The sequence below is a fragment of the Elephas maximus genome, chromosome 25 (assembly GCF_024166365.1).
Source record: "Elephas maximus indicus isolate mEleMax1 chromosome 25, mEleMax1 primary haplotype, whole genome shotgun sequence".
NCBI lineage: Eukaryota > Metazoa > Chordata > Mammalia > Proboscidea > Elephantidae > Elephas > Elephas maximus.
In genome coordinates this window covers 48966995-49088890 of record NC_064843.1, presented here as the reverse complement: position 1 = coordinate 49088890, position 121896 = coordinate 48966995, and the positions used below count along the sequence as shown (strand labels likewise).

The 121896-nt window shown below is 41.4% G+C and overlaps 1 protein-coding gene across 2 annotated transcripts; it reads right to left on the bottom strand.

Moving 5' to 3' along the window:
• Positions 1-4182: 4182 nt before the first annotated feature.
• On the bottom strand, positions 4183-94393 carry SNAP25 (synaptosome associated protein 25). Of its 2 annotated transcripts, none has more exons than XM_049869098.1 (8): positions 94262-94393; positions 35382-35517; positions 33321-33362; positions 26218-26266; positions 18509-18626; positions 14350-14475; positions 11944-12088; positions 4183-6509 (listed from the first exon to the last, which is right to left on the bottom strand). In XM_049869098.1, the coding sequence occupies exons 2-8, from the start codon at positions 35451-35453 to the stop codon at positions 6441-6443; spliced, it is 621 nt and encodes a 206-aa protein (XP_049725055.1). In that variant the 5' UTR covers positions 35454-35517; positions 94262-94393; the 3' UTR covers positions 4183-6440. The 2 variants fall into 2 exon arrangements, with proteins under 2 accessions (XP_049725055.1, XP_049725054.1); XM_049869097.1 differs by lacking the exon at positions 18509-18626 and adding an exon at positions 18227-18344 and having other exon boundaries at positions 4186-6509.
• Positions 94394-121896: the final 27503 nt, after the last annotated feature.

Genomic DNA, 121896 nt, shown 5'->3' with positions numbered 1-121896 from the left:
GAACGAATTATGTGACGGTTCTTAAGGCGAAATCATCTTACTTTTTATGTATCCAGCCTTGGATTTTAATCACTCAAACAATGTGGAAACACATTCCCTTACCTAGACAAGAACAGAGAGAGTTTGGAACAGAATTCTCTAACATAGCCCATAGGTTGACCCTTCGCAGTTTTGACACATGCACTGTATTTATTCACTTTCTCTGTCTTCTAGCATCTTCTCTACTACCTTAATTTTAAGGAAGAAATATGTTGTTATTGTCATTTTTTCCTTACGGTAACTTCCCTGAGCATCTGGGTAAATATAAGATCTGTTCTGAAGGAAGACTTAGTAAGAGCAGTTAAAGAACTGCAAACTTTTGTTTAGAATGATGAATTTGTCACCACTGTTCTTGCTTCTTAACTGCGTTCATCATCCATGAGCTGCTTTCATGGACGAAATTATCTGGCAGCCAACCAAGGCAACCAGGATAAATTTATCTACATTGCTATTATGGGGTATTAAAAAAATGTGGAGGAGGTGGTAGAGTTGATGGAGGTGATGGTGGTGATAGTAGAAGTGGTGGGGAGATGCTGGTGGAGGCAATGGTGGTACGGGTGATGGTGGTGGTAGTGGTGGTGGTGGTGGAACAGGGAATGACGGAGATGATGGTGGTTGTGTGGACTGTGGTGGTGGTAATAAGGTGGAGCCAGTGAAGATGGTGGAAAGATGAGAGAGGCAATGGAAGATGAAGGCAGTGGTATTCAGGGTAGTGGTGGTGATGGTGCAGGTGGTAGTGGTACAGATGATGGTGGAGGTGATGGTGGTGGAGGTGTTGGTACTGGGAAGCAATGATAGTGGTAAAGCAATGGTGGGAAGAGAATTGAAAACATATGTTCAAACAAAAACTTGTAGATGAATGTTCACAGAAGCATTATTTACAACAGTCAAAATGTGGAAACAACTCAAATACTCTTAAATTAATGAGGGACATTGTGTATCTGTACCATGGAATATCATTCAGCCATCAGAGGGAATGAAGTTTGGATACATGCTAAAACATGGAAGAACCGTGCAAACCATTACACTAAGTGAAAGAAGTCGGTCAAAAATTTGACATTTTGTGTGATCCTATTTATATGAAATTTAAAAAAGATATAAAAAGGACATTATTAGGATAACCGGAGAAATTTGGATATGGACTACATCTTAAGTTAAATTATATTCATGTTGAAATTCTTGGATATAATTATCATTATGTAGAAAAATTGGTCTCAGAAAATTCATGCTGAAGTATTTAGGGGTGAATGTTATGATTTCTGAAACTTATTTTCAAAAGTTTCAAAGAGATAGAAACAAATGTGGCACAATGTTAACAACTGGCAAATCTAGGTGATAATGGTGGTGGTGGTGATGGTGGCGGTGGTGGCGGCGGTGGTGGTGGTGGTGGCGGCGGTGGTGGTGGTGGCGGCGGTGGTGGTGGTGGCGGCGGCGGCGGCGGTGGTGGCGGCGGCGGCGGCGGTGGTGGTGGCGGCGGCGGTGGCGGTGGTGGTGGTGGTGGTGGCGGTGGTGGTGGTGGTCGTGAAGATGTGGTGGAGGCAGTGGTGGTGGTGATGGAGGCGACCGTCGTGGAGTCAGGGGTGGTGGTGATACAGGTGGTGGTGGCGATCATAGAAATGTCCAGAATAGGCAAATGTATAGAGACGGGAAACAAATTAGTGGTTGCCTAGAGCTGGGAGGGTGGGGGGAAGTCACTGCTAACGACTACAGTGTTTCTTTTTTGAGTGATAAAAATGTCCTTATACTATACTCGGTATATTCTGTTATGGGAATATATTAAAAACTATTAAATTGGACACTTTGAATGAATTTGAAGGTATATCAATAAAGCTATTTTAAAAAAGTAGGGGTGGCACGGTGGTACTAAAGCAAGGCTCAATTTTGGTGGTGGAGATATTGGGAAAAGGACGGAAGGTAAAAGCTGATTATTGTTGCGTGCCATGGAGTCGATCCTGACTCATAGTGACCCTACAGCACAGAGTAGAACTGCCCCATAGAGTTTCCTAGGCTGTAATCTTTAAGGGAGCAGATCACCAGGTCTTTCCTCCCGCAAAGTGGCAGGTGGGTTAGAACTACAACCTTTCGAGTTAGAAGTGAGTTCTTCACCACTGTGTCATCAAAACAACAACAACAACAAAAAAACCCAAACCCATTGCTGTCAAGTCAATTCCGACTTATAGTGACCCTATAAGGCAGAGTAGAACTGCCCCATAGGGTTTACAAGGAGTGCCTGGTGGATTCAAACTGTCAACGTTTTGGTTAGCAGCCCAGTGCTTACTACTATGCCACCAGGGTTTCCCTGTGCCACCAGGGCTCCTTAAAAGTTGACTAGATACCTGATATACCTGAGTCTACTAGGGCCAAGTCCGAATACACAGAGTTCAACCAGATTTGAGATTTTTTTCTATGACTGCTAAAAAGCCACTTTCCATCCCAGAGGCAACATTATAGTCGCAACCAAATATTTCAAAAACAGATTATGGCAATCAAGCCCAGCTCTCAACTACTATTGGAAATGTATCTAAAAGGGACACCTTTGGTTTTTCCACACGGCGTTCCCAGTACAAAAAACTGGCTTATAAAGAGCAAAAAGATGGAGTTGCCTGGTATCACGGATTGAATTATTTCCCCCCAAAATATACGCTGTAAATCCTAACCTCTATGCCTGTGGTTATAATTCTATTTGGGAATGGCTTGTCTTTGTTATGTAAATGAGACAGGATTAGTGTAGGTTGTGCCTTGAGTCAATCTCTTTGAGATATAAAAGATATTAAACAAGCAATCAGAGCAGATATGGGGGAAGAGAGATGCCAAGCCACATGAAGACTGCCCAGGAGCAGAAGCTAGAGAGATTAGGGCCTTCCTCCAGAGCCAACAAAGAGAAAAAGCCTTCCCCTGGAGCCGGCATCCTGAATTCAGACTTCTAGCTTTCTAAACTGTGAGAAAATAAATTTCTGTTTGTTAAAGCCACTCACTTGTGGTACTTCTGGTATAGCAGCACTGGATAACTAAGACAGAATTTGGTGCCAGAAAAGTGGGGTGCTGCTCTAACAGATACCTAAATTGTGGAACCAGTTTTGAAGTTGGGTAATGCGTAGAGGCTGGAAGAGTTTTAAGGTGCCTAACAGTAAAAGCCTAAATTGCCTTGAAGAGACTGTTGGTAGAACTATGGACGTCAAAGGCAATTGTGGTGAGGGCTCAGAAGGGAGCGAGGAGTGCTATAGAGAAAGTATCATCTTCAAAATACACATGGAACCACCAACAGGATGTTGCTAGAGGTGTAGACATTAAATGTGCCTCTGGTGAAGCTTTAAAAGAAAATGACAGACATGTGATTGGACAGTGGAGGAAGGACGATGCTTTTTATGCAGTGGCAAAGAACTTGTCTGAATTATGTTCAAATGTTTGGTAAAAGGTAGAACTTGTAAGTGCTGAACTTGGGTATCTGGCTGATGAGATTTCTAAGCAAGATTTTAAAGGGGCTGCATGGTTTCTCCTTGCCGCTTATGTAAATTGCAAGAGGAAAGAGATGGACTTAAAAATGAACTGTGCAAAATGAAAACAAAGCTTAAAGATTTGGAAGATTCTCTTGTACAAACTAAGGACACATGCTGTAGAATTTTCACCAAGGACGTGGCTACACAATCTTTTGTTAAAGAGATTAAGCCTGTGACTGATGGATCTAACAAACTACCACGGCAGAAAACCTATCAGCTTAGACTGAAGGGGATGGAGAAAGAACAAAAAGAAAGAATGCTGTCTGCCTTTTAGAATTCTACAGGTAGGAAACAGGCCAAAGGAGCTACATGTGTTATTCTCCAAACAAAGGACTGTGCATGCAGCAACTTGGTGATCAGCAAAACTGATAGCAAAAGCATGGGAAGCTGAGCTGCCTCAGTCTCAGAGGTTGGAGCCATGGGCTTTGGGGTGCCAAAGGATGGGACCACGGCCTCTGGGGAGTCAAAGAGTGGGGCCACAGCATCTCGGGTCTCAAAGGATAGAGTCATGGCCTCCTAGGTTTCTAAAAGTCAGATCTTCAATTCGATTCCGGAGTGTGGGGCTGCCATTCAGTTTGGCCAAGAGGATGGGGCTGCTGCCCAAAGATGAAGGGGTGGGGCTGCCATGCTCAAGGGGCAGAAGAATGGGGTCTGCTGGGGCCGAGGGGGTAGGCTGCCACTCAGATGGACTAGGAGAATGAGGCTGCCCAAAGCCAAGGGAGCAGAGTTGTCATTCCAATGGGCTTAGAAGGCAGAGCTGAAGTCCAGGGCTGAGAGGCCTCCACCCAGAATCCAGAAAGCATGGTCAACACCTAGAGTCTGGAGGGCAGGGCCATTGCCTAGATGGTCTCAGAGAACGGAGGATTATTTTCAAGTCTTGAGAGCTAATGTAATTTGTTCTGAGGGGTTCTGGACTTGCTTGGTGCCTGTTATCCCTTCTTTCCCTTCAATTTCTTCCATTTGTAATGGAAATGTCCACCTTGTGCCTGTTCTACCATTGTTCTTTGTAAGAAGATAACTTGTATTCTAGATTTCACAGTTTCACAGGTGAAGAGGAATTTTGCTCCAGGATGGAAAATGTCAAAAGTCTCGCCCATATTTGACTAGACCCTTCAGAAGATGAGATTTTGGATTTGGAGTTGATTTAAGACATTTGCAATGATGTGATGGGGTGAAGGTGTTTTGCATGTGGCAAGGACATGAATTTTTGGGGGCCAAAGCATGGAATGTTATGGATTGAGTTGTGTCCCCGAAAAATATGTGTTATAAATCCTAACCTCTGTGCCTGTGGTTATAATCCTATTCGGGAATCAGTTGTCTTTGTTATGTTAGTGAGCAGGATTAGTGCAGGGTGTGTCTTGAGTCAATCTCTTTTGAGATATAAAAGAGATTAAACAAGCAAGCAGAGAGATGCCAAGCCACATGAAGACTGCCCACGACCAGAAGCTAAAAGAGAAGAGGACCTTCCTCCAGAGCCTACGGAGAGAGAAAGCCTTACCTTGGAGCCAGTACCCTGAATTCAGACTGCTAGCCTTCTAAACTGTGAGAAAATAAATTTCTGTTTGTTAAAACCACCCACTTGTGGTATTTCTGTTATAGCAGCACTGGATAAGTAAGACACGTGGCTTCCTCTTCTTGAGGCAGTGCAAAATCAGACAGGGTTTATGAAGAAATTAAAGCAGACATCCGGGGTTTATAATTTTTAATAATTTTAAACTAGCTACAAAATGTCAATCACTTCACAAACCGACAGTAGAGACAGGAGGAATTTAATATTACATGCTGTAATGATATTTATCTCACAGTTTATCTATATTTCATTCATTTATATTATTTTTTAAAGGTTTCTTTATCAGCTACTAAACATCTCAGCAATTTGGTGTGCATAGCTCTAGATAAAGCAACAGAGAATTGTACTGATAACAAACCACAGGAGAAATGGCAATTAATAAGAGTCAGCCGTATAAAATTTACATCTCCACACTGTTTCACAGCAAGATTGCCTTGTCCAAAACATAGCCTTCAAAAGCAACAGACAAACCCTATGTTACATCTATTTGACATTGTTTCAGCCAAAGGTATATTTTGCTGGAAATGATTTAATGGTGTGTCGAATCCATCTTTTTTAAAAAATTCATTTTTTTTTTAAAAAAAGGATGATTATGGTTAATAAGTCTATATATTAACAGAAAGTGACACTGCTGCAATTTTGCTGGTATAACTTAATCTTGACAGTGTCTCAATACTGAGCATGCTTTGTTGTTGTTTTGCTGTTGTTTCTATTGTCGTGTGATTGTGTTGTCTCATCAGTAAGCTGTCATGGAACGTTTTTTGTTTAAGTAGGAATCTAAAAATCTATTTAGTTCTCATGCATAAATGCATAAATCACATCACTTTTAGTGCAATGCCTGTTATGTAATTCCACATTGTCTAATCATGAAATCATAAAGACAAATGACAGCCATGAGGAACCGAGGACAACAAATTTAGAGTTTCAGAGCCTGACACTCAGAAAAAGGACCGTGGCAGTAGCTCTGTGGAATGTCACAGTTTTACAAGAACGATACTGTGTTTTGAAAGAATCAACAGCACGCTGAGCATTCCTAAATTGTTGTCATTCAGCCAACGCCACTGAGGGGAGAAAAGGAAAAATAAAACCAAAGACATCTTACGTAGGGAGTTAGAGCCACCAACTGACCACTATATACAACCTTTGGAAAGAGAGAGACCCAGAAAGAACAGAAGACACATAGTATTGTTGGGAGATGACAGACAACACAGGACAACATTCCCCATGAGGATGGGCTGATGTGTGTGTGCAGACCTACTATGTAATACCATGAGAAAAGCATGAAGTTGCTATCTTGCTTGACAGCATTTGGAAGAGAACTCAGGTGGGCACATTTAACCACTCCCCAGCATCTTTGTTGCACGCTGGTTGGCCTCATCAATTCTGGTTTTGTTGGAATCAGCCTGGAAAAAGGGGAAAGAGAACAGAACTCAGGTTACCCTTTAAAATTCCTTTCATCCTTCTTGGTTCACCTCAAATGCCATCTCTTGGCCAGTTGGAAATCCCCCAGTCAGAATGGACCATCCCTTCCTTTGTGTTTCCAGATCCATTCCTTAGTGCTAAACTGGATGTGACCATAGAAGCCTGATTAGTTCTCATAACTATTTTCCCCACCAGATAGCAGCCTGTTGAGGGCAGGGTTATATCATTTATGTTTCTGTCCCTGGAATAATACCCAATGACTTCCGTGGTAGGCATTCCAACTTGCTGGATTGACTTGAATTACCACCACTTGTGCGGTTGAGTTCAAATCATGGCTAACTTTTTTAGCAGTGTCGCTTTGGGCAAATTAACATCTCGAGGGTTTCTCATCTATAAGCTGGAGGCAATAAAGAATAATGTTAAAGAGTACGAGCACCTAACGTTCTACTCATACAATTTTGATGACATCAAGATGGACAACAGGAACTATCAGGGGTGTACTTTTGTTAGCTCCTTTTTCCAAGTTGAGCAGACCAGGCAGAGATGGTTTATGCAATTTGCCTAAAGGCATAGCACTAGTAAGAGGGGAAGCCAGGGTCAGAACACAGCATCCTGGAGTGCAGCTGGGGTCAGAATGCAAGCAGCCTGTTAACACTGTGTTAATCCCCATACTACTTAGGGTTACTGGGAGGATTAAATGAGTTTGTACACATAATGTGCTTAGAGTAATGTTTTGCAAAAATTACGTGCTGTTATCTTGAAATTATAGTTATTGGGAGACAACCTGGCTTGCTTTCAGGATGTTTGCGTTTCTGAAACATGTGTTTGAAGACTCAGTTGTATGGTTTTGATGACTGACTTGTCTTTCTTTACATGGGCATATTTACCATAATTCTTTGTCTTGCTCACTTGGCCTCTTGGTTGATCCTCTCACTATTTGAGTTACTTTTTGTTGTACATGAAGCATGAAACTCAGGGCTGCTACCAGGATAGACCTTTGAACCCTAGAAAATTAACTATTCCATCATCATGAGAAAGACACGAGTTAGCAAGTAGAGAGGAAGACGAAGATTCTATTTAGGGTGCTGTTTTGGCCTATTGTCATTGGCAACACTATCCTTCTTCAGCCTAGAAGAGGAAGAGGAAACTGAGAGGCAGTGTAGGGAAAATGAAGTGTTTATCAGTCAACAAGTCAAACTGACTTTATTCCCACCATTAATTCTTTGTGCTTTCCAATCTGTACTGAGTTGAGTCTTCTTTATTAGGTTTGAAGTATGAATTTCTAGAACACTAAAGTTATCCATTTTCAAACAGAAATTGGCAAAGTTAAAATAAAAAAATATTTTTAGATTATTTGTAAGTTTAAATTATCTGGCAGTGGTAGTGCTCAGCTGCTAACTGAAAGGCTGGTGGTTTGAAACCACCAGCCGCTCTGCAGGAGAAAGACATGGCAGTCTGCTTCCATAGAGATTTACGGCCTTGGAAACCCTGTGGGGTTGATATGAGTTGGAATAGACTTGACAGCAGTGAGTTTTTGGTTCAGTTCACCCTTCTGAACATTCCAGAAATCTCCTCAACTTCAGAGAGTAGCAGCTCAAAGTAGGCCCCAGCTCAGGCTTCCAGAATTGATGCCCACTACCACACATGGCAGAGCCCTGGTGGCACAGTGGTTAACAGCTTGGCTGCTAACCAAAAGGTTGGCAGTTTAAAGCCAGCAGCTGCTCCCTGGAAACCCTATGTGGCAGTTCTAATCTGTCCTATAGGGTCACTATGAGTCAGAATTGACTCAAAGGCAACAAGTTTGTTTTTTTTTTTTTTCGTACCCTACATGGCAGCCCATTTAGATTCCAGGTTTGAACTGTTCTCTTATTATCCCCATTTTTTGGATGAGACAACCAGGTGACAGAGCTGGTGAGTGGAAACTTCTAGAACCCAAGGTCTCAGTTTTCAAACACTGTGCTTCCTCACTGATAGAAGAATTAGAGGAGTGCTGAAGCTTTTGCCTCACTGTATTTCACCCCATACATGACATCTACTGCTGACAACTTTAAATCGAGGCTTGACTCTCAGTAACTTATTTCCCTAGCAACAGCTCCCAGAAAACATATGACATAAGCTTGCCTCTGATTTAGCCATTTTCTGAAATAATTATATCTTTTTAATCGTAGAAGATTTTCTATCTGTAATACGTTTAAGCAGAAAGCAAGGTTATTAAACGGACCCAAGTAATTTCTTGACAGTCCCTAGGAATGTATTATAGATTTCATCGTTCTAGACTCTCAAAACTTCAATATTTATTAACCCAAGTGATGGGAAAAGATCATGGAATTGGGTGAAGGTTGTGGTGGGGTCATGAGAGAACACAGGAGAAACAGCACAAGACTCTCCTTACTCCTATGGCACGATGCTAATTAAGTCATAGACTTGTAAGAGATTTTTACACTCTGTTTCCTGCCATCAGAGGTGAGAAACTACACGAGGAGGAGGAAATCTATTAATAATTGTGCAACTCATGTAATATGTATCCTTTGGAGCAACGCTGGGTTGAAATGAGCTCTAAATCATGGCCAGATGATGATTTTTGAAATAAAGGCTATTTAAAGTGTTGGCTAGAATGAATTCATTGTTCAAAGTCAACTAGCCCCTTCCCCATTTCTTAAACAGTTCAGCACTCAAGGAATGACGCAACCAAGAATGGTCATTTGACTTCCCTTCCACTCGCCTGGTTTTTGATCAACCCTTATAAAGTTGCGTAGGGCTCTGCCCTGGCAGGAAGTTGGGCCCCGGATGAAAGGTTTTCCCTGAAGATGAGAAACAGAAATGCACAATGACAATTAAGTTGCCACTTGCCTTTTCAGGAACACTTTTTCATGCTTAATGTCCAACTGTCTCAATAAAGGTTTGACCTCTCCGTTAGTAAAACCTCTCCTTCTAAAACGAATTGGCTTTGACGCATCATCTACCTGCATCTTTGAGGACACGGGGGCCATTGATAGAAAATGAATACTTCCTGTGTTTTTTTAAAAGTCATTTTCCCATTGGAAGGCAGTTCAGCAATTCTTAGTGCATTTTTCTGTGCCATAATTGGATAGGTCAGATTGTGTTGGCTCCAGTGCTTTTTGAAACTCTCCATATTGTTCTAAAATCCACTGACTTGCAGGGCTTTAAAAGCTTTAGCATATCAAAGGCCTCTTAACAGTGATACGCATGTCATGACCTGAAAAAATATGCAAAGCACAAGCTTTTTGCCAGCCAACACTGACATTTGTGTAACCCAGTACTGATCAGGCAAAATACTATGCCATCAGATACTTGTAATATGGAACACACAGAACACAAAAGGGCAAAGTGTTCCTTTTATGTCTAGTGATTCCTTTTTCAAGTCAGCAGAACCTGCTTGAGTACCAAGACACTATTTAGCTTTATGATTCAAAAAATCTCAGAAGCATTCTTCTTTGCTCACCAAAATGGAATGGATTATTACAAAGAAAACCAGGGTCTCAGGCTCAGAACTTTACTATCTCCCAGGGAATAACCTCACACAATGTAAGATTAACCAAATAGAATAGATTATTGAGGTACAATTACCATTAACCCTATAATGTGTTTATTTCTCCCTTTTGGCATTTGAACATTTTAAGAGATAATAAGCAAAATTCGAGATCATCCTGATTGAGGAGGAGATGGAATGCAAGGACACAGAAACTACATTGGGTTTGTATGGTGTGAAATACCAGATTTTGGTGCCTCAAATCTCTTTATAGAAACTCTCCAGTGATTCTTTCTCTTCCTTCATCTTGAGCCCCCGAAACCTAACCCTTTCCATTCTATTCACTTCAGTCTTCCTTATGCCCTTCGTTGGCACTGGGGGTCTCAGCCTACGAGCCAGGTCTGGTGTCCTTTGTGATTTCAACTTCATCAGATATGAGTTCCCTACTTTGAGATCTGGGGATATGCGCTGTTAAGTTAGAAATGGAACTGGGTCTTTTTGCACTATCATTAAAGCTTTGTACAGTATTTATAAAAAGCAAAACTCACTGTCATGGTTAATTTTATATGTTACCTTGGCTAGGCTCTGCTGCCCAGTTGTTTGGTCAAACACTAGTCTAGTTGCTGTCATGAAGTAGTTAAACCAAAAAAAATCCATTCCGACTCATGGTGACCTCATGTGTTTCAGAGTAGAACTGTGCTCCATGGGATTTTCAATGGCTATGATCTTTCTTTTATGATCTTTCAGAAGTAGATTGCCAGGGTTTTCTTCTGAGACACCTCTGGGTGCATTTGAACTGCCAGTCTTTCAGTTAGTAGCCAAGCACATGAAGAAGTTACATGTGATTAGATCAGCTGGCCTTAATTAAAGCAGACTACCCTCCATAAGGTGGGTGGGCCTCATCCAATCAGTTGAAAGCCTTAAGAGCAAAAATGGAGTTTTCCCTAGGGTGAACTCTGCCTCCAGTCTATAGACATCTTGCCAGAATTCCTCCACTCTTCAGTTTTCCCGTTACCTGACCTATGGATTTTGGAACCTAAGACTGTAGGAACCTACAGCCTGTCCTCTGATCTACAGATTTTGGGCTTGCCAGACCTTGCAATTATGTGAGCCAGCTCCTTAAAATAAACCTCTGTCTATCTAAACAGATAAAGATATAAACAGACAAACCTATAAAAACATATATATATCTGGCTGTTTCTCTAGAGGAAACCCTGATGGCGTAGCGGTTAAGTGCTATGACTGCTAACAAAAAGGTCGGCAGTTCAAATCCGCCAGGTGCTCCTTGGAAACTCTATGGGGCAGTTCTACTCTGTCCTGCAGGGTCACTATGAGTCGGAATCAACTTGATGGCAATGGCTTTTTTTTTTTTTTTAAACGGGTTTCTCTAAAGAACCCTGACTAAGATAATCTTTTTCTGGCTAAACTATTCTTTCACTCATTTTCTGATTCATCACACCATCTCCACTTGACAAACTCCTAACTGTCCTTCAAGATCCAATGTAATTTGATCTTTTATTAGATTTTCCCACTCCTGCCCCTTCAAGTCTTCCCTTCTCTAACCTATATAGCATTTTATCTGTGGTTCTCTTGGGGAATCATGTTTTGTTTGGTAGTAACTTCATCTGGTGGCTCGGTGCCTCTTTTAGGCTGTGAGTTTCTTGGCTGGAGGGATGGTATCTTTCTCACCTTGATATGTCCCACAGTGCCTGGCACAGGGAGGCCCCTGAGTAATATCTGCTAGATTAAATTCTACCATCTTTTCTTCACTTTGGTTCTGTTGCTGAATTCTGTGTTTCTGTCTTTGAAAATTAAGGTAAAGATTTCCAGCTACCAGTGCATTTGAATCCATCGTCCTGGTTTCAGGGTCTTGTGTGAAGGAGTGACAAGTAGCAGCAACTTGCTGCAGGCTGCCAGGCGCTCACCTTTTCCATGATCCTGTCAATCTGGCGATTCTGTGTATCGATCTCATTGCCCATATCCAGGGCCATGTGACGGAGGTTTCCAATGATGCCGCTCACCTGCTCCAGGTTTTCATCCATTTCATTTTCTCGGGCATCATTTGTTACCCTGGGAGCCAAAGAGCAATTTTTAGAAGATAGAGGGTATGAAAACACCCAAATACCAAGGACTTAGAACTTAGGAAAAATCTGGAGACCGCTAGGCACCTTCAGTGTTTTCATCTTTAATGTCGATTCAATACAAGAACACATTTTAACGTTTATATGCTAAAATAATAATAAAAATTTAATTCCTGAACTCTTGCATTTCAATTTTTAAAGAAGGTATATTAAACAGATGAATTTATCAACTTCCCTCACTCCCACTGCTGTTTCCTCCTTCATATTTTTACCTGAATTTTTATATTTTAAGGGGTAAAATCATTTTATTTGGGAGGGCTCAAGGGCAGAGAATGAAGCTAGAATTAGATAGAAAGTTTATTTTTCTTTCCAAAATGTCAACCAAAGGCTCCAAGAATCGAATTCAGGATGAAAGAACAAATTAATTGCAGAGAGTCAGAGAATCTCTTTGCTCATCCCCTTTCCCACTTGGGACCCACATCAACGAAAAGTGTAACGATAATTACACTCTACCCCTTAATCCTGCCTGCTCCCAAGAACTCCAAAGGGAGCTACTTGTTCAAGATGATTTTCATCTGCTAATATTTTAATGCCACAGAGTTTTTAATGGCTTGTGAATGGGTGATTTCGGAGGAGAAAACTGTGATAAAAGATTGTTATTCCAGCTTAAGTGACGATGAGTGGTGAGGAAGGAGTTGGATCTGAGTGTCCTACCATCTTGCCATCTTTCATAGTCCAGCTTGAAAGTTAAGAAAAAGGTGTTATTGAAAACAGTAAGTACTTTTTCCAGAATGTTCTGGCTAATTAATACTTTCCCACAGATGGTGAAGGGCTAAAACATATTCAGAGGGGTTAAAATCCCTCCCCCCCATGTTAACACCCAATGCAGACTGGCCCGCTAAGGTTGTTAAAGCAGCCCAGGCCAGAGAAAATTTGAAAATTAAAGGGAGCTTCCCAGCTTTCTCATATAGAGAAGCTTATTTAAATAATCGTAGGAGCTAAGGCACGCTGATAGAATCCCCTGAGATGCTTTAAAAAAACATAGCCACCACTTCTACAGATTCCTATTCAATTGGTGTAGACTGATCTCAGGCACTGGTATTCAAAAAAAAAAAAAAAAAAATCTCCCCAGGTGAATTTCATGAGCAGCCAATGTTGCGAACCCTTGGTCTAGTTTCCCTGGGAACAGATAGAAGCAGGGACACAGTTGTCATCCATGAAGCTCTAGGTAGATAGCTAGACCTCAGGTCTAAGTGACAGTTACCTATCATTTGAATCTGGGTTATCTGTTTGCCACCACCACCAGCAATGGCCTGGATATAGATAGCTGTAAAACAACCACCTTAGCCACTGCCAAGTCCTGGTGTAGTGGCTTGTAAAAAGGGATACACAGAGTTTTCTTTTTTTTCCACCACAGGGATATTTATTACTGTTTTCTAGCCTCCTAAGAACTGAGTTCTAAATTGGCTGATCTGTATAATTTGAGATTTTTATAGAGATTTAAGTTGGTTTTTATGTCTAGATCTCAAAGAAAATGCTTAGTAAGAAGGCAAGTATGCTCATTATTCTCTGTTGCGGTATTTATTTAATGTTTTCACTTCCTGTGAGTTTTGGCTGTAGCTGCATTGCTCTATCTGTGGCTCTTGCCCGGGGTCACAACTATTGCTAGTTTCTGATAATAGCTCATTCTCCTGTCCTTTCCGGAGTATGTGGTATCAGCTTCCCATTATTGCTAGTCCCTGAGTACTTCGACATTGTTATTAACCTGTCCACACCTCTGTAAAAAGCCTCTTTAATAAGGTTTATTCAGTCAAACTCATGGAATGAGATGCCTTCTTCCTGGCTCATTGATCCTGGGCATGGCCATTGACTTGCTTTGTCTAATGAAACTTCAGCAAATATGACACAAGCAGAAGTTTGACAAGTACTTGTGCACTGGGGCCTCCTCACTTGGAATGCTGCCACCGCCATGTAAGGAACCTGAGCTATCCTGCTGGAGAGGCCCCATGGAGAACAGAGGCCCCCGGCTGACAACCTCAGCCAACCACCAGACATTTGAGTGAGGCCATCTTCAATCATCCCACCCCCGGTTACATGTAGCCCCATGAATGAGCCAGGAGAGGTTAGAGCAAGAACTGCCCAGCCAGCATATAGATTCATGAGCAATAAAATGGTTGTTTTAAGCCCCTCAGTTTTGGGGTGGCTCTCCCCCCACAATAACTGCTACCGTGCTGGCTGTACGAAGCTCACCTGCGGATGAAGCCACCACTGATGGCCATCTGCTCCCGTTCGTCCACCACACGAGCAGGCTGGCTGGCCACCACTCCATCCTGATTATTGCCCCAGGCTTTTTTGTAAGCATCGCTTGATTTAAGCCTATGCAAAAAAGAGGGTGAGTGACAAGGCACGGGGTGGAGAAGCAAGCTCATAATTGTTACCTCTTCAAGCGAAGAACTGAATCAAGCGAATGAGTTTTAACTTGGGGCATTTAGAGAATACCGATATATCATAAACCGGACCCAACGGGTTGGCCACCACCATGCCTCAGCTACTCAGCGTTTCATTTCCAATCCAGTCAATTTCAACTGTCAAGACTGCAACCTTTGCCTACAAGGTCGTTCTTGTTTTAGTTTAGTTGGATTTAAGACAAGGATTAAGGCAGCTGGAGGTCGTTGAGTTCTATTTCAGTGACACGGTTATACTTTGAGACACAAAACACACAGAAAAACATATTGGCAGACACACACAAAACAAGACTGCCAAGTAGAGTGTGTTCATCACACCACAACAACACACTGTCATCAAGAAAAACACACTCGACCAAGTTGTTACACACCATCATGCAAAGACTGACTATTTAAATATTTTTTTTTTCCTAACGAGTGTATGGAACTAACGTTTGCATGAAAGACATAAAGGATTGGTGGTTGGCCAAGGGTAATGGTCTTTGAGTTGCACTGGAGGAATTTGAATTAGATAATATATCGGTACTTTCAAACAGTCACCATACATCCAGAGTTGATGTACAAACCTTTGTCCACACAGACAAAAAGTAAAAGAGGCATAGTGAAATGAATGCAGGAAAATAGAAGAGAGAACAAGCCATCTAGCACCAGAAAGGGAAACCCCTCTACATCTTCTTCATGCACCAGCTACAGGCATGAGTAGAAAGTAAAGCATTCTCATTTAAGCCAAACTACTCCAGAAGTTGACCATTCTCGAAAGGCACTAGCAGGGCAGTAATAGCCTTCATGAGGATTTGAAACGCAGGTTAAGTGGCTTCTTTGTTGGGCCGAGGGGCAGGGTGGGGGTGCTTACCACCTCCTACTTCAGCTATCCTGGGGTTGTGGCAGGGGGAGTGGTTTGGAATTGGTGTGGTCTCCAGGGGCCATATTTCACTGAGCTGCCTTGGAGAGAAACTTAAAATCCAGGCATACCTATTGTGCCCAACAGAAACATGTGCAGCATATATTGATGGGTGTGTTGTAATTTAAAGCAAACAAAGATGTTTTCAGGTTCTTTGCATAGTAGAAACCACAAGCATTTTAGTCCAAAAGCAACAGAACTTTCTTTGGTCCCATTTTACATTTTCTATTAGAAGACACCAGAGTGTGACTTTTTTTTTTTCTTCCTCCCACAAAAGGACCACAACCATCTTTTAAAATTGGCTTTAGTACTTGCAGATTGGGGATCAAGCAAACCTGGAGACGATTTGGAATATTGTACAAATGGAATTTCAGCAACTCCCGTGATCTAATGTATCATTCCACAGCCCTTAGAGCAGTGAGAATTTACTGTGTTACAGGGCCACAGGCCCACTCAGTGGGACAGGATCTAAAAACTGTTTAATAGAGTGAGAGTCTGGCTTTGTCTTTTCCAACTCCTCATCCCCTCCCTCTTCAGATTAAAAGAAGTTATATGGACTTTGTGATGTTTTCTGCTATGTCAAATGTCTCGGATACCATCTTTGGCAAATTCCAGGGGGTAGGAAAGTATGCGTTTCTAAAAGAAGGCAAATGACTGCACCCACAAGCCTGCACACAGACTCACATAACTGCGGGACATCTACCATAGTCCTTGGAAACATGCTGAGACAGGGCAAACCCCTCAGAGGCTAGGGCCCCATCAGCCACTGCGTTGTGACACATGGTTTTTAAAGCATTACTTACACATGATAGGGAATGTTTCAGTCAAGCTTTGAAGCTCAGTTAGGATCTCTTGTGCACTAAGGAATTAGTGCTCACTAATATGTGCAATTCTTAATATGTGCAATTCTTAGGCGCCATCATTTCATAAAAACACGGGTCTCTGTCTCAAGGGGCCCTGCCTCCAGCCTTTCTCCAAACACAGTTAATGAACCAGAGAAAATATATATGTTGGAATTCATCACAAAATGGCTAGAAATCTCACCTGGGGGCAAGCTGCCACTGGAAAGGCTATACAGTCAATCTTGATTAACTGGAATGCTTGAGCAATGGGGTATTTTGGTGAATTACTTTCTTAACAATGGGCCATGGGGTAAACTTTGTTTCAAGGGTGATTGCTGAATATCTTTGTTAGGCTTTTGAGCCATTTTCCTGCTTTAGGATTTTAGGGTAGTGAATGTCATTGAGTCTTTTTTAGGTTATGGTTTATCTTTGTGTGCTTGAAGACCAACTCTTATTGTTTGCTCTTGTTGGAAATTGTAGGAGTCAGGGACAGAATACCCAGGAAGCAAGGCACGCGCGGGCTTACTTGTGTTTAATAATTTGTAGTGCCTGAACCAGTGAGTAAGCACAAGTAAGCCCGTGCGTAACTTGCTTATTGGGTGATCCGTCCCTGGTAGGAGGGTAGAAGCTGAGTGAGAGAATACTTACTGAACAGACAGCCCTGGAAGAAAAACCATTTTGAATCCCTGATGTGATTTAAAAAAAAAAAAAAAAATTGTCTCTTTTTGCTAAAGTGGAATGGAGCAAACGTATAAATACAGTTGAGGGTTCCGGTTAGCCAGATTCCAGTTGATCAAGGTTTACTGTAGATCAATCTTTTTTTTTTAAAGATTATTTAAATCGAGCCCCTCCGCCTTCTAAATAGGAAGTGGGATATTTTAAACCAGCCTCAAAGTTTAATGGCTGCGAATGGTCATATAATCAGCTGGAAATGGAAGCAAGTTCTATTCTAAAAGCTGGGATCAGGAAAGGGTTAGGAAAAGGGGTTCTTTTAAAAGGGGGAAGTGAGAGGAGTGAGGGAGATGGGGTAATGAGTGTAATTTTTCAAATGCATGTTGGGCAGTCTGCTCATGCATTTTTTTCCCCACTGCTAGTCAAATGAGGCTACCTTCCAGAACCCTTGGTTTCAGGTTCCTTTTGTTGCAAACCTTTATAACCACATGTCACATTGTCTGCTACATTCCAGAAAAAGCGTTGCAGAACCTAGAGAACAGTTGAATGTTTTGTGATGTTGTGCATGCAAAATCTACACATTTCAACATTTCAGCCAGTGTACAGGTAGATCTTCCAAGGGGAAGCATTTGAGAGGAATGGGTTCAATTAGGGCCAAATCCGAGCGCTTCTCGCGGAAGGGCTCATGGCCCCCGAGTCAGGTGCAGCTGCGGCACCTGCAGGCTAATCACTGACCGGATACGGCAAGTGACTGGCAGTAGAAAGGGAGGATCTGTGCACACTCTCTAACTTACAGAAGTGCTCGCTTAGGCCAAATTACCTGATTCTTTTACTCTTGAGAAATCAAACCTTGGTATATGTGTTTCTCTTCTTCCAAACATACCTCCAGCCTTTTCTAAATCTGCAATTTTGGCTCTTGGGATTGGAGATAATAAAAGTTCCCTGGTGCCTCTGTCTTGAGGCTGGGCTCTGTCTAAGGTACACTTTCTGGAAAATGTTGAAACGTTCATCAAGAAAAGTTGCTGGCAGTGAAGCTTTTGCTGTAGTATGCCTGATTTGTAATGCATCACCAGGTAACTCCCACTAGTATCATCTATGCTATGAAATGAATGCATTGGAGACGGTGTTGATCTGTTCTGCATGCCACACGCTCATCCTGCCTATGTGCCCGGCAGGAATGAGCTGGTCAAGGCTTGTAGATGGGCCTTGGAGGAGACCAAAGCTGCAGGCAGGCAGGCAGCACCTACTTGTTACAGGGACACACACAAAGCCCGCAGAATTTTCCTAGGTCCGTCAAATTCTTTTCTGCTTCTTTCATGTCCTTATTGATTTGGTCCATCCCTTCCTCAATGCGTTCCAGTTGTTCTGATTAAACACAAGTATTTTATCCCCACAGAATGAAGCAGATGGAAAAGGACAAAGAAAAAAAAGACAAAACTTCAGACATTCACTTTGACATTAAAAAAGAAAAAAAAAAAGAAAGAAAGAAAACTGGACGCCACAGATTAGAGCTGGTACCCAGTACCTACTTGTTACAAGGACATATGAAAAGGCCACAGCATTTCCCTAAATCTTTTAAATTTTTCTCGGCCTCCTTCATGTCTTGGTTGATATGGTTCATGCCTTCTTCGACACGATCGAGTTGTTCTGGTTAGGACAGAGGGATGACAGCGTGGAATGAATTTTTTGGGGGTTTCCAACAGAACATGAGAAATGACTATGTGAAATGGAATTAGAAAGAGAAAGAGAGAGATTACAATGCGTGGTCCAAGAAGATGCACTGCCGCAGACCGCTGCCGCTGCCCTACGCTGGCACGGGTGGAAGGAAAGGAACAAAAACGATGCTCAGAATAGCTGGTAATTCAAACAGGATGGGATGGGGTAGGTAGGCCTGCTCCATTCTGAATGTCCAGGAAAAGAGCCCAGCATATTCACTTACTCAGACACCAGTGAAACTCAAGAGAAAGAAAAACAGGGTGTTAGTTTAGGCTTCAGCATTTAGAGTACATGCCACACGAGGAAAGTTATCTGTTTCACCTTTAAATAGCTAAATCTTTTGGTTGTAAGCATCCTTGACCAGGTAAGGGCAGACAGTTTTCTTCTTTGGAGAAAGCAACAACAACAACAGCAATCGTTAGCGAAGGGTATCAGATCTGTTTTCTTCCCCTAGTAATGGCTTTCTAGCCAAAGGTAGCCCATGGTCAGTTCTTGCTTGAGAATGCTTCATTCATAGAAGCCATAAATAAAACCGTATTATGGTGGCACGGCAATGTTATAAATAACTGGGACCTTTTAATTCCTTTGTCATCCTATGGCTTACTTGCTATGAGAGCTTTGGAAGGCATGTCACATTTCTGCCCCTTGCTTCCCCTATTGGTATAGTGGTTAAGAGCTATGGCTGGTAATCGAAAGGTCGGCAGTTCAAATCCACCAGGTGCTCCTTGGAAATTCTATGGGGCAGTTCTACCCTGTCCTATAGGGTCGCTATGAGTCAGAATCGCTGGACAGCAGTGGGTTTGGTTTATTTTTTTTTTGCTTTCTCAGGCTCTATGCTATAGGGTCGCTATGAGTCGGAATCCACTCGACGGGAATAGGTTTGGTTTGGTTTGGTTTTGTAGTGGTGGCATGCTAGATAGCAATCCCAGGTGCAGAGCAGGAGGATGACCACACAGGTCTCTTTGGAGGGGTGATGGATTGGGACATAAAACAGTACTGTGTCATCGCTGTCGGCAAAGCTGACCTTAGCATATCTGAGACAGATTGATAGTCTTAAAAGCGAATTGTACTTCTCGGTTGCCAAGGTTACATACACTAACTCAATTTTTCAAAAGTTGTGTCACCAAATTCAGGTAACTACAAGCTTATTGAAGGGATTTTTAAAACAGCTTTTAAGACCTTTAAAGGAAAGCAGCAATGGGGTGTCTTGGCCATCTGATTACAAAACCTAATTCCATTTCCATTCCTCATTTCATTTACATTTTCATGCCTGCATGCTTAAGCCTCTGGGAATAAAGACATGATGTGAATAAAACTGATAAATTGGTTTCCAGCATAAGAGCAAAAGTACTCACTTTAAAACAATTTCACTTTAAATCGTACAGTGGAAACTGTCATTTGGAAACACTAAGGTGGGCCCACCTATTGTGTCCTCTTTTGTGGGGCTAAAGAATAGAATTTAGCTTGTTAGGGACCTGCTGTCTCAGCTCTACTCTTCACATGACCGGTGAAAACAAAATGCTCAGAGCGTTTATCCAGCCTTGTGCAACTGGAAGAAATAGCACTGTGTTGCCAGCAAACTTCTGCTGAGTGAATACAAGTCCAGCGATGTCTTAAAAGGGCTTAAAAAAAAAAAAAAAAGGATGATAATTCTTTCCATTTCAGGAAAGTGCTTTTACTTTTTGGAAAGCTTCACTCTAGTTTCTATTAAAGAATGCAAGAAATTAGTTTGTAGATCAAATTAACTATTTGAGTGAGAGGATGAGTGGAGGGAAAAGGAACTCAACATCGTCAAATGAAGAACCATTATAAGTACAGGCAGGAATTGTTGTTGGCCCCTGAGTCATGGCAACCCATGTGCAAAGGCATGAAACGCTGCTGGTCCTGTACCATCCCCAAGACTGGTTGCAGATCAGACCATTGTGATCCATAGGGTTTTCGTTGGCTGAGTTTTTAGAAGTCTGTCTAAGTCTGGAAGTGCCACTGAAACCTGTTCAGCATCATAGCAACGTTCAAGCCTCCACTGACCCACCAATGTATAAGGGTGTAATAGTTAATGGCTTCCTGGAGTGCTGGGTTAAGAGGCATTGGAGGAAGGTCTGGGCTCAGACCCTCAACTAATACAGCTGAAGTAAGCATGGATTGTGGTATGTGGAAATACACATTCATGTATTTGCCCTTCCAGAGAAGTTTTATTGAATCTCAGAGCAAGTTAATACTATTGAAGCCAAAATAGAGACAGCACACTCCTTCCTTCTCTATTCTCGTGTCCATTCTGCCAGCTTCTGACCCCCTCTGCCCTCTCATCTCCTCTCCAAACAGGAGCTGCCCACATAGTTTCATGTGTCTACTTCATCCAAGAAGCTCACTCTTCACCATTATCATTTTCTATCCCATAGGCCAGTCCAATCCCTGTCTGAAGAGTTGGCTTTGGGAATGGTTCCTGTCTTGGGCTAACAGAAGGTCTGGGGACCATGACCTCCAGGGTCCTTCTAGTCTCAATTGACTGGCTTTCTTGATGGGGATTTACTTTGCCTTTGCTCTGCTAGGCAGGGGTCAAAGATTCACTGTTTAGTTTGGAGCTGATCCCAGGGGATTTTCCCAAGAGGCACAGCTTCAGCATCAAAGTAAATGTATACCTCAGCAGAGAGCAATGAAAGGAACAAGGATACAGAGGTGAAAGGTTAAATCATCCCACATTAGTGCCAAGATTGTTTCATAGGGGGTTGTCTTGGAGACAAGTTGTCTAGGGGAATAAAAGTCCCAGGACTTGGTATATTTCCAGGGCATGTGTCATACTGAGTGTGCTCTGGTGTCTCCTGTTACCTAAGTGTAAAACAAGAATCCCACAAGGAATTTCTGTGTGCAACTGTTTAGCCAGGCCACCTGGAGTGGTCTGGCCTGACCCAATAGTGGTTGGAATTGTTCTTTAGAAGGATGGTTGCTTCTTGAGGCTCCTGTTGGGTAGAGATAGTTAATACTTTTAGTGCTCAGGCATAGAAAATATGAGCAGAATATAGCTGAAAAGAAATTTTGAAGCCGTTACTGATCTAGACAACTAAACATGGCATAATTAGAATTAAAATGCATTTACAAAGGCATAGCAAGATAGTTGTTGACTTATGCTCATCTGTCATTTAAAAAGGTCCTAATTTCATACTGTAGTATAAATGGAAGGAATATCACCTAAAACCAGACGGAAACCATCCACCTTTGGTGGTTTTACACCTGCATGTTTCTTATCCGTATCAATCTATCTACCATGTATCTGGTAAAACGCAGGCTATCTTAGGAAATATGTTTAACTGAGGAATCTCGCATTTCACGTGGTATCGCCACAACAGAAACGTCTTAGCTGAGAACATAAACTATCTAGTGGGGATATCTGGCAAACAGACATTGTGTTTTTCAGAGAATAATAGATGCTCCTGAGCATCATTTGTGCACAAGAGTAATACGTTTTTGTATTCATATGAGGCTTTAGCCAAATTATATCTTTTCTTCAGAAAAGTACAATTAAATTTGTGACCCAAGTAAACATGTTATTCAGTTTCTCTCTTTTTGATTCCAGGTTTACATGTATTATTTTTCATGTCTTTATGTCAATATTTATAGTTAGAGGAAAAAAGGGCACGATCCTGAACCTTTCTCAAACTCACTTCACATGCAAATTATTAACTAAAAAAATTCAGTGTATGTCAGTTTTGCTCTGGATATGAGATACCACTCTTCTGTATTGGCACCTGCTATTAAAAAGAAAAAAAAAGGCAAAAAAGCAATGACTTGATACATCTTGAGTTTCAAAACATGGAAAACTTTTACACAGACCAAGCCATCAAGTCTCATAGTTATAGCAAATTCACTTTGGGAATTCTGAAGACTGCCACAGTGATTGCAATTCCTTTAAAATACAATTCCACTAGACTCTTTTTTTTTTAATTAAACATTTTGGGAAACTGTATTTCAAAAAAATGGGAAGAAGGCAATTGTGTTAATGTCCAATTTTTTTCTTTGTTTATTTTTATTGTAGTGAAATCCATATAACACAACATCTGCCACTTCGACCATTTTTACATGTACCATTCGGCGACATTAATTACATTCGCCCTGTTGTCCAACCATCACCACTATCCATTTCCAAATTTTTTCATCACCTTAATGGAAACTTAGTGCCCTTGAAGGCATACCCATCCATTTCCCCCTTCCACCCACCCCTGCGAACCACTAATAAACTTTGATCTCTATACATTTGCCTATTCTGGATATTTCATAGAAGTGGGATCATACAATATTTGTCCTTTTATGTCTGATTTATTTCACTCGGCATAAAGCTTTGAAGGTTCATCCGTGTTGTAGCATGTATCTGAACTTCATTTCTCTTTATGCCTGAATAAAAAATCAAAACCAAATCCACTGCCGTCGAGTCAATTCCAACTCATCGCGACCCTCTAGGACAGAGCAGAACTGCCCCACAGGGTTTCTAAGGCACTCCTGGGGGATTCGAACTGCCAACCTTTTGGTTAGCAGCCGTACCTCTTAACCACTATGCCACCAGGGTTTCTATCCCATTATTCACAGTAGTGGAGTCCCTGAGTGGTGCAAAGGTTGATGTGCTCAGCTGCTAACTGCAAAGTTTGTGGTTCAAGCCCACTCATAGATGCCTTGGGAGAAAGCCCTGGTGACCTAGCTCTAAAATATCAGCCACTGAAAACCCTGGGGAGCGAGTTCTGCTCTGACACACACGGGGTTGCCGTGAGTTGGAATTGAACCGATGGCGATTGGTTACCGGGTTATTCACAATAGCCAAAAGATGGAAACAACCCAAGTGTCCATCAACAATGTCCATTAACAGATGAGTGGATAAACAGAATGTGGTATAGCCATACAATTATTAAAAAAAATTTTTTTTATTGATTTTCTTTTTTTGCTGATTTGTGAGTATCCAAAACTGTAGCCATCAAGTCAATTCCTACTCATAGCAACCCTATAGGACAGAGTAGAACTGCCCCATAAGGTTTTCAAGGAGCAACTGGTGGATTTGACCTTTTGGTTAGCCACCGAGCTCTTAACTCCTGTGCCAGCAGAGCTCCAGTTGATGAGTATTTATTTAAAAAGTTTAGTACAAAAATAAATGTAGAAATAAAAGTCCTTATAAGACAACCATGGAGCTGTGCCCCTCAGATTGCACTTCACCTGCTAGGAAGAGGATTGTGGATTACTGAAGCCTCCAGCTGCTGCACCTATGGGGTCCTCTGAGTTGTTTACTTCTAGGCCATGCATGCTCCCCTAGGATGCTTCTAGCCAATGGCTGGGCACAATGGAGTACTAGAGCTGGGACATTCCTGCCCAGTGTGGAGCTCCTCTAATGGGCCAGCTTTGTTCTGGGGCTTTCCATGGTCCTGGCTTAGGCTTCTTCAGATTGCACTGCAGTCTGAGGCTTATCCTACCCAATCGTCTTTTTTTCCCCCTCACCTTCGACAGGTGTCAGACCTGCATCATAGTCTGAAGGCTCTCCCTGCCTACTGCTCCCTTGCCCCTTGATCCATCACAGATGTTTTCCCCAATAAATTTCTTCCACGTCTAATTCCTTTTTGTCGTTTGCTTCCCAGAAGACTCAAACTGATACGCCTCCCTTCAGTCCCTCTCTGCCCCTGCCCCAACTCCCCATCAGTCAGTAAAGATTTACCTCACTTATTGTAATGGTTGCAGAATACAGGAAATCCCCGACTTACGACAGGTTTCCATTCCAACGACTCCACTGTAAATCAGTTCTGACGTACGTTGAATACCTCATTTTTTTTTTTTTTTTTTTTTTTAGTTTTCATTACTATTGCTTTTTATTATCAGTATCTTTATAAATCCAGTCTTTATTTGTCTTTGGGGGTTGGCATGAGAATGATAACAGCAAATTTTGTACTGCAACATTGTATGTAGTAAAAAAAAGTACATATTACTAATTGTAAGATGTAAAAAAAAAAAAAAAAATCGATGGTTGTAAGCACCATTCTTTGTTGTAACTCAAATCCATTGTAAGTTGGGGACTATCTGTATTCCTTTTAGGACCGTACCATAATTAATTTGGTTGGTTTCCTCACTAACAGACATTTAGATCATTTCCAGTTTTATACTATTATAGATAAGGCATGTAAAATTTTCTTTGTGCAATTGTAAACGTATACCTGCAGTGTACAATTCTAGAAGTGGAATGTCTTGGTCAAAGATGCTTGCAGTTCAAAAACGGAAATATTATCAAATAGTTCTTCAAAACATTTGTACAATACCCATCTGTAGAATGACAGTCCCTGTTTCCTCACATACTCACCACCACTGGTTATTGTCAGTTTTTAAAATCTCTGTCAGTCTGCTACTTAAAGAGTGGTATCTCATTATTGTTGTTTCAAACTTTCTTAGATTCTGAATGAGGCAGAAGCATAATTTCATATGTTCATTTGTAAACTGATCATTTTTATCCTGTGTCCATTTTTCTCTTGGCCTGTTGTCCTTCTTTTTGATGTTATATAAGGGCACTCTCAATTTTAGGGAAAAGTGCCTTATGTTGCTATCTACATGACAATTCTTCTCCCCAGTTTGAGGTCTATGTTCAGACTTTGTTTATGTTGTTCCAGGCTGTGAATATGTTTTATGTGTTTATCTTTTACATAAAAAACTCTCAGAGTTCTGAAGAATTTTCTAACACTTTCACAAAAACTGCATAAAGAAAAACATTTTATCAAAAATCTATTATGACAAGAATTCAAAATAGAATCTGGGACAAATTTGTGGCTAGAATTAGTAAAACATCACCATATGGCTAGATATGTTGAGACAAAAGAAAAATTACGGTATTACCCTTCTAGGGTTCCACTTTAGGGTATGGAGATGCCATACTAAAATGCTGGCCCTTTAATTTCCATTTCTTCTAACACTGCATATAATAATAATAATTTTTTTTTTGCAAAATATTTCAATTGGTTCAATTTCCCATTTTCCAAAGGATCTCCCACTGGTCATATCCTGTTTAAAATGGCTTCTATTTACTCAAGGGAAGCACAGAATAAACTGAAAGTCTAAACTGCCAGATACTAAATTAAGATGGTCAAAAGCAGTGAACAGCATGACACACTACTCTCCTATTCTATCTAAAAATTATTTGAAGGAAACCAAATTTATGGAAAAGATTGGGGGCAAGGAGGATAAGAGAATTCTCACACCTCTCAAAACACTACTGTTTAAAAAAAAAAATTGCAAACAAATGGCTGTCGCCTTCAAAATCCTGTTACCCCAGCATATATAACAGGGATAGTAGTACCTTTCATTCAGTCATGAAGAAGGCCTCAACCTTTCCACATATTTACCCATCTTTTCTACAGAGGGGGAAAAAAAGCAAGATAAAAATTCTAGAACCCTTATACTCATATACGTGTAACACATGCCAAAATGACTACCTGCATTTGCAAAATAATTTAAAAAATGCACTTTATTCAGACAAAGAATTGTTCTTACTGAAGATATCTGAACTTACCTCCTTGTTCATCCAACATAACCAAAGTCCTGATACCAGCATCTTTACTCTACATTCCAATAATGGTAGCAAAGTTGAAAAGGAGTTAGAGAGAGAAAAGAGAGAAAGAGAGACATCAGTAAAAAGGACAATTAGCCCTAGAAATGGAAAATGAAGAAGGACCAAAGGGAAGAAATATGGCGAGAGCATTTAGGAGCTGGGAGGGGCTTGGAGGAAGGGTACTTGTGCACTTGCTCAATCCATGACTCTTACAGGTGGGTGGAAGTGGAGGGGGATGAAGCACGGTCTCCATGGCGTAGAGCTATTGTACTGTAAATTTATATTGGGAAAATAAAAATGCCTATAGTGTTCCTAACACAAACCACAGAAAGCAAATGTTTCAAAATTTTCTAGAATAAATCTTCTTCTTCAGCATGATATCTCAGAAAATATCACTGAGTTGGGGAGGGATGTCCAACTGGAAGACATGTAAGAAACGTGGGGGGAGGTGAGATTTCTAGATTTATCAAGAGGATATGGCTTACACAAAAGTTGAGCTACACAGCTCAAAAGGAAACTCACAGTCCCATTTTCTTTCTATGAAGAGGGCTATGAGATTTAGAAAACGGACTGGCAGATGAGAAACAGGGGTTCCTTATTCTGAAATTTAAAATTCTGCACATGGTAGGGTGTTGTGAGAAAATAACTCCTCCACAGCTGTGCTTCACTTGTCTTGGGCAGGAGAGGTCTTCAAAAGGCACTTCCCATGTCACTCCTTATTTCCAAATAAATCAAACACCACCTGAATTATTGTGGGGACAGCAGTGGGAGGTGGTGGGTAGGGGGAAGAAGCAGAGATTTCCTCATTGCTCATACTTAGAAATTATCAACTCTAAGAATTCCTAGATTAAGATTAAAGTTAAAGCTAAGCAAAGACCTTCCATTTGACAGGGTGCCTGTTAGTAAGTATAAAATAGGATTGCTTACAGTTTGGATTAATTGATTTTTCAAGGAAGTTCATGGTGGACCCCAGAATAAATTCTAAAATAAGACATCTTTTGTAGCCCCATTTATTTTCCACTGACTGACTTTGAACTAAGAAAGAGAGAAAGATGTTAGTGGAGATCAAGAGTGTTTTTAATAAAAAAAAAAAAAAAACAAAAAAAAACAGTATTTTACAAATTAAATTCCACTAGTGCTTCTAAAAATGAAAGAAAACACTGAAATGATTTCTGTGAGGTTTTATAAACCAACATCTTCAGAGAATGTATACAATTAAATTAACTCCCCCAGACACAAAAGCCTATCTTCTTTTGAACACGTTTTGATAGGCCTTGCTTGCAAAGCCAGGACGCAGTTTTTAGAGAGATGGCTGAGGATGACTTTGGTAGTCATTAGTCAGCATGGACTCCAGAGCCAGATTGCCTGGGCTGCAATCCTGGTAATTTCATTTCCTAGCTGTGGGACCTTGAGCAAGTGTAGTAATTGCTCTGAAACTCAGTCCTCTGATTCGTAATACAGGGATAATGCTAGCATACACCTCATTGGGTTGTTATATATGAATTAAATAGATAAATATGTGTAATGTGCTAGAATGGTGGTTCCTGGCCTATAGTAAGCACTATGTGTCTATAAAGTAAATAGAACCAGAAAATACAGTGATAGCAGGATATCAAGGCAAACTAAAAATATCACCATTACCAACCACTATAAAAGCTTCTAGACTACTACTTCTCAAACTTTAGTGTGCATATGAATCCCCTGGGAATCTTGTTAAAATGTAGATTCTGGTTCAGTAGGAATGAGGAAGGCCTGAGGTTCTGCATTTCTAACAAACTCCCAGATGGTACTGATGCTGCTGGTGCAGGAACCCACATTGAGTAGCAAGACTCTAGACCACAAAGCCTTTAAAAATTTTTTTCATAAGCAGGATGTTTTTGGATGTAAATTGACTTTCAACTACACTAACCTATATTTTAACAATCCCTGTGCTCTTTTGTGATATTTTAGCTATTGTTTATGAACAGGAAATTAAGAAAAGCAGTTGACTTAGACATATGGCTGTGATGAGGCAACTTCTGGTGAGGACAGAGGCATCTCAGAGAGCGTTTTTCCTTGGGGACCCAACTCAAGGCCAAGCGTATGATCCTTGTTCCATTCTATTGGAGAGAGCTGATGGGAAGCAGATGAATGATTTCCTTTTGGTCAGTCCAACTCTCATCTATCTACACTTTCTTGATCTTTTCTATGGAGATGGAGCCCTACAAGTGTAATTTCACTTTGGTCTAATTTGGTGCTGAATGTTTCGGCACTGGAATGATTACAGAGCTAATTTGAAGAAGCAAGAGTTTTTTTAGGTTGCCCCAATGTGAAAGAACAGAAGCAGAGAGCACTGATGGTGGAGGCAGGAAGGCTGGGCTGTGTTCTTAGCTCTGCCACCAACTAGTCAAAAGACAGTGGATAAGTCACCTGATCTTTCAGGATGTTTCCCCATATTTAAAATAAGGGGAGAGATGCCAAACAAGGTTGGGTGGTTTGATAGGTTGGCTCATTCACTCACTCACTAACTCTCCCTCTCTCACTTGTTCATTCATTATTTTATTCATTAATTGATTAATTCATTCAACAAATATTTATCGAGTTTCAACTCTGCCCCAGACACTAAGGATAAGAGGTAGACAAACACATGGTTTATCAACTCTGCCTCTCAGTGTGAAGGGTAATTTGGTTGGTCGGGCAGACCTAGGATTTGGGAATCAGTAATTCTGAATTCTACACCTATCGTTGCAGTCGTGTAGCTCTTGAGTCACTTGTCATGTTCCACAGTTTCCCCATCTGTCATCTGGAGGCAGTAACACTCCCACTACTTTCCAGAGTGGTTATGAGGATAAAATGAGCTCCAGAACGTGAAGGCTGCTAAAAGCTAAACTCTAAGGAGATCCTGCTTGTTTCAGAAAGGATCACAGTAAGATGCAGGATTTAATTTGAGTGGAATTCCAGTCAGTTCAGAATGAGCACTTTGTTGGTTTTCTTAGATCCTTACACTTTTTGTGGTGTTCTCAAAGAAAAAAATGTTGTAGAAGTTGCTAGTGGAAGGGAAGTTAGGTGCTATGACTAAGAATTCACTCTCTGGAATCAGGTGGATTTGGGTTTTAATTTCATCTCTGCCTTTTATTAGCTGTGTGTCACAAGGAAGTTAATTAACCATTTTGTACCTCAATTTCCTCCTTGGTAAAATGGAGATCAAAGTAATGGTAAAAGGTGGTTACATGGATTAAATTAGGTGATAGGTAGGTGATGATGAGGAAGATGATGATGACAACTGCCCCTAGCAAGCACAGTACCCGGCACATATGAGCTTCTCAACAAAAGTTGGAGCTTACATTTGGCTCCACTGTTTTGTTGACAGTTTCTATCATAATAACTGGATTGTTCCTTGGGGGGATCAGAAGCTCAAGGGAGAAGGGCAGGGATGGGGATGATATTTCAGGGGAGGCAGGATACTTCTCCTATTCCTTAAAGAGTATGTGTTTTAAAAGCTAGGCGTGAGAGGAGGTGGCTCTATTTTTATCTCAGCTCAATTTGTGGTTTCTGTTTGACATTTCTGGTAAAGCTGTCTACTTAAAAACAGAGGAGTTGGAGATTTAAGTGATTTTCTTCTTTTTTCATATCTTTCTCTATTTTTATTTTTTGCAGATGAACTAAGACGGTGTTTACAGAACATGTTTTATCTTCCTTTTCCCAGTCTGAGATGCTTTCCCCAAAGCCCAGTGCATCTGAGCTAAAACAGAACTCTCCAGGCCCCCTCTTAACTGCTGGAGTTCCCAAAGACCCCAAATCTGCATATCTGAAAAGAATTGCTCTGCCTGAATTTTCCATTTTTAGCTGAAAGTCTGGCAGACATAGCACAGACACAGCTTTAGAATGCTTATTCTATTCTCGTGGCCAAAGTATCTTGAAACAGAAGTTGGTATTAAAGGAAAAATGCTAAATCATCCGTAAAATGTTAGGGAGCCCTCAGTAACCACTTTGTAAAAGCTGTGTGTGGCTCACTGGAATTATTCTGCTCTAAAGCAGTGTTAAAGCAGTGTGGCTTTTCCTCAGCCTCCTTTTCACAGCCCAAGGTATTAATGTACAGCCTTCATTTGCTGCATTTAGCATTAGCAAGGTCAACCTGTCTTTCCTGAAGTCAAATGCTCCCTCCTTGAGGATACCTTCATGATTCTCCTATCAGAATCCATTGTTCCCTCCTCTATGGGCCTAAGGTAGCTTATGGCCTTGAATTTGGAAAACTATTTACATGTCTGTGTCTACATATCAATTTATATCTTCCCTCCTACCCTCAGAGCTAGGCATTGCATAAATATTTGTTGAGATGCATCTATTAAAAGAGATAGGTCCCAATTATGGGGGCCGGGGGAGCAAATTCTGCTATATGATTTCTAACCTTGTTACCTGTCTGTGGTATTCAGCTTTTTTGAATTTTCCCCATTGACCTCTGTGTAGTTTCCATGGCCCTTGAAATGGCGATGATGACATCAGTTAAAAGCGACGCCCCCCCCCCCCAACCTTCCCTGCCCCCTGTTACACTCTGGAGTATATTACGAATAGAGTGATGATCTTAGAAGTCATATATTCCAATGAAGGTGAAATGTTTTGCCTTAGAGACACTTCATTAAGTTGAGTAACCTTTCCTGTCTTTGAGACTAAATTTCTGTAAGAAGTCAGCCCAATTCGAAATAGATAGCACTGATGTACTTTGGGATCATGGGCAAGGTCCTGCTATTTCAATGCTCAGATTTTCAAAACGATTTCTACCCTTGATTAATATTTAATGCTGATTCTCTTTTAATGAGAATTTCCTTTTTGATTGAAAAGCAGGACATCATCTAAATAGCCAATGGCCTAGACATAAGGGATGTTTGACCATAAATATAAAATAATCCAGGAGGAAGTAAGAGCAAATCAATCTACTCTAATAATGCCTTGCTCATGATTTCCTACGGATGGGAAGTCTAATAGCCTCCTCTCGTTTACTAGAGGTGGGAGATAGCTTCCATCTGTTTTATTCTTTGTTCTAAGATGTGACTTCATGCTTGATCAAGAAACACTTTAGAGGAAATGAATGTAGGATTCGAGAATCCTACTTCAATCAATAGCACTTTTGAGATTTTTCTCAGAATAAATTAGAGCATATGCTCATCTTTCAAGACTGGCTGACACTGCCAACAGTTTAAGAAGACACAAAAAAGGAAGCGTTTGAGGCCCAGAATTCAGATGGGTGAGGGGTCCCTCCAAGGTGGTGTGTTCTGGTACACTTGTTCCACCCCTTTCCACATCCTAGGCAGCGTTCCAACATTGCACACTGGTGACAGTTCTGGAGCTTTAGAAATTTACTTCATATGTGCATACGCATAGAAGAAAATGAAAATTAAGGTTGGAGGCTATGGTTGAAGGGCATAAAGACTTGCCAAGGTAATGAGGTCAGTTGACTTCTGGGCTCTGGGTTAACGTGAGAGCTCAGGTAGGGACATTACCAAGGTATGTTCCTTTGGTTTATCCTCATGGCAAGTTGGGGGAGAATAAGTCTACTCTGAAACCTTTACTGGCACCCCTTGATTTAGAATATCTGCCTCCTTCTTTGTCGTCAAATATTTCTGCATATGAGCAGTGTTCCCAGGACAGAGCGAAGAAAACATTTTATCTAGAGACTGAAGGCTGCTTTCTAGTGCTACCCCACCCTGGGCCTGCCTTTCTGTCGGGGCCAATTTGTGCTAAGTTGCACCAATTGTCATTGTTTGTGAAAACAGATTTAGTGAAGTCTACCAGCCCCCTTCGAGGTGGCCTCATTCTCCCCTTCTCCTCCTGTGGCCATTCACACTGAGTCATAGTTTATTCCCAGGTGAGAAGCTGAAGCTGTAGAAATAAAGGAAGATGTTGGCTCCCATAGTGTGAGAAGCAGTCCCCTTTCCTCTTAGACTTTGTAAAATTTATTTTTTTCCTTTTCATGGCATTGCACCAGCAATTTACAGTAGCGTGGAATAGGTAGGTCCATTTAATCATTCTGCTAGAGAACACCTAAGATCTCTAAAAACGATAACCGGCATGGGCAGATTAACCAGTAAGCAAGGTACTCACGGTCTAGCACCCAATTTCACATGAGGTGAAGTTGTGCACTACAGATTAGTTAAGTAAGCACAAGTAAGCCTGTGTGTACCTTGGTTATGGTAATCAGTCTCTAACCACACATGAACTTACACATTGTCAACCAGTTTCAAAGCATAGGGAAAGCAGCGTCTCACACAATAAAAAACCATGAGGCTTGTTTTATTAGGTTAAACTAAATGTAGTCCATTCCATTTTTTTTCCACTTCATCTCTCCCAATGGGCAAGTTCAATTAATCCATTTATTCTTCCTGGTTGGCTGCTGCTCTGCCAAACTGGACTGAGTGCGGCTTATTGCAAATGCCCTTTTGATCCCATTATTGCTATCTGTTCTGTTTTACTCATTTAAACATAGTTTGGGATTCACTAACCATGCCTCGCAAACGGCTGTTCAATCCAAATTTGAGAATATAAAAGGGGGCCTGTATTGACGTTGTTGCACTTGCTATTGCCCTTTCTTCAAGAATTTTCCTATTATTTCATAAATTTAAGTGCCTGACTCTCAATATAACAACTTCTGAAAATATGATATTCCTACATGGATTTTTAAGAGTCATATACGTGGTTAAAGTCAGAACAGGATGTCAAAATTAGATGTGACTTACAGGTATCAAAATCATTACAAATATGTTTCGTGTAAATGATTTTGTATATTAGAAATCATTCTGATGTCCTTAGTGATTCAGTCTTAGTGATTTCTTAGGAGCATTTCCTTGGAAATATTATCTATCTCTGCATCCCAGCTCTAAAGGTGGCCTGGAACAGGGAGAGAGAGTAAATACAATTTGATAGCTACGTGGTAATTTAAATACAGCATCTCTCTCTTTATGTGGCTTCCTGGCAGGCAAATTAACACTAGAATCAATGGTGACATGGCCCAGGGAGGGGCAGTAGGGTCTAGGGAAATAATATGCTAGCACAAGGGGTTAGTTTGATCTTTAAATATGCTCACTCCTTACCTCTTCAACCAGTTGCAGCATACGACGGGTGCTTTCCAGCGACTAAAAGAAAAAACATAAATATTTTAAGTGTAGGGTCCAGAGGCTCAGAAAGTCATAGAAATACTTTCTTCCCTTGAGAAACACAAAGGGTCACTATCACATGTTCTTTTAAGTTCACAACTAAAATACAGAAAGTCCTTCCATTTTACATCTCTTTCCCATCAGGCTTTCTTCTACATGATAAGACTTCCTAAAGCAATTAGATTACAGCTTATCTTCATAAAGATCCAAATTACATGAAGCTGATCTTGACAGCAAAGACAAAGTAATCATGAAAAGATAATTTTGCATGTGTAGGATGCATGAAAAATTATTTCATGTAGCCCAGAGGACTAATTTGGTGGAAACATTGACTTTTGAACACATAAATATAGTTTTTTTATGAATTGGAATGAATATAACATCAGCCAGGCGCTCCTTGGAAACTCTATGGGGCAGTTCTACTCTGCCCTATAGGGTCGCCATGAGTCGGAATCGACTTGACAGCACTGGTTTTATAACATCAGCTTTCTTATAAAACCCCTGGAAACACAATAGAAAGTTCTTATCAATAAAAATTAAACTGTCACTCTAGGCTGACAAAAATCAAGCATGTTCGTCATAACTAGCCTATAGGAGACAGCTATAATAATTATCTCCATCCTTAGATGAGATTGAAAGCCTGAACTCAATGATGTTCCCTTGGGTACCATGTTGCCACTTTTTTTCTCAGTTACTTTGAAACTACTAGAATCCAAGAACTGGTTGTGATTTCTAAAAGCAGTGCTTTTAAGTGACAAACTTATTTTCGACAAGATTCTGCAAGAACCTGAAGAATGCTGCCTTTCCTGGAAGACCTGTTAGCAGCTGCTGTTTGAAATAGAACGGTTGGAAGCAGTGGTGTGCTAGCAAATGTTTAACAACCGGCTCTCTAGAAAAAATACATGAATGCGTGTGTTTAAGTATCTTATTTTCCTCATGGAAGGGATGATTATTGCACAATCTACAAATAATAATAAAACACACAATACTGTTTATTATAAACTCCACTTAGCCAGTTGATTCTCATAGGATGCTTGTGGTGATTTTTGCCAAATGCTTGTGTCTGCAGCCAACTGTCTGATGAATATAGTTTTAACATGAATGTTGGATGATATTTTCATTTACATTAAGCAGTAAGGTGAAAGGGCAACAATGAAGGCTTTTGTCACAGCTTCACTTATTCAGTGATGATGTAGATGACTTCTTTGCTAAATAGGGTAATATTTCAAATAGTCAGTGGCTTTCAAATACTAGAAGAATATTTCTCAATTGTTTTGTGCAATTCAAAATGGAATGGCTGTAGAGACTTTTAAGTTTAATCTGCCTCATTCACATTTTCTCCACCATGTTCTCAGTTTTGACAATCAAGAAAACAAGAAGTCGAAACCCGCTAGGTAGTGTTTGTGGATTTCCGTGGTATAAGTACTCTTACCACGTCTTATTCTTAACTACCAACATGGTGTTGATGAACGTGAAGCTGGGAAGACATTCACGATAACAGGCCATGCCCACCCTACAGATAAATAAATGTCAAAAACATAAAGAGCAGAGATAGTAGTAAAATGTAGTAAAATAATTATGAAATATGTTTTGAGCATTTATTACCTTGATTTTAATACAGTTTATTTAGTTGTCAGTTTACAAAATTTAACTTGAATAGTGGTGATGTCGAACAACTGGTTCACAAAGCTTGTGAAATTGAACAGTTGGGGCTAGAGTTGTACCAGTGGACACCCCAAAACAATGCTTTCCTTAGTGCCCCTTGATGTCCTAAGATTTCTAGAAACTGGGAGTTTGGACCAAGATATTAATATGTATGCAGGTTTTGAAATCAACCAATTCCTATCCTAAGGGCTCAGGTGTATAGTAAGTCAGAGTTACAGCAATTTTTCTTTTTTTTTTGAGACCATAGAAGCCCTTTTTCCACCTGAACCTGAATAAGACAAACAACCCCAGCTCCCCACCTTTAGCTTTCCTTCCCGTGTTTCCCTCCCTCACCTCATCAGCCAGCTGGTCAGCCCTTCTCTGCATCTCCTCCAGCTCATTGCGCATGTCTGCGTCTTCGGCCATCGTAGCGATGGGGGGCGGCTCGGGGCCTGGGCTGGGGGGTCAGTGAAGGGCTTGGCCACGGAACCTGGGAAGAAGAAGATCAGAAAGAAATTATGAGAGGTTATAAGTGTGCATGTAGGTGTGCACACAGAGAAGAAGGTCCAAATGGCCTACTCTCTATCCCTGTGGTCAGCTGTCTCCTGGGCTGGAGGCCATGCTCAGACAGGGGTCAACAGAATTTTTGCTGTTTCTCTGAAGGGTTCCATGAACACACACTTGCCAACTTTACCATGGAGAAAAATACCTTTTAAGATAGATATCTTTCAAGAGACAAATCATCCAAGGGCTGGAAATGATGGGATGGAGGGGTGTGGTGCTGGGTTAGCACACTTTAGCTTCACATTGATTTATTTTTCATTTTACTTTTTAACAGCTTATTGGGGGTATAATTGACATACAATAAACTGCACATATTTGAAGCGTACCATTTGATAAGTTTTACAAATATATACACCCATGAAACCATGACCTCAATCAAGATAATGAACATATCCATCGCCCTCAAAAGTTTCTTCATGTCCTTTGTAATTCCACCTACCCACCACTCCTGACCCCAGACGACCCTACCCTAGTTTCCAGGTAACCACAGATCTGCTTTCTGTCACTATAAATTAGTTTGCGTTTTCTAGAATTTTATCTAAATGAAATTTTACAGTGTATGCAAATTTTTATCTCCAGTTTCTTGCATTTCACAAAATTATTTTGAGTATCATCCATATTGTTTCCTGTATTAATAGTTCATGTCTTTTTATTTCTGAGTAGTTTTCCATTGTATTTAGAGGCATTTAGTGGCAAAAGGCAGAAAAATCTTTGATTTTTCAATTGTCATCAGAGGTTGCCAAGGGGGCTTGTGTAGGAGTAAGCATCTATCTCTCCAAAGAGGAGGGGACTGAAACTCACCAGCCCATTTCTTGGCTACTCTTTTGAAATTCCATATGGTGCAAATTATGGATAGCAGGGCTAAGCTCCCTTCAAAACCTACCTCCTTCACTCCTTCTCTCTCTCCCTCCCTCCATTCCTCCCTTCTTTCCTCTCTTCCTTCTTCCCTCTCTCCCTTCCTTCTTTCCCACTTTACTGAACACTTGTAATACACCAGGACAGTGTTAGACACTAGGAATAGAGTTACAAATAAGATAGGAGGAGTTTCTGCTCTCCCAGAACTACCTTCTTAATTGGGAAGACGGGTGTGACATAAGGATATTATTCACTGTGATAGGAAATACCCTAGGGTACATGCCTGGTGCCTCTTGCCCATGGGGCCAGAGCAGGATTCCTTGAGGAAGTCACATCTCAAGGAATGGTCATTGGAGGAAGGGGATAAAGGTCCCAAGGAAGGGTTAGAGCTAAGTATTTGATGTGATAAAAACTTCTCCATAAGTAGCACAACTTAGAAGGCATGGGCTCTCGTTTTGTGGCTACTATGGCCAACTGTGTGCCAGAATGCGTCCTTCTTCCGTGGTTGAACACCATCCCTGGGAAATGGCTGCCCAGTCAGGTAATAACATTTCCCAGCATCATTGCAAGGAGGTGACATCGAGTGGCTAGAGATGTTCATGAATTGTTGTGGAAATGAGGTGTGTCCCCTGCAGACCAAGGCAGTTTAGAAGCAGGCACCCCTTTTACACCCTCTTTTCCCCTTCTGCCAGCAAAAACAGGGCCCTCAAGGATAACGAATCATCAAGCAGCAGAAACTTGGGGTCCCAAATTTCTTCATGGAGGAAATTGACCGCTGGCCAGAAAAACCCACACTGAACAGTTATATGAGAAAAAAATACACTTCTTTTGGTTACCTTACTGATAATGCAAGGTTTCTTTGTTATAGCAGCTGCTGTTACACTAACTAATAAAAGCCTGAAGAAATTTGTAACAGAATAGAAACATCACATATGAGCATGATTTCCTAACAGAGAAACATTTGTGTTTTTCTTTCCATTGAAAACTGAAGCTGGGAGGGGAAATTCAGGTTAGGACCGCGGGGCAATATCATATTTCATTTTTTGTTTGAGAATCAAAAAAGTTTAGGAACATTCTCAGTGGCAAGAGAACCAAACATCATAGAGACAGACCATCTGTTTGAGTTTAGGGAAGGGAGCTTTTTGACCTCAACTCCAAGACCCATCATTCTACTGCTTTCTCAACAATCATAGCTATGATTTTCATTTAGTACGTATTATAAGGATCTTCCACATTTATCATTCTTATGAAATAACTCCTGCTACTTAGGGTTCTTAGGAAGGAGGAATCCTAAAGCAAAACTTCTTTGGAGATAATAGATTCTACAGTTTCTTTTCTACCCAGCGATTCTTGGGCGAAGCATCAAATTGTAGTAAAAAAAGAAAGAGAAGAATTAGAAAAGGTAGTGAGTTTATGTTAGGTTAGCTTTATGTGCAGTCATTAAGAAATTGACAGGGCATCAGACTATGAGCTTGCTAATTTTTGGATGCCTATTCTGGCCATCAAAGTATGTGTTCATGAGATGATGTAGAGCTTTAAACTCTTTGTGTTTTACTTAAATACATGCCTATATGTATATGGGGTAATAGTTAACACTAAAACAAAAACCATAACAACAACAACAACAAAACCCATTGCTGTCAACCCCATGTGTTACAGAGTAGAACTGCTCCATAAGGTTTTCTTGGCTGTAAATTTTTATGGAAGCAGATCACCAGGCCTTTCTTCCATGGAGCCTCTGGGTGGGTTCAAACTACCAAACCTTTAGGTTAGTAGTTGAGCACAGGCTTCCATAGTTAAGATTAGTGTCTCCATTTTAGAAATTAGGAATCTAGGTAACAGAAAATGGAAGAATTTCCCAAGCCACTCCTGAATCTGGAGAAGAAGAGAAACAAAATTCCAATCTTTCCCTGAGCATCTGGAGATCTACTCTCCAGAATAAAATGGTGACCCATGGAAAGGTTAGTAGCTTGTGGCTGTGGCTTAATGGAATGGATGAAATAAAGGCTTTGATGTTAGAACGGCCTCGTTGGACTCTTGGCTCTGAGACTCAGTAGCTAGGTGACTCTGAGCAAGTTCATCATCACCTCTGAGACTCAGTTTTCTCAATGGGCCACATAATACCAATCTCATTACTTGTTGAAGGGAACATAATTTATTCAAATGATAGAAAGTTCTGACCAAGATTGTAAAGATGTGGAGGTTCAATATCCAGAAAGCCTTACTCATTCAGGATAGGCCTGTCCCCCTCTGCTAAGAGTGGAACAAATGCAATATTTGTTAATTAGCTTTCCTTTAATCGGGGTGGGCCTGAGGCATGTTACCATGGTGCTGAGCACCCATGGTAGCTGAAACCAGGGAAACCAGCCAGTGCCTGAGCCTCCAGTCTCTTAGCTGCACCTCTCATAGGATTACCACAGGAGACAAACAGGAGCGCCTTCTCATCCTGGTCTCTAGATTTTGCTGCTTGGTTTCCTTGGGGGTAATTTCTTTCTCCGGGCTAAGTAGACAACTGACCTTTCCTCTTAATAGTCCAGTTTAGTAAGAAGCAGGGGTGTCTGCTTTCAGATCTGCAGGAATGTTGCTGCTTCCCACGCTTCTAGGTCTATTTGCTGATAGATATTTGGACTCTCACACACGCAGACACCCAGGCCCCATATGTTTCCTTGGCAATCTCTTCTCAAAGTTGCTATTCTTAGCATCTGAAGCACAGCTGTAGGCCCCCCTGGCTTCACGCCGATGGCAACCTATCAGGATTGGCTGATGGGCAGCTGGCGCAATGGCAGAGAAGCTGTGGGATAGATACCCTTGTTTTAATCACCTTCACCATCTCCCTGGGAGCTCTGCACCTTCAGGCAGCCTTTGTGCTGCTCTAAAATGTAGGGTACATCTCTGATTTGGGAGGATGGATGATGAATCAACAGCTCCTAAATGGATAGCTTTTGAAAACTGAAAAAGCCATGCCCACTTTCATAATAAGACTAGGGGGAACCTGGGCACTGATGCCCCGCCAGATTCTCTGTTGATATGTTTATTGCTTGTGGTTGAAAAATCACCCGCCCCACCAGCCCCAAACCTCAGGTGGTGCAATGGCTAAGTGCTCAGCTTCTAACCTAAAGGTTGGCGGTTCAAAACCACTAGCAGATCCTGGCGATCTGCTCCCATAATTACAGCCTAGAAAAACCTCTGGGGGCAATTTTATTCTGTCCTATAGGGTTGCTTGGAGCCCTGGTGGCGTAGTAGTTAAGTGCTTGGCTGCTAACGAAAAGGTCAGCAGTTCGAATCCACCAGCTGCTCCTTGGAAACCCTATAGGGCAGTTCTACTCTGTCTTATAGGGTCGCTATGAATTGGAATCGACTCAACAGCAACAGGTATAGTGTTGCTATGAGTTGGAATTGACTCTAAGGCATACAACAACCACCACCTCAAATCTATGTATATTAGCATTTTAAGAGACAGAAACCAAGGAGGCAAAATGATGTTCATTAACAGTCATTTCAGTAGCTAAGAAGATGTTAATGGTGAAACGGAGTTTATTGCCTAGGTGGTATGTAACACTTCACTCATATTAGCACATATTCACTCATATACTGCTATTCTACGTGTTGCCTGAGCTGGTAGTGTTCTTGGGAAGTGTGGAAATTAGGAAGCAGAGCTGCTCAAAATTATTCCCTGGGTCTCTAACGTAAGGCAATCTCCAGGCCCATTGAGCCGACTGGGCAACGGGGGTCTTTCAGCCAGTGGCTAGCAAAGGGTCCCTAGTAAGTGCTCAATTTATACTTAGTGACTTGTTGAATGACTGAATAACTATTAAAGTACACCAGATAGCATGAATGTGCCAAACCAAGGTGTGGTCTAGGGCAATGCTTCTCAAACTTTAATGCACATGAGAATCATGGGGCGTGCTTATTTAAACAGATTGCTGGGCCCTAGCCCCGAAAGTTCTGATTCAGTTGGTGTAACCTCAGGCCCCAGATTCCGCAGTCTATCAAGCCTGTGGGTGATGCAGATGCTGCTGGTCTGCAGACCATACGCTGAAGAGCTCTGATCTACAGAACACTTTCTCCTGGGATATTAATAAGTGTCATATGTTGTCGTTAGTTGCTGGTGAGTTAGCTCTAACTCATAGTGACCTTATGTATAACAGAATGAAATGTTGCCTGGTCCTGCACCATAGTCATGATTGTTGGTGTGTCATATGTTGTTTTTAGGTGCTGTTGAGGCAGTTCTGACTCATAGTGACCCTATATACAATGGAACGAAACACTGCCTGGTCCGCACCTGAAGCCTCATCCTCTGAGCAAAAATTTCTCTGCCAGCTTGACCCACAGACTGAGATTCCACCCTTGTCACTCACTTCCCTAGCATCTCTGGCTAGAAATTTCCTTATCTGTTCTTTTTTTTTTTTTTAATTGTGCCTTAGGTGAAAGTTTATAGCTCAGGTTAATTTCTCATACAAAAATTTATACACATATTGTGGGCTAAACCAGCAGTTGGGAATTATGGCTTGTGGGCCAAATCCAGCTCACTGCCAGCTTTTACACTGCCCATGAACTGAGACTTTTTAAATGGTTAAAAAGAATTAAAAAAAAAAAAAGAGAGAGACCAGAATAACTAGATGGTGCCTGGCTACCACCGAAAAGTGTTCTGACAGGGAATACAACAGAGAATCCCTGATGGAGCAGAACAGTGTGGTACAGACCTCAAATTCTCATAAAAAGACCAGACTTAGTGGTCTGACTGAGACTAGAAGGACCCTGGAGGTCATGGTCCCTGAACTCTCTGTTAGCCCAAGACTGGAACCATTCCCAAGACCAACTCTTCAAACAGGGATTGGACTGGACTATAAAACAGAAAACGATACTGGTGAGGAGTGAGCTTCTTGGCTCAAGCAGATGTGCGATTATGTGGGCAGCTCCCGTTTGGAGGTTAGATGAGAAGGCAGAGAGGGACAGGAGCTGGTTGAATGGTCATAGGGCATACAGAGTGGAGAGCAGGAGTGTGCTGTCTCATTAGAGGGAGGGCAGCTAGGAGTACCTAACAAGGTGTATACAATTTTTTTTGTGTGTGTGAGAGGCTGACTTAAAGCACAATAAATAAAAAAAGTATTTGCAATAAAAAAAAGAATATTTTGTGACATGTGAAAATTATACCAAATTTAAATTTCAGGGTCCCAAAATAAAGATTTATGGAAACATGCCCAAGCCCATTTGTTTACATATTTTCTACAGCTTCTTTCATGCTACAATCACAGAGTTGAGTTGTTGCAAGGGAGATGGTGTGGCCTGTAAAGACAAAATGTTTTACTCCCTGGCCTTTCACAGAAAAAGTTTGCTGCCCCCTTCACTAAATAAAGTTAAACAGAAATCCTTACAATGGTCCTCCTCAGAGCCTTTCATATCCACAGGGCATTGTACGTGTCCAATAGGCAGACACAGTGTGGAGTGATGTTTCCATCTGTATTTGACCATCAAAAAAAACCAAACCCAACCCACTGCCGTCAGGTTGATTCCGACTCACAGTGACCCATAGGACACAGTAGAACTGCCCCATAGAGTTTCCATGGAGCGCCTGGCGGATTTGAACTGCCGACCTTTTGGTTAGCAGCCGTAGCACTTAACCACTACACCACCAGGGTTTCCTATTTGCCCATAGAACCCCCTTATCATGGAGTTTGACATATACATCTCAGTACATACTACTTTTAATATTACTTATTTCTACCTATGCTTTTAATTTTCAGTTCTTTTGATTTTTAGGAGCCCCCGGTTATCTGGTTTTTCTTCTGGTGTTTGTGCATTGTTAGTAACGTTTTGTATACTGTTTATGCCATGTATTAGGGCTCCTAGCATTGTCCCTATTTTTTCTTCCATGATCTTTATCATTTTAGATTTTATATTTAGGTCTTTGATCGATTTTGAGTTAGTTTTTATACATGGTGTGAGGTATAGGTCTTGTTTCATTTTGTTAAAGAGACTGTCTTTTCCCCGATTAATAGACTTTGGGCCTTTGTCAAATATCAGCTGCTCATAGGTGGATGAATTTACATCTGGATTCCCAATTCTGTTCCATTGGCCTATGTATCTGTTGTACCAGTACTGGGTTCTTTTGACTACCGTGGCGGTATAATAGGTTCTAAAATCAGGTAGTGTGAGGCTTCCCACTTTGTTCTTCTTTTTTCCAGTTCTTTTCATTCCCTGCATTTATTCTTATTCTATTTCTCTTATCTTCCTAAGGTGTTATTTTCTTGTTCTTTTCCTATTTTCTTGAATTGACAGAAGACTCACCTATTTTCCATTTTTCTTGTATTTGGTTCAGTGTACTTATTGCTATATTGCTCTTTATCTGCGACTATGGCCATTTCCTTCAGGTTTTGAAAGAGTATGTCCTTGGTTATTCATTTCTAGTTTTAAATATCAGTTTTAATTTCTCCTCTAACTCAAGTTATTTGAAAGTGTGATTTTAAAATTTCAATATAATTTTTTTTTTTTTATTTCTAATTTCAGTTTTGTTATGGTCAGTGAAGGTGGCCTAGATGATGTTTGCTTTTTGGAATTTGTTGAGATTTCCTTTGTACCCTAACAGGTGGCTAAATTCTGAAGAATGTTTAATTTGCTGTTTAAAAGAAAGTCTATTCTGTCCTTGATTCTTATCTACAGACCTACCTACCTCAAATCCGGTAGAAAAGGAATGCTTATGACATTCAAACTCCCTGAAATCCTTAGCCAACTTGATCTATAGATTTCTGAAAATGGTATGTTTAAGTGTCCCACAGTGACTGCAGGTTTACTAGTTTCTTCTTATATTTTAGTCCATTTTTGCTTTTTACTTTTTACAGCTGTGTTGTCATATGTATATAGATCCATGCCTGGTACCTCTTTGTTGTGGATTGTATCTTTTATCAATAGTAAAGATGAGCATTGCTATACATACACACCTTTTCACTATGTTATTTATGGTGCACAACTTTGGTCAAACTCAAGTGTCCAGAGTATATATCTTTGCCCTATGACTTTCATCTTCATAAACAAACCAAACCACCACCAACAGCAAACCCTTATTAAGTTGTGGGTAACTCTCCTTTGACTCATGACTCAGGCTCTAACAGTGGAGCAGTCATTTGTTTTCTCTGTGTTTGCCTCCTCAGCTTCTAAAAGGAGCCAATACTTGGATTCGTTATCTCTTTTCCCAATTGTAACGGCATGAGAATGTGATTAAGGATGGGCCTAGTGCTATTATTTTCACTGGATGAAATTTTTCCTTGGTGTTAAGATCCAAAGTGCCAATTCTAAGAGAATAGTTAAGCGTGTTGACTGCTGCATCAAACCTCTTTAGTTGCTTGTCAAAATGTAGATTCCATATCACATCACCTAGGGGGAGAGAGCTATTGAGGTGGGATTGGAATTTGCATTTTCAAAAACCTTAGATTCTTCTTATGCTCCCCAGAAGTAGAAGGTCCATGTGTAACATCTCTTAGGGCTGAATGGCTTGGGAAGTATCTAATGGAAAACTCTGGTGACCTATGATTAAATTTAGAAAGACAATGGGCCCCCAGCATTTAGGAGGTGTTATGGTTAATTTTACCTGTCAACTTGGCTAAGCGATGGTACCCAGATGTTTGCCCAAACATTAGTCTAGATATTGCTGTGAAGGTATTTTATAAATGTAATTAACAGGTACAATCAGTCAACTTTAAGGAGATTACTCTTGATAATGTGGGTGGGCCTTATCCAATCAGTTATAAGGCCTTAGGAACAAAAACTGAGGTTTCCAGAGAAGAAGAAATTCTGCCTGAAGACTGTAACATAGAAATGGTGCCTGAGCCAGCCTAACAGCCTGCCCTACAAATTTCAGACTCAAGACTGTAACCTCAATTCCTTCTTGAGTTTCCAGTCTACTGATTTCAGACTTGCCAGCCAAAACAATTACTTGAGCCAATTTCTTAAAATCTCTTTCTCCTTCTCTCTTGGCATATATATTCTGTTTCTCTGGAGAACTCTAAATGATACAGGAGGCCATCTTCATCTGAGATGGTGGGCTCTATCTCTCCCTACCATGTTCTTTCCAATATTTGCTGACATAGAATGTGCTGGATAAAACACTATGAATGCATTTCTTACAGGTAAATTTGATTTAAAAACCTTCTCAGTAATATATTTCAATCATCTCTCAGGAGTTTTACCCTTTTCCTCAATATCTCTGGGAAAGGTCTTGAGCACCATTAGAAACCTATTTGTTTTCCAGACTTCCACCCCATTCCATCTGTTAGCGGAGGCTTGGGTATTGCTGTGATGCTGAACAGGTTTCAGTGGAGCTTCCAGACTAAGATGGACTAGGAAGAAAGGCCTGGCAATGTACCTCCGAAAATCAGCCAGTGAAAACCCTATGGTTCACAAAGGTCCAATCTGCAACCAATCTTGGGGATGGTGCAGAACTAGATGGCATTTTGTTCTATTATCCATGGAGTCATCATGTGTTGAGGGCTGACTTGAGGGCAGCTAACAACATCCTATGTCTGTACACCTGTATATAAACAGGTGAAATCCTGATCTGCTTTCTTCAGAGGCGGGAAGTCTGGCTTTCCTGACGAGCCCCTTTTCCTGACAAACCCGTTTCCTGAGCTATTCCAGGATTATCAACAGTCTTGCTGATAGGCAGCTTCAGCTTGGGTTTGTTTTTTAAGGGCAGCCAGCCACCACCAACACTGATTATGTCTAAATCTCCCCTTTTCAAAAATGCCAATGTTCTTTTGACTGTTTTGCAAACGAGGCCAAATGGGTATTTAGCAGTGTGGTTTGTATTATGCAACAGTTCCTGATTGTTTACTGCGGAGCTGAAGCTCGGCGAGCTCACTGAGAGGGAATGGCAGAATCCAACCTCATCTCATTTACCCAGTGGTAGTCAGAACAAGTCATGTAACTTGTTCATCCATTTTACCAGCGTTTACTGAGTGCTGCTGCTGGTGCAGAAGCATCCAGGAGGCGGCTGGGGTGGAATGGCTGCCTCTGAGGGGTGATTCCATGCTTCTTAGAACTCTAGCAAGAAGCCTTTTGCTTTTGGGTCTCCTCCTCCATCTTGCCTAGGAGAAAAACTGATGAAAATGTTGTATTCCAAGGAATATGGCTTGGTTCCTCAGAGATAAACTTGTTGGACTGACATTTGGCCACACTGAAAAACCAGTCTCATTACCTCCTAAGTAAAATGGTTTTGCTCGGGACTGTACAAACAGACAGAATCCTGTGGCCAAGCAGAAAGACTCCCATTCTTATCAAACCCAAATTATTTCCATGCTCACATGACCAAACCAGTAGTTGGAGGGAAGACACTGTGTGTTTAGGTTCACAGATAGTGGTGCCTTCAGTAATGGATGTTGTCTGTGCTCGGCTTAGCCCCGTGGGGTCTTTCTCACTGTTCTGTGGGGTCACCACCTGGTTTTTGCACTCCACTCCTGACTCACACCTGCCATCTTCTTTGTAAGAGCACCTTTGGGCTATTGCCTAGTTCACTGAAAGGTTTAAGAGTCTGGGGGTTTATGTTTGCCCCAGGGTAGGTCCAGTTACTGGAAAAACCAAAACCCAACCAGTTGTCATTGAGTTGATTCCGACTCATGGAACCCCACCTGTTCAGAGTAGAACTGCACTCTATAGGGCTTTCAAAACTGTAAACTTTCAGAAGCAGATCTCCAGGACTTTTTTTCGAGATGTCTCTGGGTAGGTTTGAACCCTCAACTTTTTGGTTACTAGTTGAGTGATTAACAGTTGGCACCACCCAGGAACATAGCTAGTGGAATAGAAATAAAAAAAGCCCAGCCCTTCTACCTTAAGGTGAAGCCAACCCTGAGGTGTAATGCATACTCGAAAGCAACTCTCAGGATCGGGCGAAAGCTGTGATATCACCTGAAATTGCCCCCTTGCTCGGCTATCCCCCCTTTCTTGTCCTGTTTCCCCCAGGCCCTCTCCAGTTATTCCTGGGAGCACATCCCTAATAAATCACTTGCATACAAATCTTTGTTTCAGGGTCTGCTTCTGAGGAACTCCACCTAAGACAATGTCCATTTATTATTGAGCTACATTCTATCCTTTACGTGTGACTATAAACCAGATACTTAAAGGAAACAACAAATCTCTGCATCAGGAAAAGGGAAAAAAGATAGAGCAAAAATTCTCTGTCCTCCCAGCCATGTGATGGCCTAAGAACATGGGAAGTCCTGGCCGAACTTACTTGGATTTGAAGGCTCTGCTTCCAAACTATTACACAATGGCTAGAACTTGGGGTCATCCTAGCACAATCCTCTGAGGTGAAAGGGAATTACAGAGAGGTGAAGTGATTTGTTTGAGGCCCCACCCCAGAGTCACTTACTGCATCAGCAATCTGGGTTTTAACAAGCCCCCAGATGAGAATCGGTAGCCAACAGAATCCCCTAATATGACTCAGTACTCTTTGCAGTTGAGTCAATTCCAACTCATAGCAACCTCGTAGGACAGACTTTGTAGGACAGAGTAGAACTGCCCCATAGGCTTTCCAAGGAGTGGTTGGTGGATTTGAACTGCTGACCCTTTGGTTAGCAGCCGAGCTCTTAACCACTGCACCACCAGGGCTCCATGGCTCAATAAAGGACCAGATTTAAGCCTTTGGTAGAACAGAGAGAACCGTGGTCCATGTGGTCTTCAATGGCTGATTTTTGGGAAGTCAAATCCCTCCCGATTCGCTATATGTGCGTACATCCTGTTTATACCGGGGTGTTAGTACAATATTTCTAGCCAATTCACTTTTTTTTTTTTTTTTTTTTTTTACACAGTGAGCAAGTGTTCTGGGTAGACTACTAGCCAAAAGGCTGGCGGTTCAAACCCACCCAGAGATGCCTCAGAAGCAAGGCCTAGTTCTGAAAAACCAACCACTGAAAACTGCGTGGAGCACAGTTCTATTCTGACACGCGTGGCGTTGCCAGGAATTGGAATCCTGACGGCAGTTGGCGTTTTTTTTAAATCAGGAATATATACTTTTGGGTGGAAGAGTTAACATTTGAATGGTTCTAATGAAAAGCCCATATTCCTGAGGCAGCTTCCACTCTATGATCTACTGGAGAGTTTGCTAATTAGCATAATGATGTTAGGGACGCTTTTTCACTGGCGGAATGAGTGTTAAAAACATGTGAATTGGCTAGAAATATTGTACTAACACCCCGGTATAAACAGGATGTACACACATAGAGCGAATCGGGAGGGATCTGACTTCCAAAAAATCAGCCATTGAAGACCACATGGACCACGGTTCTCTCTGTTCTACCAAAGGCTTAAATCTGGTCCTTTATTGAGCCATGGAGCCCTGGTGGTGCAGTGGTTAAGAGCTCGGCTGCTAACCAAAGGGTCGGCAGTTCAAATCCACCAACCACTCCTTGGAAAGCCTATGGGGCAGTTCTACTCTGTCCTACAAAGTCTGTCCTACAAGGTTGCTATGAGTTGGAATTGACTCAACTGCAAAGAGTACTGAGTCATATTAGGGGATTCTGTTGGCTACCGATTCTCATCTGGGGGCTTGTTAAAACCCAGACTGCTGATGCAGTAAGCGACTCTGGGGTGGGGCCCAATAACATATATTCACTTGTAAGAAATTCTCAGGCGATGCTGATGCTGCTGGCTCACGGACCAAGAACCACTGCTCTTACCTGATCTCACCCCAAGGTTCCTTGAGTCCTACCACCAGAATATTGTTGTATCTTCCTCCAGAAGCCTTTTATGCAAAGTGCTTGTTGGAATGCCCAAAAGAATAGAAAGTTGGGACTTCATTGTGTTCATAGAACAGACTGTCCAACCAGTATTACTGTGCCTTTTTTTCTAATAAACATTTGAAGGGAGGGAAGCATTCAACGTGAGGATTGCTTTCCTTATAACATAATACTTAGTGTCGAGGTCATGGAGGAGGAGACCTACAAACTTCACCTACTATTATAAGTTGGAGACATCTACTCAAATAATCACTTGGAATTATTGAGTTGGCAGAGGACAATTTGCAACAAACTTTACAACCACCATCCCTGGGGAGAAGTTATAGGAGAGCAGAGTTTGGCCCAATAAAGGACATTCTAAGAGATCTGTCCAAAGTCTGGGTTGGAGACCTTGGAGGAAGTGAGTTCTGCATTCCTGGCAGTATTCAAGGAAAAGCTGGCTGACCATCTGGTGGCTCCTGGTGGATAAGATTCACTTATGAGATGGGATATTGGATCAGGAAATGTGCACATCCCCTTCCAACCCTGGAGTCCCTGCCTCTGCGAAGGAAGTCACGGTGCATTTGTGGTGTTTAAGAGTGGGTTCTTTGTAGCAGTGGGACTCGCCGAGGCAAATCCTTTAACACGGTTCCACTTCTTCCCCAGGGCAGTCATAGAGATTAGAATTGTGATAGCCCTAATTCTACCTTGTCATTCTTTTGGGGAAAGGTCTGTGATGCCTGAAGCAACACCATCTGTTCCTCAGTGTTAAGGGATCCATTGTGGTTGGAAACGAGGAACACATTTCCCACTGGGAAAACTCCCAGGAAAAGAGTCTACTCACTTGCAGAGTCTGCTTCCATGGAAGTCAGAGAACCAAAAATGCTAATCTAATTATCATTTCACAGATGAATCTGACAACTACGCACCAGGCAACACAGGCATTACATCTAGATTTCATAATTTTCACCTTTGATGGAGATAATTATTATTACTATTATTTGCCTCAGGTAACAGTTCTGCAATGTCTCTCCTTAAAGCAAGCAGGACCACAGACACAATCCCACTTCAAACAAACCTATTAAACAGCAACCTACTGGGCGGTTAAGCTAAGAGACTCACCAGAAAATTATCAGCTCTAGAAAGGAATTCGCTGCAGGTTTTCCTGAAATAGTAAAGCTCCTGACTTACGTTCTAGCATTTTACAGATCATTAAGTACTTGACCCAGAGAATGAGAATAAAAAAGTCCAGCCAAAGGGTCAGGAGTCCCAGCTGATGGCAGAAGAACTCCGAATGATGATAAAGTGCCTCTGAAGTGATTGCGTGAGCCAATGGGAACAGAAGAGTGATTTGTGAAATTAGATTTACCCAAATCTCCGGTTGCTTAAGCAAGTAGTGTGACTATAACTCTCCCAGTGTATAAGATTGGCTTCTTCACTTACTCAGTTTGGCGTTTGCCATTATTAATGTGGAGTTGATTTAAAAAGCACTTTGGACTAGACCGTGTGGTCAGAGGGCCTGGGGATTTTTGCAAACCACACAGAGAGCATGTACGATGAACTTCAGAGGGAAGGAAGCTTTCTGTGGCTAAACTCAGAGGTGTTTATGTTGGATAAATCTCTACTCGGTGTGAGTCTACTAAGTTCACTTCTGTCACTGAGTTTTATAGTTTCAAGGTTACAATTTTAAAAAGTTAAAATTACGATTCCTTCCAATATAGAATGAACATATGTCAAAGATTTATTTAACTCATTCATGTGGGAACCAACAAGATGGTAGACCTGGTTGAAATATAATCTGGTGTATATATATATATATTTGGCTTGCGAAAATCCCCAGGCCCTCTGACCACAAGGTCTAGTCCAAAGAGGTCTTTAAATCTGCTCCATGTTAATAATGGCAAATGCCAAATTGAGTAACTGAAGAATCTTAAACACTGGAAGAGTTATAGTCACACTAGTTGCTTAAGCAAGTGGAGATTTGGGTAAATATATATATATATAAAGTTGGAATAAGATTGCTAAATTAGATACAAAGTGGTTAATATCTTACAGGGCAGCCTTTGTTAATATCTTACAGGAAAACAAAACGGTAACCTTTGTAGTTATCTTTTCTTTCAGACAGAAATCATTTGAATTTTTATCACGCAAAAATATCCAAGTTAATAAGTAACTCCATGAGCCTGGAGCCTAATCAGCAGTAAATAGTAAGTCAAACAAAGGTAGACTTCCCTAGAGAATGAAATAATCCTTGCGTAAAAAAGAAAAAACAAAAAACAAAAAACTGTTGGCTTTGAGTTGATTCTGACTCATAGCAACCCTATAGGCAGAGTAGAACTGCCCCATAGGGTTTCCAAGGGGCAGCCGATGGATTTGAACCGTTGACCTTTTGATTTGCAGCCGAGCTCTTAGCCACTGTACCACCAGGGCTCTAACAATGGCTGAGCTGAAGAAGGAAGGTAGAGAGACTCTCCCTGAGGTCACTGTGGCTAAGGGCAGACTGTGTCTCTGTTTTGGGAGAAGTTCCTGAGGCCCTGGGAGTGCCCAGTGCATTAAGAACAGCCTCCAGACCCGAGGGAGACCTGACTCTGCTGCACCTGGCCTTGGGAGTGTCATTTATTTCTGGAGGATTCTGAATCGCTGCCTTCTCCATCCACTATGAGGCTTAAGGCTCCCAGTCCTGCTTCTCCTCCTGCCCGCAGAGTATTTACATGGCAAGTACCTCAGGGTAGGGCAAATTTTTCAAACAAAGCTATAGCTTTCTAGAAACTTCAGAGCAGGGCAATTCTCCTTTGGGGCTTCACAAGCCCTGGGAGTGAGGGGAAAAGGAAACAGTCCTAGGCTGGCTTCTCAAGATGCCAACAGTGAGCCAAGAATATGTGTGCAAGGGATTTATGAGGGAAGGCTCCCAGGGGAGACCAAAAAAGACACTAGAGGAAGACAGTCAAAAAAGGGGAAGAAGCCAAGCAAAGAGGAAGTCCCAGCCTCAGTCTCATCCTACAGGGAGCTCTGGAGTGTTAACTGCACTTCAGGGTATGTCCACCTCAAGGCCAAGGAGCTGGGTGTCTCTGCTTCTGCACTAGTCCGTCACAGGTTAAACCCACTGGTCAGGGTCGGGCACAGCACTCCCGTCATTATGGCCCTTTGGATAAGTCAGGCAACCCTCTGTATGGGTCAAGCCCCAGGTTGCCTTTAGTAACAATGAGCAATGGGCTGGTCACAGGGACCCAAGGGGCTCTGAGTGGGGCACCCACAGTGCTCACTAGAGGAACCCTTGGTGGATAAGTGCTCTTGCAGCTCTGGGCCAGGCAGTACCCAGAACTAGGGAGGAGTCGTCTTCCCTGAAGCAGGTGGTCAGCCATCTGTGGGCTCCATGGGAGTGTGAAGACACGTCCTGCTTGGGGCCCTGCCAGTCTGCAGGATGGAGGCCTGGCCAGCTCACCCCCTACAAGCTGCCTGGCCAGTCCTTTGTAGGTATCAACACGTTTTCTCCAGTCCCAGGGAATGACGAGTAGCTCACAAAGTGCTTTTGTGTCATTAAATTGCATATGCAGCTGTCAGAAAAGTTTCATTAGTATGCAAAATAGGCCTTTGGGATTATTGCTAAATGACACCCCAAAGGGGAATTGTCTTATATATAAAAATTTCATTTTAAACCCTCATCACTCTGAAAAGTCCAAAACCCTCCTCAGCCTTGCTGAATCTCCAGGACCGTTGGCTGCTCAACAAATCATTCAAAGGCCCTACTAATTGATTACAGGGGATGGTTACTGAGCACTTAATGTCTGCCAAGTACTGGTTAGATCCTCGTATACCATAACTCATTGATATACCCCCAACGATTCTATAAGAGGTGAATGCTTTTATTATTCCCATTTTACAGATAGGAAACCAAGGCACAGAGAGGTTTGAAAGTTAGTGACTCAACTGGAATTTGAACTCAGAGAGCTTGAACCCAGAGTCCTTGCCACTAACCACTGAACTACATATTAAACTCCACAGTACTGTGGACATAGAGCTGTAAGTGCTTATGAATAGATTCTGGACGTGAAGAAGCTAGAATTCCATTAGGATTTGGTTCAAAGCCTGGTGAGTGAATCCTACTTTAAAAGTTAGAAGCTGCTTTGGCCGTCGCCTGCTCTTCTCAGAGCTTATTGTTGAGGAATCAGAGATAAGGTGAAGGGAAGTGACTCGGTCAAGATCATGCAGTTCTTGGTATCCTTAGAGCTTCATTCTTGGCCTAAGGTCTTCCCACCTGGTCAAATTATCTCATTCAGACCCTACAGCTATCTTCTTCCTTAGAAATAATAATTGCGAATAGTCAACATTTACCAGATCTTTAATACGTACCAGGTGCTGTGCTAAGCATTCTACATGTGTATTTTATATTATTATCTTCATTTTTTCACATGGAGAATCTAAGGCTTAGAGAGGTTTAAGTATTTTGCCCATGGCTTCACTGGCCAATGTGGCCGAAACCTAAATCCTTCTGACTCTAGAGTCAATTGCCTCAATTAGTGGCAAGGAAAATTATACAAAACTTGAGAATAAAGCAAAAGATGGCAGAACCAAAACCAAACCCACTGCTGTTGAGTCGATTCCGACTTATACCAACCCTACAGGACAGAGTAGAAGTGCCCCATAGCGTTTCCAAGGAGCTGCTGGTGGATTCGAACTGCTGACCTTTTTGTTTAGCAGCCGAGCTCTTAACCACTAAATGCCACCAGGGCTCCAAAAGGATGTTAGCATGTCATTAATATCATTCTGGAGCATTGTCTAATAGGCTTGCCCAAGTATTATCTAATTTTCTAGGGGAATGTATCTGTGTTTATCTTACCTTTTTTTTCCCTCTCTTTTAACAGCTTTATTGAGGTATAATTGACATACAATAAACTGCACTGATTTAAAGTGTACAATCTGATAAATTCTGGTGTATGTCTATACCCATGAAACTATCACCACAACCAAGGTCATAAACATGTTCATCATCCCCGAATGCTTTTACTATTTACTCTTGATTACAGACCAGGCTATCAAGTTACACGTTACTTTAAAGAAGATTAAGCAAATGACTTTTGTCCAGTAGAAATGCTAATATTTCTGTCTGGTAGAAAAGATAATTTTAAAGGTTATAGTTTAATTGCCCTATAGGACATTAAACAGTTCTCTACCTAGCTTAACAAAGTTATTTTTACATTCCTTTATATAAACCTTTGCTCCTCCATGTTCTGAGAATGAGCTTTACCAGGCTGCTGGTTCCCTCACCAATGAAATCTTTGATATAGACTCACTATATGGTCATATGGGGCCCTTATGGCACAGTGGTTAAGCGTTTGAAACCAAAAGAAAGGCAGTTTGAATTCAGCAGCCTCTCCTTGGAAACCCTGTGGGGAAGTTCTACTCTGTCCTATAGGATCCTATGAGTCATAATCGACTCAACAGCAGCGGGTTTGGTTTGGTTTTTTTTTAGTATGGTCATATGAGAGTCATGTTTTAACTCTTTGGAAATTATACTTTGCCACTGATGAGTTCGTTGTGTGTCTCAGTATATGTCAATATTAAAATGTCCCCAGGGCTTTCCAGAGAGCAAATCAGGGCACAAATTGTTCTGCCCACCTAAGGTGGTAGGAGCCCTGGTGGCACAGTGGTTAAGAGCTTGGCTGTTAACCAAAGGGTCCATAGTTTGAATCCATTAGCTGCTCCTTGGATATCCTATAGGCAGTTCTGTCTACTCTGTCCTATAGGGTCATCATGTGTTGGAACAGATTTGATGGCAACAGGTTAAGGATGGCAGAGCTTTGGATGGTTCCAGAAGGTTATGGCAGCCATGCAACAAAGCAAGCCTGGGATTATCGTGCATTCTTATTTGGCATTTACTGGAAGAGCGACAGGGCAAACACAAATGTGCAGAGGATTTACACCCTGAGTTTCTGCAGGTTCCTATTCTTTTCATCCCCCCAGATTTGGAATTTTCTTTCCTGTAGCTGCACAAATATCTAAAATTTCCATAAATTCATTTTCCAGGAGGGATACATTTCAAGCAAACACGCCTTTCTAAGCCTGCACTTCATTTAGCTAGAATCTCCAGGGGATACGATGAAAATGAAAGGTTTCATGAATAACAAAATGGAAAGAGAAAAGTCACCCAGGAAAGGTTAGTCTGCTTTAATCACCAATGCAAACATGGCTCCCTTCAAATAGATTTATGTGCTCTTTTTTGGAGGTAGCAGGAGGGTTGTTTAACATTTTCCAAGGGATCAGATCTCAGGCTTATTAATCACTGCTCCCTTGGAGCAAACGTGATGAAGAATGCTTACCTACTTATTTTTACTGTAAACCTTCAAGTCTCTGTTATTTAATTTGCCATAACATCACTCCTCAACTCTGCCCTGCCTTCTTTACCTGGCCAGCTTCCACCCAGCCTTCAAAGCTCAGAGAGAGTGGTAGCACCTGGAGGAGGCTGGTGGCCTGGGCCTAGGCCCTCTCAGGACTCCTGTGTGGTCCTATCCTAGTATTTACCACCATAAGTTATGTTGGCCTGTTCCCACTCCCCTAGGATAGGACCTCAAAGGGCACCTTTTAATCCCAGGGCCTAGCACGGAGAAAGCATTGAGTAAATATTTTTGAGAACAAGGATCACTCACACTTTATAACGTTCTTTGTTTGACATGATGTTGGGCTCTCAAATTTGAGTAGGCACTTACATGTATGTTTCTTTAAGAGCCCTGGTGGTGTGGTGGTTAAGCGCTGGGCTGCTAACTGAAAGGTCTGTGGTTCAAATCCACCACCTGCTCCATGGAAGAAAGATGTGGCAGTCTGCTTCTGTAAAGATTACAGCCTTGAGAACCCTGGGGAAGCTCTACTCTGTCCTATAGCTGGAATTGGTTCTTGCAACTTCTTGGCTCCAATCTTTCTTTGACCATTTAAGGCAATACATTCTCAATTATTTATTGGAGAGTCCAATAAGTCAATAATTTTGTTTTAAAGAAAATATAACATTTTATTCTCAATGTTTTATAGGGTTTGGATTTTTCATGAATGTTAACGTTTTGCTGTATAAATTTAAAAATAAACACAGAGAGGGCTGGCCAATGGAATAATACTAATAATTCTAATAAGTCATAAAAGGAACAGTGCAAATGCCTATTAAGCATACAAAAAATAATTGCAGCACCACTCATTTAAAAATAGAAATTAATATGATATTTACAAATCATTATTGTGTTAAGATTAATGAATTAGTAATAAGTTCGAGGCAGTTGGGGGAGAGAAACACATTTAACAATTATTTATGAAAACTTATATTGGTACAATATTCCTGTTGAACCACTTGGAAATATAGATTAAAATCTTTAAAAATGCCCATAAATTTTGACCCAGAAGTTAGACTTCTATGATTGGAATATAAGGAATAAATTGAGTAATATAACATATGCACAAAGGTTTAGTGAGAGATAGATGTGGCAGTCTGCTCCCATAAAGATTACAGCCTTGGAAACTCTATGGCGCAGTTCTACTCTGTCCTACGGGGTCGCCGTTAGTCGGAATCAACTTGATGGCAGTGGGCTTGGCTTGGTTTGACAAAGATTTATGCTCAAAGATGTTCACTGAATTATTATTTATAATACGCAATAAATTAGTAATTTAAGAAATTACACACATACCCTTAGGCACTGGCCTCAGCATCACAGAAGGCGGAAGTACTGAAGCTTAAGAGTAGAGATGAGTGTTGAGGTAAAAGTTTAAGGTTTCCTCTCCAGAGGCCCTGGAGGCCACTGTTGACCAACTGGGTGTCACTTTTGCTGGGCCTACCTAATGCTCTCAGAAAATGTGGCCTGAGGCAGTGTTTATCAGGGGGCTCAGGTCCCCAAGTGGCACAAGTAGTTTGCATTCAGCTACTAATTGAAAGGTTGGCAGTTTCAATCTACCCAGTGGTGCCAAGATTACAGCCACTGAAAACCCTAGGAGTGCAGTTCTAATCTGACACACGTGGGGCTGCCGTGAATCAGAAGGCATGGATTCCATGGCAACAAGTTTGCTTTTGTTTGTTTGTGGTTTGAAGCTGGTGGACAGTGATCCCAATCTCCCTAAACATAAATCATGATGCCATCCCATGTACTCTCCCAGTTAATTTAGACTCAACTAGCTCTTTCAGAAATGCCCTGGACAGCCAGAACCTGCTCTAGTTCAAACCAGTTTATGGACGTTGGCTGAAAAATACATTTTAAAAAATAAATTTTTTTTCTAAAGAAAGTGAATTCTCTAATTAAAGAAAAATATGTATATATTTTAAAAGGAATTATAGAATCAGAGATCTTGAAAAGGTCTTGAAGAGTCAAGTAATTTTCTTCTTTTCCTTTAAGGACTATTACCTAGTGGGCTCCTAGTCAAAGTGTCCTCCAGGATGGGCAACATCAGCATCCGATAGAGTTTGTTAGAAGTGTAAATATATGAGCCCCATCCCAGACTCTACTGAATGGGAATCTCTCTGAGGGCGTGGCCCGGGAATTAATGCTTTAAGAAACCCTCCAGGTGGTCCTGATATTGACTTAAATTTGAGAAGTGCAGGCCAAAAAACTCTCCAGAGGGTCAGCTGTCCTCCTTAGGGGAAGCAAAATAAGTAGTTCTGAGGGTTCTTGGTAGACCCAACCCAAAAAACCAAACCCACTGCTGTCGATTCTGACTTATAGCGACCCTATAGGAGAGAGTAGAACTGCCCCATAGGGTTTTCATGGAGCAGCTGGTGGATTTGAACTGCCAACCTTTTGGTTAGCAGCTGAGCTCTTAACCACTGCGCCACCAGGGCTCCTCTTTGTAGACCAGGGCTTCTAAAAATGTAGTTGCATAAAAATCACCGGGAGCACTTGTTAAAACATGGATTCCTGGGCCCCAGAGATTGGAGTTCCCTATGTTTTAGGTGGGGCCTATGAATTTGTATTTCTATCAAGTTTCCCATGATGCCCTTGATGCTGCTGGTCCACGAACCACACTTGGAGTAGCAAGGAGAGACAACCAGAAAGCTAAGAGCTAGTCCTACGTGGCTACAAAAGCTACACTTCATTTGCTGGAACATCATGAAGGCTTGGAGATCACAGAGGGCATTTTTTTTTCTTTGTAAGAAACCTGACAAAATATTTCCAGGCTCTTTACTATTTTAAAAGAGCATGGCCTTTGGAGTACGTTCTTTCTGCAGCTTCAAAAGGCAACGTCTTTGTGCATTTTTTTCTGTTCAGATCTCTTTTGATGAGAACTGTCCCTCCTTCAGAGACATGTCACTTACAGATCAGTACGTGGAGGATGCTGAGGGCATCACAGGATTTTACAGGTTGAAATTCTCACGAAGGAAAAGAATGAGTAAGTAGATGAATGAATGAATGAACAAACTACACAACTTCCATTCACGTCTGGCTCTCAGACAGGCTCCACCTAAGGTCTAAATTCTCTCCTTTAGCACTATGTCCTCACCAGGAGAAAGGTGTTGATCACAAAATGATGTGAAAGTTGCCTGTGTTCATTGTTTTCCATGGGAGTAAACTTGTAAAAGTGATATAAGTTGACCAGTTGTATGTCCATGGCAAAGTTATTGGGCCTCTCTGAACTTCTGTTTTTTATCTATGAAGTAGAATTCATCACTTGTACCTTAATGATGTTATGGACAGAGCTACTTCGAGTGTGGGTTCATGGACCAGCAACATCAGTATCACCTGGGAGTCTGTTAAAACTTAAATTCTTGGGCCTCTTCTTAGACCAACTGAACCATGATATTTGGAGGTGGGGCTCAGCAGTTGCCTTAACAAGCCTGTCAGGTGATTTTTATGCACATTCAGGTTTGAGTAGGATCCCTGGGTGGTGCAAATGGTTAAATGCTCCACTACTAGCTGAAAGATGGGCAAGATGGGCAGGTGGAACCCACCCAGTGGTGCCTTCGAAGACAGGCCTAGTGATCTGCTTCAGAAAAGTCACAGCCTTGAAAATCCTAAGGAGCAGTTCTACTCTGCACACATGGGGTTGCCATGACTCAGAACTGACTCGACAGCAACCAACAACAATGTTCGAGTAGTGCTGGGTGTGAAGACAGTGCAGTAGATTACAATGGTCAAGAATGGTCTGCTTCAAATTTTGGCTTTACTTCTTACTTGTGTGATCTCAGGCAAGGTACTTAGCCTCTCTCTGCCTCATTTTCTCCATCTCAAACATGGGGTTGTTGTGAGGATAAAGTTAATACATGTAATGCATTTAGCAGAAGGCCTGTCACATAGTGCATAACAAAATAGTATTATTATTAGGTATTTAAACGTAGATAGAAACAAGGCCAGTGTTATGCCATATGTATAATATAATAATTACATACAATTATTGCCTCTGGGCCATGAGATCGTGGTTGATTATTTTCTTTTTAAATTGTGCTTTCAGTGAAAGTTTACAGCTCAAGGTAGTTTCTCATACAAAAATTTATACACACATTGTTATGTGATCCTAGTTGCTCTCTCTGTAATGTGACTGCACACTCTTCCTTTCCACCCCAGATTTCCTGTGTCTGTTCAACCAGCTCCTGTCCCTTCCTGCCTTCTCATCCCACCTCCGGACAGGAGCTGCCCATTTAGTCTCATATATCTACTTGAACTAAGAAGCACACCCTTCACGAGTATTATTTTATGCCTTATAGTCCAGTCTAATGGATTATTTTCTTTTTTATACTTCTTTTTGCCTACACATTTCTCTGCAATTAATATGAACTGCTTTTATAAAGAAGAAATACTATAAAAATTATTTGTGTTGAAGGAGGGAAAGTGTTTACAATTGAATCAGATGAGGTGTTGGGGTTGGATGTAGAAGATTTTGGAGTCTTCATGGGTCAGGGTAGAACTGCCCCATAGGGTTTCCAAGGACCAGTTGGTAGATTCAAATTACTGACCTTTTGGTTAGCAGCTGAGCTCTTATCCACTGTGCCACCAGGGCTCCAAAAGATGCAACAGTGGGCTCAGATATATCAAAGATCATAGAATTGGCACAGAACCAGGCAACATTCCATTTTGTTACACATAAGGTGGCCACAGTTTGGAGCTGACTTGACAGCAACTAACAACAACAACATGGGTGTCCCTGAACCCTGTGCCCTTATCCTTAAAGCCAAGCACATATGTTACTGGTTTCTGTGCATCCATATGTCAGTTTGATCATCCCCATGTAATTCAGTCAGGAAGAACAACCTTCTAGGCCTCATTAGCCCATGAGCATGGACTCAAGATGATTGGCTGGATGAAGATGTGGAAGATTGCAGAAAAGGCAGTGTTCTTCATCCCTTCTTGTATCCACGCTACTACTGGGTAACCAACCCCAGGCTAGTCTGATGGATGATGAGGTAGACCATGTGGAATAGAGGTAAAGTCAGTCTTAACTGAGGCCATTCTAGACCAACCAGAACTCAGTTAACCCAGCCACTGATTGCAGAGTGATCCCAACAAAGACTGGAAAAACTACCCACCTGAACTCAGCCCAACTTACTAGCTAGCAGACTCATGAGCTAAATAAATGGTTGCTGTTTGAAGCCACTAAGTTTTGGGGTCATTTGTTATGCAGCAAAAGCTAACTGATATACTAGATATACCACAAGAGTTTGCTAGTGTCAACATCCTCTCTCCCTATTCTACCTCATACCTAACAGTCAAATTTCTTTTCATTCTTTTATGTAAGGAGACTTACAGGCAGTTGGACTATCAGTATGAGTAAGCAGCAGGCAGCAAGTAGAGCAGAAATAAAGTGTGCTTGGAAGGCACGTAAGTAATGGAAGGTGCTGTCTTCACATCCTTTAATGAAAGAAAATAGGCCAAGAGGAAAAAAAGAAGCATGACTTAATCTAAATTTTTCATATGACATCTCAGGAACAACCAGCGATTCTATTCTTAGCCTTTTCGTTACTGATGTTGAAATTTATTTTCACTTGAATGCCTCTCTTGGTCTAAAAAGGGAAGGCTGAGATTGTGGACCAGGACAGGAAGAATGTCATTGGTAAAATAAAGATTTGTCATCTCATTTCATTTCAGGAGCCTGAAAAACATCTCTGTAGGGATGGACCCAGATGTCACTAGCGATCTGCACAAGTGGATAGTTGTGGCATCTCTATGTTGGTGGCCTCATCAGTGAGAGCTCAGATGCAGCATTCTGGGCAGATCTACAGTGCTCTCTGCAGCTTCGTCAATCCTTTAGGGGATAAGGAGAGATCCCTGCCTTAGCCACTGATATATTTCCTATTCCTTTCTTTTGGATCATATAGGTTTTAATTAGATGAATTAGACTGCCTCGAGTGTCTAGAAACACCATAACAAAAAACAAAACCCAAACCAGTTGCCATCGAGTTGGTTCTGACTCATGTATCTCTCTGTAGACTCTGGGGGAAGGTCCTTGTCTCTTCAGCTTCTATTCCTTGGCTTCTTAGCGATCATCAGGTGGTATGGCGTCTCTCTTACCCCATCTCTGCTCTGCTTGTTTTTAAAATCTCTTCCATATCTCAAAAGAGATTGACTCAAGATACACCCTACACTAACTCCACCTTATCAACATAATAAAGACAACCCATTCCTAAAATAGGATTATAACCACTGGCATAGAGGTTAGAATTTACCACACGTATTTTTGGGAGACATAACTCAATCCATAACACCACCCACATCCCACATCTACATCCAGGAGTTCATAAAACATACTCCCACCATCCTCTCTTTTGCTCCAAACAAGGAAAATTCGCTGTGAAGTTCTGTAATTGAAACCTAATAGCTCAGATACAATATGTCCCAGAGAAAGCACTGGAATTCTGAGTTGTCCCATCAGGCTTCAGACAGAAATGGAGTCAACATATTCAAGCATAATATGAATTCCAATGAGCTCCACTAAATAATGCCAACTCTGGAGGACACTCATTAGCTGGGCTGAAGGGCACACAGCTTTGAAGTCTCAGGCTTCGGTAAAGGTGTATTTAAAATTTCAGTCATGATGTGAATTAACATACTTTTATTCCTTGCTGATTTTGGAAGCAGAAAGATGATTTAACATGGGGATGAAGGGGCAAAAGAAAGGACATAGCTTGTCATTTATATGTGTTCTTGTGGTTTTTCAAATATGAATGCAGCATGTTATAGCACCTTATCAGTCTATTTAAATTTAAGCTCACTAAAAAACACTTACTGAGCACATGCTGTGTAGCAATTGTCAGTGTCTGTGTGTGTGTGAGAGAGAGAGAGAGGGAGAGAAGGAAAGAGAAAGTGAAAGATGAATAAGATAGCATCCTCCCTATCACCAAGAAGTCCGTAGTTGAGTTCAGGAGCAAGGATATGGACTGGGAAAAAATCCAGGGTGAGGACCTAAATGCAATCAAAACTTGGACATTCACCCTGGAAACAGTGCTTTTTTTGCACTCTCAGATTCAAATGAACATTCATTCACCTAAGACATAAAATGACAGCTAATCTAAATTCTCACGATCAGAAACTTTCTCTGCATTACCCAACTCCTGACATAAAGGTAAGGAGGGTGTTGATTTTCTAAATGTAGGGGATGAAATGCAAGGTTGTGTTTTGAACGGCCCGGGTTCTTTTATGCCGGCCATCAGTTCCAATTCCTGAAAGAAGGAGTCCTACCCTCTCCTAAATCACTAAAATTAATGACATTCAGCATGAAACAGGGAGAAAGAGACTTCCCAATATCAGCTGGCCCTTGAGAGGATACCACACTTCACCAGGAGGTTCCTTAATGCTCTTTCCAAACACCTCCATCACCACACTTGCCTGGAATATGCCCACCTAAGACTTCAATTCAAAGCCATATCCTCCCAGGTGTTTCCCCTGACTGGGCTCCCCTCCCTTGACCAGGGCAAGCCTCCCTTTTGGACAGTCTCACAACACTATCCTTGTGTGCAGCATTCTGCGTAGTGTAGCGGTTACAAGCATAGACTCTGAAGTTGGACTTCCTCAGTTCAAATCCTGGCCCCGCCACCCACTGACTGTATGACATTGGGCTAGCTGCTTGATCTCACTGTGCCTTAATTTCTTTATTGATAAAATAGGGATAACAACAGTTCCTACCTCACAGGCTGTTTTCCTTTTTGTAATACACTTTATTTTTTAGAGCAGTTTTAGATTTACAGAAAAATTACGCAGAAAGTAGAGTTCCCATGCCCCCGACCCCCCTGTGCAGTTTCTCCTACTGTTAATTAACCTTCCTCATTAGTGTGATACATTGATTACAGTTGATGAAACAATTTTGATCATGTATTATTAACTAAAGACCATAGATTACATTTGGGTTCCCTCTTTGTGTTGTACAGTTCTATGGGTTCTGACAGAATCATACAAGATAATTTCACTGCCCTAAAGATGCCCTGTGTTCCACCTATCCATCCTGCCCCTCTCCCCCGCCATAGGATTTTTATGAAGACTAAATGAGTTAATATTTATAAAAATGTTTAGAACAGTGCTTAGAAGATGCTTAATAAGTGCCAAATAAGTGTTTGTTTAATAAATAAACATTGCGGAATAATGAACATTTTCTGTAATCTGTCTCTCTTTCACTCTGTCTCTCACTCTGAAGATCCACATGCAGGGACCAGGTCCCTTATTCAGTGTTGTAACATGCACAGTCCTTAGCACTAAAACAAAAAAAACAAACCAGTTGTTGTCGAGTTGATTCCAACTCATAGCGACCCTGTAGGGCAGAGTAGGACTGCCCCTTAGGGCTTCAAAGGAGTTAGCAGCTGAATGCTTAACCACCGTGCCACCAGGTGTCTTTGCCACTAGTAGGCCCTTAATAAATACCTGATGGCTGAATTAATCAAGTTCCAGAAAATGAAAAATGGATGCCATAATGGTACAGAAATGAAATCCTATTTAATCACGAATAACTTTCAGCCCCAAGGTCAAATGTATCAGAGGGCAGAGTCGGATGAAGACTCTTATTTAGGAGTTAGGTATTAAGCCTGATTCTGCCCCCAAACCCAGGACTCTGGGCAAGTTACATCACTTCTTTGGGCTCCACTAATTTAGCCACAAAGTGGGGGGTTGGATATGAGGACCTTGGCCTATCATACTGGGTGAGAGGTTGGGCTAGAAGGCTTGGGGTGAAGACGGATGGTTGTGTAGATGTGGATCTAATGACAGTAGGGCTGAGAAGTCAGTGGATGCCTTGCTATGGAGTCTGGATCCAGCAGAACAGGCCAGCAGGAGTAAAAAAAAAAAAAAAATTTTTTTTTTTAATGGCCCTCATTCTTACTTCCTCCCTCTAGTGACTCCCTTTGCCATGTAATGCTGTAATGCCTACCCATTCTGACTGTAGGCTTGGCTGTGTGGCTTGCTTTGAGCAATGGAATGTCAGTAAACATGACCTAAGCAATTACAAGCATAAAGTGTTTATGCAACTGGGCTTGCTCACTCTTGGACTTCTGCCATCTCTATTAGCACATGCCTGGGCTACCCTGCTAGAGGATAAGAGACAGGGGGAGCAGAACCAACTCACCTCAATCACCCAGCCAAGGCCATCCAAGATCACAACAGCCAGCCAACTCCTAGGCATGTGGGCAAGCCCAGCCAAGATCAGCAGATGATTACCTCCCAGCCCTCAATGGAACAGTTGACTTGTTTAGTGTCATTGAGGTGCATCATTGGGCAACAGATATCTGATACACAAGGTCAGAGTAAGGAATGCATCATTATCAATACTGCCGGTAGCTAACATTTATTGAATGTTTGCTCTGTACTTGGCACTGTGATAAGAGCTTTCTAGGCATTATCCTATTTAGTCTTTGTGATAACTCTTGGAAATACTCTATGGATACCCATTTCTCAGATAAGAAAACTGATGCTCAGAAGCAGTCACATAACATGCCCAAGGTAACACAGCTAGGAAGAGCTGGTTCAGTCTCAGAGAATCTGAAGAGTATGTCAAGCCAGATCAGTTGAGAAAGTTTACACGATACAGATTGACAACTAAAGCACAGAGATGGGGACACTGTAGCATGGTAATGCACCTCTCAGAACTCTGACTACAGGGAGCAAACTGGCTGAAGGTCCCAGCCGGGGACGGATTACCCAGTAAGCAAGGTACCGAAAAAACCAAAACCAAACCCCCGCCATTGGATGGATTCTAACTCTAGGCAACCCTACAGGACACAGGAGCAGCTGGTGGATTAGAACTGCTGACTTTCTGGTTAGCAGCTAAGCTCTTAACCACTTTGCCACCAGGGTACACACGGGCTTATTTGTACTTACTCGCTAATCTGTAGTGAACAATTTCACTGTGGTGGGTGAAACTGTTCACTACAGATTAGTAAGTAAACACAATTAAGCTTGTACATACCTTGCTTTCTAGTTAATTCACCCTTGGGTCCAGCTGCTACACTCTGAAATCCACTGGAGGCCACTCTTCTCATGGGTGGTTCCCAGCTAAATGCTAAGCATGGCAGGTGTCCTAAGGTGGCCCATTCCTGGGAGACTTGGGGCCCTCTGGTGGGCACTTTGGGTTCAAGGACTCCCCAGTGCGCTTGCTGAAACCTCCTTAGACCTACGTGGCAGTCAAAGGTCCTGTTGTTCCTTCCTCACTTCTCTCCTTCTCTCAGGGTCAGAGCTGCACTGCTGTCTGCTGGCTTCCCAGCCTCTTCCTACTCCTCCTCATTTCTCTCATAGGCGTCTCTCCTAATACTTTTCTGAAACAATTAATCCCATTTTTCCCTCTGCTTTTTAGGGAATCTAGACTAACATGGACAACTATTAATATTTTTATACTTTGCTACTCTAAGCGTGGTCCTCGAACCAGCAGCATCGGCATTACGTGGGAGCTTGTTAGAAATGCAAATTCCGCATCCCCAGCCCAGATCTACTGAATCAGTATCTGTAAAGGTGGGGCCGGCAATCTGGCCTTTAACCAGTTCTTCAGGGGATTGTTTTTAAATTGTGGTGAGAAAATCTTTGTCACTGCAATATTTTGACATGCACAATTCGGTGACAATAATTACGTTCATCACGTTGCAGAGCCATCACTATCCATTTCCAAAAATTTCCATCACCCTTCTCAATGACACCCTCTTTCCCCCTCCCTCCTGCCCCCAGTAACCACTAATAGACTTTGGTCTCTATACATTTGCCTATTCTAGATATTTCAGGTAAGTGGATCATGTCATATTTGCCCTTTTGTGACTGACTGACTTCACTCAGCAAAACGCTTTCAAGAGTCCTCCATGTGGTAGCATGGATCAGGACTTCGTTTCTCTTTACGGCTGAATAATGTCCATTGTATGTATGTACCACATTTTGTTTGCCTGCTCGTCTGCTGATGGACATGTAGGCTGTTCCCATCTTTCGGCTATTGTGAACAGCGCTACATTGAACACTGGAATACATTATCTGTTTGTACTCTTGCTTTCAATTCTTTTGGGTATATACCTAGGAGTGGAATCGCTGGGTCATATGTGCATGGGGAAGGGCTCTGACTCTAAGCAGGGGATTCTTAATGGATATTAAAGTTTAAGATGGGCTGTTTGAATACTGTCTCTTGAACGGGAGCCCTAGTTAACCTGAACCCAGCAGGCTTAGTTAAATTGAACACCTGGAGAGACTGTGGGCCCCTGACACTGCTGGTCCTTTTGATGGTGTCACAGAAACACAGAATTTAGGGGGCATTGGATGTTAGGAAACACTCAGTCCAAACTCCTAACTTTATGGTGGTCACTCAGCAGTGTTACTGCAGCTAATGCCTTGGCTTTACAGTGACAGCTATCACTCTGTCTTACACACTGTCCTTGGCACCATCAGCAGAGACAAAGCTCTGGGTTATATGTAGGAAATTCTGATCTTCTTGTATAAGATTTTTTTTCTCATATTTTAAAATCCCTCACTGTGTAATGTAGGAACCAATTTTAACATTTATATTAGAGCTGAAATTACAGACTTGAAATAGAATCAAGATGTATAAAACGAATCCGACACTATATTAGCAAATACCCCAGCAGCGACAAGCACATCCAGCGCCTTTATCTTGGTTTCTAATGCCATTCTCTAATAGAAGGAACCAGAGATCCTTGGAGAAATGGAGGATTTTAGGACTAGAGCAGGCAGGGAGACTACAGGATGAGCCTGGAGAATCCTGCAGTACCAGAAAGTAAGGAAATGCTCAGAAAACAAAAGACAGGGACACGTCAAAGGGACACAGGAACACAAGAGAGCTCCCAATGGCTAAAGCTGAAAGAATGTGAACCACAAAATAAGTAATATAATACTGGATTACAACCCAAAGTATAAAATAAAAATACATAAGTCCTTTATAGATATAAATAATAATATAGTAAAAAATCCGTTGCCATCGAGTTGATTTCTACTCATAGTGACCCTATAGGACAGGGCAGAACTGCCCCACAGGGTTTCCAGGGAGCAGCTGGTGGATTTGAACAGCTGACCTTTTGGCTAGCAGCTGAGTTCTTTAACCACTGTGCCACCAGGGCTCCTAAATACATATATAGTACCTAGGTAGTGCAAACAATTAAGCATTTGGCTGCTAATTGGAAGGTTGGAGGTTCAAATCCACCCAGAGGTGCCTAGAAAGAAAGTCCTGACAATCTACTTCTGAAAAATCAGCTCTATGGAGCACAGTTCTACTCTGACACACATGAGGTCACCAGGAGTCAGAATCAGCTTGATGGCAACCGGATTGTATGGTCAACTGCCATTCACACACACACATACACACACACATACACATACACACACATGCACACACATACACATACATACACACATACATACACACACATACACACATACACACACATACACACTCATACACACACATACACACACACATACATACACACTCATACACATACACACACATACACACACTCATACACATACACACACATACGCGCACACACACACACATACATACACACACACACATACACACATATGCACTCATACACACACATTCACACATACACACACATTCACACATACACACACATACACACATATATACACACACATACACACACATGCACACACATACACACACATACACACACACACACACACATACACATACACACACATACACATATATAGGAGCCCTGGTGGTGCTTGTGGAAGTGTTGGAAGTGTTCAGCTGCTAATTAAAAGTTTGGTGGTTTGAACCCATCAGCCACTCCATGGGAGAAAGATGTGGCAGTCTGCTCCCATAAAATGTTACAGCCTTGGAAACATGATGTGAGCTGTTCTACTCTGTCCTATAGGGTCACTGTGAGTCAGAACCGACTGGACAGCCAAGGGTTTTATATATATACATTTGAATAAATAAATAAATGGGGAGAAGAGACAAATCTTCCTTACAGAGGAATTCCAGATAATGTGTGTAGACACTCTTTTTCCAGGATGTGGAACTTAATTCCACCCTGCGCCCCCCAGCCCTATCCCCCAGCTCCCCGCTGCCACCACAAGGGTAGGCTGGACTCAGTGACACACTTCCAAATATTAGAGGAAAGAAAGGGAAATTAACAACTTTACGGTGGAGAAATCTGGCAAACATCATTTAACCAGGTGATGAAGGCTCATATCACCAGTGACGTCATACAGATTTGCTGCACCCGATATGATGTGATGAGAAGGTGCTTCACCTGTGTTGTATTCTTTCCAAAAATCCACGACTGTAGTCTAACCACTGGGAAAACAATAGACAATCTCAGTTTGGGGGGCATTCTACAGGACATCTGATCAGTGCTCCTCAAGACGTCAAGGTTCTGAGAAACAAAGCCAGACTGAGACACTCACTGGCCAAAGGAGACAGGGGAGACCTGGCGCCCTGCATCGAATCCTGGAACAGGAAGAGGACATTAGTGGAAAAGCTGGTGGAATCCCAGTGAAGTCTGGAGTTTAGTTAACAGCAATTTAGCAATACCAGTTTCTTGTTGTGTTGTTGTTGTGTGCTGTCCAGTCGATCCTGACACATAGCCACCCTCCAGGACAGAGTAGAACTGCCCCATAGGGTTTCCTAGGCTGTAACTCTTTACGGGGGCAGATTGCCAGGCCTTTTCTCCCGAGCGGCAGCTGGTGGGTTGGAACCATCGACCTTTCAGTTAACAGTTGAGTGCTTAACCATTACGCCACCAGGGGTTGGTGACTTAATTATGACAAATATGCCACAGCACTGTAAGGTGTTAGCAGTGGAGGAGATTAGGTGAGACGTATATGGGAATTCACTGTACTATCTTTGCAACTTTTCTGTAAATCTAAACTTAATCAAAAATAGAAGGTTTATTTTTTTAAAAAAATGCCCCCAGAGATTGTGATTTGATTGGTTTAGGATATGGCCTAAAAAAAAAAAACCCATTGCCATTGAGTCGATTCCGACTCATGGCAACCCTATAGGACAGAGTAGAACTGCCCCAAGGAGTATCTGGTGGATTCAAACTGCCAGCCTTTTGGTTAGCAGCCATAGCTCTTAACCACCACACCACCAGGGTTTCTAGGATGTGGCCTAGGCTTAGAGGTTTTTACAAGATCCCAGGGGATCCCGAGGTGCAGACAAGTTTAGGAAGCACTGATCAACATTCTAAAGAGCTACTAAGCTAAATGGTAAAGCCAGTTTAAGTAAAGCTGTGACTGTCACAGAGGGCAGCTGAGTTAAGGTGGTCCTACTCCTTAGCTCTCAGTTGGGCGAATGGTTAAGCACCTGGTTAACAGTAAAGGCTGGCTGTTGGAATCCACCCAGAGGTGCCTCAGAAGACAGACCTGGTGATCTATTTCCAAAAGGTCACAGCCATTGAAAACCCCATGGAACACAGTTCCACTCTGAAGCACAGGGTTGCCATGAGTCAGAATCAACTTGATGGCACCTGCTTCCGTCTTTTCATTATTCCTTAGTCTGTTGGTTCCTTCTGTGTCATCCCAGTGCAGTGGTTACTTCATGAGTGGCCCTCCTTGTTGGTTGCTGTTGTTGGGTGCTGTCAAGTTGGTTCCAACTCATAGCAACCTTATGTATAACAGAACAAAATGTCGCTGGGTCCTGCACCATCCTCACCATCATTGCTACGTTTCAGCCCATTGTTGTAGCCACTGTGTCAATCCATCTCTTTGAAGGTCTTCCTCTTCTTCACTGATCTTCTGCTTTACCAAGCATGGCATGATGTCCTTCTCCAGGGACTGGTCCATCCTGATAACATGTCCAAAGTGACACAAAGTCTCCCTATGCTCACTTCTAAGGAGCATTCTTGTTGTACTTCTTCCAAGACAGGCTTGTTTATTCTCTGGCAGTCCACGGTACATTCAATATTCTTTGCCAACACCATAATTCAAAGGCATCAATTCTTCAGTCTTCCTTATTCATTGCCCAGCTTTCTCATGCACATGAGGTGGTTGAAAATACCATGGCTTGGGTCAGGAACACTTTAGTCCTCCAGGTGACATCTTCACTTTTTAACACTTTAATGGGGTCTTTTGCAGCAGATTTGCCCAATGCAATACATCGTTTGATTTTTTTTTTATTTGATTTCTTGACCGCTGCTTCCATGGGTGTTGATTGTGGATCCAAGTAAAATGAAACCCTTGACAACATCAATATTTTCTCCATTTATCATGATGCTGCTTAGCCATAGTCATTCTCAAAGACCAGAGCAAGATCTCTTTGGTGAGAGACTCCAATGCAGTGTTTACCAGTTACCATCTGTGCTTCAAAGGGTTTTCAGCAGCTGATTTTTAGAAGCAGATCACCAGACCTTTCTTCTAAGGTACGTCTGAGTGGACTCTAACCTCCAATCTTTTGGCTAGCAGAGGAGTCCTTAATTGATTGCACCACCCAGGGACTCTAATGTACTAACATGTACTATATAGGGTAATTAGAGCCCTGGTGGTGCAGTGGTTAAGAGCATGTTGGAAACCCTATGGAGCAGTTCTATTCTGTCTTATAGGGTCACAATGAGTTGGAATTGACTCAGTGGCAACAGGTTTGGGTGTTTTTGTTTGTTTGTTTGTTTAAATCCTAATTTCCCTTTATGCCAAATAGATGGATATCCAGGTATGACCATCCAGTGCCGTCGAGTCCATTCAGCATGCAATAAATATATGTATTTCTGAGAGGCTGGGTGAACAGAACACTTGTATAATACAACCCTTTAACCAATTCCTATTTTAAGTGCATGGGGGGGCTGACTATTTAAAGGTGTTTGGAGGAGACTCTGTGGGCAATGAGAGCTTTCTCTTGTAACAGTTTATTTATATTTACATTTTTGGACCCAATGTTTTCTTGCAGAGGAGTATTTTCATAGGCTAGGCATTCTTCCTTCCCTCACCCAGTAAAGTCCTGGCTACTATAGTGAAATCAGTGAGAGCCGGAAAGCAATGAGACTGCCTTGTTTTTCCAGGTCTCGCAAGTTTTCCACCTCTGATAGGGTGAAGTCGTTCTACTTTTCTATCATTTTAGTGGAAAATGTTTGCATTTTCGTTCTCTAGCAGGTTTTCACCCTACACAGGTTCCAGCTTTCACAGGTTTTACTGTATAATAGATGCTGGAGGGGCTCTCCCAGATCCCCTTTGCTCTTTGTTGGCAGGTGCCCCACTCCCCACATGCTGAGAGTGCTGTAGCCAATGGTTCACACATGTGACCTCTCCAGTGCCCCGTCCTTGGCTGACGGGAGCCAGCTCCTCTGGGATGTCCGGGGTTTACAGGCCCTCACTCCCTGCTGGCCAGTGACTGATGAACAAGGCAGCCCCAGCCCGGCCTCACGGCTTCAGGGCAGAGCTATCTGTAAGGCGGTTCATGCTCAGAGGTCCCAGGAGTCAAGGTGAGGTTACTCCACCTGAGCCTCCATCCTTGCTCGGTTCCTTCTCCTGCCCCATTGTGCTCCCCTCACTTTCTCCTAGGCTCACCCGAGCAGCCTCCCTCAGTAACCTCCTGCACCCGGCTCCCCTGTTTCTTACAGCAGCATCCATCAGGGGACGCAGTTACAGTTGTCCGGTGGCACTGCCTGGTGATGCTCTCCTTCTGGCCTTCCGCATCTGTTGAGGAGTCTGATAAGTCATGTCACCTCTCTGGGTCTAAGATTCTTCCTCCAGGTCCACGCTCTGTAATTACCTCCCGCCTTGGAAACCCTGTGGGGTCACTATGAGTCAGAATCAACTCGATGGCAGCAGGTTTAGTTTTTGGGTTTTTTGGGCTCCCTGTTTCCGCTCTTGCTCCATTACAATCCAGAGTGATCTTGTGAAAAGATAAATCACATCACACCCTCTGTAAGGCCCTCCACTGGCTTCCAATGTTCTTCAAACAGAAACCAGACTCCTCACCAGGGCCCAGGGGCCCCAGCTGATCTGGTTTCCCTCCTAATTCTCCAGCCTTACTTCACCCCAACAGCCTTGGCCTATGGTGCTCCTCAGACACACCAGCCTTGCCCCTGCTAAGGTCTGCACCACTGGTCGGGCAAGCTTTCCCATCATCTCCCACTGACCCATCTCACCAGCCAGGCCTCAGCTTGAACGTCTTTTCTTCAGAGAGGTGCTCCCTGTCCCCCACCCCTTGTTATCACCTTCCCCTACTTAAATCTCCTACTTAGCATCTCATACTCCTGATATTTTTCTTGTTTATTTACTTGTTTGATGTCTGTCTCCCTCAATTAAAATGTTAATCCATGAGAATAGATTTTTTGATGTGTTCATGCTTTGAAAAAAATTTTTTGTGTGTGAAATGTTCACACTGTTTGCCCAGTACTGGAGCAAACTTAGGCATGTCATGGATGCTCGATTATTACTTGTGGATGACAGAAGGTGGGTAGGGGGACCGATGGGTGCTGTGGCTCCAGCTCCCTGTGATGAGGATCCAAAGTGTGGAATCCACCGATACCCCCTGGGGCCTAGAAGGCACTGCCGGGTGGCCTGTAAATCAACAACACACTGGGCATCACAGACAAAGGTGCTGCCCTCGGCCATTGGCTGCACCCCCTCTGTAATCTACCCCTCAAGGTCTGCCTCCTCGGGCTGGGCAGGCAGGCCCAGACTTCCTGCTTGTCCTGGTGGAAGCTCAGCGAAGCCAGAAAAACCCGTCGCTGTCCAGTTGATTCTGACTCGTAGCGACCCTGTAGGACAGAGCACAACTGCCCCACAGGGTTTCCAAGGAGTGGCTCGTGGATTCAAGTTGCCTACCTTTTGATTAACAGCCCAGCTCTTAACCACTGCACCACCAGGGCTCCAGCGAAACCACAGGATGTTATTATTACCCTCAGCCGCCGCTTCACACAGGCGTTTCTCTAGCTCACATCAAGGACCCCCAGACCGCTGTGATTACTGGCTCCATAGAGCCATCGGAGCCGTGCCCATCACTCCTCAGGCCGCTAATGGCAAACACTGAAAGCAGAATGCTCCAGAGCCCCCTGCCTGCTCTTCCAGGGCTCTGCGGGGCTCAGCAAGAATGACTGTGGATTGAGGCAATCAAGGTAAAAAATAAAATAAAATAATGCATCCAGGCCCTTACTCAGCATATAGGCAGATCTGCAAAAAAAAAAAAAAAAAAAAAAAAAAAAAAAAAAAAAAAAAAATTTACCCAGTTCAGAACGAGGCCTGGCAACTGAGAAAGGCTCATTTGGAAGGCCTCTCACTGTGCCAGGTGGACCAAGGCTCCCCTAGGGTAGAAGTGTGTGGCAGCCTTGCGCTGGGGTTCTGGAGGATAGCTGAAGGAAGTGAACTATGGCTTTCCCTGGTGTGGCGTCCTGAATTCTAATATGGCTTTCAAGACTCCTGGGACCTGGTGTACGCGCTCTGTATAATCACCTCCCCTTGAATGTGGGTGGCAACTGTGAATGTGATAGAATGTCACTCTGCAATTAGGTTATGTTCCATAAAAAGCAAAGGTAAAAAGGACTTTCAGGTGTAATTAAGCTCCCAAATCAGCTGATTATGAGATAATCAAAAGGGAGATTATCCTGGGTGGGTCTGACTTAGTCAGGTAAAAGTCCTTAACAGAGGATCTAGAAATTCCTCTCCATTAGCCACTAAATTAAGTGCCTTAGGGGAATAATTGAAAAGTCTAAGAAAACTTCAGCTGGTTTCTGAGGCAAAAATACATATATGAATCCCTGACTACCCACCACTCTCTATCCAGCATTTTCCAATAAAACTTTGTATGATGATGGAAACATTCTACTCCTGTGCTGCTCAAATGGTCACCGCTGGCCACATGTAGCCACTGGGCATGTGATCAGTGGTTAGTGCGACTGCCGAACAGATCTTTAAATTTTATTTAATCTTTGTTAATTTAAATTTAATAGCCACATGTGTGATTAGTTGCTTCCATACTGAAGTGTGTAGCTCGTAACAATTTCTTTTACTTTTCTTCACTGCAATTATTACTGCTTGATATTGTTCCATCTACTGTTTGTCTCATATTAGAATATAAGCTTCATGAGGGCAGGATTTCTGTTTTGTTTCCACTGTGTCCCCAGCATGTAATACAGTATCTGGCTCACAGCAGATGTTCAATCAATAACTGTTGAATGAGCTAATTGGTGGATAGATCCAGCATGAAACACAATAAACAGGATAACTAGGCGTTGGTGCTTCCACGGGAAGTCACATGCTATAGAAAGGAAACCTGAGAAAGAATTGTAAGATCTGAGATTTCACCGTGTTTCTGGCAAACTTTTGCTGTGCTACCTTGTGCAATCTGATTAAACTCTCTGGGCTTTGGTATCCATCCATGTGAAGTGAAGGGTTGGGTTGGAGGCTTCCGGCTCTACATCCCACAACTCTACAATGTGGACACATGAGGACACAAGGGGACAGAAGGAAGGCATGGCAAGCCGAGTGGTTCAAAACAACTTGGAGTTGGGACTGCAAATTTTAACCTAAGTCCAAATGACCCAAGATCCTCTACTCTTCCTTCTCCATGAAAACATTAGATTTTGTCACAGAAGTGGCCATTGGTACCCATGGTATAAAATTTACACTCATCTGTACCAGGGCATTTTGTATCCAAGTCCTCTGTATATTCTTTCCAACTTTCTCTTTTGTTTTTGGCCTGTGAAGGGTGGAGAGGATCTGCCATTCACTGATGTTGGTTTCAGAGCACCCGAGATCGTATTGTGATTAATGCTTTATTGATACTGTTTTTCAAAATAATAGTATAGGTTTCTGGAAGTCAGATACACTAGTGCTAAAATGGAGGCATGCAGCACCTGTTTGCTCCCCTTTGTCTATCTATCTGTCTATCATCTATCTGTCTTGTCTGTCTGCCTGTCTATCATCTATTTGTCTGTCTGTCTGTCTGTCTGTCTATCTGTCTATCTATCATCATCTATCTATCATCTATCATCTCTATTTCTGTCACCATCTGGGCTGAAGTTCTGTGTTTACCAGTGTGTCATCTTCCCTGAGACAGAGAGCCTGCTGCCTTCCTCCAATGCCCCTGCTGACAGGCTAGAATTAATTATTCTCTCTCCTGGTTCTCGCTCCATGCCATCTTATTTTTAAAATATTAACAATCGTAAATTGGAACTTACATTTTGGTCTGATGCCTAAAAACAAACCATGTGGTTCATTTCTCTTGGGACTCAGTGGTGAAACCAGCCCTGAAGCCACAAGATACGACAAAGAGAAGGCTCTCTTGTTCCTTCCTATGTGTCAGAGCTGCAGGACCTGCCTGAGCACCTGACAGGTGTGGGTCAAAAGAACACAAATCACGTGGGTGGGGGCTGGAGGGTGATTAAAGACTAACAAAAGACAAGGGAGCAGGAGAGACCAAGAAGGGAGTGGAGAGGGATTCGGAGAAGTGGTACTGGACTGGCATGGTTGGACCCGGCCTCAAATCAGCAGGCAGAGGTGACTGCCCACCTAACAGGGGTGGGGGTTTAAGTACACCAAGCCTGGGTTCTGGAGGTGGATCTGGCTATGAATCTCAGCTCTGCCATTTTCAAGCTGAGGGAAAGGTAAGTTACGTAACTTCGCTGCATCTCACTTTTCTCAGCCGTATCATGCAATGAAACATACTTTGCAGGTTGTCATGAGAATCAAATGAGATGATGAGTGTAAAAACCTTGGCTCAGTGCCTGGCACATTGGTGCTGAATAGGTGGTACCCAATGGGAGCCCAATGAATGTGTCGAATGAATGAAAGGCTGAAGTATCAATGTGCCAAAGCTGGAGACCGCTGTTGTGACTCTGGGAGTGTCTGGAGATGACAATTTGCAAAATCGTAGCAGCCATCCTTGGTGCCCCAGTCATACCTCCTTGACACTCATATGTCCTATACATGTCCTATATATCCTAGGGCCTCCACTGCAAGCACCTGCAACTCACTGCCTGAGGGCTTTCTCCAGTCTCAGGAGGGGACTTGGTCCCCCACAGGGCTGGATTTAAGAGATGAGGCATTTTCACCCCTGAGATCAGTCCTAGGACCCTGAAGGATGGGAGGCTGTGGATAAATACCCCAGCTTCCTCGCCCTCCAGGTGCGGAACTTGGGCATGTTCTACACTCCCTCCGAGAGGTCCCCAGTGGGACTGAGCCCTCTCAGGATGTAACGTGCTTGTTAATGCCCTGTCTTGGGCCCTATCATTCCCACTCACCTACCAGTGCTTCCTAGGATCATTTCCAAAATACGTTCACTCACATCCATGTCTCAGCATCTATTTCTGGGAGAATCTGCTCTAAGACAGCATTCCAACTAGAGAATTCAGAAGTCTTTGCTTTGGGGGCTCAGTAAACTAAAGCTGGGCCAGGATCTGAAAGAGATGAGAGATCTCCTGCTCTTCAGGGTCTGCCATCTGATATCTGAAGCAAGTTGAGAAAATGTACCAGCCAGGACTCAGAGTGCTCTTTGGAAGCCCGACTAGGAAAGCGAGTGAATCAGCTAATCTATGGAATAATTAAGATGAAAGCTCTGGAGGGTCCTGCCGTGAGGCCCTGATACAGTTGCCTGGCTTGTTTTCCGTGACACAGCAGCACGGTTGACAAGCCTTAAGGGTTTTTTTCCACTGCTTTCTCCCTCGGGTTCCCATTTCCAAAGCGCTCCTTGGGCAGAGGACTGGCTGAGAATTGTTTCTATCATTACGGGTAGTTCTCTTGCAATTAGAGGAGAAAGCAGCGTTTGCTTAAACGGTCAGGGGGAGGAGGGGGCTTCTGGAGGGAGAGAAAGAACTTCAAATACAGTTGCCCTCACCAAGACAAGCCCAAGTGAAATTTCAGGTAAAGGAACATCATTACAAAAAAATAAGAAGCTAATGTTTTTCCCCAGTTTGAATCCAGAAAAGCTTACTCATCCTCTCTGTTCAGAGGAGAAGATTTTCCGACTCCCTCTGAATCGATCAGATACCTGGGTCTGTGGTTGCTTAGCTACCTTGGAGAGAGGCAGCTAGATGTTTCAGGGGCCCTCTTGACCCAAGGATATCCAAAACTGAAGTCCAAGGGCTCTGCATTTGGCTGGGAATGGAACTGGAAGGCCTATTGTGGCAGAGCAATAATAACACGCATCTAAGTTCCCTGGTTTGACAATCAGCGGAAGTTGTCTGGCCCTGGAGAGGGACAGGTAGAGCCCAGTGCCCAACCTGGGGCAGGTGAAGGGGCTTTGTCTGACTTATGTTTCCAAGGCTGATGAGAAATGTGGTGGAGTTTTTGCAAAAATGGCCACAATAACTCCCCTCTCAGTATCCATGTTCCTGGGCGGCACCTCCTACGCTGACTTAGCAAATGACTTTAACAGAGACTTGAAAAGTGCTTGCACACTGGGCGTCACCATCTCTTGCTGTTCTTGGGAGCTCCATTACTGCCACAAGGTGACAATGGCATGCCTAGCCTGCTGGATGATGAGACATGTGGCCCAGTTACTCCTGTTGCCCCAGCCAAGAGCCAGCATCAACCACAAGACATGAGAGTGAGGAAATCCTAGACAGACCTGATCTCAGTTAATCTACCAGCTAACTGATGAACCAGCCAGTTAACCCACAGGCTCATGGCCAATAATATATGGCTACTGTTTTAAGTCACTAAGTTTTGGGATGTTTTGTTATAAAGCAAAAGATAACTGCTTGAAGGTCTCCCAACTATCATGGTGCCTGGATGACATGTGAATCCACTCCTCCCTCCACTCTACTAGCTAACTCCTACCCCACCACTCAAAGAGGTGTGGAGGAGGGCTCAGACACTGATTTGTCATCAATAGAAATCTCAAACATTTTCAATTCACTTTGTAGCTGTTGCAGATGTCTCAAAATATTATATACTCTGTGTCTCAAAATATCATATTCTCTCTGTCTCAAAATATCATATGCTCTCACTACTACTTTGAAATTGTGATAGTTATCAGATTCACTGCTGAATTTTGTTATTTCATATTTTAATAAAAAAGACTATATTTCTATATTAAAAACTTATTTTTTAATATTTTGATAATTATACTTCAATATAACTGGCTTCCTATTTGATCTGATGTATTTTATTTTAGGCATTTAAATGTATCACTCTGAAAAGGGATCTATAGGCTTTCCCAGGCTGCCAGTAGTGTCCATGGGAAAACAAACAATTAAAGACTCCCTGAGTTCAATTTTGATAAGAGAAACTTAGCTGGTCTATTTAGTGCAGCTTATCTGCCCAGTCTTGTCTCCCTGAATATCGACATGACTTATGAAGACCCATAAGAAAAAGCTGTAACAAAATAATACCGTAAAGTTCTAGCCTGATTCTGCCAGGTGCACGAGCAGTTTTTTCTGGCAGATCACAGAGCCACCAAGAATGCCATGACTTTGATAGGCAATGCAAGTGTTACGGATTGAATTGTACCTCCTCAAAAATGTGTATCAACTTGGCTTGTCCATAATTCCCAGTATGTGTGATTGTCCACCATTTTGTCATCTGATATGATTTTCCTATATGTTATAAATTCTATCTCTATGGTGTTAATAAGGTGGGATTGGTGGTAGTTATGTTAATGAGGCAGGACTCAACCTACGAGATTAGGTTGTATTTTAAGTCAATCTCTTTTGAGATAAAACAGAGACACGAGTAGAGAGACGGGGGATTTCATAACACCAAAAAGCAATGCTGGAAGCAGAGCGTGTCCTTTGGACCTAAGGTTCCTGTGCTGAGAGGCTTCTAGACCAAAGGAAGATTGATGACAAGGACCTTCCTCCAGAGCTGACAGAGAAAGAAAGCCATCCCATGGAGCTGACACCCTGAATTCGGACTTCTAGCCTGCCAGACTGTGAGAGAATAAACTTCTGTTTGTTAAAGCCACCCACTTGTAGTATTTCTGTTGTAGCAGCACTAGCTAACTAGGACAGTAAGCAAACTCAAATGTCTATAAAGACTTGGAAGATAATAAAAATATGTGGATTGGACCAGGTATAGAAAGACAAGTAATGTTAGGCTCTGTGACAAGTTGGAGAGGGAATATCCTGCCTTAAGGAATTCACATTAAAAATATTTGCAAATCCAGCATCGACCAAATAAAATAAGATTGCAGATGGTACTAAGCCTGTGGGCTACTAGTTTTCCATCCACAGATTAGGGGAAAGATCGAGAAACTGGATGTTTGGTCAACCTTCATCCCAGAGCTGGCTCTGCCATTGACTAGGTGAACCTTTCCAGGGCAGTCAAATTCTTTATGTTACAGTTTGTATATCTGCTAAATGGTGATGGCTTCTTTATCATCTCTCTTTTCAGAGTTGTCATGAAGTTTAAAAATTAGATTATAGTGGGGAAACAATATGGAAAGAAGAAACAGTATTAAATAGATGCAGAGTGAATCAATGCAATCGTTTGGTAGGGAGCCTGGTAAAACTTCAGCCTGTCTATATAGGACACAGTTCTTTCAAATCACAATCCTGTCAAATCCCAGTGGCACCTCAAAAATGACCAATGGGACCTTATCCACTTCAATGAGCAGTTAACTCTGGTGCACTGGGCCAAAGATCTTAGTAGAGTTGGTATTAAAAAGACACATAAAAGGGCCACCTGTGTGAGCCTCAAGACCCAATGTGGAAGACTTAATTTTTAATTTAATGGTACATGAAAGCCTCATTCAAAAACTCAAAACTGAAAGCAAGCTCAAATAAATAAAACCAACAAAAGAAAGAAAAAGCAGTTATGAGATACTTAGAATACTAGAATACAAGGGACTACAGTGAGTGGAATGAGAACATGGCCTTAAACCCGAATCTGTTGGTCCAGAGGTAAGATCTTGTAGCCTAATGGCATCTTTGAGCCCATCTGATCCTTGTCTAGGGTCTCTGTGCCTTACTGCATCCCACCACCCATCCAGAAGCCAACCCTTAACATTAACCTGCTCACTCATCAGAGATGACTCAGATTTATAGTAGGCCTTTTTGCCCAGTGGAATGGTGGTGTCCAGTCAGTGAATGCAGAGGCAGGAGTTTCTCCATTTCCCTCCTCTGTGTCTCCTCTCATTGTGTCCAAGAAAATATGCAGCAGGGTTCAATTTTACAGCTGGCTGGGGCAAGAGCTCACACTCACCTCTTCTCCCATTGGGGCCATGTATGGTCTGTCCTCATGGAGCCCAATGGGATACAACCTAACTAAATATAGAAGGAGCTAGTAGTGTGAGTCTTAGACTTGAGGGGAAATTGACCACATAGTTTAATATCCTGTGCCAGGATCCTTGGTTTGGCTGTAATATTTGAGTCCCTCTGCCTACAGAGGCTTCCATTTCAGAATCCCATCCTTATTCTGTGGATATTCACCTTCTTATCCTGCAAACTTAATCTGATGAACAATGTTGTTGCTGTTAGGTGCCATCGAGTCAGTTCTGACTCACAGTGACCCTATATACAATAGAACTAAACACTGCCCATCCTGTGCCATCCTCACAATTGTTGCTATGTTTGAGCCCATTGTTGGAGCCACCGTGGCAATACACCTTGTTGAGAGTCTTTCTCTTTTTCACTGACCCCCTACTTTACCAAGCATGCTGTCCTTCTCCAGGGACTGGTTTCTCCTGTAACATGTCCAAAGTATGTGAGACAAAGTCTTGCCATTCTCGCTTCTAATAAGCATTCTGGCTGTACTTCTTCCAAGACAAATTTGTTCATTCTTCTGGCTGTTCATGGTATATTCAATATTCTTTGCCAATACCATAATTTAAGGATGGCAAGACTTCACCTCACGTGTTTGGGCATGTTATCAGGAGGGACCAGTTCCTGGAGAATGACATCATACTTGGTAAAGAAGAGAGGGTCAGCAAAAAAGAGGGAGACCCTCAATGAGATGGATTGACACAGTGGATACAACAATAAGCTCAAGTATAACAACAATTATGGGGATGCCGCGGGACTGGGCAGTGTTTTGTTCTGTTGTACATAGGGTTTCTATGAGTCAGAACTGACTCTATGGCACCTAACACCACCACCATCACCATAATTCAAATGCATCAATTCTACTTCAGTCTTCCTTATTCATTACCCAGATTTCTCAACTGAACCAATAAGCAACATCATGATAAACGGTGAAAATATTGAAGTTGTCAAGGATTTCATTTTACTTGGATCCATAATGCCCATGAAAGCAGCAGTCAAGAAATCAAACAATGTATTGCATCGGACAAATCTGTTGCAAAAGACCTCTTTAAAGTGTTAAAATGCAAAGATGTCACTTTGAGGACTAAGGTGCACCTGACCCAAGTCATGGTATTTTCAATCGCCTCATAGATACATGCAAAAGCTGGACGACGATGAACAATAGCACCTTAATTACCAAGTCAGAAGCGTGAGTAGAAACTTTTATCCAGTGGCCTAGGGCAACTCTTCTCTCTCCAAGTACCCAGTCACAGCTTGGTAAGATGGAGAGCAGCAGAAACACCTCATCCTCATCAGACTCAGTTTGAGATAGATGTAAACACTTAAAGAGGCTGTCTCTTGGGCAGTGGTTCTTAAACTTAAGCATGTATCAGAATCACCCGGAGGTGACTAAAACACAGACCACTGAGCCCTACCCATAGAGTTTCAGATTCAGTAGGTCTGAGGTGGAACCTCAGAATTGCATTTCCAACAAGCCCCTAGGTGGTGATGATGATGCTGGTCCAAGGATTTCAGTTTGAAACCCAGTGTCCTAGAGTAATGACTGTGGAGGGTCAGTCGCATTCCACTTGGGATCTTAAATTCAACTTCAAGTTCCCCTTCAAATTAGCTGTGTGGAAGAAACTATTTTTCTCCCTCTCAATGCCTCATCAATTCCTACCTTGTCCCATAAAATTAGAACCTCTATGCTTTGGGAAGACCAGTATTGGGAAGATAGCTCCCACCACTCCCTCCACCCTATACTGCACTTGCCCAAGGGAGGAGAGTGATGTTAAGTGCTCTGTGAGATGCGAAATAGAAAATCAAGCAGAGCTCACCCTCTGACTTGGCTTTTTCTCCGGGATCTGCCTGTCTACTGCAAGCCTGTATGTTTTACTCCTCTAAGCTACAAGCTGTGTCTCTTGGGAAGGGGAAGTAGGGCCTATGGTTTTCTGGCTGTCCCACCTCAGTATACATCACCCAGAGCCTTTTCTTCTCTGTTGCCATTGAGTTGATTTCGGCTCATAGCAACCCTATAGGACAGAACAGAACTGCCCCATAGGGTTTCCAAGGAGCAGCTGGTGGATATGAACTGCCAACCTTTTGGTTAGCAACCAAACTCTTAACCACTGTACTACCAGGGCTCTCCTTCTCCTCTTGTGGGTCCCAATGTCTAGACTTTGAACTGGACTAAGATGAGTAGGATGATCTGATAGTCTGATGCTGGCTGCTGGTTCTATTTTTTTCAATCCAGCCTTAACAAAAAAACCTGATATTTTAATCAGTAACCCCTGTCTATGTATGAACTGGTTCATTGGGGGAGGGGAGGGGCAGCAATTGACACCTTGGAATCCCTCGCAGGACCTTGACCAAATAGTATTCTCTCTGAGGCAAGTATGGAAAACAACACCCACCACTCAGGAGGTTTCTGGAGAAATTAAATAATACTGGCTAAGATGGTAATATAAGAACTAGAACACAGTAGATGTTTAAAAAAAATGTGGGCTTCAAAAAATTTTCCCAGAAAGTTACCTTGTCCTATAGGCCTGGATTTACAGGAACTGTCCCCAAGGCAGAATTTGAGGTCATTGCTACGTGCAGCGATGCTTTGTAAGCCTTTTTCAACTTTGAGGGATTCATGCTGTCAATGTGGTTTTTCACAAACAAACAACCAGTCGCCCCGAGTGAATTCCAACTCATGGCAACCTCATACGTGTCAGAGTAGAACTGTGCCCCACAGAGTTTCAGTGGCTGCTTTTTCAGAAGTAGATTGCCAGGCCTTTCTTCTGAGGTGCCTCTGGGTGGACTTGAACCTCCAGTCCTTTGGTTAGCAGCTGGGAATATTAACTGTTTACACCACCCAGGGACTCCTGGAAGTCTTAGGAACATGCATTTTGCAATTCATATAACTTGCCCTTACGGGTTTTATATTTATTGGTTTATGAATAAAGCTAAAGGTTTTAACCATGAGGTGATACCTGGAAGAATCTTGTATCTAAGGATGGCTGCAAGTCAGAGTCTGCATTGGCACCCCTCTGCCTGCATCTTGTGTACACATAAACTTGTACTCAGGTGACCCATACAGCCACACACACAATATTTAAGAAGGACCTCCGACAAAAAACCTTAACACAGAGCTAAATGCAAAATGAAGCCAACAGATGGACCTTCAATAATGATTCACCAAATAGCTTGAAGCAAATTTCTTTTTCAAAAGCTAAAGAATAGCAGGGAATCTGCATATCATATATTTTAACTCTTCAAAAGCCTGAAACCCAAGGTATTAAGCAAGAGGGGACTACCGTCTAGTTCAAGAATAATAGCCTCTTTGGGTCTCCAAAAGTTATCCTGAGAATCATGAGGCCATTCCCAAAACAGAGATGCTGTTCAAAGGCATTTTTCAATCCTCCCCCCCCACCCCCCCAAAAAATCAAAGACTGTGGACACATTTTCCCATTTTATCATGCGTGCTGCTCAAGCTAGAAAACGGTGTGACACTAAGACCTGTCATTTCTTTAAGCAGACTTACACAGAGGAAAAGAAGCATATGGCCTTCATGTAACCTGCAATAAAGAACAAGGGAAAGTCTGGCATAGCAAGTGGAGGAGAATGAAACATGATACTGGCAGTTCCTTCCTCTCACCCAGAGTGGTGAAGGTGACAGGAGACTTCACAAGCATTAGGTCCTTCAGGTCTCACGACACCATGTGACATATGCTTTGCAACTACAGGTTTCTTTTTACAGATGTGAAAACTGAGGCTCAGTTGAGGTTAGGTAAGTAGTTCAGGGTCATACAATTAAAGTAGTGGAGCTGGGCTAAGTACACAGCTCTCTGACTCTCAATCCAGTGCTCAGTGAGGTCATCTGGATGCTTAATTTCCCATGGTCACTAGCCAGTCAACCAGTTGCCTTTGAGTAGAATCCAACTCATTGCGGCCCCATGTGTTTCAGAGCAGAACTGCTCTACATAGGTCTTTCAGTGGCTGTGACCTTTCAGAAGTAGATTGCTAGGCTTTTCTCCTGTGGTGCCTCTGGGTAGACTCGAACTGCCAATCTTTTGGTTAGTAGCTGAGCATTTGACCACTTGCGCCATTTAGGGACTAATCACTAACTAGCAACACCGGTCACTAATACCACTTTATCTCACCAGACTTTTTAGCCTAGTGGACTGAACTATTAGGATTTTGCTGACTCGTGTTCTTCACGTCAGGAGCACACTTCTACTCTTTTTCTAATACGAGAAGATCTCAATGAATTCTGTACAGATCATGGGAAAAACTCATGGGGTAGTGGGGAAAAATATGGACTTTGTAGTCAGAAAAGTGTTCCAAATTCTTCTAAGGATTCCATGGAAATTAAATGTGATAATGTATGCCAAGAGTCTAAGATGGTATACAACAGGCATTCAGTATGTTACTTTTCTCTTTGTGGTCATCAAGTGTTATCTTTATTCTTAGCTGGAGAAATTAGCATGCAGGGTAACTGACTACTAGTTTTAGACTTATTTCATGAGAAGGGCTGGGGTAGAAGGGAACGCAAAACTCAATGCTCAATGTTTGTGATGGCTTTTTCCTAAAGATAAAGGGAGTTGATTTACCACATCATGCACATTTTTCTCTCCTAGGCAAGGAGACACTGGCTGTTTGAAAGAAAAAATATCTGTTAGAGACTGGTGTCTTTGAAGGACACTCTTCAGAAAATGCCAAACCAACATGGACAGTTTGTATACACCGTGCCAATTCTAATGGAGCAGCAGCAAATACGTGACCTTTAAGACGAGAGTTGGCTGAAGCCACCAATCTATCCCCTTCGTGAGTATGATATATGTCTCAATGGATGGGTGAACAGCGGCATCGAAAATATCTTTTGCATCTTAGCGAGCAGTAAAGACTTTTAACTGTGTATTTTATGTATGGTAAACAATTCGGCTTTATGTGTGAAACTGACTTAAATTGTTCTTAAACCAAAAACCAAACCAAACCCAGTGCCGTTGAGTTGATTCCGACTCATACGTCGTTCTCAGGAAGTAGTTTTTCATCTCTAAATATAGACCTGGACTTAGCAATGTTTTTCTTGAGAATCCTCTGATCCCTCATTTGCATTTAACTTCTAACTCATAGGCAATAAAACAGCACGTTAGAATAAATTATTTGCAGAAGTTTGTCAGCTACTTAGGATTAGCCAAAGTGCTTCTTTGGGATTGAATTTTCTTGCAACTTTTAGGGTAAATCTACATGCAGAACTACCCAGCGATTCTTGAGTAGTTCTGATCATAACACTTGATCAACAAAAGGTGGAGTTACTTACAGCGGTAGGATTCTTTTCTCTGCAGAGGGGTGGCTGATATCCCCATTCACTCACTCATTTCCTGTATACCTGGTATGTGACAGGCACTGTGATAGGCACTGAGGATTAAAAGATGGTTAAAATGTCGCCCTTGTTCTCAAAGACTTTCGTAGTCTATTAAGAGAGAGAAATGCATAAATAGGTCATTAGAAATCAAAGTGACAATTCTTACAAGGGAGATAGAAGCATTGTTCACTGATAAGAGATGAATTTCTAAAGGGAAGCATTGGCAGGTGGGGACTAGCACATCCTTCCACTTGGTCCTGAATCTCTTGTTTAATGACAGGGAGCTTTCAGAGGAGGGAAGTGGGTTGTCTTGGGAGGTACTGTCATCCACTGTGTTGTCCTTCTCAGTCACCCTGTTCTTCCGTTGTTCTATGAGTCTTCTGGCCTAGGAGGTACCATGTCTCTTGAAGCTTGACCCCTTGTGCCCAGGAGTGGTGGAAAATGGTTTGCATAGGGAGAGGACCGAACTAACTGGAATACTGGAATATACTGGAATATAGATATGTATTTAATGTCACTAACGACATTCAGAGGAGCCCTGGTGGTGCAGTGGTTAAAGTGCTCAGCTGCTAACTGAAAAGTAGGTAGTTTGAACCCACCAGCTGCTCTATGGGAGAAAGATGTGGCAGTCTGCTTCCATAAAGATTTACAGACTTGAAAACCCTATGGGGCAGTTCTACTCTGTTTTATAGGGTTGCTATGAGTTGGGATCAACTAAACGGCCAAGAGTTTGGTTTTGGTAACAACATCCAAGTTGACCGTCATGTAAATGGAGACAAATCTATATAAGAACATATCTTAGATATTTACTTAGCTCCTTGAAGACTGAGGCTGGTTCTTAATACATATATTCTGTTTATGAAGTAACAATCTGTCTGTGGATACTGACCACTCAATAGATAACCTTAAATCAATTGCATATTTTGGATAGAGTGCCAAGTTATTTTCTAAGTTTAGTCACTTTCTTAACTCCACAAGGGATCCTATTTGAAATATGTTTTCTAAAATAATAATGCATCTTACTACCTCAAAAAGGGATACCCAGAATATTGCATAAAATTGCATAGAGGGTAGGAATATGCCCATTTTATTTACTGCTGTGTCCTCAGTAACCAGCATAAATGTTTTCCAGGCACATGGCAGGTGTTCAGTAAATATTTGTTAAGTAAATTAATTAACAAAGAATAGCTGACATACGTTTGAAAAATCCATGAAAAATACATGGACGGTCATCTTGAAATTGGAAAAAAAAGATACTCGGCAATTTCCCAGGTATAAATCAGAAACAATATCTTGTTTTTTAGTGTTTTACTGAAGTTATAACAGAATTTCCCATTAATTTTTTTTTTTTAAATCCACTGAACAGGACTATGGCATATTGAAAACATTTATCAGTGTTCTTCCCATCAGCTTTCTGGCATTTATTTTCCTCTACTTTTGGTCTAACTATGAAGAAGACAGTGTTATTTACCTATGAGTAGCTGTCAGACCAACCTCTGACTAACAGCAGGACAATTTAAGAAATTCACTGTTTTGCAATTTGTTGGTCTTTATTCTTTGAAACTGCACAAAAGATGAATATGAATAATGGAGAGCAGCAATTCAGTTTGAAAATCTCCATGGAAAATAGACTCTGTCCAACTTGCAAGTTTCTGAGAGCTCAGCTGCTACATGAGGCAGGAGTGCAGGGCTGATCTCTGGCCTCAGGAGGGCACCTCAGAGGCTCTCATTGCCTTACTTGCCATGATCAGTAAATGGCAGAAAACACTGATTCAAGCCTGCAGGCATGGAAAGTCATTTCCCAAGTTCAAAATCTGACACTAGTGTCATTTGGATATAAGAAGTATGGGGAAGCTGTGACCGGACGGTCATTTTGTAGACCTGCTACTTTAGGAGGAAAATAACCTTGTTCTTCGGCTTTCAAAATGGATCATATGGGAAAGCCAGACCTGGTGGCTTAGCAGGGTTACCATGTCTGGCCTCCCAGGTCAAGTGCAAACAGTCTCAATTCAAGACATGAGAATTTACCAACTATGGGTAGAAAAAAAAAAAAAAAAAAAAAATTTTTTTTTTTTTATGGGTAGTAGGAATCCAATCAAACAAACAACAACAAAACCCCAAAGCAGAAGAAAGGATACATGAGTTGTTTTACTTCCTTCTTCACACGAATTAGAATCGGTTTCCTCTACTAGCTAAGAGGATCAAATATGCTTTTCCAGGATCAAGGAAAGCAAGCCATAAACCGAGTGCAGCTGTCACTCAACATCAGTCCTGAGCAGGAATCACAATTCACTTTGACTGAGTTTCCCCAGAATGGTTGCTAAGCATTTAAAAGCAAACACTAATCCATAAAGGGGATTTTCTCCCATCTCTTTTTGAGGATACAGTTTTGTCCTTACCATCAGTTAATCACTCCTGAGGTTAACCTCTGTGAGTCAGCAATAAGAAAACAAGTTAAGTCTTCCCTCTTTTAATACAGTGCTTTTTCTTGGTGGTGAGGTGCTGAAATCTGCAATAGGAATGGGGTTGGAACGAGGGGAACCTGCCTTTTCTGTGACTTTTCAATTTAATTCACATGTGACTATGAATTTAATTATTAAATATTGTACCACCAGCTGCTGTGGTGGTACATTTTTTTAGTCTCTGAATGTTTAATTTTGTGTGTTTTGAAGCTTCCTCTTCTTGTTCCTTGTCCTTAACGCTTTCTTGAAATAGTATTTTACCCCTTCATTCTCTCAATCTGATTAGTTTTTGAGCTGGCTCCCAGTATCACGTGATTCAGGTCATATGGAAATGCTACTTTTTAAGTATTCACGAGCTCACAGATTCTATGAAACCTTCTGTTTTCTCTTTTCTAAGTGGCAAACAGCAAATGGAGTCAGGAAATAGCAGCTAATATATCGCCTCAAGCTAGAAATAGGAAACGATCAAAAAAGGGTATAGAAGAGAGAGAGAGAGAGAAAAAAAGTCAATAGACTAAAAAAAATAATTACAAAAAGTTTAGGCAGGTTTTAGGGAATAACCTGTGCCTCACAGCCATAAATCAGATTGAGAAGTGATGATTCAGACCAGGGCTTTGAGGAAAGAGACAGAATTTCAGTCTGACTGGAAAGGCTTCAGAAAGATGATGTCAAAGCAATTATAGAACAAAAAGAAAAGAGAAAGAGAGGAAAGGGAGAGAGAGAGAGGAGAGAGATCGGGAGTGCGGTGGGGAGGCCGCGGATGCGATTAATCTTAGGATGTGGGGTCAGGTCAGTTCCTGAAGCATGATTAAGGCAGTGCCAGCTGAGACCATGTGGTCACTTGACCCAGAGCCATTGATTGCTTGGGGTTTCAGCACTGGTTTTGTTGGCAGGGAGAGTGGACAAAATTAGTCCACTTCGGTCATTCTGCAGATGAAAAAACTGAGTTCAACAGTATTTGACTGATTTATTCAAAGATGGTCTGATTCTAAAACAGGATATTGCAAGCAGTTGTTTCAGGGATATACCTGGGTCTCCTGGCTCCCTGACCAGCATCCTTGCCATTGCCCTATGCTGCCCACCGAGGGGGAAAAGACATTGTGACAAACAAAACAAACAAACAAAAACCAAAACCCATGTAATTCTCTTGCCTTCTTGGACCAATATGAAGCAGGTGGAAATGATAGAGGTAGCATAGTGTGTACTACAGTTAACTCTCTGGAGTCAGACTGCCTGCACTTAAATCCCACCTCTGTTCCATGGCTTTAGGCAAGCTACTTAGTCTAACTCCGTTTCAAGTTATTCACCTGTAAAATGTAAATAATTATAGGGTGGAAACCCTTGTGGCGTAGTGGTTAAGTGCTATGGCTGCTAACCAAAGGGTCGGCAGTTCAAATCTGCCAGGCGCTCCTTGGAAACTTTATGGGGCAGTTCTGCTCTGTCCTATAGGATTGCTATGAGTCAGAATCGACTCGACGGCACTGGGTTTGGTTTTCGTTTTTTTTGAGCTATAGGGTTGATACAAGAATTCAATGAGCTAGTACAGGTGGCACTGGGCACTGGGTAGTACAGGCGAAGCTTTCAGGGCAGCTGGCTCACTTTTCTCACCCACAAGCCTATTCTCTTTGGGGCATCTCTACCCTTCTAAATCAGATTTTTGGCTTTCTAAATGTTACCTAATACTATACCTAAACTCATATGAATTATGTTTTGCACCATTTATTTAGAAATAGGTCAGAAACTGCTTGGACTTTTGTCTAATATTAGGTGAAATGCTTTGAGATCCCTGTAAAGACAATTATGCAGAAAAGAGAAGCTACTATTGTTATTCTCATTTTTTTTTCCCCATTGCTGCCGAGTCAATTCCGACTCCTAGTGACCCTATGGGACAGAGTGCAACTGCCCCCACAGAGTTTTCAAGGCTATAAATCTTTAGGGGAGGAGACTGCCACATCTTTCTCCTATGGCACGGCTGGTGGGCTCCTTATTATTGTTATAGGAATGAGCAATTCTGAAGAGTTCTCGGTGGCAGCCGGGGCTCTCTGGAAATTTCTTTGGTCTCCCCCCACTTTCCCATGAAAGACTAATTTCAAGTGTTTCTCTGCTTCCATGCCCTGCTTCCTCAATACCATATCGCATCTCCTCTTTCCTCTTACCTGAGGGGTAGGGGGCCCTCTGGACTCAGTTTAATAATCACCAGCCTAACCTCCTCTAAAGTATACGTCACTGCCTCCAAATTTCCCTGGGTAGTCAGCTTGGAAATCAAAACAACATGGTTTTGCCTCCCTTGCCAGTGTTGTAAAGCACAGATAGGCATAGTCCCTTTACACTCCATCATCAGGATTAAAATAGCAATAAAGTCCGCGTCTGCAACTGTCATTTCTTCCTCCACATGAGGCCATGGACTATTTTGGTTCGGCAGTTTTGCCAGCATTTGGAATTTGAAGCTCCGCCATGGCCATAACCATAATATTAAAAAGGAGATGGGTACAGTTTAGGTCTTGGGTTAGCTCTCCAGTGAGGGTAATCAGCAAAAGTCAACAGGATGGGTAGAGAAAGAAATACTATATATTGCTCACCTCACCTCACACCAGTTTTCTAAATTTTACCATAGCATCTCCTTTTTCTTTCATATTTAGTCACTTGGGGCTGGTTCTATTTGTCATACTGCCCAAAACATGCGCAGAAAAATGGCATCTTTTTTCATCAGTCTAGCGGTGTTTTGACAAAGCAGAGTACGCAGGGGGTCCAAGACAGTGTTCTGCATGGCCTTTGTCATTCAAGTGTGCCTTCTGGTGACCTCATCAACAGATTCCTAACCTGCTTTTCAATCTCTGACAGGTGCTCATCTTGAATATTTTGCTCCAGTCAATCATGGAAAATTGAAACTTAAAATTAACTTCTGGGCAGGGCTTATATGTCCTTGTAGGTCTAAGCATTTCAAAGTATGATTTTAAAAGGTGCCTCAATGAGGATTGATTAATTGATTTTTTAAATTAAAAATCCCTTATGATACCAATCTGCTCCCCTCTATTTCTGGAAGAGCACAAATTTAATCCACTCAGTCAATACCAATTCCTGGATACCAAAAACGACATTGTTAACTTTGAAATATCACCTTTTACTCAGAAATAAACTTTAGAGGATAAAGGAAGAAATCCTCAGCTTGGCAGGCAAAGCCTTCCACAGCAGGCTCCAACCCTTCTTCCAGCATACTCCCTGATGAAAGTTCTCCACTCCAACCGAATGGAGGGGCATTTTTAGGGTGGGCTTGACTAACTTGACGTTCTGCTTATGCTGTAATTTTTACTTAGCAGATCCCCCCCCAACCCAGCGCCGGCGACCTCCAAGAGCCAACTCCAGTCCTGCCTCCTCTTTCAGCTCAATCTAGTCCTCCTCAGAATTTACAGTCCTAAATTTTGTTTTTTTTCACATGGCAACTAATTACACACTCCCTCATGATTATTATTCTACTGTTTTATTGAGTTTTCATTTTGGTATTATTTATTCATTTTTATTAAGATCGCTAGATGCTAAACTTCTTGAGGCCAAAAGCCATATAACCATGAGACTTTCTAGCCCTGGTAGGGTTCATTTATGTATCTGGTGCTCACTGATTGATCAATATCTTCCTATCAGATTGGCCCCTGGTGACAAGGGATGACGCTGCAGAAATGTATCTGGTGCCGAGGTTAAAAACACCAATTTTATTACCGTTGTAAAACTGTAAAGCAGTTTCTGTAATGTGAAAAAGCTAGTTTATTCATACTGCAGCCTCAAAAAAGCAAATTTATCTATTTTTCTGCTTCTTGTTTCCTCTCTCAACCTGTTTCTCAAATTATTTCTCTCACTTTTACAGATCCTTCAAAACCTACATGTTTTGCTGAAGGCCAGTTACTACGCAGAGAGGTGCCACTGGCAGAAATATCAATCTTCTGGTTGATACTCTGGGGTTAACATTTGGAATTCAGGAAATGTCTTTAGACAAGCTAATTATGGGTCAGTTTGTGTTGTGTGTGTATGTGTGTGCACATATGTGGTTGCGCAGGTTCAGCAAAGTAAAAATAAAATTGTGAATTTTTAGGAGGTGGTGCCATGGGAGGTTAAGAAGATTATAAATTGTTTTGTAATCCGAATGCCACAGTGGTAATGCAGAAAATGCCAATGGCAGGCAGGTGTTACCGTCAGAGGGTCTGCGTCAGTGCTTCCTGGCTGGTCCTTGTGTCCATCTGCTCCTGCCTCTTCTTACCATATTGCCCTGGATTTTTAAAATTTGAAACCTAAAATGGAAAAGATCTGGATTTTTTTTTCTTCTGAAGCTTGTCAATAATATCAATGTTAAATTCATGCCTCAGTGATGTTTTTTCTTTAATTTTTCAGGAAGATGTCCTAGAATTCGCTCCATAATTTTGCACATCTCCTCTTCCTCCCAGCTCTGTGCCCTTTGCCAGCTTCACTGCAGTCCTCTACCGCCCTTCCCCCCTCTTCCACTAGCAAATAAACCCAGCAGTAATTACTAATGTCCAAGGATGTATTTCCGGCAGCGTTAGGCTTTCATTTGATGCAACTACGCAGAGAGCTGTCTGGACATGAAGCATGAAGTCAAAGCATTTTTTAAGACTCCTGCCCATCTTTTTTTTCTCCTTCCTCCCATCACTAAAACCCAATTGTTTATTTCTTCTGCAGATTGCAGAGTTATAAACTTCTTCCACACAATTACATACTCTTGAATACATTTCCACCCAAATAATTTTACATCCATGCACAATAACAGATCAATATATACATATTTGGAAATTCATGGTTATCTATAAAAACAAAAATAAACACTAGAAAATAAACAAATAGCTGGGAGCAAAAGTCCTTCTATGTGGATAGGGCATTTTAACACCTAGTATACAAATAATTAGTGTTACCCTGGCTAAAAACATTCCAAGATCTTATTGTGAGGCTTTTAAGAGGGTCATGATGGCGTTTCCTTAATGCGTTGTATATATTTTTTACATACGACACAGTTACTCTTATTTACCAATGACTCTATTATAATACTACTATTTTGTTCCTGGTCATTTCATGCCAATTTTATCTATATCAAATGGAAAGAAAGCTCTCTGTAATGATTTTTGCTGGCTCAGGGGCTCCAAGCCTCAGAGTAGAAAACGGTCAGAATACTTATCACCACCTCAGCAAAATCCCGCAGTGCCATAAAAGAAATTGCAGTAGATCTTAAGGTCAGAGTCTACTTTCAGTCTAACACTGTGGTTCTTTCACCTGCAGTACGCTGAAGGACACAGTTGGATCCACCTAAGAAGACCACTCTTAATGTTGTCAAAATCACAAACTATTGGCCTGAGATAGCCAGTATTCACAGGAAATACTTCCCCTAACTCTAAAACCATTAGCAAAGAGGTTAAATCTATAGACTGTGGGACTCGTAAATATTTATCAGAGATGTATTTGTGTGGGTGTGTGCTTGTATTCACACATAATTATAAGAGTGAGGGAAAAGACAGAGGGAGAAGGATTAATTCTTAAAGTAGTTGATTCTGTTTAGTTCAGCAACCCGTTTTTTTTTTTTTTTCACCAAATAGAAATACAGAGAGATGTATTCACTCCTATAAACGATAGTGTTGGCATCTTTATGTATACTACACTCATGCCTACCGAAGTTTCATAGACAGTGCAACGCCTACTCTATGTTAAAAACAAACACAAACGAAACCTTGATTATATAATTGGAGAATAAATACAAATTTTAAAAATGTGTTCATTTCCTATCTAAAAGGAGGTGAAGAGGGCATACAGAATGGTTCCACAAGTAGACTTTTTTTTTTTTTTTTAAGCTGTGCAGGAGGTGCGGAGGGAGCAAGTAATTACCTGCAAAGGAGTCCCTGTAGGCACGATTTTTTTTTTACCTACTACGCCTGCTCTATTAGGTATCTCTGTCTCCAAGAGGCAATTTGGCGTCCAATCCTGGCGCATCTCGCCCTGGCCAGGCACCTGTGCCGCAAGTAGCTGCGGCGCTGCGGCCGGATCGCTGTCCGTGGTGCTGGAAGGTCGCGGGAGCCAGCGCGGGCCCTGGGTACGCTGTCCAGGGTTCTGAGTGCGGGCCTCCGCAGTCCCCGAGGCGAGCCCACTGCCGCCAGCCCTCCACAGAGCCCTCCCACCCAGCATGACCCGCCCGCCTCCCGCCAGCCTGCAGTTGACGTGGAGCAGGCGGTATAAATCAAGTCCGTGGGGGCATGGAGGCTGCTGTCGCTGCCGCAGCTCAGCTGGCCCGGGGCGGGAACTCTCTCCTTGTCTTTTCGCCTCTCCAGCGCCCACCCTGCCTTGTCCTTAATTCTTCACTGGATAACTGCTTTCTAATCACAACGATCATAATAGGGTTAGGTGGACAGATTTTTTTGTCTGTTTGTTTTGGTCTACAGAAAAAGAAAACAGCATCCTAAACACCACTGAAAACTGCATCGCAAAATGGAAGAGAGAAGGTCCCACTACAGTTTGAAAAGAGTAAGTTATTATTTGGTACGTATCCTTGCGCTTCCTCCCATCGCTCCATCTGCAGTGTCCCCATTCATCCCTCCCCCCCTAACAGCTCACCTCGAAAATACTTTATAAAGCCCCAGGCGGGAGTCTAGCCAGACGCGCACACACAGAATACCGCACCCTAGGTGCACAAATACTTGTATTTACCGAAGCCCACTTGGTCTGCCCAGCTGTGGTCCCCTCTGAGTTTGCAGTCACCGAGATCCAGAACCATGGCCCAAGGAGGGGCTCCTTACCTTGGCTTCTCCAGAGGATGGTATTCGCCGGGACCCTGCAGGTTTCAAGTGTGGAGGAGCGGCCGAGCAGGAAGGGAAGGAAAGACAGCACCTGACCTCCCCGAGGTTTCGTCTTCAATGCAATGTGAGCTCTGCCCTCATCAAAGATGGCTGTCCCTTTTGACGTCAGCAGCTTTTAATAGCCATCTCCTGGAGGGGCGGGGAGGAAGTGTGCTGGGGGAGGGCGGAGGGAGGACAGAGGCTGGAGGTGGGAGGGGAGGAGCCGGAGGAGCGGAGCGCTTGACTCAGTTCCCTGAACGCTTCACTGCAAACCTTTGAATTTTAAGTCTTTTATAAACAGCCGAATGGGGCGATTCTTCTGACTCCATTTTAACAGTCGGTCTTGAGCAAACACATTTATCTCGCTACTATATATATGTGTATATACATATATATGTGTATGTATATGTATATATACGTATATGTGTATTTAATTTTTTATACATATATAAGTATGTGCATATATATATACGTATAACCCAAACCCTATACATATATATATATATATATATATATATTTTTTTCCCTGCTGAGTTGAATCATTGGTTGAGTCACAGTGGAAGGGGGAGGGGAAGACAGAGGACGGGGGGCGGTGATGGTGATGGAGGAGGGGTGTTGGGGGGTAGATTTCAGCAGAGATTTGTTTTCGCCAAAGAAGAGGGTTCAAAGGGGGCATCCCTGTCAACCCTGTCTAGTTCCATATATGGCCAGCCTACGTGGGTTGCTATTTTTATGAGTGATCTCTGTTTTATCAAAGCAGCATCGAGGGCTTGGAGTTCTCGTTAATGTGGTCAGTTGGAGAGAGAGTCGCAGACGTTATTTTAAAGTACGTCAGAGCAATTATCGCCGTGATATATCAAACGACTTGGGGACGCGGAGGAAAGGCAGTTAGCCCAACCAGCGTCGTCTTGCTAGGGCTCCAGGCTTGCAGTTGCGGAGGGCAACATAGATGATGCTGTTTTCGGTTGAATTTGCAATAGGAGTCTGGGGTTTGACGTTGAGTATCTTTTTTTATCCAGTAGGGCACGTATATGCCTTACAGAATCATAGAACCGCCCAGACCTCCAGAGAAAAGTAGAAGGCTGCAGGTTCAAGGGTGGCTTGGACACGACAAAATTCTGGTGGTTCATTCGGTGCGCAAACCCTGGGTTGGGGTCCCGCTGATGCTCAAACAGGGCATGGGCGAGAAAGGCTAGTTTTGCTGGTCATAAAAGATTAAAAATAATAATCATAAAGCAATAATCCTAACGGTCTTCCCTCGTGCATTAGGTGCTGGGGGGGGGGTTATGCAAACAGTTCCGCGGTGGCAGCCTCTGGATGATTCACAGGTGTTGGGGAGGCTGTCGCGGGGCTCTCCGCGGGGAGGGCGAGCTGGGGAGCGCGTGGGAGGTGGGGGACCTCAGCTGAGGAACTGTTTGTACTTTTCCGGGAGGGATGTGATTAGAAGTCGTGCCTTGCAACGTTAAAACTTGATGGCCTCTTAGACGATGGAAAATCCTTGCCTTTTTTGGAAGAAACCTTTCAGAACTGGGTCTAGGAAAACAACACACAAGGAGCCCCTCTACCCCCTCATCCCCCCCTCCCCCAAACAGCCACCAGCTGGTTTGAGAGCCAAGCTTAAGCAATAATAAGGCTTTTAATTGTGCTTGATTGGAGAGAGAGAGCTCAGGAGAGGAGGAAAGTAGAGCTGTAAAGGGACTGCGTTTAGAGGGAGCAGAGCTGTCAGACTTTAATAAAGGACGCCTCTAAGTCATTGTTTCTTAAAGCTTCTCTGACTCAAAGGGTATTTTGAAATATTACTCTTTGCAATCACAATTAACAAATGTCATTTGGATTTTTATTAAAGCTGGATTTCTAAAAAACAAAAAAAAACCATGCTACTGAAATTTGTTTACTTAATTATATAGTAAACATTTAAAATTCCTATACCATAAACAACAAGAAAATCTGTAAAGTTCTTACTTATATACTGTTGAAAGTGTCCTAGCTCTGGCTCTTACTTTTATTACAAAGCAGGGTGGGCTAGGGTGGGGGAAGTGCTGGCATAGCAAAAGCTGTTACAGTTAGGATTGTTTCCAAAATGTGGCACACACACAAAAAGACAGCATGTGGAAGTTCGGGGAAGAAAATCCTGCAGTGGGGAGAAACAAAATATGTGTCTGGCCTTCAGACTAGAAGTCATTCAGGCAGAAAGTTTTGTGAAGGAAAAGAGGAGGTGGGGGAATTTCCAGATCAAAAAAAAAAAAAAGTATAAAGGAATCACATCAGTGATGGAGGCTCATCCTACAGACAGAAGCTGAGTGGAAGTCACCAGGGGAGGGCTGGCGTGGCGTCTGAGCTTTCAACAGCTGATGTCCTACACTGACATCTTTAAAAATGATAGATAAGAAGAGAGAGCCAGGTTGATTCAAGACATCACAGAAAACATCACAGGTCCTAAAAGATATCTTGTGGTGGTCACAGCACTTTCCTTTCCCCTGTGTTTAGGTCAAAAATGATGTCCTTTGAAAGATTCATCTTATTCTGGGAAAGACAACAGAATCTAATTTGAGTAACATAAATATTGGACATTTAGCTTTATTTGGAGCTGAAAGTCTACGAAGGATGACCAAACCCAAGCCAAACCCATTTCCTCTGAGCGAATTCCGACTCATAGTGACTCTATAGGACAGAGTAGAACTGCCCCATAGTGTTTCTTATGGAAGCAAATTGCCACAGCTTTCTCCCACAGCGCAGCTGGTGAGTTTGAACCTCTGACCTTTCAGTTAGCAGCCAGAGCTTCTTCAAAGATGACTAGGTAGTGCTAAGGGGCCATAGCTGTGCAGTGGTTAAAGCGCTAGGCCGCTAACCAAACGGTTGGCAGTTTGAACCCACCCACCAGCCATTCCTGGGAGAAAGATGTGGCAATCTGCCTCCTTAAAGATTTATATAGCCTTGGAAACCCTATGGAGCAATTCTAAAAAAAAAAAAAAAATTTTTTTTTTCTATAAGGTCGCTATGAATTGAAATCAACTAGAGGGCAGTGGGTTTGATCCGTTGCCATCAAGTGTATTCCGACTCATAGTGACCCTGTAGGACAGAGCCCCATAGATAGTGCTAAATGCTTTTGGAATATAAGAATGAGATTTCCCCCTCTGCTTTTCTCATGGCTTGAGGATTAAAAAAAAAAAAAAAAAACAGAACAAAATGAAACAAACAAAAACAAAATAAAAGTCAACCTTGCCACAACCAGCAGATTTATTTTACTCAGGGTCTATAATGGCCTGAAGCACACAACGAAGGAAGGTGATGGAAAATTTGCTCCAAAATGATTCAGCTGCCTGTGAGTTATTTCTGCAAAGAACCAACACATAGAGTAACTAATGCTTAGGATCTCATTTGATGAGAAGTGAGGAAATTACCTGCTCAGCTGGATGGATATTTACACTATGCTAATTCAGTCTCTGAAAGGCTTTTCTGGTACAACATGCCCCAAAAGTATTCTGGTTCGCAATAGCTCCAGATCCAAGGAGTTTACCTTGTATTCTCTGAGGTCAGGGGCGAGATTCATAGATGACTCAATAATTACAACCTCATAAGGAATAATAGTAATAAAAACTTTTATAGAATGCCATATGATCTTCCAAAGTCAACTTGGAAGTAGTTTTAGAACAAGCCAAACTCAGAATCTCCCCTACTCTTACAACGTCCTCCTTTGGAGCATGTTTGAAACCCTGTGACAATGTCTCAAAAGACTGTTAGGGCATATCTTAGTCATCTAGTGCTGCTATAACAGACATACCACAAGTGGATGGCTTTAACAAAGAGAAGTTTATTCTCTCGCAGTCCAGTAAGCTTGAAGTCCGAATTCAGGGCTTTGGCTCCAGAGGAAGGCTTCCTCTCTCTGTCAGCTCTAGAGCTCTAGAGGAAGGTCCTTGTCATCAGTCTTCCCTTGGTCTGGGGGCATCTTAACACAGGAACCTCAGGTGCAAAGGATGCACTCTGCTCCCAGTACTGCTTTCTTCGTGGTATGAAGTCCCCATGTCTCTCTGCTGGCTTCTCTCTTTTATATCTCAAAACAGATTGGCTTAAGACACTACCTAATCCTGTAGACCTCATCAGTATAATTGCTGCTAATCCATTTTATTGCATCATAGTGATAGGATTTACAACATATACGGAAATCACATCAGAAAACAAAATGGTGGACAATCATACAATCATACAAGGGAATCATGACCCAGCCAAGTTGACAGATATTTTGGGGGACACAATTCAGTCCATGACAGGGCACAAGATTTGGGCACAAGAATATACAACTCAATAGATCAAAAAAAAAAAAAAGCCAAACCTGTTGCCATCGAGTCAATCCTGAATTGTAGGTACCCTATAGGACAGGGTTTCCAAGGAGTACCTGGTAGATTTGAACTTCAGACCTTTTGGTAGGCAGCGGTAGCTCTTAACAACTATACCACCAGGGTTTCCATTTAACAATGAACTATTTTTATTCTTTGGTTTGCTTTCCATATGGCTTGTTTGCCACTTTCTCTTTATATGTTCTTCTAGCCCTTACTCCAGTCCCCACCCACTTATAGGGAGTGACCTAGTAATACCTTGGGAAAGCTTAAATGCTGCAGATCTAAACTCCTCAGGCTGTCCTTATTCCCTGAAGCCTCTGAGGTAGGAATATATCTTGTGAGAAGTAGAAACAGAACCAGAAATATTCGTTTCTGTTTCTGGCTTGCCATGTTGAGGAAAAATAAGACTGTACACCCAGAATTTAAATAACACTTTGTTCTTTACTAAGAACAGCATTGTAGGAAAGAAGGGAAGGCACTGCTCACCAGCCAGAGGCTGGGTGCTTCCACACTCCTGTTCCATAATAAATTGCGGGCTCTCTTTTATACTTGAATGCAACTTGGGGCCCTCTCCAGTGCTGAGACACATCTTATAGTCAAGTGGCAAGGAGGAGTCTTAGGGTAATCAGGAGCAGAGGGGAAGGGGAAAATGGGGGTTAAAATTAGCAAACTTCACAAAGGCTATTTGAAAGGGATCACAATACTCCTTTAGCAAATCTTTTGAGAATCTTATTAGCTCTGTAACCTCTCTGTACCTCAGTTTTCTCATAGGAAAAATGGGGGATTATAAATGTACCCAACTTACAGAGAAACTGTGAAGCACTTAGAATTATCTCTGGCACTTGTCAAGTATTTACAGTGTCAAAAATAAACAACTCAGAACACCATTAACAGATTGTTACGCAGGTTTATTGGACAACTTCAAAGTCGGGCAGCACGTCATTACCGAGTAAATCAGTGCCCTGAGGAATTAAGAATCAGGGTATTTACAGAAAGTTTCATCAAGGACTTTGAATGAGACCATTTTGATTGGTGGACAATTATATCAGAATACATAAATCTTATAAGAGAGCAGTATGTACTCAAACATTATAAAGCATAGAAAAATTGAAATCTCCTAAGACAATCAGTGAGCCATGATTTTAAGACCTCTGGAGTTGTAGAAATGGGCCGTGTTCATTTATCTTCTATTATTTTCTGAAAGAACAAGTCCCAATGAGCCTGATCACCTAAATACAATTACGTGAAACTGAACAAGCTGCTTCTAAAGGCTAGTTACAATTTTAGGCATAACTAAGCTTAAAAATTATATATATCTCTATCTATGCTTACACAGCACATGGGTTTCTAACATTTAATAAGATGACCTTTAGTGTCATGGGCAAGAGAACACTCTCTGTTCGCATAAAGCAAAACTTATCATTTTATTTCACAACAGTATTGGTTAAATGAAAAAAATCTATGGATATGATGAGACTAACTTTCTTTCTCTAATTACTGACATGTAACTCTACTTCCATGGGAGAAAGATGTGGCAACCTGCTTCCATAAAGATTTACAGCCTTGGAAATCCAATTGGGGCAGTTCTACCCTGTCATATAGGGTCAGTACGAGTCAGAAACAAATCGATGGCAATGGGTATGGGTAAAATAGGAAGGGTTAATTTCTCCGTTAGCTAGATACATATCATTTAATTTCTTTGGGCCCTAGTTTTGTCATCTGTATTGTTTCATTCATTTACTTAACATTGAGTGCCTGCCATATACTTGGCATTAGAATATATTGGGACCTAGGTAAAACAGAGGAGAGACTTAAGGGTTAGAGAAGTTAAATAACCTGAACAACAACAACAAAATACCCCAAACCCATTGCCATCGAGTCTCCTATAGGACAGAGTAGAACTGCCCAATAGTTTCCAAGGAGCGCCTGGTGGACTTGAACTGCCAGCCTTTTGGTTAGCAGCTGTAGCACTTAACCACTATAGCACCAGGGTTTCCAGCCTGAACAAGGACACAGCTAAATAAATAGTATTGCTGGGATTTGAACCCTGAAACCCAAGCTTATAATCGTGTTACTCAAAGAAATTGAATCATAAGGTTTATTCCAAGCAGTCATTCTCTGTGTATATAGGGAGATCATCCTGATTCCAAAAAAAAAAAAAAAAAGCAAATGACTCACAGTAGGCTAGTTACAATGAATCTTATGAAGAGAGGAGGGAGAAGAATAGAAGACCAACCATTGGCTAATCTTAACATGATTGACTGAACCCTGCTTTCCCTCTTTTACTGAGATCAGTTTGTCAGGTTACTAGGTGACCCCCGGCTTGGCGGCTAAAAATTTTGGCTCTCCACCCACCTGCAGCCATGGACTTTGAGATTTAAAGTAGAGGAGCCTAAATCTTTTTCATTAAATCAGGAAGAAATGGTTTTGTTGTGACCATTCTTGTCTAGCAGGAGAAGAATTTTACATTGCTGTAGAGCAGTTTCTGGTGGGAACCAAATCAATCCTTTTGCAGTTTGGGTTAGACTTTTTAGGTTAATATTTGGTTTTATTTGGATAAGAAAAACCATAAAATCAAAGTGTGATGTCTGTTATTAATTTTCCTCTTTCACATTTCCCTGCTTCTGGTTGTGATTCAGTTAGAATCTTTGATCGCTAAGTTTTGGCCGGGTTTTTTCAGGTCTCATAGGTACTGCTTTATGGGGTACCTTTTTGTGAAACATATTATTTCTATTGGTTCCTTAGCTTTTTCACTTTGTTGTTCCTCTAGTCGAAAGGAGACCATTTGCTGTACCTTAGATGGCTGCTTGAAAGCTTTTAAGCCCCCAGACGCTAAGCAACTTAGTAGCTTAACAGAAAAGACTAAAATAAGGAGAATGCATAAGCCAGTAGTCTGAAAGGCTTGTCTGGTCCCCCCAAAAACCCGTTGCCATCCAGTTGATTCCAACTCATAGCAGCCCTGTAGGACAGAGTAGAACTGCCCCATAGAGTCTCCAAGGAACGCCTAGTGGATTCAAACCAAACTGCTGACCTTTTGGTTAGCAGCCGTAGCACTTAACCACAATGCCACCAGGGTTTCCTGGTGGCCCACAAACCCAAATTTCCTAACCATGACCCCAATCACAGGAAGATGCATAAGGGGCATCTCCAGCATGCATTGTATCTCCAACAGGAGCTTCTGCTAAAATTGTATCTCAATATATTTTCACTTAGATGCCATGGATATATATACACAACAGTTTGCTTTCACCAAAGCACAACCTCTTTCTTGGGAAGCAGGTAAATGATCAAATGATCAAGAGCTAAGCTATTCTATAATGCAATTATCCTTATCTGTGCTATTTCAGAGTATAGCATTATCTAGACTATTAATAGAGCCGTCTTGCCTAACATCATTTGTAACCTTTATATATATATATGGAAACCCTGGTGGCGTAGTGGTTAAGAGCTACAGCTGTTAACCCAAAGGTGGGCAGTATGAACCCTTCAGGAACTCCTTGGAAACCACATGGAGCAGTTCTACTCTGTCCTATAGGGTCGCTATGAGTTGGAATTGACTTGACGTCAATCGGTTTTATGGGTTTATTCTGGTTTATATATATATATGTGTGTGTGTGTGTGTGTGTGTGTGTTTTATATAGTTTAAACCAATTTTAACAACTATGGGTACCATGGCTTTTATAGAACAGCCAATTAATGCTCCATTTGTCAATGAAACCTGATTTGGTAGCAGTTTAGTCAATAGTTTGACGACCTTCAGTTTTAATCTCTGTCATATTTCCAAATTTTATTTTTGGCTAATTGATTATATATAGATAGATAGAGAACAACATAAACCATGTAACAAAAACGAGTCTAATCTGCAATTAGAAAGCAAACTCATTAGTTGTCTGTGGTTTCTCAAAGACAATGGACAAAACCCAAAATCTGATAGCCTACAAGGGCTTGCTATAATTTCCTATTGAAACAAAAAATTTCTCTGTATGGTCACTGTCCTCTCAATCAAAAGGCAATCTCAAAGCAAAGTTTTTCTTGATCTAAAACACGGCTGTTCATTAGTATTTACATAGGTACAATAAGAATGGTAATTTATCCCTTTCAAAATTGCTTTGCTGGGAGTTTTCATAAGGAACTTCAGATTAAACTTGTAAGAGCCCCTCAGGGCCAGAAAGTCAAGCCAAGAGCTTGTCACCAGATTTTACCTACAGTACCCGCAGATTTGGGTGAGTTCATTTTTCTTCTAGGTGCCAAAACATCATAAGGTTTCTGGGCCTGCAGGAAGGCGGTCTTCCTTATCTGTAAGGTTGGGAACCTTGTAAGTCAGGTCCAAATAAAACACCAAACTCGTTGCCATCGAGTCGATTCTGACTCATAGCGACCCTATAGAGCAGAGTAGAACTGTCCCATGGGGTTTCCAAGGAGCGCCTGGTGAATTTGAACTGCTGGGCTTTTGGTTAGCAGTCATAGCTCTTAACCACTGCACCATCAAGGTTTCCATAAGTCAGATGCCAGTTTAGATTTCCTGGGAGAGCTTTGTAAGCATTGGCTTCATAAAGTCAACCCTAGCGCCTTAAAAGTGTTTGGTCATACCTGATTTTCTGAACACCATTCTTAAATATGATGTTCCAGTTAAAGCTTGGTTATATGACCAGGTTTTCCAATTACGTCCTGTTAACAAGGGGGGGGGGCAGTTAATTGTTAAATTTAATGTAAATAATTATATTTCCATAAAAATAAGAACACTCATTTAGAGTTTCCTAGTTCCAGAGGGATAAGGCAGAGAGAAAAGATAAATGTTTCGTTTTTGTTTGCATGAACAGTCTATGAAATAGTTACACATTACAGAGTTTAGAAGAAAAGAGAAAGGGGTTTCTTATATTCAGAAGATAGAACATCAAAACACCAGCAATACTTCATATAGAACCCCTAATTGTTCTTTAATCCACTCAGTCCTGTAATTAATTTCTGTTCCATTAGTCCTGCATCAGCAGTCGTGAATACATCAGCTTCTCCATGAAAGTTCTGGAAATCTTGATTCATTCTAGTGGTATATGCAGTGCCATTTAAAATTCTACATCCAAATATCTGGTATAGTTCTTTTCATGGGTCCCTTTTGGTGAAAAAACTCTAGCCTGTGGTTTGTTTATTGCAAGCACCTTCAGTACGTCATCAAAGTATAAGCTATATCCAGATGATAAGACTTAAAAATAGCCATTACTAATAATAATTCATGCAAGTAGAGGACCAGATGAGAATTCATTACAAAAGTAATGCAAAGCAAAATAAGTCAACGACAACAAAAAAAAACTGTAGATAAAATATCTCTAAATATAGTGATTAACATTATTTTCTAATTTTTGAAAGGGAAAGACCATAATCCTTAGTGATTAAAAAAAAAAACTTAGATGTAAAATAGTCATGAGAAATAACATAATATGAATATAAACATATAGTTAGAATATACCAAGAATTGACCAGGATTATCAAGTTTCTAAACATCTGAATATTAATGAAACTCTAGAGGTAAACAGAGTAAATCCTCAGTTGAAACCCCTTAACATCAATACTGGTAGATTTAGATTAAAGAAGAAAGCTTCAACCAAGCTAGCAATTAAAAAAAACAACTAAATTTATGCTCTTGTTGTCTAATATTAGGCAAAATATAAGAGAAGACACTGGACACATTAAATTTTCTAACCCAAAGAAAATGAGGCATTTCTCTTGATTTGACCACATATTTCATACAACTCATGACACATTAAGTAAGCCTTATGTTTTTCCTAGCACTTTTCCCACAGGAGCAGATCTGTGGATCTCCATGAAGTTTCAAAGTTGTCAGGAGTTTTTCATAGATCAGTGAGATGGAAATCTATTTAACTAAGGTGCCAATGAAAGGTTTTAAAATTAAAATGCTTAAAAAGCTTTTTCAAAACCCTGAGGCTTGGTTTTCCTAATCAAGGGCATAAATGTTAAAGTAAACTCAAGAGACACAGAACGTTTGCCTCTGAGGCAGATTACACAGGAGAAAGAACAACTTTTCGTATTATAGATGAGGGCAATAAACAGTAAACCAAGGAAACAAGAACATAGAAATAGAGTAACTTTGCCAAGATTTTAACACATTTCATAAACCACATATTATAAACCAAGGTAAATAAAATTTATTTCCAAGGCTTTTGTCCTTTAGTGTGCTCTTATATTCTAGAAAAAATTGATATTTTATTTCAGGTCTGATCTCAGAGGGTCTACAAGGTCAGAACTAATCTCACAATATTATCAAGAGGTTATTGACATACAGTGCAATCATTGTTATCTACAAATGATTTAATAAATGAGCATTTTAATTAAATGTTTCTCAATTTTAATTTCTGATATGGTTAATGTTTATAGTTACCCCTCCTGCCCAGTGCACTCACAAATTCTTTGATGTCTTCAGTAAGTATGAAGAGTGTAAAGGCATTTGGAGACAAATAATAAACAAATGAACGAACAAACATTGCTTCTGGAAAAAAAGGAAAGGAAAAAACATGAACTCTATTCCTTGAAAAACAGAAGCATGTACACAGTTGTATTTCTCTGATACCATTTTTCCTCAGTATAGACTCAACCACGAACAAATATTGTATTTTGGGTTTTTTTTTTTTATTTTTATTGTGCTTTAAGTGAAAGTTTACAAATCAAGTCAGTCTCTCATACAAAAATTTATATACACCTTGCTATGTACTCCTAATTGTTTTCCCCTTGATGAGATAGCCCGCTCCTTTCCTCCACTCTTTCTTTTCCTGTCCATTCCACCAGCTTTGACGCCCCCTGCCCTCTCATCTCCCCTCCAGATAGGAGATGCCAAAGTGTCTACTTGATCCAAGAAGCTCATTCTTCACTAGCATCTTTTTCTATCCCATTGTCCGGTCCAATTCCTGTCTGAAAAGTTGGCTTTGGCAATGGTTCCTGTCCTGGGATAACAGAAGGTCTGGGGGCCATGACCACTGGGGTCCGTCTAGTCTCAGTTAGACCATTAAGTCTGGCCTTTTTACAAGAATTTGGGGTCTGCATCTCACTGCTCTCCTGCCCCCTCAGGGGTTCTCTGTTGTGTTCCCTGTCAGGGCAGTCATCTGTTGTAGCTGGGCACCATCTAGTTCTTCTGGTCTCAGGCTGATGTCGTCTCTGGTTTATGTGGCCTATTCTGTCTCTTGGGCTCGTAATTACCTTGTGTCCTTGGTGTTCTTCATTCTCCTTTGCTCCAAGTGGATTGAGACCAATCGATGCATCTTAGGTGGCTGCTTGCTATTGTTTAAGACCCCAGATGCCACTTTTCAAAGTGGGATGCAGAATGTTTTCTTAATAGATTTTATTATGCCAAATGACTTAGATGTCCCCTGAAACCATGGTCCCCAATCCCCCACCCCTGCTATGCTGGCCTTCGAAGCATTCAGTTTATTCAGGAAACTTCTTTGCTTTTGGTTTAGTCCAATTGTGCTGACCTCGCCTGTATTGTGTGTTGTCTTTCCCTTCACCTCAAGTAGTTCTTGTCTACTATCTAATTAGTGAATAACCCTCTCCTTCCCTCCCTCCCCCTTCTCGTAACCATCAAAGAATATTTTCTCCTCTGTTTAAACTGTTTCTGGAGTTCTTATAATAGTTGTCTTATACAGTATTTGTCCTTTTGCAACTGACTAATTTCACTCAGCATAATGCCTTCCAGATTCCTCCATATTGTAATTTTTAAGAAAAGTAGTTTAGTTCTATTACACAGAGAAAACTGAGAAGGGGTACATAATTATGAATTATGTATCCCACATAAGCCTTTTTAGCAGATCAGTAGGCTCATAAATACATACACATAATACAACTTTCCCTAGTTAACCAAATAGTACAACTTATCAAAGTGGCAACAAACAAACAAACAAACAAACAAACAAACAAAATGAACACATTCATTAACATTCCTCGCCCTGGCTAAGGGTGGAAACATTTTCCCCATTTTATGTGCACTCTTATTGTGATTTTTATCTCTTAGCTTTTTATTTATTTATTTTTATTGTGCTTTCAGTGAAAGTTTACAGATTAGTTTCTCATTAAGCAAATAATACACAAATTGTTTTGTGACATTGGTTGCCGACCTTGCAATGTGTCAACACTCTCTCCTCCTCCCCTTTGGGTTCCCTGTTTCCATTCTTCCAGTTTTCCTGTCCCTTCCTACCTTCTCATTTTTGCTTGTGGGCTAGTGTGCCCACTTAGTCTTGTATACATGATTGAACTAAAAAGCATGTTCCTTACATGTGTTACTGTTTGCCCCATAGACTTGTCTAATCTTTGGCTGAATGGTGAACCCTAGGAGTGACTTCAGTACTGAGTTAGAAGGGTGCCTGGGGGCCATACTCTTGGGGTTTCTCTAGTCTCTATTAGACCAGTAAGTCTGGTCTTCTTTTTGTGAATTTGAATTTTGTTCTATATTTTTCTCCCACTCCATCCAGGACCCTCTATTGTGATCCCTGTGAGAGAAGTTGGTGGTGGTAGCCAGGTACCATCTAGTTGTTCTGGACTCAGCCTGGTGGAGGTTGTGGTAGTTGTAGTCCATTAGTCCTTTGGACTAATCTTTCCCTTGTGTCTTTGGTTTTCTTCATTCTCTTTTGCTCCAGCTGGGATGGGGCAAGTAGATGTGTCTTAGATGTCTTCTCAAAGGACCATGGTCTCAGAGAACATCTAGCTCAATTGGCATAACATAGTTTATAAAGAAAATGTTCTACATCTGACTGTGGTGAGTAGCATCTAGGGTTTCTTGGCTTAAAAAAAAAAAATTCCTCTACAATAGTGAGAACTTGTTTGTGGTTCTTTAATGTTGGAGATTTACCCAATTTCTGATACCTGTAGTAAGGCAGCAATTTTTCCTTATTTTTATTTGTATTATCTTTAAAGATCTCCACTTTGTTAGGAGGGATTCCTCGACTTTTTTTCCTTAATAAAAATCATCATATATACTCAATCTAGCCTAAGTTGTTTAAAAATTCTTGGAAACTGTTTTAAAGTTGACGTAAAAGCCTTTATTTGAACAAATTCACTTTCATTAATTCCTGAGAATAGTAGAACTACTACATTTATATAAATGCTTATTTTTCACTAAACCAATCAGAATAAAACTCTCTGAAGGAGTATTACAATCTAATTTTATAATACCATCCAAAGGTACAAAAATACTACATTTTCATAGCCCTATCACCTGCGCACTTTAAAGAATCTTTTAGAGAAGTAAATTTAGAACAATTTTTATCTTTTCGTAGCCTCATTGTATTGATCAAAATAAACAATCCATCCTTTTTCAGTGCACATTTCAAATGAACCAATTTATATTAAAGTTTCCCAGAGTAGCTACTGAAAGCCCAAATCATAAAACAGGTACAAGAAGCAGTTTTTCTTGGAGCTGAGACTTAGAGTGACTTCATGATAGCATATAGAAAACAAACAAATAAATAAAAACCCAGACAGAATACTCTGTCTAGATCAAAACCAAAGTCTGCAAGGCAAAGTCTCATCCAATTTTATAAGGGACATATCACACAATTTGTCCAAGTGGACATCATTTTTGGTGAGAACCAAATTCACCGGAGTGTGGGGCAAGGTTGAATAAACATGCTTATAGGGTGTATTCCTATTCTTTACCTTGTGATTTTCCTTTTTTTTGATGATCAACAACAGCATAACATTCTTAAAACAGGACAACACAAACCAAGGCAACACACACACACGCACAAAAGTAGCTACTGCAATTTCAAGCTGTTTTCATTCAGGTGATCCGTTTAAAAAATTTCCTGAGGCCTCCCTTGGGTAAAACTCAATACCCTTTGTACCCAATCTGGGGTAAGTTTTCAAATAAAATTAACCGAGGTCTCCCTTGGATCAAATCTGATAACGCTTGCATCCAGTCAAAGGCAAGTATTCAAAAAAATGCAAATGAGAACCCCCTATGAAACCTGAGCACCAAACAGAAATGCTTCAAAGTGGAAAGAAAAGGATAGCAGATGGGAACTCATTTCCCCAAACAGACAGAGCAAAAGAGTAACTTAACAAGGAAAAGGACATCCATAACTGCTCAGATATAAACCCAGAGAGTTCAACACAAAAGGGGTGAAATTCAAACCCGGGAGAGATTTACCAAGTTTCCCAGACATGGTAAGGGAAAAATTGGGTGCAAAAGGCCCAAGTTTAATACTGTATTTGATGATATCTCATCAACAGTGAGACACTTCAGTCTTCTCTGGATCACACTTCTGACATCAAAACTGTTAAAAATAATCAAAACTCAAAGAAATTGAATCAAAAGTTTTTTCCAAACAGTCATTCTGTATGCATATAGGGAGCTCATTCTGATTCCCAAAAAAAAAAAAAACCAAAAAGCTTAAAGTAGGCTGGTTATAACAAAGCTTATAAAGAGAAGAGGAGGGAGAAGAATAGAAGATAAACCATTGACTCATCTTAACATGATTGACTGAACCCTGCCTTCCTCCTTATACTGAGTTCAGTTTATCAGATTACTAGGTGGCCCCTGGCCTGGCTGGTTTTGTGGATAAGAAAAACCTTAAAATCAAAGTAAGACGTCTGTTATTAATTCAACAATCACAACGTTTTAGTACATACTCTTCTAGTGCCATCAGACTTTACGCCCTCCCTTTACTGCTAACATCTCTACCTCAACGTATTGTGGTCACATATGTCTTTTCTTATTAGCGGCTTCAGGGTTCCATTTCCTAATAGAATGAGTCTTTGGGTCACTGAACACAAGGTCTGGTTGAATGTGAATTCCAAGGGAGGGGTCTGGGCTAGCAAGATGATTACCTGGAGTAAACAGAAACAACATTTCAAAAGAAGAGAGTACAAAGTACAGTCAAGGAGCGAATTCAGAGGCCAATGCCTAAGAAGAGCTTAAATAAGAATTGAGCCAGAAGGTACCCTCAAAATATAATTGGGAGGGTCAGCCAGATGTCAGAACAGAATGCATCGTGGACCATTGGTAATGAGAAGATCATGTAAGGTCTCAAACAGGAATGATTTCAAGGGCCACGAACTCTGGGGGTGAGGATCATGTTGAGTTGGGCTGAGGTACATAATTCAAAATATGGCTGGAAACTGAACAAGGATATCTGTGGCCGTTCTATTGATACTGGCAGTGAGGGCAGGGCAGTTTTCCCAGCTAACAGGCACCAGGCTGGGGAAGGCACACTCCAGTAACTTAGTAGATGGCGTCAGTGACCTCTCGGTGATGTCCAACCAACTTTTCATCTTCCTTGCCTTCGGGATCATCTAACACTGTGTACCATTCCTTTCATTTCTTAAAGCTGTCTTTATCAGGTGTCCTCACCTCTGTTTCTCCCTTCTTTGTTGGCTCCTCATTTTCCATAGCAGATGGATTGGAGCAGCAAAATTGTGGTGCCCAGAAGGTTAAGCTGGACATTTCCCTGAGCCCCACGCAACCCCTCTGGGAGCTCCATATGTTTATGGAACATGTCCTGACTCCACCATGAAAGCTTTTGCACTCTAAGCCAAAGAGAATAAAATTGAACATTTGTATAGCCCTTTGTACAAGTTACAAAGCACTATCACACACATGATCTCATTTTATTCTTACAACTCTCTGAGGTATATAAAATAGCAATTATTACTTTAATTCCTAATTAATACGTGAGGATTAATCACATAGAGAATTGGCAGTGGAGTTGGACTATACACTGAGAACTTCCCATTCTAAATCCAACATCAGACACCACAGAATTTTGATTGGTCTTGCAGGCTTCTGTACTGACAATGGTACATCAAGAGAACCCAACATCCCATTTCTTCCTTCGCATGTTGCCTTCAAAAAAATTTAATCCATACTATTAAAAAAATTTTTAATTGAGTTTAACCATCATTTATGTATGTATGATTGTCAAATCCATATTCCTAGCCCCAACTTCTCTTGTAAATGTCAGAGCCATATTTCTAGCTTCTTACTGGACACTGTCATCTGGATGACTCAAAGGCACTGAAAATTGAACATATACATGTGTCATTTGACTCCACTTACTGTGAGAATATGCTTTTCTTCTTATACTTTTAATTAACAGTCTCACCATGTGTCCATCATACAAACTGGCTAAATGAGAAGCATCTTAGTTTCTTTCTCCTTTGGTGACCTTGTTTCCTCTTCCCAACTCTAAGGGCTCAGTACTTGGAACTTCTTTCCTCTCCAAACGCCAATTTCTTGGTGAGTTTATCCAGTTTAGTGGTCTTACAGTAGCATTTATAGGTTGATATTCCCATATTACATATGCAGCCCTGATTTCTTTCCTGAACTCCAGCTTGTGTGGAGTGCAGCTATTCCTACTCAATAGCTGCACTTAAATGTTAGGCAAATACAGACATGTAACCTAGCGTGTCCATGTAGGACTTGTGATTTCTTTAACTCCAAGATGGCTCTCCTCCCTAGTGTTCCCCATATTAGCAAATGGCAACTGCATTCATCCAGCTCCTCAGGATGGAAACTTCGTAGTCTTATTTCACTGAACTCTTTCATATGCACATCTGTTACGTGAGCAAATGTTGCTTTACTTTCAATATATTTTCCAAATTCAATCACTTCTCAAGACTTCCACAGATACCACTTTAGTTTAAGCTACCATCCTCTCTCACCTGGGCTGTTATTGTAGACTCCTACCTTGCCTTCTAACCTCTATTTCTCCACATAGTTGCTACAATGAGCCTTTTAAAGGACAAACTTTGATGATGCCATTTCCTTGCTGAACATTTTCAATAGCTCCCATCACACTTAGGAGTTCTCCTTTAGCCTACAAGATCAGGCTACTGGCCACATCTCCAAACTAACCTCCAAACACTCTCCCTCTACTTCATTCCATTCCAACCACATTGCCCTTCTTGCTGTACATTGATGTACACTTGCACTTCAGAGCCTTTGCACTTGCTGTTCCCTCTGCTTGGAACACTATTTCCCCAGATACTCTTATGTCCCTCCTCCTAAACAGTCACTTTTTCACAGGAACTTTCCTTGATAACACTATCTGAAATTGCTAACTCCATCTTGCTGGCATTATTTATCTTTTTGTTGTTGTTGTTCTTGTTAGGTGCTGTCAAGTTGGCTCTGACTCATAGTGACCCTGTGTACAACAGAACAAAGTACTCCCCAATCCTGCGCCATCCTTACAATCCTTGTTGTGCTTGAGCCCATTGTTACAGCCATTTTGTCAATCCATCTCATTGACGGTCTTCCTCTTTTTCACTGACTCTCTACTCTACCAAACATGATGTCCTTCCCCATGTTATCTCCTGATAACATGTCCAAAGTGTATGAGACATTGTCTCACCATCCTTTCTTCTAAGGAGCATTTTGGTTGTACTTCCAAAACAGATTTGTTTGTTCTTTTGGCAGTCTATGGTATATTCAATATTCTCCGCCAACACAATTCAAAGGCTTCAATTCTTCTTTGGTCATTTATCTTTTTACCCCACTTTATTTTTCTTCATAGCACTTTGCATCTCTTAATATTATATTATGTATTTGTTTATATATCTTTATCTACCTCCTATTCCCCAGAGCCAACCATTTTCAATGACATAAGCTTTTCCCTTGGGTAAATTCTTTTTTGTTTCTAAATAATATGGTGACATTGCTGTTTCCTGATTTATAAACTAGACTGTCTTTTGACTTACTGTTATGGCCGATGATACTCAAGCTCTCTTATATCATCCGTTTCTCTCTATGCCCTCTATACAACAACCTTTTGTTAAAAAATCACTCAGGCATTACCATGACTAGATAAATATTGTTCACTGGTAAGTTAGTACCATACCAATGATGACCGTATTTTTACAGAACTAACACAAGCATTATATGGTTTTTTGCCAACCGTGCACCCCATCATTTATTTTCATAAGCGTTATGTGTGGGCACATTATTTACGTGGCTGCATTACTTGCAAAAAATATGATATGCTTCTTTTGTATAATTTTCCACTTTCTCTGGGTAAGATCTTAGAAGCTTTCATAAAGGAGAAAAATCTGGTTGTCTGCTAAGGAATAAAATCGCATGGACATCATAGTTTTCATCATAGATCTATAAGGTCGGGGACAGTGGAACAAGTCTTCAAATATTGGAGGAAAAATAAATTTCAGTTGTAAGTCTATAAAAAACCCAAACTAGTTGCCATTGAGTCTATTCCAACTTACGGTGACCATATTTATGTCAGAGTAGAATTGTGCTCTGTAGGGTTTTTTATACCTGTGACCTTACAGAGGCAGATCACCAGACCTTTCTTCTGAGGTGTCTCTGGGTGGGTTCAAACTACCAACCTCGTGGTTAGTAGCCTAGCCCTTAACCATTTGCATCACCCATGGACTCCCATAAGTCTGTACTAAGCCAAAATGTTAAATAAGTATGAAGGGCAAAATAACATTTCCAGCCATGCAGACTTGAGAAGTTCACCCCCCCTGCACCCTTTTGGCAAATAAAAAAGTTTCTGTAGAATGCACGCCAGAAAAACAACCACAAGGGCATCGACAAAAAGCAGAAAGACTAGAGATTTATGAAATATTAGGACTAATACAGGATTTCTTTCCCAGAACTAAAGATAGCAAGCAGGTATAGAAGGAAATCAGTGCAAATTAAATCATTTAACAAATTAATTAATGATCTTACTGTAACTCTGATGATGGCATTGAGACCTTCTGCCAGCAATAAAAAAAATAAAAAATAAAAGACCCCTATAAATGCCAGGAAAAATAAACTTCTATACAACATATTTTTGATCCAAATGTAAAGCCAGTTTATAACATAATGCAATTTTGAGCAATTTTTTTTTTATTAACTTTTATTGAGCTTCAAGTGAACGCCTACAAATCAAGTCAGACTGTCACATATAAGTTTATATACTCCTTACTCCATACTCCCACCTGCTCTCCCCCTAATGAGTCAGCCCTTCCAGTCTCTCCTTTCGTAACAATTTTGCTAGCTTCCAACTCTCTCCATCCTTCCATCCCCCCTCCAGACAGGAGATGCCAACACAGTCTCAAGTGTCCACCTGATATAATTAGCTTGCTCTTCATCAGCATCTCTCTCCCACCCACTGTCCAGTCCCTTTCATGTCTGATGAGTTGTCTTCGGGAATGGCTCCTGTCCTGGGCCAACAGAAGGTCTGGGGACCATGACCGCCGGGATTCCTCTAGTCTCAGTCAGACCATTAAGTATGGTCTTTTTGTGAGAATTTGGGGTCTGCATCCCACTGATCTCCTGCTCCCTCAGGGGTTCTCTGTTGTGCTCCCCGTCAGGGCAGTCATCGATTGTGGCCGGGCACCAACTAGTTCTTCTGGTCTCAGGATGATGTAGGTCTCTGGTTCATGTGGCCCTTTCTGTCTTTTGGGCTCTTAGTTATCGTGTGACCTTGGTGTTCTTCATTCTCCTTTGATCCAGGTGGGTTGAGACCAATTGATGCATCTTAGATGGCCGCTTGTTAGCATTTAAGACCCCAGATGCCACATTTCAAAGTGGGATGCAGAATGTTTTCATAATAGAATTATTTTGCCAATTGACTTAGAAGTCCCCTTAAACCATGGTCCCCAAACCCCCGCCATTGCTCCGCTGACCTTTGAAACATTCAGTTTATCCTGGAATTTCTTTGCTTTTGGTCCAGTCCAATTGAGCCGACCTTCCATGTATTGAGTGTTGTCCTTCCCTTCACCTAAAGCAGTTCTTATCTACTAATTAATCAGTAAAAAACCGTCTCCCACTCTCCCTCCCTCCCCCCTTCGTAACCACAAAAGTATGTGTACTTCTCAGTTTATACTATTTCTCAAGATCTTATAATAGTGGTCTTATACAATATTTGTCCTTTTGCCTCTGACTAATTTCGCTCAGCATAATGCCTTCCAGGTTCCTCTATGTTATGAAATGTTTCACAGATTCGTCACTGTTCTTTATCGATGCGTAGTATTCCATTGTGTGAATATACCACAATTTATTTAACTATTCATCCATTGATGGACACCTTGGTTGCTTCCAGCTTTTTGCTATTGTAAACAGAGCTGCAATAAACATGGGTGTGCATATATCTGTTTGTGTGAAGGCTCTTATTTCTCTAGGGTATATTCCGAGGAGTGGGATTTCTGGGTTGTATGGTAGTTCTATTTCTAACTGTTTAAGATAACACCAGATAGATTTCCAAAGTGGTTGCACCATTTTACATTTCCACCAGCAGTGTATAAGAGTTCCAGTCTCTCTGCAGCCTCTCCAACGTTTATTATTTTGTGTTTTTTGGATTAGTACCAGCCTTGTTGGAGTGAGATGGAATCTCATCGTAGTTTTAATTTGCATTTCTCTAATGGCAAATGATCGAGAGCATTTTCTCATGTATCTGTTAGCTGCCTGAATATCTTCTTTAGTGAAGTGTGTGTTCATATCCTTTGCCCACTTCTTGATTGGGTTGTTTGTCTTTTTGTGGTTGAGTTTTGACAGAATCATATAGATTTTAGAGATCAGGCGCTGGTCGGAGATGTCATAGCTGGAAATTCTTTCCCAGTCTGTAGGTGGTCTTTTTACTCCTTTGGTGAAGTCTTTAGATGAGCATAGGTGTTTGATTTTTAGGAGCTCCCAGATATCTGGTTTCTTTTCTTCATTTTTGGTAATGTTTGTATTCTGTTTATGCCTTGTATTAGGGCTCCTAAGGTTGTCCCTATTTTTTCTTCCATGATCTTTATCGTTTTAGTCTTTATGTTTAGGTCTTTGATCCACTTGGAGTTAGTTTTTGTGCATGGTGTGAGGTATGGGTCTTGTTTCATTTTTTTGCAAATGGATATCCAGTTATGCAGCACCATTTGTTAAAAAGACTATCTTTTCCCCAATTAACTGACACTGGGCCTTTGTCAAATATCAGCTGCTCATATGTGGATGGATTTATATCTGGGTTCTCAATTCTGTTCCACTGGTCTATGTGTCTGTTGTTGTACCAGTACCAGGCTGTTTTGACCAGTGTGGCTGTATAATAGGTTCTGAAATCGGATAGAGTGAGGCCTCCCACTTTCTTCTTCTTTTTCAGTAATGCTTTGCTTATCCGAGGCTTCTTTCCCTTCCATATGAAGTTGGTGATTTGTTTCTCTATCACATTAAAAAATGACATTGGAATTTGGATCGGCAGTGCATTGTATGTATAGATGGCTTTTGGTAGAATAGACATTTTTACTATGTTAAGTCTTCCTATCCATGAGCAAGGTATGTTTTTCCACTTAAGTAGGTCCTTTTTAATTTCTTGTAGTAGTGCTTTGTAGTTTTCTTTGTATAGGTCTTTTACATCTTTGGTAAGATTTATTCCTAAGTATTTTATCTTCTTGGGGGCTACTGTGAATAGTATTGATTTGGTGATTTCCTCTTCGGTGTTCTTTTTGTTGATGTAGAGGAATCCAAGTGATTTTTGTATGTTTATCTTATAACCTGAGACTCTGCCAAACTCTTCTATTAGTTTCAGTAGTTTTCTGGAGGATTCCTTAGGGTTTTCTGTGTATAAGATCAAGTCATCTGCAAATAGAGATAGTTTTACTTCCTCCTTGCCAATCCGGATGCCCTTTATTTCTTTGTCTGGCCTAATTGCTCTGGCTAGGACTTCTAGCACAATGTTGAATAAGAGTGGTGATAAAGGGCATCCTTGTTTGGTTCCCGTTCTCAAGGGAAATGCTTTCAGGCTCTCTCCATTTAGAGTGATGTTGGCTGTTGGCTTTGTATAGATGCCCTTTATTATGTTGAGGAATTTTCCTTCAATTCCTTTTTTGGTGGGAGTTTTTATCATAAATCGGTGTTGGACTTTGTCAAATGCCTTTTCTGCATCAATTGATAAGATCATGTGGTTTTTGCCTTTTGTTTTATTTATATGGTGGATTACATTAATGGTTTTTCTAATATTAAACCAGCCTTGCATACCTGGTATAAATCTCACTTGGTCATGGTGAATTATTTTTTTGATATGTTGTTGAATTCTATTGGCTAGAATTTTGTTGAGGATTTTTGCATCTATGTTCATGAGGGATATAGGTCTATAATTTTCTTTTTTTGTGATGTCTTTACCTGGTTTTGGTATCAGGGAGATGGCTTCATAGAATGAGTTGGGTAGTATTCCATCATTTTCTATGCTTTGAAATACCTTTAGTAGTAGTGGTGTTAACTCTTCTCTGAAAGTTTGGTAGAACTCTGCAGTATAGCCATCTGGGCCAGGGCTTTTTTTTTGTTCGGAGTTTTTTGATTACCGTTTCCATCTCTTTTTTTGTTATGGGTCTATTTAGTTGTTCTACTTCTGATTGTGTTAGTTTAGGTAGGTAGTGTTTTTCCAGGAATTCATCCATTTCTTCTAGGTTTGCAAATTTGTTAGAGTACAATTTTTCGTAATAATCTGATATGATTCTTTTAATTTCAGTTGGGTCTGTTGTGATGTGGTCCTTCTCGTTTCTTATTCGGGTTATTTGTTTCCTTTCGTGTATTTCTTTAGTCAGTCTAGCCAATGGTTTATCAATTTTGTTAATTTTTTCAAAGAACCAGCTTTTGGCTTTGTTAATTCTTTCAATTGTTTTTCTGTTCTCTAATTCATTTAGTTCAGCTCTAATTTTTATTATTTGTTTTCTTCTGGTGCCTGATGGATTCTTTTGTTGCTCACTTTCTATTTGTTCAAGTTGTTGGGACAGTTCTCTGATTTGGGCTCTTTCTTCTTTTTGTATGTGTGCATTTATCGATATAAATTGGCCTCTGAGCACTGCTTTTGCTGTGTCCCAGGGTTTTGATAGGAAGTATTTTCATTCTCGTTGCATTGTATGAATTTCCTTATTCCCTCCTTAATGTCTTCTATAACCCAGTCTTTTTTCAGGAGGGTATTGTTCAGTTTCCAAGTATTTGATTTCTTTTCCCTAATTTTTCTGTTACTGATTTCCACTTTTATGGCCTTGTGGTCTGAGAAGATGCTTTGTAATATTTCGATGTTTTGGATTCTGCAAAGGTTTGTTTTATGACCTAATATGTGGTCTATTCTAGAGAATGTTCCATGTGCACTAGAAAAAAAAGTATACTTTGCAGCAGTTGGGTGGAGAGTTCTGTATAAGTCAATGAGGTCAAGTTGGTTGATTGTTGTAATTAGGTCTTCCGTGTCTCTACTGAGCTTCTTACTGGATGTCCTGTCCTTCTCCAAAAGTGGTGTGTTGAAGTCTCCTACTATAATTGTGGAGGTGTCTATCTCACTTTTCAGTTCTGTTAAAATTTGATTTATGTATCTTGCAGCCCTGTCATTGGGTGCATAAATATTTAATATGGTTATGTCTTCCTGACCAATTTTCCCTTTTATCATTATGTAGTGTCCTTCTTTATCCTTTGTGGTGGATTTAAGTCTAAAGTCTATTTTGTCAGAAATTAATATTGCTACTCCTCTTCTTTTTTGCTTATTGTTTGCTTGATATATTTTTTTCCATCCTTTGAGTTTTAGATTGTTTGTGTCTCTATGTCTAAGGTGTGTCTCTTGTAGGCAGCATATAGACGGATCGTGTTTCTTTATCCAGCCTGAGACTCTCTGTCTCTTTATTGGTGCATTTAGTCCATTTACATTCAGCGTAATTATAGATAAGTAGTGTTTAGTGTTGTCATTTTGATGCCTTTTTATGTGTGTTGTTGACAATTTCATTTTTCCACTTATTTTTTGTGCTGAGACTTTTTCTTTGTAAATTGTGAGATCCTCATTTTCATAGTATTTGACTTTATGTTTGCTGAGTCGTTACATTTTTCTTGGCTTTTATTTTGAGTTATGGAGTTGTTATACCTCTTTGTGGTTACCTTAATATTTACCCCTATTTTTCTAAGTAAAAACCTAACTTGTATTATCCTATATTGCCTTGTATCCCTCTCCATATGGCAGTTCTATGCCACCTGTATTTAGTCCCTCTTTTTGATTATTGTGGTCTTTTACATATAGACTTCGATGATTCCCTGTTTTGAGCATTTTTTTTTAATTAATCTTAATTTGTTTTTGTGATTTCCCTATTTGAGTTGATATCAGGATGTTCTGTTCTGTGACCTTGTGTTGTGCTGGTATCTGATATTATTGGTTTTCTGACCAAACAATTTCCTTTAGTATTTCTTGTAGCTTTGGTTTGGTTTTTGCAAATTCTCTAAGCTTGTGTTTATCTGTAAATATCTTAATTTCGCCTTCATATTTCAGAGAGAGTTTTGCTGGATATATGATCCTTGGCTGGCAGTTTTTCTCCTTCAGTGCTCTCTATGTGTCATCCCATTGCCTTCTTGCCTGCATGGTTTCTGCTGAGTAGTCTGAACTTATTCTTATTGATTCTCCCTTGAAGGAGACCTTTCTTTTATCCCTGGCTGCTTTTAAAATTTTCTCTTTATCTTTGGTTTTGGCAAGTTTGATGATAATATGTCTTGGTGTTTTTCTTTTTGGATCAATCTTAAATGCGGTTCGATGAGCATCTTGGATAGATATCCTTTCGTCTTTCATGATGTCAGGGAAGTTTTCTGTCAGCAGATCTTCAACTATTCTCTCTGTGTTTTCTGTCCTCCCTCCCTGTTCTGGGACTCCAATCACATGCAAGTTATCCTTCTTGATAGAGTCCCACATGATTCTTAGGGTTTCTTCATTTTTTTTAAATTCTTTTATCTGATTTTTTTTCAGCTGTGTTGGTGTTAATTCCCTGGTCCTCCAGATGTCCCACTCTGCATTCTAATTGCTTAAGTCTGCTCCTGTGACTTCCTATTGCGTTGTCTAATTCTGTAATTTTATTGTTAATCTTTTGGATTTCTGCATGCTGTCTCCCTATGGATTCTTGCAACTTATTAATTTTTCCACTATGTTCTTGAATAATCTTTTTGAGTTCTTCAACTGTTTTATCAGTGTGTTCCTTGGCTTTTTCTGCAGTTTGCCTTATTTCATTTCTGAGGTCATCCCTGATGTCTTGAAGCATTCTGTAAATTAGTTTTTTATGTTCTGTATCTGATAATTCCAGGATTGTATCTTCATTTGGGAAAGATTTTGATTCTTTTGTTTGGGGGGTTGTAGAAGCTGTCATGGTCTGCTTCTTTATGTGGTTTGATATCGACTGCTGTCTCTGAGCCATCACTAAGATATTGTAGTGACTTATTCTATATTTGCAATTTTCAGCAGTTTTTGATGGAGTTTAAGGAAAGATCTTCCATCCAACACTTTCTCTTTGCTAATTTTCTTTGTGTGAAGATTTAGTGCTACAGGATTACTTCCTCTTTTAAGACTCACCACTCTACCTCATTCTGAAATAATACTATTAATATGGTCATAGTGCTATAAATGGAGCCCTTGTGGTGCAGTGGTTAAGAGCTTGGCTGCAAACCAAAAGGTCAGCAGTTCAAATCCATCAGCTGCTCCTTGGAAACCCTGTGGGGCAGTTCTACTCTGTTGTATATGGTCACTATGAGTGGGATTCGACTCAACAGTAATAGGTTTTTTTTTTTTTTTTTTTGATTAATGCTGTAAGTGCATTTTATTGATTTCCAAATTTTAGAGTCAATTGTAGTTCAGGCATGAAAGGATTACATTTATCTAAAGGAATATAAATATTATAAGGCCTAATATATGAAAGTGGTGGTAGAGCTGTCAATATTTGGGAGATAAAGGCGCCGAGGAGAAGGGTAGGGTAGTGAGCTGGAGTATAATGTAAAAGCCACAATTTACTCATTTTATATGGTAAAGAGTTAAGAGAATTGATACTAAGTTTATAGAAAAAAAAACAGGATTTTGTTATATTATTTAAAGTTATAAAGTTAACCAAAAGAAGAACAGAAATAACAAAGCTTGGAGGGTGGGACTAAGAGAGAAGGAGCCTCTTAGATCATGTTGTCATCTTTCCTAAAGGTGAGTTAATACTATTTAAAGCTGGTGAATCAACAAATACAAGTATAAGTATACTATTTAAAATTAAAGTTGTAAACACCATGAAGAACTTAAATTAGAACTGTTGAAAGATTGTTGCATCTGGGAAGAATAAGAAGTGAGGTAAAATTCTTTTATAAGTTATCATTATTTTTTGTGTGTGAATTTATTACTCTATTAAAAAATGGAGATATTAAATTTATTTTAAAATGCCTTTAAAAAGGTACTCCTGGTTTAGTCGGCTGCAGTGTTCTGTCTTCAGTGTCCTATCCCTTAAATCCTTCGCCATTCTAAAACTTACTTGTTTTTCCTACTAAAATGGCATTGACTTTTACAGATAAGAAAAATAAGATTCCTTGAAGTGTATTTTTAGCCCCTTTATTTTTCTGCAGTGTGCTAAGGAGAGAAACTAAAAATTAAAATTGAAAATTAAGTTGTGAAAGATGACCTCTGGGTAATACCATTTTAATTATAAAATTATGATTCTGAGAAAGCAACCAAAAATTTGTTTCTCCATAAAAACAAGGAGAACATGTCTTCAGAACTCTGGAAATTAATCAAAGGATTACAACAATCCGAGGAGCATTTATTCCAGAAAAGCACCTGAATGTTGTGTAACAATGAGCTTCATGGCATTTTAACTTGCCCTATTTCCATCCTACTCTCCTTAGCACCACTGTAGCCTTGAAAATCAACAGCCTCATAATAATGATATCCATGAAAACCAGTAGGCTAGCAGTCATTGGAGGGGAAAGAATGGGTTTGGCACTACCTAAAGCCCCCCCAACCATAGAGATGTTAATATTTATTCTGGATCTCTGGTAGTGCAGTGGTTAAGAGCTCGGCTGCTAACCAAAAGATTGACTGTTTGAGTCCACCAGCTGCTCCTTGCAAACCCTATGGGGCAGTTCTACTCTGTCCTGTTCGGTCTCTATGAGTCAGAATCCACTCGATGACGATGGGTTTGGTTGTTTTCGGTTCTGTTCTGCCTGGCAGTTCCCTAGAAATCACAGCTCTAGGGCTTGTACTTATTTGACCAAACTCAGATGTGAGTCAGCACCTTTTTCCCATGGCATTTGTCAAAAACAATCAGTGACAATTGATTAACATAGCAGCTGCCTGATACAGAGATAACAGCTGCAGCAAACTAGAAGATCACAAAACTTAAAAAGTTGAGGAGTGAGATGTTCATAGGGATCTTTGAAAAGCTCTACTATATTCCTGGGAGACTAGAAGGTCACTCACATGCATAGGGCTGTGTGAATGCCCAGAAAGACCTGAAAAGCCCCTTAGCTTGCAACTCTAGCTGACTTGGAGGCTCTGTACAAGCAGGAGATGA

Bases quoted from the DNA above. Each gene is read 5' to 3' on its own strand.
- SNAP25 (XM_049869098.1), bottom strand. From the start codon at position 35,453: ATGGCCGAAGACGCAGACATGCGCAATGAGCTGGAGGAGATGCAGAGA. The intron at 12,089-14,349 runs GTGAGCTTCGTA...TTTGGCTCCCAG, and splicing joins AGTGGTGGCTTCATCCGCAG to GGTAACAAATGATGCCCGAG. The intron at 6,510-11,943 runs GTGAGCGCCTGG...CCCTTTTTCCAG, and splicing joins TTGACAGGATCATGGAAAAG to GCTGATTCCAACAAAACCAG.